The following is a 144,179-nucleotide window of genomic DNA, read 5'->3' on the forward strand; positions in this document are numbered from 1 at the left end:
AGTAAATGTTCTATAGAATTTCTGCATTCCCAAGGATTTATTCTGAGTAACTCTGGGGAACAGTATAGGAAGTACAGGGAGTGCTAATTTGGATCATTAAAAGTGATAAATGTCCACCATTACTTGCTGTCATGGGTTGATGCAATCTGAGAAAGTGTCCCAAAATAATAAATGCTGTTATTTAAAAATTAATTAGGTAATACATAACATTTTTACTTTTATATGTCTTAAGATCCAGAAATTGGTGATGCCCAGTTTAATGTCAACAGGGCAGAGTTAGCTGTAGGCAAATTTATGAACAAGAAAAGTTTTCTTTGGCCCCCTCCAAACATCACTTACTCTCTACTCTGTCACTTTGTGCAAAACCCTCAGCACTTAAATTTTTCTTAATGCCTCCTGGTGGGACAGATATTCCCATGTAGTGTCCTTCTCTGACTGGCCCAACCTAAGTAGGGCCTCATTACTTAGGTCTTTACCTCACAGTAACTTCTAGTCAAAACTTAACTTGTCATATATTCTACTCTTATTAGATTCTTTTTTTTTTAAGCTTAAAAAATTATTACTAGGAAGTTAAAGTCTGTTAAGCATTATTACTCATTGATTATAGCTGTATTATTAAACACTAATATATTAAAAAGAAATTCATAAAGTCCACAGTATTTTTCCACAAGCCCTTTGCCAGAGTTAGTGACGAAGCATTCATCTGCAGCACTCCCACTTCAAATGCCGCAAGCAAAGTTTCTGTCATGTTATCAAGACACAACGCCATGTTAGGGGTACACAGTAAAGCCACTATGAAATGATGCCTTAAACTCACTCTTTTCTTCAGTATAAACAGATGGAACATTTTATGGATGGAAATAAAGGATGACAGAAATATGGCATTACATCCTCCATTTTTTCTTCTCTTTGGCAAACGCTTAGGGATCCAGCCTTTTATCTGGGGACATCTTTGATGATAGTTAGCTAAAGGAACAAGAGTACTACTCCCTGAAGAAAGAAAGGACTTCATCAGGATGTCCAGACATAGGTCTTATGGTAATTTCAAGGGATAATCATAAAAGAGGTAACTATGCCTCACTCATATGGAAAGCTAAGTGGAAAAAAAATTCAGGATAGAAGGCCCATTTAAAAACAGAGTGTCTTTGACCAGGGGTGTTTTCATTACCATACATCTTGAGAAATAAGTTCAGCAATCGCGGCTCGAAGGTAAGTGGGTTTAATGGAAGCAAATAGTTTCTCAGTAAGTTACTCAGTTTCCCCCACTAACAATAAATTACATTATTCTGTAATTATTTCTTATTCCTTTCTTGTTTTGTTGCCTCTACACATAATATCTAAGGAAGAAATCAGACTCTCTTTTTACCCCCAGTTAATAAAATGAATTTCTCCTTGTTTTTAACATTTGGTAAGCTAAAAACAATCTTTCTCTTTAGAATGAATTTAGCCCCCATCCTCCCTCAATCACTGGAAATTAGATCATTGGAAATCCAGAGGTCTGGGTCCAAATCCAGAGTAAATAATCTTGACAAAATAAGTTCATATCTGTCAAAACATTCAGACCTTGTCAGTGAAGACTTTTTGCCTTGCACCATTTTCCTCACTGAGCACCAGAGGCATAGTGATCTTGGCCTGTGATAACTGAGTACCTTAAAAAAGTGAGATTATAAAAGTTATTTGCTGAATGCTAGGAAAGGAAAGACAATTCAGCAATAGTTGGAGACTTCAATATTCAAATTATAATAATGGATAGAGCACCTATGCAGATTAACAAGCAAATAAAAGAGTGGAACAACACTATAAATCAAATAAACTTAACAGATACCTATATGATACCTATATGACCTATATGTCATCCAACAATGACAGAATATACATTCTTCTTAAACACATGTGGAAGACAGGCTAGATCATATGCTAGTCCATAAAACAAATCTCAAAAATTTTAAAGGAGAGAAACAATACAGAGTGGGTTTTCCAATCAAAACAGGATGAAAGTAGAACAACAGAAAAAGATTAGGAAAATCTATGGAAATTAAGCAACATCCAAACAATCAATGGCTCAATGAAGAAATCAAATAAGAAAACAAAATATTTTGAGATAAAGGAAAATAAAGACACAGCATACAAAACATGTGGGATTTAGCTAAAGTAATGCTTACTGAAATTTTTATATCTGTAAATGCTTACTGTGTAGAAAGAAAAGGGGTGCCTGGGTGGCTCAGTCATTAAGTATCTTCCTATGGATCAGGTCATGATCCCAGAGTCCTGGGATCCAGCCCTGCATCAGGCTCCCTGCTTGGCGGGAAGCCTGCTTCTCCCTCTAACTCTGCCCCTGCTTGTGCTCCCTCTTTCACTATGTCTCTCTCTGTCAAATAAATAAATAAAATATTTTAAAAAGAAAGATCTCAAATAATACACCTAAACTTCCACCTTAAAACACTAGAAAAAGAGCAAAAAAAATCTAAAGGAAACAAAAAATTAAAGTTATTTTATTAATAAAAATTAGAGCAAGAATTAATGAAATAAGGAATACAAAAACAATATTGAAAAATCAATAAAAACAAAATCTAGTTCTTTATAAAGATTAACAATTTTGACAAATCTATAGATAGATCAACCAAGAAAAAAAATAGAGAAACTCAAAATACTAGAGTCAGAAATAAAATAGAGGCTATTACTACCAAACTTATAGGGAAAAAAGAATATTATAAAGGAATACCCTGGGGCGCCTGGGTGGCTCAGTCCATGAAACATCTGCCTTCAGCTCAGGGTCCTGAGATTGAGCCCTGCATTGGGCTCTTAGCTCAGCTGGGAGCCTGCTTCTCTGTTTGCCTTCCCTGACTCGTTCTCTTTCTCTCTCTCTCTTCTCACTACCAAATAAATCAATAAAATCTTTAAAAATAAATAAATAAAGGAATACCATGAACAACTGTATGCCAATAACTTAGATAATCTAGATGAAATAACAAAGTTCTAGGAACACACAAACTACTGAATTGACTCAAGAAGAAATAGACAATCTCAAAAGATCTTTAAGATAACAAATTATGAACCAAAACCTACCTAAGGAAAGCCAAGCCCAGATGGCTTCACTCGGGAATTATACCAAAGAATTAATATGAATTCTTCACAAATTCTTCCAAAAAATGTAAGAGGAGAGGACACTTCCTAACTCATCACTCTGTGTTACCCTGATGACAAAATCAGACAGACCTCACAAGAAAAAAAAAAAAAACTACAGACCAGTATCTCTTATGAATATGGATAAAAATATCCCCAACAAAATACTAGCAAATTGAATACTTATATACCATGAACAACTGGGATTTACCCCAGGAATGCGAGGTTAGTTTAACATCTGAAAAATCAATTAATGTAATATGTCATTTCAATAAAATGAAAAATAAAAATCACATGATTATCTCAACAGACACAAGAAGAGCATCTGAAAAGTCCAGTAACTTTCATGATAAAGACACAAGTCAAATAAGGAATACAAGGGAACTTCCTCAACTTGATAAAAGTCATCTTTAAAAAACATATAGTTAATACCATAGTTAAGGGTAAAAGACTAGATACCCTAACCCATAGTTAAGGGTGAAGGACATCTAGTCTTTCTTTTTGCTTGATCAGTAACAGGACGAAAATGGCCTTCTTTCAGCACTTTTGTTCAACATTGTACTGGAGGTTCAACCCAGGGCAGTTTAGGCCAAAAAAAGAAACAAAATATATCCAGGTTAGAAAAGAGGAAGTTAAAACTATCTCCAATCACAGACTGCATGATTCTATATACATGAAATCATAAGGAATGCACTAAAAAATGATTAAAACTAAAAGAAATGGAAAACACTATGTAGATTCCTCAAAAAGTTTAAAATAGAGCTATGCTATGACCCAGCAACTGCACTACTGGGTATTTACCCCAAAGATACAATTGTAGTGACCCAAAGGGGGACCTGCACCCCAATATTTATAGCAGCTACATCCACAATAGCCAAACTATGGAAAGAGCCCACATTTTCATTAATAGATGAATGGATAAAGAAGATGTAGTATATAAATATATATACAATGGAATATTATAGAGCTATTAGAAAAATGAAATCTTGCCATTTGCAATTACGGGAATGGAACTAGATGGTATTATGCTAAGTAAAATAAGTCAATCAGAGAAAGACAATTATATGATCTCACCGATATGTGGAATTTAAGAAATAAAACAGAGGATCTATAGGGGAAGGAGGAAAAAATAAAACAAGATGAAACCATAGAGGGAAACAAACATAGAGACTCTTAATAATAAGAAACAAACTGAGGGTTGTTGGAGGAGAGGGGGTGGAGGCATGGGGTAACTGGTTGATGAACAACATTAAGGAGGGCATGTGAAATAATGAGCACTGGGTGCTATATAATGAGCATTGAGGAATCACAGGCCTGTACCTTTGAAACCAATTATACATCACATGTTAATCAATCAAATTTAAATTTAAAAATCTTTAAAAAACTGAGTTCAGCAAGTGTTCAGGATATAAAGACAATATACAAAAATCAATTATAATGGAAAAAAAAATCCATGATCGTGGGTTAGAAGACTTAACATGGCAATATACTGCAAACTGATCTACAAATTCAACACAATGTTTTTGAGAATTTCAGCTAACTTCTTTGTAGAAACTGACAGACTGATTTTAAAATTCACACATAATTATATGGGACCCAGAATAGACAAAACAATTTTGAAAAAGAGGAACAAAGTAGGAAGACTTATACTTCCTGATTTTTTTTTTTAAGATTTTATTTATTTGTCAGAGACAGAGGGAGAGAGAGCGAGCAAGCACAGGCAGACAGAGAGGCAGGCAGAGGCAGAGGGAGAAGCAGCCTCTCTGCCGAGCAAGGAGCCTGATGTGGGACTCGATCCCAGGACCCTGGGATCATGACCTGAGCTGAAAGCAGCTGCTTAACCAACTGAGCCACCCAGGCGTCCCTATACTTCCTGATTTTAAAACTTACTACAAGGCAATGGTACTTGTGTGGTACTTGCAAAAGGATAAACAGATAGATGAATGAAATAGAATTAAGAGTTAAGAAATAAAATCACGTGTCTGTGGCCAACTGATCTTTCACAAGGGCACCAAGACCACTTAATAGCTAGATTTCAACAAATGGAGCTGGAATTACTGGATAGCCACATGCAAAACATAGGACCTTTGCCCTACATATACATAAAAATTAGCTCAAAATGGATAAACAACATAATTACAAAATTATAAAACTTAAAAAGAAAACAAAGGATAAGTCCCCTTGGGTTTGGAGAAGATTCTTGGCTATGACAAGCAACAAGCAACAACAAAAAAAAATAGATACACTAAATTTCTTCAAAATCAGAAATGTCTGTGCTCCCAAGGATACTACCAACAAAGTAAAATGCCAACCCACAAGATGGACAAAAAAATAAATCATATATATGATAAGGGACTTGTATCCAAAGTATACATGGGGCATCTGGGTGGCTCAGTTGGTTAAACATCTGCCTTCAGCTCAGGCCATGATCACAGGGTACTGGGATCAAGTCCCAAACTGGGCTCCCTGCTCAGTAGGAAGCCTGCTTCTCTCTCCCTCTGTCCCCTCACTCATGCTCCCTCTCACTCACTCTCTCAAATAAATAAATAAAATCTTTAAAACAAACAAACAAACAAAAAACAAAGTATACAAAAAAATCATTTAAAACTCAATACTAGAGGGCGCCTGGGTGGCTCAGTGGGTTAAGCCGCTGCCTTCGGCTCAGGTCATGATCTCAGGGTCCTGGGATCGAGTCCCGCATCGGGCTATCTGCTCAGCAGGGAGTCTGCTTCCTCCTCTCTCTCTCTCTGCCTTCCTCTCTGCCTACTTGTGATCTCTGTCTGTCAAATAAATAAATAAAATCTTAAAAAAAAAAAACTCAATACTAGAGATATAAGCCATTAAAAAAAAAGGAGATGAAATGTTTAAATAAACATTTCTCCAAGGAAAATATACAAGCTTATAAAAAGATGCTCAACATCATTAGTTATCAGAGAAATATAAATTGAAACCATGAAATAGTACTTCATACCTACTAGAACATTAAATCAAAAGCCAGACAGTAAGAAGCATTGACAAGGATGTGGAAAAATCAGAACTCTCATACACTGCTGGTAAGAATATAAAATGGTACAGCCACTTTGGAATAGCAGTTCCTCAAACATTTAAATGCAGAGTAACCATATGATGCAGTAATTCCATTTCTTATATATACACAAAAGAATTGGAAGTAATTGTAAACAAATACTTAAGCAATACTGTTCACTATAGGAAGAGGTAGAAATAACCCACAAGTCCAATTTATGAATTGATAAACAAAATGTGGTATATCCATACAATGGAAATATTATTCAACCATATTAAGTAGCAAACTACTGATACATGCTACAATGTGGATAAATCTTGAAAACATTATGCTAAGTAGAAGAATCCAGTTACAAAAGACCGCATATTACTCCATTTACATAAAATATCCAGAACTGACAAATCTATAGAGATCAAAAGATTAGCCGTTGCCTAGGGCTAAAGAGGGAGTGAAGGGAAACAGGTAGGGAGAGTAATACCTAAAGTGGGTGGAGTTTCTTTCTGAGGTGATAAAAATGCTCTAAAATCTACTATTGTGGCTATAGCATTTATCTGTGAGTGGACTAAAATCTACTGAACTGCACAATGTAATGGGTGAATTGTATGTAAATGGTTTTTTTTTTAAGATTTTATTAATTTGGGACGCCTGGGTGGCTCAGTTGGTTGGACGACTGCCTTCGGCTCAGGTCATGATCCTGGAGTCCCAGGATCGAGTCCCACATCGGACTCCCAGCTCCATGGGGAGTCTGCTTCTCTCTCTGACCTTCTCCTCATTCATGCTCTCTCTCACTGTCTCTCTCTCAAGTAAATAAATAAAATCTTTAAAAAAAATAAAAAATAAATTAAAAAAAGATTTTATTAATTTATTTGACAGACAAGAGATCACAAGTAGGCAGACAGGCAGGCAGAGACAGAGAAAGGAGGAAGCAGGCTCTCGGTTGAGTCAGTTGAGCAGAGAGCCGGATGCAGGGCTCGATTCCAGGACCCTGGGATCATGACCTGAGCTGAAGGCAGAGGCTTTAACCCACTGAGCCACCCAGGTGCCCTGTAAATGATATTTCAATAAAGATCCTTTAAAAAAAGCATTGTTCTGGCTTGCAAAACAAAAGTTACTGCCTCCAAACACAAAACAAAACAAAACAAAATCCACAAAATAAACGTCATATTTATTTCATATATTGTTAAATTTAATACTAATAACAATTTAAGGACCCAGAACAATTTGTAGGTTAGATTGTCTCATTTCAAAGTAGTCCTCTAGTAAGTACAATGATTCTTTAGAAATCAGAACTAAACATAATTTCAAAAACAAAACTATAAAAATCATTTACATCCTGTTCACTGCACAGATATTACATTTAATGAGACATGTGGGTACACTTAAGAATGTTTCATACGATCTAGAGAATGATTTCCAAAAGTTACGTGTTGCACACTAACAAACTCTCAAAATATCCCTGCTTTTACCATGTCTTTCACTACATGCACATGCCCAGACACTGTGTTTGTCAGTAAAAAAACCATTACTAATTTCAATGTTATTCCTCTTGACTCAAAACGTTTTGGTAAAGACTCTTAGCTCTAGATTTCTCTTCTGGGTTTTGATTATATTCTTTATTTGTCATCTTTCAGCACAGCAAGGCTTATGCTTTCAGGTAAGAAATAAGGAAAATGTGAACAGATAAACCACTATAATGTGGATTGAACAGATGAAACACTACAATCTGGATTGGCTCATTTTCAAGCAAATGTCTTTATGAAGATAAAATGGCTTTATGTCAAGAAAGAAGGGTTAAAAGTGCCATTTATGCATTCCTGAAGTGAGATTGGTATCATACATAAAATTATTCCTCTTGAGATAAAATTGTAGCTAGTAAGTATTTTAAATTTGGCCAATCATCAACATAGAAAGCTTAGGGACACTTTGGAGACAGATTATCCAAGGTTTGGATCCCTGGTCTTTCATTTATTGGCTGGATGATCTTGAGGCAGTTGCCCAAATTCAATTCTCTTATTCACATAAAAGAGGATAATAAATTATGCATACATCATAGCATTATAGGGGAAAAAACGACTATGTCTAACAAAAGTAGGCATTCAAAAAACTGTTCTACCTTACTATTCTGGAATCTCATTTAAAATAGCAGTATCCATAATGGCACCATTGGCCATTCAAGAAATATTACTAATAATCCCTAATAACTAAAAAGATTTATTCTCTGTTCTAAATACCAGAGATAGGTCAGACACTACTGGAAGACTACAAAATACCCTCTCCCTACTGCCTCATACTCTCTAGTCTTCATAATATCTAATGAAATAGTTCCAATATTGCTTAGTATGAAAACTGAGAAGTACAGACTCCAGAAGAAACCATGAAGAAACCTCCAGAAGAGGGCAATCAAAAATAAATAGGCAATAGGCCCTCACGTTCACTAACAGTAGAATAACTCTGGTCATTTCTTCCTCTCTGGTATGGCATTGCATCTCAGATTGCCTTATATCACAGGGATGTTGTAAAGACTCTAAAGACCTAAAAAAAACTTATAATATGATTATAGGCACCAAATGCCAAATGAACGAAAGAATGAAGCATAAAAGAACTAAAGGAATGGAAGGAACAAACTAAAGATGAAGTTATCTTCAGCTGTAGAATAAAAGAAAAAAAACTTCGGTAAGGTCAAGAAAACATGTTAAGTAGAATAGTTAAGAGACGCCTTCTAAATGTCTCTAAGTATCAGATGTGATTTTATTTCTTTCAATTTGCATTTCTTTATTATTCCTCACTTTCCTTCACAAATCAACACTTGTCAAATTATACTGTACCTATAACGGAAGGGCACAGACATAGTGATAGAAATTTTCTAATGGGGTAAGGTGCAGAAGATAGACTCTGTCCTTTTCCAGATCCTTTCAAAGTTAACTTTAAAAGAACTGGTATCAGGAAGAGCTGGGGATTCATTTAGTTAAGTCAATTTCTAAAGCAATTTGGAAATGAACCACATGGAGGAGAAAGGAATTTGCTTGTTTGTGTTTATATTTTCCTTCCTTCAGAATAAGAGTATATACCTCCTACTACTGGAGGAAGGAAACAGATAATTTTGAAGGCATCTTTATATATTTATGAAATGAACTATGGTATATCCTTAATCAATACATCAGAATCTACACAGAGTTCAAAAACCACATCATATTTTCAGTTTTTAAAACTGTGATTAAAAAAGTACCTAACATAAAATTTACCATCTTGGAGAATATGGCCAGGTGGCTCAGACTGAGCATGGTTTTCCTTAACACTGGCTTCTGTAGAACCCACTGCCAGTCTCTTGTCTGCTATTCACAGTGGCTGCTTCTGATACCCCAGGGAAAAAACTGGAGAAACATGACTCAGGCCAAGCTTTTGGGTTGATTCTCAGCCCTCAACCAAAAGAACTCATCCCAGAATTCCCCCTTTCCCCTCCAAAGAAGAAGGATCTTTCTCTAGAGGAAATTTGGAAGAAATCAAAAGCTGCAGAAGAAAAAAACAAGTCCCATAAAGCGGAGGTCTTGAAGCAGCTTGCTGAGAAATGACAGCATGAGAAAGAAGTGCTTCAAAAAGCAACAGAAGAAAAGAACAACTTCAGTAGAATGGCAGAAGAAAAACTGACTCACAAAATGAAGGCCAACAAAGAGAATCAGGAGGCATAAATGGCTGCCAAACTGGAGCGCTTCTGAGAGAAGGACAAGTACATGGAAGAAGTGTGGGCAAACAAAGAATCCAAAGATCCTATTGATAAAATGACACTAATTTGTTCTGAGAACCGACTTTCTCCACTTCCTTTCCCCAAATATCCAAAGACTATACTGGTCAGCGTCATTTTACATTTGCCCTCCTGACAAATATTCTATAAGCTGATGTAGGACTGTATGGGTAGATCTAGACAGTATGATGTTGTTTTATGGGCTAAAGGGGAAAAACTGAATGTTGCATTTTTTCTAAATGTAGTTACTTTAGAAACTAACTACTTTCTTGTTTCTAAAGTAACTACTTTTCTTGTTGCATCTCTTTTCTACTTTAGTACACTTGGAATCCTGGGTTAGCGGCTAATACCATACTAGCTCTGTGAAAACATGTTTGATGTTTGTGAAAAGAGTGTATAGTGGCTTCTTTTAAACTGTTAGATGCTGAATATCTGCTCATTTTAAACCCCAATCTATCCAGATCTTACCAGATGCTACTGTACTTGAATAATTAATAAAACTGCATGGTACTATTAAAAAAAATAATTCATCATCTTAACCATTTTTAAATATATAGTTCAGTAGTTTTAAGTATATGCATATTGTTGTAAAACAGGTATCTAGAACTTTTTCATCTTGCAAAACTGAAACTCTATAGCCATTAAATAACTCCTATTTCCTCCACCCTAGCCCCCTGATGACCCCCACTCTACTTTCTGTTTCTATGAATTCTATTATTTTAGATACCTCATATAGAAGGAACTGATTTTATGTGTCTTTTTGTGACTGGCTTATCCCACTTAACATAATGTCCTTAAGGTCCATCATATTGTAGCATGTGAAAAAAATGTAAAAAGGATCCCCTTGCTCTTTAAGGCTGAGTAATGTTCCATTGTATGTATATACCACATTTTGTTTATCCATTCTTCTGTTGATAAACATTGGGTTGCTTCTACTCTTAGGTACTGTGAATAGTTCTGCTGTGAACATGGAAATGTAAATACCTCTTGAATAGCTGCTTTGAATTCTTTTGGATATACAGCCAAAAGTAGGATTATTGGCTCATATGGCAGTTCTGTTTTTAACTTTTGAGTAACTGCCATACTGTTTTCCACAGCAGTTGCATCGTTTTACAATCCCATAGTGTACAAGGGTTCCAATTTCTCCACATATTCAACCAACATTAATTACTCCCTGTGTTATTTTAATAGTAGGCACGTTAATGAGTACAAGGTAATAAGTCATTATGGTTTTGATTTGCATTTTTCAGATAATTACTAATGTTGACCATCTTTTCAAATGGTTGTTGGTCATTTGTATTTCTTCTTTAGAAAATGTCTATTCAAGGCCTTTGCTTATTTTTAATCAGGTCATTTTTTGTTTTTGTTGAGTTGTAGCAATTCTTCACTTATTCTGGATATATTAATGACTTATCACATACGTAATTTGCAAATATTTTCTCTCATTCTGCAAATATTTTCTCTCATTTTCGTTTGCCATTTCATTCTGTTGATTGAGCCCCTGATACCCAAAAGTATTTTGGCTTAATGTAGTCATATTTTTTTTTCCATTTTGCTTGTGTTTTCTGTGTTTTTGATGTCATATTCCAAGAAAACACTATCAAACTCTACATGATGAATTTTTCCCTCTTTGTTTTCTTGTAGGAGTTTTATAGTCTTAGATCTTTAAGATGTCGTTAATCTAGTTTAATTTTTGTATATGGTAAAAGATAAGGGGCCCACTTAACTCTTGCGTACATATACCCAGTTTTACCAAAAATATTTGTGGAGGAGTTTCCTCCCCACACACACTGGGTAGTCTTGGCATGCTTTGCAAAGAACATTTGACTATATAGGTAAGAATTTACTTCTGGGCTCTCTATTCCATTGATGTAGTTGACTGTCTTTATAAAAATGCCACACTGATTTGATTACTGTGGCTTTGTGATATGTTTTAAGGAAAGGTGAATTGGGGGAATCGAAGGGGAGATGAACCATGGGAGACTGAGGACAGAAACAAGCTGAGGGTTTTAGAGGGGAGGGAGGTAGAGAGATGGATGAGCCTGGTAGTGCGTATTAAGGAGGGCATGTATTGCATGGAGCACTGGTTGGGGTACATAAACAATGAACCTTGGAACACTGAAAAAATAAAATAAAGTTTTTAAAAAATAAACAAAAAAATAAAATAAAATCAAGACCTATGAGTCCTCCAACCTTTTTTTTTTTAAATCTCAAAGTTGTTTTGGCTATTCAAAGTCCATTGAGAATCCATTAAAATCTTAGGATAAATTTTTGTATTTCTTCAAAAAATTCTGTTGGAATTTTGATAGAGATTGCATTGAACAAGTAGATCAGTTTTAGTACGGACATGTAGTATGGACATGTTAACAATATTAAATCTTCCAATCCATGAGGATGAGATGTCTTTCCATTTATTTGTGTTCTTTTAAATTTCTTTTAGCAGTGTTTTGTGGTTTTCACTGTACAAGTCTTTCACCTCCTTGGTTAGATTTATTCCTAAGTATTTTATTCTTTTTGATGCTATTGTAAATATAATTGTTTTCTTATTTTCCTTTTTTTTTGAACTCTTCATTTTTAAATCTGATAGATTTTTAAATAATTTGCCATTAACTGTCTTCCTTCTTTGCCATGATTCTTTTTTATAGTAATTCCACTTATTCATGAGGCAGAACAGGATGCTAGGGTATGTGTTCCTCTGATGTGTACCCATTTCACTGTCAGTATTCTCCATGTTTCCAACTACAGTAACTTCAGTACTTCAGGAGAACAGAATCAAAACACAGAGTCAATCAACATAGTAACATAGGAGGCTCCTAAGATTTGTTCCTCCCATAGATATACCAAATATACAGTTACACATGGAGGAATTCCTCGTGAAAAAGATCCAGAAACCAGCTGAGTTACTTCAGAGAAAATACACTGAAATGGGCAGGAAAGGCTGAGACACTCTTTTGTCATAAAACCCATGCCATATGATCAGAATGCAACTCCCAACTGCCAAATTCTTCTTGAGGAGGAAAGGGAGTTGGGACCCATATCTAACACTCCAGTCTTTCAAGACTCCCACATTTAAGACAGGTTCCCAAACACCTAGTTCTGAAAGTCAGTGAGGTTTTCATCCATAAGACTCACAAGAATTATATCAAACAGAAAACCAGTTCTTAACTGGCTATCTCGGTGAAGGTACAACATAGAGGAAACAGGCAAAAAATATCCATCTCCCATTTTTTTTTTCCCTGAAAGGACTTTATCTGTACATGTCAAAAGCTGCTGCCTGAATGTCAGCAGGCACCAACGGGCTCTGATCCTCCTCACAGACTAGGAAAGTTGGCACACATTTCCCCCATCTTCTTCCTCAGGCCTACTCCAAGTCAACAGTGATTCCCTGAAAGAAGCTTGTATATACATCTGTACCTCATTTTTTGCTGCTGATGATGAAGGAATGGGTCTCTGGACTGCCTGGCTCTGACAGCCAATGGAGTTTCCATTCATGAGTTCCACAGGGATACAGCAAATAAAGAGGCAAATGTTAACTAGCTATCATCCCAGAGCTCAACATAAAAAAAGCAGGCAAAAATGCCCACGTTCCAGTCTTTCTCTGAAAGGGATTTACTTGCATATTTTGAGATCTGCTGCTTGAGGGCCAGGTTTCTAATTTAGCATGTCTCTTGTGGCTGGCAGCCATCATCTCCAGATACTGGGAAAACCAACAGATACCTCCCGTCTTCTCTCTCCAGCCTGCTCCAAGTAACTCACCAGTGTATCTCCCTGGATGAAGCTTGTATACATGTCTGCACTCCAACTTTCACAGCTGTCTCCAGGGATAGATTCACAATAACCTCGCTCTCATAGCCAGTGGGGCTACCTTTCGCCAAGTCCCACAGAAGTATAGGAAATAAAAAAGAGGTTTTAACTGACTATCCCTCCAGGGCTCAACACAGAAGAAGCAGGCAAAAATGCTGCTCTCCAAGTTTTCCTTGAAAGGGATATAGCTGCAAACCTTAAAAGCTCATGACTCAGGCTTCTAATTTTAATACATATCTAGGTCCTGACTGTGAAAAAAATACATACTTTCTCAGTTTCGGCCTGAGATTCCAGCTTCTAATCAATCTACATCTAGGTCCCAACTGTAATCCTTCCTTTTGGAACACTGATGGCCTTTCCCACCGGGAGCCGCTAAAACAAAGAAAGTATATTGGTGAATCACAAATGTTTGAGAGAAAACCAAGAGCTTGGCTGGGCTGATTTAACAAGGTTGATATCCTACATGAGATATTATGTCAAGAGTGCAAGAGATGTTGCCAAAAATAGTCTCTATTTTCCTATAGCCCAATGTGAAGGTATCTGAGGTCATAACATAATGAGCCCCTTCATGTCATCTCACCAACCTCAATCATTTTTTTTTTCAGCTGGTATTTACTTAATGCTTTATATTTGTCAGTTATATGATCAACCAGGAAACATGAATAAATTGACCATCAAATTTTTAAGTAATCTAAAATAAAAAATTGTATGCCTAGCTCTGTTAGATATTCTAAGTGGGAGATACAAAGGCCATGTAAGATTTGGCCCTGAAATATCTTTGAACATACAGATATATATATGTAGGTCTGTATAAGGTTAGTAGAATCTTGTAGAATACAATCTAAGGCAATATATAATCTAAGGCAATATATAATTCAGAAAATGCATACCATGAGAAATAAGAGTTATGATTTTTGAACACCTTCACAGATTGTGATTGTGTGAGGACTAAAAGTTCTACTTTGGTGACTACCAAAATTCTACTTTAACCAGTGAAGAAATTTGACTTTTTTGAGTGAAATAAGTCAAGCAGAGAGAGTCAATTATCATATGATTTCACTAACTTGTGGAGCATAAGTAATAACACAGAAGATATTGGAAGATGGAGAGGAGAAGTGAGTTGAGAAATCAGAGGGAGAGACTGTGGACTTTAAGAAATAAACTGCGGTTTTTGTGGGGATGGAGGTGGGAGATTGGGTGAGCCTGGTGGTGGGTATTATGGAGGGCATGTATTACATGGAGCACTGGGTGTGGTGCATAAACAACAAACTTTGGAACACTGAAATAAAATAAAATATTTTTTTAAAAATAGTGCAACAGGTGGCTCTTTTATGTAATATACAGAAACCAACAGAGTCTAAGGAAATGAAGAACAGAAAAAAAACGTACCAAACAATAGTACAAGATAAAACTCCAGAAACAGACTTTAATGATATGAATATAAGTGATTAACCAGATAAGGAGTTCAAAATACTGGTCATAAAGCTGCTCACTTCATTCAGAAGAACAATTCAGTGAAAATTTTGACAAATAGAAAATATAACAGTGTCAATCAAAAATCACAGAGCTGAAGAACATGATAACTGACCTGAAAATTTCAACAGAGGGACCCAAAAGCAGAGTAGATGAAGCATAAAATAGATTAACAGGGGCACCTGGGTGGCTCAGTGGGTTACACATCTGCCTTGGGCTCAGGTCATGATTTCAAGGTCCTAGGATCAAGCCCCAGCATTGGGCGCTCTGCTCAGCAGGGAGCCTGCTTCCTCCTCTCTCTCTCTGCCTACCTCTCTGCCTACTTGCGATCTCTCCTTCTCTCTCTGTCAAATAAATAAAATCTTAAAAAAAAAAAAATGAGGGAGGAGTCAAGATAGCGGAGAAGTAGCAGGCTGAGACTACATCAGGTAGCAGGAGATCAGCTAGATAGCTTATCTAAACATTGCAAACACCTACAAATCCAATGAGAGACTGAAGAGAAGAAGAACAGCAATTCTAGAAACAGAAAATCAACCACTTTCTGAAAGGTAGGACTGGCGGAGAAGTGAATCCAAAGCGACGGGAAAATAGACCAGCCTCTCCCGGCCAGCAGCGGAGCAATGGAGCACAAAATCAGGACTTTTAAAAGTCTGTTCCGCTGAGGGACATCGCTCCAGAGGCTAAGCCGGGGTGAAGCCCAAGCGGGGTCAGCATGGCCCCAGGTCCCGCAGGGTCACAGAAGGATCTGGAGTGTCTGAGTGTCACAGACCTTGCAGGTATTAGAACGGGGAAGCCGGCTACACAGACAGAGCCGAGGAGTAAGCTCTCAGCTCAGGGTTACTTTGAACTGGTCGCAGACTGGGTGAGCTCGGAGCGTGGCCGGAGGCCAGGGAGATGGGAGTTATTGGGTGCTATTCTCTGAGGGTGCACTGAGGAGTGGGGTCCTGGGCTCTCGGCTCCTCTGGGCCGGAGACTAGGAGGCCGCCATTTTGATTCCTGTCCTCCAGAATTCTACAGAAAGCGTTCAGGGAACAAAAGCTCCTGAAAGCAAACCCAAGCTGATTACTCAGCCCAGCCCCTGATAAAGGTGGTGCAACTCCACCTGGGACAAAGACACTTGAGAGTCACTACAATAGGCCCCTCCCCCAGATGATAAACAAGAAATCCAGCCAGGACCAAGTTCACCTACCAAGGAATGCAGGTTCAATACCAAGGACAGCAGAAGAATTCCAGAGGAGGAGAAAGCAAAGAACTAAACTCATGGCTTTCTCCCCATGATTCACTAGTCTTGCAGTTAATTTAATTTGGTTTTGTTTTTTCAACTTTTTTTTCTTCTGCTAAATATTTTTAACTTTCACCCTTTTCTTTTTTAATGTTTTTTAACTAGTTTATCTAATATACATATTTTATCATTTTTGTATTTTTTCTTTATTTGTTTTCTTTTTTTAATTGTTTCTTTTTTTTTTTCTGAACCTCTTTTCATCCCCTTTCTCCCCCCCAAGATTTGGAGTGTCTTCTGATTTGGTTAAAGCATATGTTCCTGGGGTCTTTGCCACCTTTTTAGTATTTTACTTGCTCCATCATATACTCTTATCTGGACAAAATGACAAGGCAGAAAAATTCACCACAAAAAAAAAGAACAAGAGGCAGTACTGAAGGCTAGGGACCTAATCAATACAGACATTGGTAATATGTCAGATCTAGAATTCAGAATGACAATTCTCAAGGTTCTAGCTGGGCTCAAAAAAGGCACAGAAGATATTAGAGAAACCCTCTCGGGAGATATAAAAGCCCTTTCTGGAGAAATAAAAGAACTAAAATCTAACCAAGTTGAAATTTTAAAAAAAAGCTATTAATGAGGTGCAATCAAAAATGGAGGATCTCACTGCTAGGATAAATGAGGCAGAAGAAAGAATTAGCGATACAGAAGACCAAATGACAGAGAATAAAGAAGCTGAGCAAAAGAGGAACAAACAGCTACTGGACCATGAGGGGAGAATTCGAGAGATAAGTGACACCAAAAGACAAAACAACATTAGAATAATTGGTATTCCAGAAGAAGAAGAGAGAGAGAGAGTGGAGCAGAAGGTATATTGGAGAGAATGATTGGAGAGAATTTCCCTAATATGGCAAAGGGAACAAACATCAAAATCTAGGAGGCGCAGAGAACCCCCCTCAAAATCAACAAGAATAGGTAGACACTCTGTCACCTAATACTAAAATTTACAAGTCTTAGTGACAAAGAGAAAATCCTGAAAGCAGCCCAGGAAAAGAAGCCTGTAACATATAATGGTAAAAATATTAGACTGGCAGCAGACTTATCCACAGAGACCTGGCAGGCCAGAAAGAACTGGCATGATATATTCAGAGCACTAAACGAGAAAAACATGCAGCCAAGAATACTATATCCAGCTAGACTATCTTTGAAAATAGAAGGAGAGATAAAAAGCTTCTACAACAAACAAAAACTGAAAGGATTTGCAAACACCAAACTAGCTCTACAGGAAATATTGAAAGGGGTCCTCTAAGCAAAAAGAGAGCCTAAAAGTAGTAGATCAGAAAGGAACAGAGACAATATACAGTAACAGTCACCTTACAGGCAATACAATGGCACTAAACTCATATCTTTCATTAGTTACCCTGAATGTTAGTGGGCTAAATGCCCCAATCAAAAGACACAGGGTATCAGAATGGATAAAAAAACAAAACCCATCTATATGTTGCCTACAAGAAACTCATTTCAGACCCAAAGACACCTCCAGATTTAAAGTGAGGGGGTGGAAAAGAATTTACCATGCTAATAGACATCAGAAAAAAGCAGGAGTGGCAATCCTTATATCAGATCAATTAGATTTTAAGCCAAAGACTATAATAAGAGATGAGGAAGGACACTACATCATACTCAAAGGATCTGTCCAACAAGAAGATCTAACAATTTTAAATATCTATGCCCTTAACATGGGAGCAGCCAACAATATAAACCAATTAATAACAAAATCAAAGAAACACATAAACAATAATACAATAATAGTAGGGGACTTTAACACTCCCCTCACTGAAATGGAGAGATCATGCAAGCAAAAATCAACAAGGAAATAAAGGCCTTAAATGACACACTGGACCAGATGGACATCACAGATATACTCAGAACATTTCATCCCAAAGCAACAGAGTACACTTTCTTCTCTGGTGCACATGGAACATTCTCCAGAATAGATCACATCCTGGGTCATAAATCAGGTCTCAACCAGAATCAAAAGACTGGGATAATTCCCTGCATATTTTCAGACCACAATGCTCTGAAGCTAGAACTCAATCACAAGAGGAAATTTGGAAAGAACTCAAATACATGGAGACTAAACAGCATCCTTCTAAAGAATGAATGGGTCAACCAGGAAATTAAAGAAGAATTGAAAAAATTCATGGAAAATGATAATGAAATGATAATGAAAACACAACGGTTCAAAATCTGTGGGACACAGCAAAGGCAGTCCTGAAAGGAAAATATATAACAGTATAAGCCTTTCTCAAGAAACAAGAAAGGTCTCAAGTACACAATCTAACCCTACACCTAAAGGAGCTAGAGAAAGAGCAACAAAGAAAGCTTAAACCCAGAAGGAGAAGAGAAATCATAAAGATCAGAGCAGAAATCAATGAAATAGAAACAAAAACAATAGTAGAACAAATCAATGAAACTAGGAGCTGGTTCTTTGGAAGAATTAATAAGATTGATAAACCCCTGAACAGACTTATCAAAAAGAAAAGAGAAATAATACCCAAATAAATAAAATCATGAATGAAAGAGGAGAGATCACAACTAACACCAAAAAAATACAAACAATTATAAGAACATACTATGAGCAACTCTACGCAAACAAATTTGACATTCTGGAAGAAATGGATGCATTTCTAGAGACATATAAACTACCACAACTGAACCAGGAAGAAATAGAAAACCTGAACAGACCCATAACCAGGAAGGAGTTTGAAACAGTCATCAAAAATCTCCAAACAAACAAAAGCCCAGTGCCAGAGGGCTTCCCAGGGGAACTCTACCAAATGTTTAAAGAAGAACTAATTACTATTCTCCTAAAACTGTTCCAAAAAATAGAAATGGAACGAAAACTTCCAAACTTATTTTATGAGGCCAGCATTACCTTGATCCCCAAAGCAGAAAAGATCCCCTCAAAGAAGAGAACTACAGACCAATATCCTTGATAAACACAGTTGCAAAAATTCTTACCAAAATTCTAGCCAATAGAATTCAACAGTACATTAAAAGGATTATTTACCACAACGAAGTGGGATTTATTCCAGGGCTTCAAGGTTGGTTCAACATCCGCAAATCAATCAATGTGATACAATACATTAATAAAAGAAAGAACAAGAACCATATGATACTCTCAATAGATGCTGAAAAAACATTTGACAAAGTACAGCATCCATTCCTGATCAAAACTCTTCAAAGTGTAGGGATAGAAGGCACATACATCAATATCATCAAAGTTATCTATGAAAAACCCACCACAAATATCATTCTCAATGGAGAAGAACTGAAAGCTTTTCTGCTAAGGTCAGGAGCACAGGAGGAATGTCCATTATCACCACTGCTATTCAACATAGTACTAGAAGTCTAGCCTCAGCAATCAGACAACAAAAGGAAATTAAAGGCATCCAAATCGGCAAAGAAGAAGTCAAACCATCACTCTTTGCAGATGACATGATACTATATATGGAAAACCTGAAAGATTCCACTCCAAATCTGCTAGAACTTGTACAGGAATTCAATAAAGTGTCAGGATATAAAATCAATGCACATAAATCAGTTGCATTTCTCTACACCAACAACAAGACAGAAGAAAGGGAAATTAAGGAGTCAATCACATTTATAATTGAACCCAAAACCAAAAGATACCTAGGAATAAACCTAACCAAAAAGGCAAAGAATCTATACTCAGAAAACTATAAAGTGCTCATGACAGAAATTGAGGAAGACACAAAGAAATGGAAAAATGTTCCATGCTCATGGATTGGAAGAACAAATATTGTGAAAATGTCTATGCTACCTAAAGCAATCTACACATTCAATGCAATCCCTATCAAAATCCCATCCACTTTTTTCAAAAAAATGGAACAAATAATCCTAAAATTTATATGGAACCAGAAAAGACCTCAAATAGCCAGAGGAATATTGAAAAAGAAAGCCAAAGTTGGTGGCATCACAATTCCGGACTTCAAGCTCTATTACAAAGCTGTCATCATCAAGACACTATGGTACTGACAGAAGAACAGACACATAGATCAATGGAACAGAATAGAGAGCCCAGAAATAGACCCTCAACTCTATGGTCAACCAATCTTCGATAAAGCAGGAAAGAATGTCTAATGGAAAAGACAGTCTCTTCAACAAATGGTGCTGGGAAAATTGGAGGGCCACATGCAGAAAAATGAAATTGGGCCATTTCTTCAAACCACACATAAAAATAAACTCAAAATGGATAAAGGACCTCAATGTGAGAAAAGAACCCATCAAAATCCTTGAGGAAAACACAGGCAGCAACTTCTTTGACCTCAGCCGCAGCAACTTCTTCCTGGAACCATTGCCAAACGCAAGGAAAGCAAGGGCAAAAATGAACTAATGGGACTTCATTAAGATCAAAAGCTTTTGCACAGCAAAGGAAACAGTTAACAAAACCAAAAGACAACTGACAGAATGGGAGAAGATATTTGCAAACGACATACCAGATAAAGGGCTAGTATCCAAAATCTATAAAGAACTTAGCAAACTCAACACCCAAAGAACAAATAATCCAATCAAGAAATGGGAAGAAGACATGAACAGACATTTCTGCAAAGAAGACATCCAGATGGCCAACAGACACATGAAAAAAATGCTCCACATCACTCAGCCTCAGGGAAGTACAAAATCAAAACCACAATGAGATATCACCTCACACCAGTCAGAATGGCTAAAATTGACAAGTCAGGAAACGACAGATACTGGCGAGGATGTGGAGAAAGGGGAGCCCTCCTACTCTGTTGGTGGGAATGCAAGCAACCACTCTGGAAAGCAGCATGGAGGTTCCTCAAAAAGTTGAAAATAGAGCTACCCTATGACCCAGCAATTTTACTACTGTGTATTTACCCTAAAGATACAAACGTAGTGATCCAAAGGGGCATGTGCACCCAAATGTCTATAGCAGTAATGTCTAAAACAGCCAAACTATGGAAAGAACCTAGATGTCCATCAACAGATGAATAGATAAAGAAGGTATGAGATACACACACACACACACACACACACACACACACACACACACAATGGAATACTATGCAGCCATCAAAAGAAACGAAACCTTGCCATTTGTGACGATGTGGATGGAACTAGAGGTTATTATGCTTAGTGAAATAAGTCAATCAGAGAAAGACAACTATCATATGATCTCCCTGATATGAGGAAGTTGAGATGCAACATGGGGGGTTTCAGGCGTAGGAGAAGAATAAATGAAAAAAGATGGGATCAGGAGGGAGACAAACAATAAGAGACTCTTAATCTCACAAAATAAACTGAGGGTTGCTGGGCAGAGCGGGGTAGGGAGAGCGTGGTAGGGTTATGGACATTGGGGAGGGTATGTGCTATGGTGAGTGCTGTGGAGTGCATAAACCTGGCAATTCACAGACCTGTACCCCCTCGGGCTAATAATACATCATATGTTAATTAAAAAAAAATTCAACGTCCTTCCATGATGATAACACTCAATAAACTGAGTACAGAGGAAACATACATAAACATAATAAAGGCCTACATGACAAGCCCGCAACTAACATCATATTCAACAGTGAAATGCTAAAAACTTTTCCTTCCAGATCAGAAATAAGACAAGAATGCCAATTTTATTCAATATAGTACTAGAAATACTAGCCAGAGCAAGTAGGAAAGAAAAAAAAAGATATTCAAATTAGAAAAGGAAAAAGTAAAATCATTTCTATTTGCAGATAACATAATATCATATATATAAAAAAAAAAACTTGAAGAATCTACCAAGAGCCTGTTAGAATAAACAAATTAAGTAAAGTTGTAGGTTACAAAATCAATACACAAAAATAAGTTTCATTTCTCTAATCAACTATCAAAAATAGAAATTAATCCCATTTATAATAACATCACAAAGAATAAAATACTTAGGAATAAATTTAATGATGGAGGTAAAAGATCTACACACTGAAAACCAGAAGACACTGATGAAAGAAACTGAAGTCATAAATAAATTGAAAGATATCCTACATTCATTGATGGCAAGAATCACTAATATTAAAATGTAACTACTACTCAAAGCAATCTACACTTTCAGTGCAATCCATATCAAAATGCCAATGAAATTTTCTACAGAAATAGAAAAAATAATATTAAAATTTATATGAAACTGCAAAAGACCCTGGATAGCCAATGTACCTCGAGGAAGAAGAACAAAGTGTACTGCTGGAGGCATCACATTTTTTTTTATTTCAAACTAGATTACAAAGCCATAGTACTGAACACAGAACAGTACCGGCATAAAACCAGACACATAGATCAGTGAAACAGAATAGAGCATCCAGAAATAAACAATTACATAGATGGTCAATTAATTTCTGATAAAGGAGTCAAGAATATACAATAGTCTTTTCATTAAAAAGATGTTGGGAAAACTGGATAGCCACATATAAATGAAAAAAACTCTATCTCTTATACTGTACACAAAAATCAGCTGAAATGGATTAAAGACTTGAACATAGACTTGAAATCCTAAAACTCCTAGAAAACAATATAGGTGTGTAAACTCCTTAACTCTGGATGTGGTAACAGTTTTTTGGATTTCACACCAAAAGCAAAGGAAAAAAAAAGCAAAAATAAGAAAGTAGGACTATATCACACTAAAGTGTCTGCATAGCAGAAGAAACCATCAGTAAAAACAAAAAGTTAGGGGTGCCTAGGTGGCTCAGTCAGTTGTGTCTAACTCTTCATCTCACCTTAGGTCTTGATCTCAGGGTCCTAAGTTCAATCTCCACATTGGACTCCATGATTACTATGGAGCCTAAATAAATAAATAAATGTAAGCTACAGAATAGGGTGGAAGAAAATATTTGCAAATCATATAGCCAATAAGCAGTTAATATCGGAGATATCCAAGAAACTCACACAACTCAATAGCAAAGGAAGGAAGGAGGAAATGGGTAAAAGACCGAATAGATATTTTTCCCAAAGAAGACATATGAATGGACTGTAGGTCCATTTCATGTAGGTACATGAAAAGGTGCTGAATACCATTAAACATCAGGGAAATGCAAACCAAACCATAATGAGCTAATAACCTCATACCTGCTAGGGTAGCGATTATCAAAAAGATAAGAATACTGACTCCAGGAGAATGCAATGCTTCATTGACCTTGCTCACATGCTCCTCTGGTTGGGTAAATAGATAGAGTTTCCTCAGGTAGAGAAGCAACCCCAAAGAGAAAATTAAAGTCTTCTATGAAAAGGACAAGTTGAGAAATTGACACTGGAAATATAATCAATAAATGAACACTCTAAAAATGCCACTCAAAATCAGTGCCCGAGTTGTTTGTTACCAATTAAGGACGACATAACAAAAGTTGTACTATAATAGAAATCACTATGATACTAGATTAAACATAGTTTAGCTTATATTTATTTTATAATAAGACTCAGTGAAACTGACATCATGTGCCTCCTAACACAATGCACTGGGCAGGGGAGCACATCCTTACTTCTGGGGATTTCCTACAAAAATGCACACATTACCTAAATCTCATCATGAGAAAACATCAGACAAATCCAAATCAAAGGGCATTCTAGAAAATAACTGGCCCATACTCTTCAAAATATTGACAAAATGTCAATGTTATAAAAGGCAAAACAAAACAAAACAAAACAAAACATCTGAGTAACTATTCTAGACCTAAAAAGACAAAAGAGACAAAGCAACATGTGCTCCAGGACATCATTTTGCCATCAAGGATTGGTAAATTTGCAAAAGTTGCCTAAGATCTATAGATTAGACAGTAGTATTCTGAGAATGTTAATTTCCTGATTCTAATTATGTTATGGATACATAAGAGAATATCTTTGTCTTTAGAAAATAAAAGCCAATCATTAAAGGTAAATACACAATTTTTATAGCTTCTTCTCAAATTATTCACACACATACATACACACACACACACGCACGTACACAAGAGGGAGGTGGTGAAGACAGAGAAATATTTGTGCATATGCTTGTGTAGTGGAGAGAAAGGATGATAAAGCATATGTGGAAAAGTGTTAAATGTGAGAAATCTTGTTTAAACACATACACAAATTTGTTGCACTATTCTTATAAATTCCCTGTAAGACTGAAAGTATGTTTACTTAAAATTAAAGGAAAATAAAATTTTAGAATTCATAAATAGCAGCAACAATACAGATGCTTCTATTTAAATATTCACTCAACTTGCTTAAAATGCACATGTAATTTTTTAGCTACTGCCTCAATGTCTTATATTTCTGGAGTATATAATTCAATATACATGTGAGCATATGTAAGAATATGAACTATTTGAAATAAAAATGTTTTTTTAAATAGGAAGCCAGAAAAACAGATATATAGGGACAGTCTTAGAGTGTGAAAAGTGAAATTTTAATACTGATTTCATGAAATTGGGGATTTTTAAAAAATTGTTTAATTTTTCAAAATTTTAAAAAAAAAATGAAATCCTGCCTATACCTCCAGAAAACCTCCTGAAAGCTTTTTAAAGATAATGTTGAAAATTTTAAATATCAAATCCAGAAGAAAAAAAAAATGAGTGCAGATTTACTTGGGCCCAGGGCCCTGCAGATGTCCAAAAGTCTCACCCAGAGCAATCTCCAGAAAGGCCCCATCTAATCTTCGGTCCATCACTGTAGAGATGCCCACAGGTACTTGACTTCTGTGCCAGACTTAAAGGCAATGAAATACTGGCAAACCTAGGGTCCTGCCACTTTAGCTGTCCCAGCAATCATTTTTTGCAATCCTGCCATCTTACTTTTTCTCCCAAAACAAGGCACCACCATTGGATGGGGCCTAATTTCCTCATGCTTACAGATATTCACCTCCAGCTTTCTCCCTATCTTACTATGTGAGCCTCTCTTCCCCCTCCACTACCCATTCTCCCCTCCGGGTATAACTGCCTGCAGAAAACAAAAGCCAGCAAAAATCTTAGGCCAAGGGGTTTCTATTTCCAGACCTATCACTAACTTTCCCTGAGGAAGGTGGTCTCTATCTACCTGCAGGCTTGAAATGGGGGAAGTAGAGAGTACAAGGAGAACAAATTCAGTACATTTTCATTTCATATTCATGAGCCTAGCAAGACCCATTTTTGTTGCAGAGAAGAATGAACATTTGTTCAGTAATCTTCCTGATATGCAGTTTAGCCATTTTTAACTCGCCCTGGAATAGAACAGTGCCAGTTACTGTTTCAAATGGTTAGAGCAAATACTGTTGACACTGTGACCATGTACCTGGGCCTCTGCAGAGTCTACCTTTATGAACTGTTCCCCTAAAGGATTTTTAGCACAAGCACTGGCATCTTTCTGCCTGAGTCCCTTCTCTGGCTACAGAAGCATGCTTAGCTGGAATGCAAGCCAGCGTGCCAGAAGAAATTAACTCCCTCAGGAGCAACTCTTAGTCAATAAAGGATCACACTGTCCCATTAGGGGCAATTACGAAGTATGTTCTCTATGCTGTCCAATACAGTAGCTGCCAACAAATGTGTTTATTGAGCCCTCAAAGTGTAGCTGGTCAAACAGATAGCCACTTTAAATGTAAAATATACACTGGACTTCTAAGACATAGCATGTAAAAAGATAAACTATATCATTAATATTTTTATTGATTAAATGCTGAAATTACAATATTTTGAACATATTTTTTGAAATAAAATATAACATCAAAATTAATTTTACCTTTTTTCTCACTTTACTTCTTACTAGAAAATTTAAAATAACGTATGTGGCTTATACTACATTTCTGTTGGACAGTGCTATATATAGTTTATTAAAGTTCTTTTGCAGAGATGAGCTGTAAATGCCCACACTAACAGCCCAACCATTTTGATTTGATATCTCCCCCACTTTTGTCTGCACTGAAAACATTAATTTAGAAACTGTCACATACTATAAAACGGTGGGGGGTTTTTGGATGGAGTCTTGCATAGATGAAATCAGATTTAAATCTATGCCCGTTGTAGGCATGGCAGAAAATTTGTATTTGGGGAAAGACAGCTCCATGGTAAAATAATATATTTTTATACCCCTTTAGGTTTAGCAAAGCAAAGGAGAAAATGATAATGGAATCCACGAGACAATGAGAAAGGAATCTGCTCTATTTTCCTTGCGGCTATGTGTTATCCCTGAAGAGATTATGATGATGTTGGCTGGTTTTTTGTCTTCCTTGAGAAAGCTTGAGACAGAGCAAGTGGGGGACCTTCACTCCTGAGAGGGGAAAGCAGGAGTGAAGGCACATCCATCCGGGGAAAATGAGTCAAGCCCAGAGCCACAGAGACAAAGCAGGGGAAAGGAAGGAGAACTAAGAGAGGTTCTTTGGAAGGCAACTCTACGAGAAATAGCACCCAGTGTTTCAACTTAGGTTTCTTTTCCTGAATTGCATTATCATCTCTTGAATGCTTTAGTAAAGTTTTATAAAATGCCAAAGCTGTGTGCTTTGGGCAATTAAGGGTTTAGGAGCCATGTCTGTCTTTGGGGCAATAACTAGTCTTGTAAGAAAACTAGACGGAGTATGCATATGATGGTGATAAGCAGAAAAGCCTGAAGCAGTGATTTTGTGGGGAAAAGTGAGCAACACTTTTCCAGCTAATAATAATAATAGATTCATGTTTTTTAAGCCAGACACCTTTGAACTACTAGGTTCCAAGTATTTTCATAGATCATCTCATTCCATTCTCGCAATAACTATGTACACAATATTATTATTTTTCCTGTTTTATAGATAGGAAAACTGAGGTACAGAGATACTAAGTAACTTGATTGGGATCAAACAGCTAGCAAGTCAGGTACAAAGACAGAGTCAAGGTACAAATTCTGGCAGTAATGTTGTCTTAGGGCCTTAACCACTGTGATATTCTATCTCTTGGGACAGGTTTGTGAAATAAAGACCTACTCCCTGTGGATTTTCAGAAATCAGGAGGGAAATCTTCTAAGAGAACTGTATGGCAAATCAGGCCCTTCACAGATGCTCTCAAGTAGATGGGAAAAAAATCAATTTTCACAAAAATCCTCAAAGAGAAAATTTGAAAGGAGAACACCAAGTTCCTAAACTTCACATACATAGTAATTCCTAGTTAGTGATCAAACACACAAATGTGGAGATGTCCTTTATTTCCTTCTATACCTAAACGTCCCAATATATTGAACATTGACTTTTAAGCTGCCCATCCAGTTAGAATTTTTTCCTAGTACAGCTTTGAGTGTATGACACAGTATCTGTAGTATTCAAATACAGTGTTCACTAATTTGCTAACTATAGATATATGACTTTAAAAATACTACCACGTGATATTAAATTTTAACTCAATATAAGCCTCAACTTCAGGCAGTGAAATCCCCATTATTGCTTTTCCAGGGTACTTTCATTCTACTTAATGCAAGGATTATCAAGCACATGCTGCAGGACTGAATGAGACTGTAGAGACTCTCCCTCTTCATTATTATAGTCTGGCCATTTTCCTTCACTGAATTGCTTATTCAGATGTCCACAATTTTTTTTACCAAATTCCTTATTCAAAAGACTTAGAAAAAAAAGACCTTTTCAATATGCTATATACAATTTAAGCAGGAGAAAGCGCAGCCATACCACCCTTCCGTCCTTGGATCTGCTCTTTCCCTAAGATTTTTCCCATGTATCTGTTCTCCATCCCAAACTTTCTGCTTCTGTAAGGATCTAGGCTTTTGGAAATCAGACCAGGAAGACCAGCAGGCCTGTAGCGTCCCATTTTGTCATATTTTACTGCTCAGGAATGAGCCAAGAAAACCAACTGCTTCCATGGTAGAAAGGAAAGGGAAATCCCTAGGAGCAAGAAACTGTCAATATTTCAAAATCATTATTCTGCATAAGGTACCACTTCACCTTTTTACATACATTATCATAGTTCATCCTTAACCCTAATGTTGTTTATCGTGTTGTTTAATGTTACTATTATTATTTATGCTATTATTGGCATTATTTATCTATCCTCATTATTGCTATTATTTATCCTCATTTTAGAGTGAAGGAAACTGAGACGTGGTAGTTTGGGCTACCTAGCTGCGGTGTAAGGCAGCCTCTGAGATGACCTCTGGACTTCACACCCTTAGGTCATCCCCTCCCACTGAGTTTCAGATGATCCTAGTGACTTGATTCTAACCAAAGGAAGATGGTCAAAATAATGAGATGTCAATTTTGAGATAAGTTGTGCCTTCTCACATCCTTTCTCATTTGTTTGCTTTGATGGAAGTCAGCCACCATATTGTGAGCTGTCCTAGGGAGAGATCCACAAAAATGTCAGGGAGCTGATGCCACCAGTCAACAGCCAGTGGGAAGCTGAGGTCTGCCAACCACCACACGAGTGAGCCTGGAAGGGATCCTCTCCCACACTGGGCCTTGAGTTGACTGAAGCTCTGGCTAACACCTTGACCACAGTCTTGTGAGAGACCAAGCCAGAGGACGCAATTAAACTGCACCCAACCCCTATCTTGCAGAAAATGTGAGATAATAAATGTTGTTTTATGCATTAAGGCATAAGGCATAGTGCACTAAGGCACTAAGGCTTACTTTTAAGCCTTAAAGTAATATATTATATGACAATAAATAACTAGGATAGCTGGTAAATTTAAACTCCAGTGATCTGGCTCTGGACATCATGCTTTAGCCAGCATGCTCTTCTGCTCCCTAGGAACTGTGATTGGTTCTCTCAGCTTCTGTCACGGAGGCCTCCATGTGCAGCCAGTCCCAGTATGTTCCCTCCTGTCTCCCAAAGGCCCGAGCAGTGCCAAGGTGCCAGCACAGAGCACACACCACCGTCAACTCCTTCTCTTGTACTAAAGAAAGATTCCTCTCCTTTTGCTTGAACTAAAAAGTCACTGGTGGGGCGCCTGGGTGGCTCAGTGGGTTAAAGCCTCTGCCTTTGGCTCAGGTCATGATCTCAGGGTCCTGGGATCGAGCCCCGAATCGGCCTCTCTGCACAGCGGGGAGCCTGCTTCCCCCGCTCCCCACCTCTCTGCCTACTGTGATCTCTGTCAAATAAATAAATAAAAATCTTTATTAAAAAATTACTTAAAAAAAAAAGTCATTGGTAATGCCGGTTGGATTCTTGTATCCATTCTCATCACATTTCAGTTATTTCCCTCCTATTCCCTACTTTCTTTTTTTCACTGTTTTTCTGCTCCCTTTTTTGTTCTTCTTCAGTCTTAGACCTTATTTTCCTCTTTATTTCTACATTCTCCTGTAAACTCTCTTCTCCTGCTTCTATTTTCACTTACAGAAAAAGGCACTATTTGCCACCTGGAAACTTTACTACTTGTTTGAAAAGAACAGCTTTCTGGAAACATCAACAGAAAGAAAAACACAGGTGGAGGGTGGGCTTGGGAGGATGGTGCAAGAGAACCCTCTTTAGTGGGTTTTTTTGTTTTTGTTGCCACCCGTCTCTTTTATCAAAACATCCCTTAGGGCAGTTAAAAGCTGCTGGCCAGCCCAATTAAAGTGTTTTCAAAGAAACTTTCAGAAATAGTTCCAAGAGCACTTTTAACTTATTACATGTGGGTTACATAAGCACTGGAAGCTTGTTAAAACATTCAAAATATGATATGAATTGAGTCATACAACAGCGGGGTCAAAGCTTTAGCTTTTCAGTGTGACTAACATGATCGTCTGGGACTCAGGCACCCTGGACAAAAACAGATATTAAAGAAAATCAATTAAAGGATATCTTTTGCTCCTTCCAAGAACCTACATTGCTAACTTTAAAAATATGCCTGTAATTCCTTTGTATTTGGGTTAACTATGCTTTTAAGCATAGCTGTAACAGGACTGCTCATATTACAAATCAGATAGGGGAAACAAAGGTAAATCTTTGATTTAAACGAATTTTACCTTCCTCAAGAGGTAGATTGTGTGGAAAGAAAAAACAAACAAAACAAAATAAAAACAAGCTGTAAGCTGCTCCTCTGAATCCAAATGAAGAGTGAGATTTAAACAGCCCCTTTCCTATTTCTCATGATAACTCAAGGGTCATTCTGGGTAGGACAGTTCTGCTTAGAGCTTGGCAGGCACTTACCACCCCCTCTCCCTCTCATCACCTCCTTCTACATAATGCCAGTAGCAGCCCTTCTTGGCATGCTGACAATCTTAACCATCCTTACACACTTCCAAACCACCACCATCTGGGTCAGTAAAGGGAGGGTCTGCCCTCCCTTTAAAAAATAACAAATCTATATGAGGAAGTGGAGATGCAACATGGGGAGTTAAGGGGGAAGGAGAAGAATAAATGAAACAAGATGGGATTGGGAGGGAGACAAACCATAAGTGACTCTTAATCTCACAAAACAAACTGAGAGTTGCTGGGGGGAGGGGGGTTAGGAGAAGGGGGGTGGGTTATGGACATTGGGGAGGGTATGTGCTATGGTGAGTGCTGTGAAGTGTGTAAACCTGGCAATTCACAGACCTGTACCCCTGGGGATAAAAATATATGTTCATAAAAAAAAAAAATCTAAGTAGCGCTCAGAATTGGGTACATTACTTAGTGTACGAGACCCTTAACTTTCCCACCTCCTCCCCAAGATAGCATCTGGGCTTTACACAAAAAGGAACTAGCCAGGACCTTTAAATCAGTGTAGTGTTCCCAGGTCCTCATGTCTCCAAGACAACGGTCATTACTCAGCTGGCTGGCCTCCATAGTTAAAGTCAACAGCTAGTGTCATTCCTGAGCTGGTCTCCATATATAGTCAACCCTTGTTGATACATGATTAAAGGAGAATTATTCTCAAATGTAACACTTCAAGTATGACCCTGTTGCACAATTGATTTGTCCAATCATACCATGGTACAAGGAAGGAAATATTCTTTTTGATCCTATGTAAAAAATCACATTTTTGTGAAAGTAAAGAGACTCAGTAAAAATATTTGTTTCTCAATTCTTAGAAGTCAGTGAGCATCAGATCCCAAAGGCAGAGTCTATTGAAGATTTGAAATAGCTTAAAAAAAAGGAAAGGACTCTCTTATGTGTATGAGAAATACATTAATACCAATAATATTCTGAATAAAATAATATTCTGAATAAATTATCACATTAAAATTTTCCTCATTAATTGATTAAGTCCACTGTAATTAATATTTATTTTAGGGGTAGCTGGGTGGCTCAGTAGGTTAAGTGTCTGCCTTTGGCTCAGGTCACAATATTGGGGCCCTGAGATGGAGGCCTGTTGGACTCCCTTGCTCAGCACGGAGTCTGCTTCTCCCTCTTCCTCTGCCCTTCTTCCTGCCTATGTGCACTCTCTCTCTCTCAAATTAATAAAATCTTTCTAAAAAAATATTTTACTCTGTTTTGGATCAAGCAATTAGCTTTGATAAATTGCATCATCAGCTTTTGGACAGAAAAGAGTATTGCAAATTCTGACTTGGTCTACGGGTACAGACTGAAAGTTTCCTAAGCAATGTTACCTTGGAAGATTGTACCCAAGTCTCTATTCTTTGAACTGGCCATAGTTCAGAGTACTGACTCCAGTCTCTTTCCATGGAGCCCTGAGACTGTCTCTTCTTAAAAACATAATCACTAGCTTGTTACCTAAACTGAAATCTCAGGCAAGCTCCAAAGGGAAGCAGACACCTGTTTAACGATGAGGCTGAATTGCTATAGACAACTGATTAGAGTACCAGCAAAATCAGAATGAAGCACAGTAAAATTCTGTATTGCCTATTTTGTAAGGGTTTAATCAATGTTTCCCATGAACTAAGAACCTCTTGTGGACAATACAGACAGTGAGAAATTTCCAAAGCCTTCCTTTAAAATCTGCCACCTGTGAGATTTTTACATAAACTTATTCTAGGGAAGGCTGAGATCTCTTCTGCTCTGACAATTCTTCCCATGCAATTATTACAATAGTAATACAGAACATACCAAACAAACCTAATGACATCTAGCATCTTTCCAGTGGTACCAGTTGTGTAAGATATAGAAATGCAGCATTCAGACATTCACATCCCTCTTCAAGAAAAGACTTGTGGCCTCCAACTATTAACTCCTTTGGTTGTCTTCTGCTTTTGAGCTCAGGTCACAGTCCCTAGCTAATGGCCAATAAAGATGTGTCACAAGGTTCTAGAGTTTCACCCAATGCAAGATTCTTTTTCCTTTTTTTTTTTCTTTTTAAGATTTTATTTATTTATTTGTCAGAGAGGGAGAGAGAGTTCAAAAGCAGGGGGAGCAGCAGGCAGAGGGAGGAGCAGGCTCCCCACTGAGCAAGGACCCCAATGTGGGACTCAATCCCAGTACCCTGGAATCATGACCTGAGCTGAAGGCAGATGCTTAACCGATTGAGCCACCCAGGCATCCCTGGCAAGTCTATTCTATTAAGCAATCTTTACTCTAGACCTCTCTGTTGAGGTTTCAGACCCCTTGTCAGATCTGCATCATAGTACAGTTGACTCTTCCCACTCAGTCCTATTTCCTGTCTTCTTCCTTTCTCAGGTGTTACTATTGCATAAACCATTTATATGCCTGTCTTCATCTCAGTGTCAACTTCTCAGAAGATCTGACACCTGACACAGTGGTACCAAGAATGACACCCCCCCCAAAAAAAGCAAGTGGTAAGTTGGAATTTTGAGACTGTATCCCTAACTGCTTAACTGGCAAAGAGGAGCCCATCCCAGATGGTATGTGCAGCACAATTAGTCTTTGGCACAGTACCTTAGCACAACTGTTAAGCATAACACTAGATAAAAAGAGTTTATTGATTTGGGGGTACTTTCTTGGAATACAGAATTGAAAACTCTGGAAAGGATCCAAGGGTACAGAGCAAATTCACTGGTAGGGTGACTCCCAGACACCTGGAGAAACCAATGACTTGTCTTGAGTAAAAAATGAAATACCTAAATTGTCACAGCTGACCCCAGAGAAAGGAAATAAAAAGCCCAGTCAAGTGGGTATGGGAGAGTGAACATAGGAGGCCAGAAAACCTACCAGAAAAGTATTTTCCACAGGAGGGAAGAGAGAACATATCATTCCACAAGGCGAACAGGAATGTGCTAGCTACAGGGATATTAGTGTCATGAGGATGTCCACTGCTGGCTCCTCTTTACAGGTAAGAGCTGACAATAGAAAAGGCTGTCTCGCCATGTATGAAAGAAACCAAAGATAGCATCATCCTCAATAGTGAAATACTAAGAGCTTTTTCCCTAACATCAGAAACAATACAAGGATATCCACTCTCAAAACCATTATGCACCATAGTACTAAAGTCCTAGCCATAGGAATCAGACAACAAAAAGAAATAAAAGGCATCCAAATTGGTAAGGAAGAAGTAAAACTTTCAATATTTGCAAATGACATGATACTATACATGGAAACCCCTAAAATCTCCACCAAAAGTCTACTAAAACTGGTAATAAGTTCAATAAGGTTGCAGGATACAAAATCAATGCAAAGAAATCCATCGCATTTCTCTACACTAATAATGAAACAGCAAAGCAGAAATTAAGAGAACGATCTCATTTACAATTACACCAAAAATAATAAAATACCTAGGAATAAACTGAACCAATGAGGTGAAATGTCTATATTCTGAAAACTACAGATATTGAAGAAGACACAAAAAGATGGAAGACCATTCCATGTTCTTGAATCAGAAGAATAAACATTGTTAAAATGTCTATACTGCCTAGAGCAATCTATACTTTTAATGCCATTCCGATCAAAATTCCACCAGTATTTTTCAAAGAGCTGGAGCAAATAATCCAAAAGTTTGTATGGAATCAGAAGAGATCCCGAACTGCTAAGGAAATGTTGAAAAAGAAAAAGAAAACTGGCGGCATCACGTTACCTGATTTCAAGCTTTACTACAAAGCTGTGATCACCAAGACAGCATGGTATTGGCATAAAAACAGACACACAGACCAGTGGAACAGAGTAGAGAGCCCAGATATGGACCCTCAACTCTATGGTCAAATAATCTTCAATAAAGCAGGAAAAAATATACAGTGGAAAAAAAGACAGGCTCTTCAATAAATGGCGCTGGGAAAATTGGATAGCTATATGTAGAAGAATGAAACTCAACCATTCTCTTACACTGTACACAAAGATAAACTCAAAATGGATAAAAGACCTCAACGTGAGACAGGAATACATCAGAATCCTAGAGGAAAATATAGGCAGTAACCTCTTTGATATCAGCCACAGTACTTCTTTCAAGATATGTCTCCAAAGGCAAAGGAAACAAAAGCAAAGATGAACATTTGGGACTTCATCAAGATCAAAAGCTTCTGCACAGCAAAGGAAACACTCAACAAAACAAAGAGGCAACCCATGGAATGGGAGAAGATATTTGCAAATGACAGTACAGACAAAAGGTTGATATCCAGGACTTATAAAGAACTTCTCAAACTCAACACACACAAAACAGATAATCATATCAAAAAATGGGCAAAGGATATGAACAGACACTTCTCCAATGAAAACATACAAATGGCTATCAGACACATAAAAAAATGTTGATCATCATTAGCCATCAGGGAGATTCAAATCAAAACCACATTGAGATACCCCCTTACACCAGTTAGAAAGGCCAAAATTAGCAAGACAGGAAACAACGTGTGTTGGAGAGGATGTGGAGAAAGGGGAACCTTCTTACACTGTTGGTGGGAATGCAAGCCACTTTGGAGAACAGTGTGGAGATTCCTTAAGAAATTAAAAATAGAGCTTCCCTATGACCCTGCAATTGCACTACTGGGTATTTACCCCAAAGATACAGATGTAGTGAAAAGAAGGGCCATCTGTACCCCAATGTTTATAACAGCAATGGCCACAGTCGCCAGACTGTGGGAAGAACCAAGTTGCCCTTCAACGGATGAATGGAAAAGGAAGATGTGGTCCATATACACTATGGAGTATTATGCCTCCATCAAAAGGATGAATACCCAACTTTTGTAGCAACATGGACGGGACTGGAAGAGATTAGGCTGAGTGAAATAAGTCAAGCAGAGAGAGTCAATTATCATATGGTTTCACTTATTTGTGGAGCATAACAAATAACATGCAGGACATAAGGAGATATAGAGGAGAAGGGAGTTGGGGGAAATTGGAAGGGAAGGTGAACCATGAGAGGCTATGGACTCTGAAAAACAATCTGAGGGGTTTGATGTGGTGGGGGGGGTGGGAGGTTGGGGAAGCCAGTTGGTGGGTATTAAGGAGGGCACGTATTGCATGGAGCACTGGGTGTGGTGCAAAAACAATGAATTCTGTTACACTGAAAAGAAATTTAAAAAGAAAAGACATTGATGAAAGAAATGTAAAACAACACAAATGGAAAGGCATTCCATGTTCATAGACTAGTAGTACAAATATTGTTAAAATATCCATACTACCCAACAATGTAATCCTTATCATAATACCAACAACATTTTCATAGAACCAGAATAAATAACCCTAAAATTTGTATGGAACCACAGAAGACCCCAAATAGCCAAAGCAATCTTAAAAAAGAAGAAAAAAATCAAAGGTATTACAATTCTAAATTTCAAGGTGTACTACAAAGTTGTAGTAATCAAAACAGTATGGTACTGTCACAAAAACACACAAAGAGCAATTGAACAGAATAGAGGTCCCAAAATAAACTCACTAATTGTATGGTCAATTAATCTTTGACAAAGAAGGCAAGAATATTCAATGGGAAAAAAGACAGTCTCTTCAACAAATGCTATAGGGAATACTGGACAGCTACACACAAGAGAATGAAACTGGACCACTTTATTACACCTTACACAAAAAAAAACTCAAAATGGGTTAAGGATCTAAATGTGAGACCCGAAACCATAAAATCCTACAAGACAGCACAGGCAGTAATATGTCTGACATCGTCCATAGCAAGATTTTTCTAGATATGTCTCCTTAGGCAATGGAAACAAAAGCAAAAATAAACTATTGGGATTACAACAAAATAAAAATCTTCTGTACAGCAAAAGAAACAACCAACAAATTTAAAAAACAACCTACTAATTGGAAGAATATATTTGCAAATGACATATCCAATAAAGGGTTAATATCCAAATATATAAAGAATTTATATAATTCAACACCATAAAGACAAATAATCTCATCAAAAATGGGTAGACGACAGAAACTTCTCCAAAGAAGACACAGAAATGGTCAAAAGACAAATGAAAAGATAACCAACATCACTCATCATCAGGGAAATGCAAATTAAAACCATATGAGATATCATTTTGCACCTGATAGAATGGCTAAAATCAAAAACACAAGAAACCACAAGTTCTGGTGAGGCTGTGAAGGAAAAAGGAAGCCTCTTGAACTGTTGGTGGGAATGTAAATTGGTGAAGCCACCATAGTAAACAGGATGGAGGTTCCTGAAAAAATTAAAAAATAAAATTACCACATGACTAGTAATTCTACTCCTGGGAATTTACCAAACAATATAAAAACACTAGTTTTAAAAAATGTATGTACCCCTACCTACATTTACTGTAGCATTACTTAAAATAGCCAAATTATCTACCATCAGAATGGAATCATATGCAGGCCAAGTAACAAATGGAGTTATGGCCAAAATGTGGCTCACACCGTGTCGACTGGGTTCACAGATCAACTCAGTGGTCATTTACCCAACCCCATGTGTATAATTAGAATATATATACCTCACATTTGGAGTCATTTCCATTTATTGTCCTTGGCCTATGGAGTAAGAGCTGTCACAGTGGGAAAGACCAAGCAGACATCTTTGAAACTGTCTCTCCTGGCTAAGAGAGTGTATCTAAAATAATATCACAATGCCAGAAGATGGTGGAAATTAACAACACCCTTAAAGATATAAAGGATGCAGGAACAGTAGTTCCCATCACACCTTCATTTAATTTGATACTCTGGCCTGTAGAAACCAGGTAAATTAGTAGAATGACTGTTGACTACTGGAAGCTAAACAAAGTAGCAATCCCAACTGCAGCTGCCATGCTGAGCTATCATTTTTAAAGCAGGATAATATGGCCTGAGGTACACAACCACCAATTTTGATAGTGGATTCTTTTATATGGCCATCAATAAATACAATCAGAAATATTAATATACAAATGCAATAAACAGGCAACAATATGCATTGACAGTTTAGCCCTGGGGCTATTTTAACTCTTCTTTCTCTCTCATAATATAGTCCAAAGAGATGTGGATCACCTGAAAATCCTGTGGGGTATCATAATGATCCATTACATCAATGACATCATGCTGATTAAACAGGCTAAGCAAGAAGTGGCTAGCATGCTGGAGGTTCGTGCTCCAAAAAGTAGGAAATTAAACTTATGAAGAATCAGGGATCTGTCCCTTCATCAAAGGGTTTAAATGTCCAGGGTTCTGAGGAGTGCTAGAACATCTCCTTCTAAGTAAAACACAAATTGCTGCCTCTTGTATTCCCTACAAGAAAGAAAAAAGCATAGTGCCTAAGAGGGTGCTTGGAGTTCTGTAAGCAACATACTCCACATCTAGGAATATTTTTTGGGCCTTCATGCCAAGTGACATAAAAACCTGCCAGCTTTACAACCTGGCAAAAGAGCTCTACAGCAGGTCTGAAGTGGTGGCACAAGCGGCCTTGACACTTGTGGTGTAGGATCTGGCACACTCTAGGGTGTTAAGAGTTGCCACTTTTAGAAAAAGACCCATTGTGGAGTTTATAGAAATCATAGTAGGAGAATCACAGTTCAGGAGCCCAGAATTCCTAAAAAAAAAAAAAAAAATTAGATCTCAGCATGCTACTGGGAAAAGAAAAGGGAATATTTGACCATGGGACACTAAATGATACAAAATGAAATTTGTGTTGTTGAACCCATCATGTCATAAATTCTGCAAGGTCCCGCCATAATTCTTCATAAGATGAAAGTATTCTATTTGGGATAGAGTGCAAAGAAGATGAGAAGGCACAAACAATTCACATCAACAGACAGTCCAGACCTTGATGTCACCCTTCAGTTGCATCAACACCCCTCTCTCAGCTTGCAATGATGGCTGTATGGGGTAGGGATGGTGTCTTGAACAATAAGCTGAAGAAAGAAAATGTCTGAGCTTAGCTTACAGCTGAATCAGTTGAGTCTGTGGATGAAACCTGAAACTGGACAGCAGCTATAACATAGCCTCACTCTCAAATTGCCTCGAAGACAGCAGTGGGACAAGCTTCCTAATGGGTAGAGCCTCAGGGGGTGCAACTGGTAATCCACTTTGTATGAGAAGGAAAAATGGCTTGATGTCAGAGTATAAATAGATTAACAGGAAATGGCAAAAAGTTTGGCTGGCTGGTCAGAGGTCTGAAAAGAAAGAGATTTAAAAAATTGCAGACAAAGCGATCTTAAAGGGCTACATGTATGTGGATATGAGTATTGTTGTGGGTCAAAAGTGTGAAGATATTTTGAACACACATCAATATCCACAAGAAAGCATACATTATGGAATAAGCATTAAACAACCAAATAAACCAAATTACTCATCTAGTTGATGTTAGCCTGTCTTTGTTTGTGGCCACTCCAGTGATGACACAATAAACAATTGAGTGAAATGGTCATGGTGACAAAAATGGAGTGTATGTATGGAACCCATGAGCATGAAGCCCATTTACTATAGGTGACCTACCTACTGCCTCATTTGCACATTCTGGCAGCAAAAGAATGCAATGTTGAGCTTCTAATACGTCTTCACTCCTTTAGGAGATGAACTAGCCGTTCCACGGCAAGTTGACCACGTTGAAAACTTTCATCCTGGAAGCGGCAGGAGTTCCAACCCATGGGAATAGATTAGCTATATTGGGTATGAGTTTACACTTCATACCCACCAGTCTATCCAGCACCACTATTTGGGAACTTATACAATGCTGGATTCACAGACGTGGAATACAATACAATATAGCATCCAACCAGGTAATCACTTCACAGTAAAGGTAGCGTAGGAGGGTGCCTGTGACCATGGGTTCCACTAGTTATATCACATGCTGCATTTTCCAGAAGTTGGAGGCCTAAGAACACTGCTGAGGGTAAAATTCAAGCACCTAACAGGAGACAATACAAGGAAGAGGTGCTGTTCCCCAGGATGCAGGAGACTCTGATATGGGCTAAAGTCCCCAGTAGGAACAATACATGGGTCAACATGACAAGGGATTAAAACGGGATTAGCCCCATTTACGATCAATCCCACTAACCCATTCCTGCAATTTTGCACTTTGTGGAATTAGAGGTCCTAGTCCCCAAAGATGTTATATTCTTGTTATATGAAAGGACACAGCAAGATGAAATAAGCTTCATCATCTGCTGCATAGGCACTCTGAACTTCCAGAGTTCAGAGACAAATAGGCAAAAAGAGGACTCAACACCCTGGTAGGAGAGGTTAACACTGATCAGGAGGAGAATGTAGGCTTGATGTTACATAACAGGAACAGGTAAGAAGATGTTTGTGGCACACAGGTGATCCACTTGGGCATCTCTTAGTGCTACCTTGCCCAATAGCAACTATAAATAGGCAAGTACAGCAACACCTGCATGAGAAGACAGTTATTAATAGGGGCTCAAATTTCTCAGGAACTAGGGTTTTCACACCACCAGTTTAACTACTGAGACCAGCAGAACTGGTAGCTGAGGGAGGAATTTAGAATGAATAGTGGAGGAGAAAGGTTCAGCGACGGCTCAAGGCCACCTGCAAAGATGGGGACTGTAGTTTGTTCTACTAACTTTTCTAAGTTTCTCTTCAGGAAGAGAGGACACTGGAATTCTGGAGGAATTACTCTCTAAGTGTATATACAGAGTGGATCTGAATGATGCAAGCAGTGGACTGTGACAGTTGAAAAGAGATACTCGGCTCAGATACCTTTTCAAGAAAAAACTCTGCTAGGAGTGTGGTTAGGTGACCCATTTCAACTGCTAACACTTCCAAGCACATCTCAGGTTTTGAATTGAGGCCACATTTTTCTTAAGGGGGCTCCAGCCAATGACTGAACAAAGAATGTGTTACGAGAGCTGAGCCATTTTATCACAGTGTAGGACTCTTCATCTTTGCTCTGGAGTTACCCGTGTCCAATTCCATTTCCTCCCTTTTCCTTTTACCATCTGACATTCTGAAACCTGTATCACAGTTTGCTTCCTGAAGCACATTCTGAAAGGACAAACTTGTCTTGTCCAGCTCCATCTAACTCCCCTAGTTTCAACTCTAACTTTCTTATATCTATTGATAATTGTAAGGGTGGTATTGTGCTTTTTATTGAGATACAGATACAAATGTTTATCAGATTCAGCTCCTGTGTCCTGTGTTGGTACAACTGAAATCTATTCACTTAAATATTTAAAGACACAAAAATGTGCTTTAACTATGGTCAAATATGTTAAATATGAAAAAGAATAGATAATACTGTTATGTAGTAGGAATTAAGTCACATACAACAAGCGTATCAACTAATTCAATTCTTGAAAGTATTCTATGGGGTAGGTACTAATTTTTTTCCCTACCTAACAGAAAATTGGGCACACAGTGTTGCCCAAGAAAAAATTATCCAGGAGTACCTAAGTAGAAAGAGTTAAACATAAGTAGGCCCACTCCAGTGTCTTTATCCGTAATTGCTATACTCTTCCCACTCAAAGAAAGGGTCAGTAACCTAAGTTCTCTAAGATTCTAATAGAGAAATATTCGGAGAAACCAGGCCTGATGTATACAGTTGCTATAGCAAAAGATAATTTTTAAAACAGTAAGAAATAGTTGAGCTTTGATTTTGTTACTACTGTAAAGACTAAGAAAACTATTTCACTGATTACCTCTGATCTCTGCACCGTCTGCTATTTCCAAGTTGGCAGGCCAGTCTCCTTACCCTTGGGATGTCTTGCCACCTGGTACCTTAAACTCAAACAGAGGCATCATCCTCTCTACAAAATTAGCTTCTCCTCATTACTTCACTTTGTTTGTGGTCCAATATTCTTCCATTCCCGTAGGCTTGAAATCTTGGAACATTAAAGATACTTAACGCTTCTGACATTTTCTCTTATATAGATTCTTCATATAACTATTGAAGAGTCTGAAAAAGGTGCCTGTTACTTAATATTTTCACATAAAAGTGACTAGAAAGGTCTATTTTTTGCCAACTGTAGAGAACTAGCTTTAGAGTAAATTTTGCCAGAACCTCATCATTACCAGTTTTCAAAGGAGCCGCCAGGATGTCCCCGGCTCCTATCAAGAACTACAATTCCCGCCGTACATTGCGATCTTCACAGCCAGGGGAGGGGGGGGAAGATTACAATTGTGACGTCATTTCCGCCCTCCCAGGCGGTGAATGCCGGACTTTGTAGTTTGAGTTAACTTCTCTTTTGTCGCAATCTTGGAAAGAGAAAATTAAGGCCAGACCAGCTGCTCTAAATTTGGTATCACGAAAGTACATTTAAAGTAAGTTAATAGGATAACGTTTTGAAGTGAATTTAGCGTCAGGTTTTTAATGTATTTCACGTACCGCCTTCCTCGTACGCCGGACCGGGAAGGGGAAGTGACGTGAATCTGGTGTAATGGCGGCGCGGTGTAGCTCCAGGTAATTACCGAACTCTAGACTCGCCTCAGGCAGCCAACCGAAGTGGGGTTGACGGGTTGCCGGTACGGGTGGGAATTTAAAGGGGACCAGGAGTGGATGCCGCCTGGCTGGGACCGCCGTCAGCAGCGCCAGGATTTGCGTGGCTTTCCTCTAGGCGCCTGGGGGCCCGCGAGGCCGAGGTGTGAGAGCCGGTCGGGCGGAGGAGTCTGAGCGGGTGGGAAATGCGAGCGTGAACTGCGGCCCTGACTGCGCGGACGAACCTAGCTCCCTGGTGAGGCTCCTGGAGGTGTCTCTCCGCGGTGTCTTTGTTGCGGAAGTCTAGCGCTTAGCTGGGCCTCTTGTCCTGTCGGCGCGGATTACTTAGAGCTTCTCCAGTCGTTTGGCCTTCCCAAGGCCCTTCTTTAGTGTCCGGTCTCCAGGCGGTGGGAGTGGGAGTAATGAACTGTAGTTAATTAGAAAATAGCGGAAGTTCCGCTCTTATGCCCCTTTCCAGCGTAATATACCGGTACAGCTTCTTTGGAATTTCATTAGTCGTTTCTTTTCCATTCATTTGCCCCATGAAGATGCTTTCTAGTATTTAGTCCTGGGGCTTTTCGTTCCTTTTTAAATGTGCTCTCTGCCCTCTTTTATCCTTCCATAAATTGATCTATTTCCAGTAAGGTGATACTCCCCAAGTTGGGTCTCCAATGTGTCCAGCCATCGAGCTTCGGATCCTACTATACACTTGTACATGTCGGTAATAGTTCATTTCGCTGAGTCTAACTCTAGTAACCACTTGACTTATTTTGACTTAATCCTCACAACGACTTTTTGAGATTGAGAAGGAAAAACCTTGAGAAAGAATATTCCAGATGCAAGACATAAGTGGTGATTGAAAGCATAGTAAGAGTTCCTTTTACATTTTTAGGTGTCCCACAGACTGGCAATAGCAGATAGAAAAACGAGCAGATTTGGCCTTCAGAAAACTAGTTAACCTACCTCCTTCTCCTATTTAAGTTTGTTTTAGGATTGTCTGTGAACTTGGGAGTTAACGTCAATTATGGTCCTACTGAGAAAAGCGGGTTTTTTTAGAATTGGCATTGAAAATGTGACTTCGTTCGCAGAAGCGTTGTGACAGGCATCATCTGTAGGAGAAGGAGACCTACTTGTGTTGATGCTGGATGATGGACTAGGAAGCCAAGACACCAGTCTTGATTCAGCCCTTACTAGGTCTGTCACTTGGGGCACCTTACCTAACATCTCTAGTCTCAGCTTCTTCATCTGAAAAATGTGAATGATAATATCTAACTTAGTGAGTTGTTTTGAGGATAAAGGAAAATGATGTGTATAAGGCACTGTGCACAGTGCCTGACATAGTGTAGTTATTATTGTTACTACTGTGATATAGTTGATGAGTTCTCTTGCCTCAGTTCTTGTCCTTTGGTTTTGAATGTTGCCCTTCCACTTTTAAGTGCTCATGCTGCTTTCATGGAGCATTTCCCACCTCATTTGGCTGGGGTCTAGTTAACTGTTCTCCCTGATGATTGTACGTTGCCAGGTGGTATACATTAACTTTTTGTACCTGAGACCATCTCAGAGCGCACACATTTATAATGTTTGTGCCCTAACTTAAATATTATCTTCTGTTTGTTACCCACTTGTATCTAGAGACTGAATTTTGTACTACCTGATATGTCCCTAACTTGGTATAAGTTATGGCTGGCCTAGAGCTAGTTTAAGAAAGAGTTGGTTATTTGCAATATGCTGATCCTACTGATGACTCTGTGGGCTTCCTTGTGGCATTTCTCTACCATCTAAACTTTGAAAATTTTAGCATGGGAAGGTGATAAAACAAAAAGGCCTCTGGCATGTTAGTTTCAGCAAATTTCTGGACTTACTAAATGTGTAGCCTAAATATTTTATCCGTGTATACATTTCCCAAGTGGACAGTGGAAGAGATAATTCATTGCCTACAAGAAAGTGCAAATTTTCAAAGCATTTTCTTCAAAAATAATACATCAGGAGAGGAAGTGGTGGATTAAAGCAAGCCTTTGCTATTTGTAGCCAAGTTAGTAAGTCTTTTCCCAGAGAACAAATACCAAAAAGATAGCATAAGCTGCCTCGGTCTGGAGACATTAGGGCTCTTTGATTATAGAAGCTAATGGGAGCAAAATTATAAAAGAGCCCAAATGTCCACTGAGTGATGAATGGATAAAGAGGATGTATTATATATATTATATTGTGGTATATATATTACTTAGCCATCAAAAGGAATGAAACTTGGCATTTGCCATGACATGGGTGGAGCTAGAGTGCAATATACTAAGCAGAATAAGTCAGAGAGGGACACCTGGGTGGCTCAGTCGGTTAAGCCTGTGCCTTCAGCTTAGGTCATGATCCCAGGGTCCTGGGATCAAGTCCCACCTTGGGTTCCTTGCTCAGCAGGGAGCCTGCTTCTCCTTCTGCCTGTCACCACTGCTCCTGCTCTCTCCCTCTCTCTCTCTCTCTCTCTTACAAATAAATAAATAAAATCTTTTTTTTTTAAATATTTTATTTATTTATTCCTCAGAGAGAGAGAGAGTGCGCGAGCACATGCAGTCAGAATGGCAGGAAGAGACAGAGAGAGAAGCAGGCTCCCTGCTGAGGAAGGAGCCCGATGTGGGACTCCATCCCAGGAGGCTGGGATCATGACCTGAGCTGAAAGCAGCCGCTTAACCAACTGAGCCACCCAGGCGTCCCATAAATAAAATCTTTAAAAAAAAAAAAAAAAAGGGGGGGGGCGCCTGGGTGGCTCAGTGGGTTAAGCCTCTGCCTTCAGCTCAGGTCATGATCTCAGGGTCCTGGGATCGAGCCCCGCATCAGGCTCTCTGCTTGGCGGGGAGCCTGCTTCTCTCTCTCTGCCTGCCTCTCTGCCTACTTGTGATCTCTCTCTCTCTGTGTCAAATAAATAAAATCTTTAAAAAAAAAAAAAAAAGACAAATACCATATGATTTCACTCATATGTAGTATTTAAGAACCAAAACAGGAACATAGGGGAAGGAAGGTAAAATTTTATAAGACAAAAAGAGAGAGGGAGACATAGTTAAGAGATGCTTAACTATGGAAAAAAGCTGAGGCTTGGTAGAGGGGAGGTGGGCAGGATAATGGGCCAAATAGGTGATGGGCATTAAGGAGGACACTTGTAATGAGCACTGGGTGTTATATGTAAGTGATAAATCACTGAATTCTACTTTTGAAACAAATACTACACTGTGTGTTAACTAACTTGAATTTAAATAAAAACTTGGAATAAAATAAAATAAAACTCATCTTGAGGGAGAAATGAGGGAGGAAGAAACTCAGTGAAGATTCATATTTTTCTTAACTTTGGGCCTAATTCAAAGGAATCAGGATAGACAGAGTGTAGCTCTTCCAGGTGAAAAGTCACCCTGTGACTCCTTCACTCAATTATTTTATCAAGACAGTTTTATTCTAGATTTGGTGACAGTTGCCTCAGTGATGGAATATAGTGCTTTGTATCTGGGGGCTTTGTATCAGTGGAGGCCACCACTTCCAGGCTTTCTTTAAAAACTTAGATTGTGGTTGACTAAATGGCCCTTTAATTAATAATCAGGCCACTTTCAAAGCTCTGCTATGAGTGTTGGCAGAATATCAGCCTATATACTTACTTAGGCAAGCAGAGGAACACATTTTTGGGGACAAGGAATAAAGTGGTATGAATGTTTGAAGGCGTGAAGTATACTCTATTTAGACATGGTTTCGTAAGTTGAAGTAACTATATATTCAGGGCCAGATTTCCTCTTGCGGTGCCTTAAAAGGAACTGGTTTGGTTTTTGGTTTTTTTTTTGTTTTTTGTTTTTTTGTTTTTTTGTTTTTTTGTTTTCATCTCAATAGGGAAGTTTATTCAGGGAGCTCTCCAGGTTAACATGGAGTAAAGACAAGGGATGATGCTTGATAATAGTGCTGTCTTGATGCAGTTGATGGCAAACATTTTGGGGGTTCCTCGAAATCAGGGTTGATAGGTGAGACAATTCTGTTGTATTCTTTGGTAAAGCATCTGTCAAAATACCATTATAGGAGTTCTGTGTAGGAAACAATAGGGATAATCATTAGAAGTCGACACGCTCTCCCCCCATATTTAATTTTAGAATTGGAACCTATTAAGTGGCAAGCACAGTCTTAGGTTCTCGATACACAGTAGTGACCAAGAACCTCAGAATCCAGGGATCTCATGCAAGGTCTTTCCATGCTTTAGCTTTTTGAATCTCATGTTCCATCTCATTTCTGCTCAATCTTCTGTGTATACTCTGTACTCTGCTCAAACAGCTGAGAATCCCCTAAACTCTTTTATGTCTGGAGTCTTTACACATGCGGACTTTTCCCCTTTCCATATGGGAAGTGACCTTTCTTCTCCCCCACCCATGCTCCTACTTGTTCTTCAGGTTTCATCTTCTAGAACCACTTCTTTCTGTATGCCCTAGATCCACTTGGTTGCACTTCCTCTTTTCCAGAAGTACTATGTCTCTAACATTGCTACAGCACTTGGACTTTTCTTCTCTGCCTGAGGATAGGAACTTTCATCTCTTAGACATCAGTACCTTGTGTGCAGCATAATGTACGTATCTCCTCACTATTCACAGACACTGCCTTTAATCTCTATTCTTTTTTTTTTTTTAAGATTTTATTTATTTATTTGACAGAGAGAGATCACAGTAGACAGAGAGGCAGGCAAAGAGAGAGAGAGGGAAGCAGGCTCCCTGCTAGGCAGGGAGCCTGATGAGGGACTCAATCCCAGGACCCTGATGACCTGGGCCGAAGGCAGTGGCTTAACCCACTGAGCCACCCAGGTGCCCAATCTCTATTCTTGATTCCAAAGAATAGGGGATAAAGTAAAAAACTAGAAAGAAAAAGACCATGACCATACTGCTCTTTCTCTTAACCTTATATGTTCTTATTTTTTTCTGTAAGTACTTTACTGTACAACTTCTCAAGGTGTCAGTTTTCACTCCATCCTTATCGTTTTTGTAGTCCTGTTTACCTGTTTGTGTTGTACAAAGTTTCTCAATTTTTATGACCTCACAGAAGAGTCTCTTCTGAACAAACTCGAACTTTAACACAAAATGAACAAGGAAGGATTCAGTGGCTAAAAAGAAACACTAGAGCTATTTCTTGACTAAAGTCTGTTCCTTTACTATTAAGTGGTGAGGGTTACAGTATAGATTTGAAATTTAAGGTTTTGTCTCTTTTTTGTATTGCTGAAAATTGATATAAACTTAGTTTGGTCACTAGACCAAGAAAACCCAGAATGATAATATTTGTTCAGTGAATGAAGATGCTGGAGTTAGTGAGGAAAGTTAAATCCTGTTGCCATGCAGTTGAATTGTGAACCAAGGGGTATATGGGCAAGATGAGGTGGGCTTTGGAGAATATAAGTACAAGTGATTAAGGGTACTGTAGGTGCAGAGAACTCCCTTAGGATTTGTTTTTATTCAATAATTAGAGGAGTGCTACTGAACAATAATTATATGTAGAAATAGATTGTTGGTAATTGGTCCATTGAGACAGAATTTCCATTTAAAAGCTTAAAAGGTAACTTGAAAAGCATGAAATAATATTGAATATATTGTGGTGGAATGTGCTTTTACTTTAAGGACAAGGTTTCCCTGTGGGCAGCTTTGCAGATATTTAAAGGAAACTTTTGTCCTGAATGGGTGAAATACAATGGAAATGGACAAGTTTGATGGATACATAAATAATTAATATTTTAGAAGCAAGTTGGAAAAGTTCTTACAACCTAGACATAAAGAAGACCTTGTGAGAAATGTTACTAGAAAGGTCAAAAAAAATTTGCCTTCCTCTGAAATGAGATTAAGGTTGTCTAATTATGGAAGCGTTTGAAACCGAGCCTTCCCCATATCTTCTTCTGTATACAGTAGCAGAGAAAATGAGGAGGGGGAGTAGATTTGATTCTATGTCCTATTTATAAACTTGAAGGTAGAAATATTAAGATTTGGTACTAATTGGGAGGAAGGAAAAGGAAATTGTCACTTAGCTGGCTTTGTAGGTAGTATCTTAGAGGAAGAGAGGTGGTTTGAGAAGAAGAGGAAATGATAATTACCAAAACTTCCCTAGTTCTGAGGGCCTTTGAGGCGTCCACATGGATTGATTTTTTTTTTTTTTTTTCCTTATAGACATTTGGACGTAAAGGTTTGGAGCTCTGTAGAGAAGATGAGGCGAAAGTAAAAGTCATTCTTGTAAATGTTAGTTGAAAGTGTGAGGACGGAGATAGTCTTCCAGATACAATATAGAGAAAGAAAATATAAAGACTATTCATTTGTTCATTTAACAAATATAGATTGAGGGCTTTCTGTATTAGGAAAATGGAAATGAGCAAAACAGTCAAAATGCATAAACAAAAAAGGATTAAACTCTACAGGATAGTAAATGTTAGAGGAGTAGACAGGAGAAGAAAGACAAGGAAAACCAGATAAATGTGGTCTTCTCAAGAAGAGAGATTTAGCAGTACCAGTTGCTAGACCAGTGTCAGGTAAAAGAAGGAAGTGGCCCCTGGATTTAGCAAAAGGAAAGTCATTGTGTAACTTTAATAAGTACTATGGAGTAGTGGGAGTGGAAAAGCAAACTGTGGAGTATAAGAGGGGTTAATGGAAGATTAAGAATTATAAGCATCAAGTGTAGACTCATCTGTCAAATATTAATAAAAATTTGACTCTGTAGGAAAAGAGAAAGAATGGAATTTGAGAGGGAGCAGGATAAAGAAAATTTGCCCCATAGATGTCATAATTTAGATTTAAATGAATCGGTAAAGAAGTTCAGTATGTAGAATTTTTCTTCAAAACCACTAAATTGGAAAATAAAGAAAAAGCCTATGGAAATTTTGAAACAAAAAAAATTGACAAATTCCTGTTCTTAAAGAACCTACATTCTGGTAAAAAGGAGCACATTAGAGAATCTTCCATGTACCAACAAAAGAATTTTTTTTTTAATTAAGTAGCATGCTGAAATGGTCATCTCACTTTTCGATTTATTTGGTTAAGTACAGACCATTTTGTGCCAGCTTCATGATACTGGGAAATGAATGAAGGATAATAACTCCTCATTTTATAATGAATAATTTTAGTATGGCTGTTGATATTACTGAGTTCATTAAAATGTTAAGAAATTCTATATTTCTCTACACAGAGTCAGAAACTAATCAAAGTCTTTTATATTTTGTCCATTCCTATATAAAGAAAAACAGTAATGCGGGTGCTGTCTCCACAACTTTCATCCCTGTACTTGAACATGGGAATCTTCAGTCATTCAAATGGTTCTAAGTCAAAAAGCACACCTGATTTATTCATTGGCTAGGAAGCAAACAACAGAGAGTACAGGTCTCCAAATTCTTTATTTATAATTCTTGGAGCCCGAACTATTTTGACATTCAGAGTTTTTCAGATTTTAAAGAAATATAATGCACATGTGTTTATGAAGTAATCACTCTTTTGAGATCCAGGGTAACATCTTCTAATCAAACACATTAGTATTTCTGGGAAGAGTCACCTTAAGTCTCAGGTTGGTACCAGATGAGTTTCCCTTGAGCTTAAGAAAAATCTTTGGAAGTTGTGCTGACCACAGCATAATGTATAGAGTTGTTAAGTCTATATGTTATACACCTGAAACTAATATAACATTGTGTGTCAACTATACTTCTATTTTAAAAAGGATAAAGAAAAACCTTTATGTTCTCAGAGCTTTTCAGATTTTGTAATTGCAGGTAAGGGATTGTTACTTGTACCTGGTGACTTTTTCTCAAAATGATAATAGTGTTTGGGGGCTTTTATTTTCTTGAAATTGTAGAACTATGCTGAATCAAATCACAAAATCATTTTTCCTTATGTGACTTATTATGGGGCATATTTCTCACTAATATGTGCACATTTTTTAAAATAGCAAGAAAAAACAGTAGGAAAGCTGTTTTCTTACAAGATTTTTTTGTTCAATAAAGATATGTAAAGGCCAGAGCAATCTTGTCATAGTTATAACATATATAAGTTAAGAAATGTGGCCAACCTGTTTTTCATATCTGTTGCCTGGGAAGGAAAATCACCATGTGGAAGGGCCAGGGGCTTGGGTCCTATTTGGGGATTTTCTTGAGGATCCCATTGCCACCTCCCACCCCCATTCAGTTTTGCATTTAGAACATATTCAAACTAGTTTTTCTTTTGAATACTGTTTAATATTATCATTTTCCCAGTTGAACAACTAAGTTGAGTTTGTTTGTTTGTTTGTTTTTTAACTCTTTTACAATGGTTGAAGTTTGCCAAGTGTGCTGCTATGTAGAATGCAGGAGAGCAAACTAAAGGGAATCTACTTTGTTGGCTCCCTTTTAATTTTTGATAGTAAGTTACAGCAAGTTCCTTTAACATTGATTGAGGACACCTAAGGGCCAATGGTAAGAGTATTCAACCAAAGTCTTTGAGAAACCAGTGCATTTCAACTATCAGTTGAGTATGAATTTTTGAGATAATTGCAGAATTTACAATTTCATAGTTTCCAGTTAACAGCCTAAATTGCATCCTACAGTTGTTATGAAATATTTTGCATTCTGATGCTTGCTGAACTGATAGGAAAATTATTTCTAAACTTCATCTCCTTATTATAAAATACCCTTGTTCAGGGGAGCAGGTGTGGTTTTGCTGAGTTGCTTACTTGTGACAGGAGAGAGAAATTTAATAATTCATCATAAAATCCACACAATGATACTAGGAAGAGCAGTGAGAGCTATAAACTCTAGATAAATTGCTCTCATTGCTGGAATTTCCAATTAGTCTAAGTATCAAGCATGCACATGTTGAACTCTCAGAATTTCCCTATGGGCATATTCTGTATAAATCTGGACGATGATAGGACTTTATGCATTTTGTGTTAGAACTGTAGTAGCAGTCTACTTTATAATATTGTCAATTTCACAGTTACATTTTGGGACATGGAAATCTAACAGATTGTGTTTGATTACCAGAAAATTACTTGCTGATGATGGGTGAAGGATAGAAAGGGAGAGACGATACACACTGATCAGAAAGAAAACTCACCAAGTTTAGATAAGTAAGGTAATTTGAAATAAAATACACAGAAGATTGCTGTGTGTATATATGTTTAGGTAAGTTGAGAAGAGAAGCCAGGTTTCAGAACCAAGGAAAATTAAATTTTACACAATAGAGTTAAACTTATTTGCTTAAAGAGTAAATTCTAGCTATGTTGATTAAATAAAGGGAATTTTTAAAATATTATTTCGCATGTTTAAAAAGAAGTAGGTAGGGCCTTATATTAATATCAATACCTTTGCTCTCTAGAACTTTGGACAAATGGATCAGTTTAGGATAGGAAAATTTTCTGTATCTGTTTACATTGTGTAGTTTACCAATTTGGTGTTAGTATATTAATGTTACCATTTTCTTTTTTTTTTTTTTCTTTAAGATTTTTATTTATTTATTTGACAGAGAGAAAGAGATTTCAAATAGGCAGAGCAGCAGGCAGAGAGGGGGAAGCAGGCTCCCTGCTGAGCAGAGAGCCCGATGCTGGGTTTGATCCCAGGACCTCAGGATCAGGACCTGAGCCACCCAGGTGCCCCATTGTTACCATTTTCATTGGGTTGCAATATCAGATGGTTTGGGCATCAGAAAAACCTTTTGGATTTTAGCTCTGCCATTTACTAGCTATAATTGACTTGGACACGTTGTTTTAAATCTTCCAACCTCAGTTCTCCCATTGAAAAATGAGGTTAAGGGGCACCTGGGTGGCTCAGTGGGTTAAAGCCTCTGCCTTCAGCTTAGGTCATGATCTCGGGGGTCCTGGGATCGAGCCCCACATGGGGCTCAGCAGGGAGCCTGCTTCCCCTCTCTCTCTCTGCCTATCTCTCTGCCTATCTCTCTGCCTACTTGTGATCTCTGTCAATAAATAAAATCTTTAAAAAAATAGAAAAATGAGGTTTAAAGATAAACAAAGCAAGATAATTATGAAGATTGAGTAAGAAGATACAAATGAAATGCTTAGTGTTATATCTTTGTTGCTGCAGTAATTTATCATTCTTTATTGTTGCTGTTATTATCTTAATATAAATTATACATTTCAGAATTCTAAAATGGGAAGTATATGTACTTAATTGGTTAATCTCTAGATATCTCAGGAATCTTACTGTAATATGCTTTATAGTGTCAATGGTAACTTAGTTTGTTGAAGAGCTACTGTATACATTACAGCTCTCCTATTGTCTGGTTTTGAGCAGTAATGGTTAGCCTACATTCACCAGTGCACATCAGCTTTGGGACACCAACCATTTTATTATTTTTAATTGACTTTTGTATCAATGGAACACGTTTATATAGTTGAGGAAAATACTTAAAAAATTTTTTTTAAATTTATTCATATTAGAGAGCCCCCATGCGTGAGAGTGGGGCAGGGGCAGAGAGAGAGAATCAGCCAGACACCCCCTGAGCATGGAGCCTGATGTGGGGCTTCATCTTACAACCCATGAGATCACAACCTGAGCCAAAACCAAGAGCCAGATGTTTAACTGACTGAGCTATCCAGGCGCTCCAGAAAATACTTTTTAAAAGTTTGCATATTATTGGCATTAGAGCTGAAAGTATCTCCATTATCAACTTGGGCACAGTACTTAGGTAGCAGGTGATTTTAAAATGAGTCTTATTTCACGTACATACTAAGATAAGTCCTCACAAATAGAAAATATGTAATAAGGATTTAAATAATGCCAAGAGTCCATATCCAACCCTATCTTTTCTTCCCCAAAAAACCATGATGCGAATATGCTAATAATTTCAGCAAGTTCACAATCAAGTTGGATTAGAAAATGTTCATTCTTTATGCAGAAATAAGAACTTCAGCTAATCCCCCATTTTAAAAGGAAAGTTGGGTAGAGTTTATTAGTCCTTTGAGTTAGTACTGAATTCAAGTTAGTAACTTGGGTTCTACATATAAGTACATCCCATTTTAGAGAAGGGAAATTGTTCAACTCGGGATCTAAACAAAGGCCGCACATTACATTAACTGTTAAGTCTCTTTTGTTCTGTAATAACTATCCTGCTTTTTTTCCTTCTTTTTCTTCTTTTGTCCCCCTAGCATTGAATTGTTTGAGAAACTGGGTCATTTGTAATATATGTTAAAGCTCATCAGTGAGTAATCACCAGTAACATACCTAATTAGTAATCAAAGTCAAATTTATTAATTTGATGCAGCAAGGGAGACAACAAACATACTCTTAGGGACCATGGGGTACCTCAAAAAGGGGGTTTAAGAAGGGAACTACACTTTGGAGAGTAGAGGTAGTTATCAGAAACTCCCGTGGACAGTGAGTTACTGATTAATTTATGTGATAATATTAGAATATTAGAGAGTAGAATCCTCCATGGAAGTATAATATAGTATCAGTTTTATAAGGACTTAGTAATTGATTATCCTGGACATAAGAACAAATTAAGGACACTGACAATTCTCCAGGCTTTTAATTTGTCCATAAAGTATTAGGAAGAAATTGTAAACTAATGAGTTGCTAGAACAGTAGATGGTCATATCTTTAGAACATGCAGGTTCTTGCAGACATTTCACAATCTTACTTTGGAACAGATGGATCTAAAGTAACTAGAATTAAGAACTTGACCATAGATAATCCATGATAAGTATATAATGACTTAAACTGGCATATTTCTGATTTGCAGATTAGTGGAATCCATTTTACAAGTAGTGATTTACATTTCTTTTGTTAGTTCTCTCTTCATAGCTGTCATCAGGGTTATTTTAAAATTTTATTAGTACCCCTGTTTACTCAGCCTAAGCTGCAGAGTAGACCATTATCTTCTGGAGATGCAATCAGGCCATATCTACACTGCTTTTCAGTAGGTCATGATCATGTATCATGTTTGTGATTGTCATAATATCTCTAGTGGCAGATTTTCTTGGTGTTTATGTTAAATGATCATTTGACATTATGGTGACTGCACTGCATTTAAGACTCTGGAGATCCCATATTGGTGATTGCAACATATACCAACTGTACCGGGATTATTATATTGTCTCTTATTTTCCAAAATCTGAACCTTTTAGAAAATAACCAAGTGACTTTTCCTGTAAATTGGGTATGAGTTATTTTGCTTTGTCAGTATCTGAAGAATTAACACCAAATCTGGAGATTGTCAAGGACAAGGATCTTGAAGTACCATGAGGAAAAGGCCTAAATGTCTAGTAATCATTTAGAAATATGTTGTCCAGTATATAAAACTCTTACAAAAATGATTTTCTCAAATCCATTGGACACATTTGGAGTGCTCAATAGCCACATGTGGCTAGTAGCTGTTGTGTTAATGAAGTGGTGACTGACGGTGTAGAATATGAATTTTCCATCAATGCAGAAAGTTCTGTTGTACAGATTTAGAAGCATCAACCAGCAGAAAGGGAAAAAATAAATAAACAAGAGGACGAAAACCAAAAATATGCAAAGAAATAGAATTGCTAGTGTCAGGGGAGGGAGAGCCTTATTCTGATAGTGTTAGGCAGTAGTAGTTTTCAGTGTTTTCTGCTTCAGGACCCAAAAAGTCCTGGAAATCAGTCATGGGTGATGTGTGGTGGTGGTCACAGCAGCAGTGTCCATCAGGTTATTTCCTGTAAATAGTGAACAGTACTGAGTAGAGTCTTTCACACAAATCTGTATATACGCTGTATATATATATACGTATATATCTGTATATACGCTTTGATGTTCCTTCTGCATAATTCAATTCTTAATGTTAGTTTATAGAAGAAGTATTTAGGTGGATGTAGGGAAGCAGAAACTCCTGTGGACAATAAGTAACTAATTTGTCTGATAATATTAGGATATAAGAGAGTGGAATCCTCCATGGACGTAAAATATAGTATCAATCTTATAAGGACTTAGCACTGATTATCCTGGACATAAGAAAAAATTAAGGACACTAACAATTCTGTAGGCTTTTAATTTGTCTATAAAGTATATTCCAGATCTCACTAATTAATAAGTATATTTAAACCTATAGGCAAAAAAAAATTTTACAGGAATTTTTTCAGTCCTTATATATGAATATATGTGAAATTTGTATCAAGTTTACCTAGGAAGGTAGTTAATATAGGTTTTTTTCTCTTGTCTCAATTTTTCATGTCTTACATTCATTTTAAGAATAATAAAAGCACTTTATAAACATATTTTGTCATCTAAATTACTCCATTTCAGTGCTTAAATTTGTGCTCTTGCCCATGTTGCAGTAGATAATGTTACTTAATTATTATGGCGTATATCTTAAACTCCCAAAGAACCTGTGCTGTGGTTGTCATTGCATAACCAGTGAGAATTTTCCCCCTATGAGTTGTTGCCAGAATGTCTCAGATTTAAAAATCACTGATACTGATACTCTTCTGCATCCATATATACGCTTCTTACCAGTGAGTTAGTATGGATTTATACATTTGGAATGTATGTGTCCCTTTCCAAATGATTGTTGACTTTGTATTTCACTGTTAGGTAGGCTATGAAGTCTCTGTATTTTATCTAACTAGTTCATTGTTTACAACAAATTGAGAACCAAGATTTCTCATCCAAAATTGGAAAGCTGAGGAAACCTGGGGAAGAGATGGATACTGGAAATACCTTGGCGATGCTTTCATAGAATCAGCATGCCTAGGCATGCCCTCTGCCCACGCATATGTATATGCATACACACCTGATGTAGTAAGTCAGTTGAGCCCCCATATAGGTACTAGTACTTATATCAAACAAATGTTCATGATGTGATATAATGACTTAGGGAACCAGCTTTACATTAAGTAATGATTTGAAACTTGCATGTGCACCAAAAAAAACAAAACAAAACAAAAACAAACAAACAAAAAAACCCACAAGCCACTGTGCTTGAGCAGGCTTAATTAAGCTTTACTTATCAATATAGATTTACTTTTTATAACTAGAATATAAGCTCCATGTAGGGTAGGGATTTTGTTATGATTGCTCACCACTGTCTACCCCGTATCTAGGAGATGCCTGGCAAAATAATAGAAGTGTAGTAAATATTACTTGTTGAATGAGTGTATATAGAAATAATATTGGTTGATAAACATGATAAGGATTTGTTAGACATGATATGGTGATTGTGGTGGTAGGGGTAAAAAAAATAACCATTACCTTTAGGCAAGAGTTAATTGAGTAAAATTTTGAATTTTATGGCTCTGTACATTCATAGCCATAAAAATAGGACCTTTGAAGAAAGTCATGTAAAAAATGAAGAGTCCTGTGATTTGTATAATTTGGCACAAAGTCATCTTGTTGTGGCACATGGGATCTAAAACCCATCCCAGACAAGGTCTGTGCCTTTGGGGTTGCCTCCACCTGAGAGGAGGGAGAACTAGCTTCTGTTTGTTAGACATGTTTGTTTATTAATATTTCATATAATTAGCAGCTAGATTTAGGTCTGCCATCCTTTTTTTTATTTGTCCCTTCTGTTTTTTTGTTCCTTCTATCCTGTCCTTTGAAAATATTTAAATATATTTTTTTTAATTCCGTTTTAATTTATCTACAGAATTTTTGACATTACTTTTTTAATCATTGCTTTAGGAAACACAATATGTATCCTTAACTTCCCACAAGTGTCTTAGAGTTGATATCATCACTTCACAAAAAATTTAGAAACTTTAGATCATGTAGGCCTATTTTACCTTGTCTTCCTATATGCTACATATCATGTATACTCCCGTGTACATACACTGTACCCCTCAAGATACTAATTTTTGCTTTAAAGAGACCACCATATTTTTTTTAACTTTATTTTTTTATTTGACGAGAGAGATCACAAGTAGGCAGAGAGACAGGCAGAGAGAAGAGTGGGGGGGAAGCAGGCTCCAGCTGAGCAGAGAGCCCGATGCAGGGCTCGATCCCAGGATCCTGGGATCATAACCTGAGCTGAAGGCAGAGGCTTAACCTACTGAGCCACCCAGGCGCCCCAAGACCACCATATTTTAAGTGAAGGAAAAAGTTAGCCTTTTATGCTTCCTGAGAAAGTTACTGTTTCTTCGTTCCTTTTTCAAGTCTCCAACTGGTTCTTTTACCTACAGCTTGAGAACTCTTGCATTTCTTGTAGTACAGTTCTGCTAGTGATACATTCTCTTATTACTTTTTCTTAGTTTTCTTTTGTTTCTTTTAATTAGTAAATGTCTATTTTCATTCTTAAAATTTATTTTTGCTGGAATTGTAGGGTAACGAGTTTTTTATCTTCAGCACTTTTAAGATTGTTTGTCTTCTGGTCTCCCTAGTTTCTGATGAGAAGTCAGCAGTAATTTGAATAGTTATTTCCTTGTATGTAATGCATTTTTGCCCCTCTTGCTGCTCTCAGGATTTTCTGTTTATCTTTGATTTTCAGCAGTTTGACTATTGACCATTATCTACGACCATGTCCGTAGGTGTGGTTTTCTCTGTATTTTTTCTACCTAGGATTCTCTGAGCTTCATGAGTCTGTAAATTTAGGTACTTTGCCAAATATGGGAGAAATTCCCTATTTTTTGAAATTTTTTTTAATTCCATTTTTCCTCTCTTTCCTTCTTGGACTTCAGTTACACAGGTATTATGTCCTTTGATATTGTCCCACATGTCCCTGATATTGTTCATTAAATTTTTTTGTCTCTCTGTTTTTAGATTGGTTAATTTCTTTTGATTTTACTTCACATTCATTGACTTTTTTTTTATCTCCATTTTGCTTTAAGTTTTTAACCAGAGAATTTTTCACTTCATGTATTTTTCAGTTTTAGAAATTCATTTTGGTTGTATTTTCTTTTTCTTTTTGTTTTCTTTTGCTTTGTTTTTGCTAAACTTTCTTATTTTTATTCCTTGCAAGCATGTTTTCCTTTGCACTTTTGAATAAACTGTAAAAACCTTGTGTGCCAATTCCAACATCTGGGTCATGTCAGTGTTGGTCTTTGTCTTTTTTTCTTAAGTTTAGACCACAGTTTTCTGATAAGTTATTTTTAATTGTATCCTGGGCATTGTTACTATTACGTTAAGTCTGTAGATTCTGTTATATTCCTCTGAGGAGTGGTGACTTTTTAGGTAATTAACTTGGTTAGTCTTAAATTGTAAGTTCTCTTAGGTGGGTGTTCATATCACAGTTCACTTCTTTGATCCTTAGTAATACTCTTGCACATGTGTTGGTTTAGAGGTGGTCAGAGATTTGGGCACCTTGGGTTCCTCTCCTCTGGCTATTTCCCTGATGGGCATGCCCTATGGGCATGTTAGTCTGACTGTAGCTACAAATACAGAAGTGGTAATGTGCTTTAGATTGCAACTATCTTTTATAGATTATTTGTAAATAATCTCATATATATTGTTTGTAAGAACTTTGATGCCTTGCCAACTGCTGTAATAGAAATTTTTCTTAATCTAATGATTTGTGTACTTCCCTATCTGCATTAAATGGTAGTTGCTCTATGTCACTTCATAGTATCAAGATTATTTGTGTATGTGATCTAGTGGGAAAAAAATTTGAGTATCTTTAGGCTAAGTTTCTAATTATAGGTTCACCACTAACTGGTAGTATAGCTTAGGACAGTGAAAGGGCTTACCCAACCTTCAGTATTTTTGTCTTTAAAAAGGAATTGCCACTTTGGAGAACAGTGTGGAGATTCCTCAAGAAATTAAAAATAGAACTTCCCTATGACCCTGCAATTGCACTACTGGGTATTTACCCCAAAGATACAGATGTAGTGAAAAGAAGGGCCATCTGTACCCCAGTGTTTATAGCAGCAATGGCCACGGTCACCAAACTGTGGAAAGAACCAAGATGCCCTTCAACGGACGAATGGATAAGGAAGATGTGGTCCATATACACTATGGAGTATTATTGCCTCCATCAGAAAGGATGAATACCCAACTTTTGTAGCAACATGGACGGGACTGGAAGAGATTATGCTGAGTGAAATAAGTCAAGCAGAGAGAGTCAATTATCATATGGTTTCACTTATTTGTGGAGCATAACAGATAGCATGGAGGACAAGGGGTGTTAGAGAGGAGAAGGGAGTTGAGGGAAATTGGAAGGGGAGGTGAACCATGAGAGACTATGGACTCTGAAAAACAATCTGAGGGTTTTGAAGGGGCGGGGGGGTGGGAAGTTGGGGGAACCAGGTGGTGGGTATTAGGGCACGGATTGCATGAAGCACTGGGTGTGGTGCAAAAACAAGGAATACTGTTATGCTGAAAATAAAAAATTAAATTAAATTAAAAATTAAAAAAAAAAAGAATTGAACTGGATCTATAATCCTTATCCTATAGATAAAGGATCTATAATCCTTTCTGGCATTCAAATACAAACATTTTCCTAGTTGTATTCAGTTATTTTGGTACTAGGGACAGTTCTTTCTGTATATTCTCTACCTCTTTTACTTCTCTTATTTTCTTCTATCTCATTTGATTTTTGTGATTTCATTATGGTACACCAAACCATAAACCACTTAGATATGCAATTACAATTAAGTACTCAAATGGTAGTTCTCTGTTAACATAAGTAGCTATTCAGCATTTTTCAAAAATTCCTAAAATATTAACAGATGGATACTGAAAAAATTTTTGTTTTAGCATTTAATGTTGATGACTAGGTTTATTCTGAGCCAAATAACTTAGTTCTCACACCTGCATCACTAAAGTCATGTGCCTTTGATAGATTATGTTAAAATTTAATTATTTTAATTTAATACCTTATATTTTTACTCAGCATATTTATTTTTGAGTGATCGTTATAAGAACATGGGATAATTCATTCTTAGTTTATATAGAAGCATGGGGTATTTTATACTCAGTTTATATAGATTTTATCTTATGTAATTATTCTGTTCACTTATTTTTTTTATAATATCACAGTACTCTTTTATAATGTGGGTTTAGGTGTCCCTCACTGAAAGCAATTTGAATAAAGTTATCTGACTTCAGTTACTAAATTAATTTTGTTCCTCTCAGTCATTAGACTAAAATACCTTATGGTGCTTAATAAGCCCTTATTTGCTCTCTTATGCAGAGTCTTTTCTGTGATTGTGTTCTTTATACACTGGTATGTGAAACTGTTTAAGGAATTTTTGAATTTTTATTTAATTATTGATTATATATCTGTGCCTACTAATTAAGAAAAATGGTCAAATGTTCATTGTGTGTAAATAATAAGCTGTTATGTCACATACGTTTTATCACTGTTAACAAAGCTTTCTTTGGTATACCTTTCAGGTGACATTTGCAGACAAAAAAAGTTAAACTGTCAAGGAATTCATACCATTTTGTACCTGTTACTTGGAACAACTTAAGGAGTCTTTGATTTATCAGATCAGTTGGCAACAGAAAATGAAAAGTAGCGTGGCACAGATAAAAGTAAGTGTTTGAAATTTATAATGAAGAACATAAACTTGTACCTGTCCTTTAATCAAAAAATGCATTTCATAGAATTAGGACATTAGAACCAGGCAGTAGAAAGGCATCATACACATATCTAACTTACACAATTCCAGGTGTAGCCACATGGTCACATAGAAGCAGTAGTGTGCAAGAGGGCAGGTGAGAGAACATGGAAGATGTATGATGTGTGTGTATCCATGTACATGTATGCATGTATGTGTATCATTGCCTCCACAAATCAAGAAAGTGCATGTGAGTGAGCACCTGCAAAAGAATAATTAACAGGGCAGGGAATTCCGCCATTCTTCTTAAAGATTATACTTCCCTGAATGAGCATGAAATGGAAGACCGGCATCTCCTTCCTTAGTTAATCATAGTTCCTGCATGTCTATCTACAGGGGAGACTCTTATTGCATTTCTAGTGCATAAACAAGCTCTTTATTCTGTGCTCTCCGTTAGACATTATACACTCATTTATTCAACAAATATTCACTGAATTCTTATGTCCTAGTGACTATTCTAAGCACTTTACATAAAATGGTGGACAAAACAAATCCAGTGGTCTCATGGAGTTCGTGTTTTAGTGTGGGAAGACAGAAAATAAATTATAAACTTAATCCATAAGTAAATGGTGTAGGATAGTGGTATTAAGAGCTAGACTTATGCTCCAGACAAAAGATATGGGGTAATGTTGATCATTAGCATTGGGGGTTGCAATTTTGGATAGGGAGGGCCCACTGAATAGGTAGTCATTTGAGCAGACTCTTGAAGGATATGAGGAAGTTAGCCATGTAAATAACTGGGAAAAGAGTATGCCAAGCAGGTGGAACAGCAAGTATAAAGACAAAGAGTCTAGTGTGGCTGAGGCAGGTTATAAGAAAGGGAGAATAGTAGATGCAGTCAGAGCAGTAACAGGAACCAATAACTCCATCTACTCAGAACTGTTCCTCTGCCTGTCAGTGGACTTAGCAGGAGAGCAAACCATTCCACTTCTATTCAACTGCACAGATCTATAAACAGACACATCACGCGTTGGATCTTGAAATCAGTAAAGGGGAAGGTATATTTTTATTTAATTACAGATCTAGGCCCTGCTCCCTTCCTCTCTCCTCCACCAGTTCTGCACCCCTAAACCTCCTTCTTTAAAGAGAAACAGTAAACTGAGCTTAGCAGGGGACACTAGGAACTAGCCCTGGTGCCTGGTAAGTGTTTAATAAACAGAATTGATGGACTTACAGACTGGGGCAGGCTCTGCCACCATCTTTGCTAAATTCTGTAGGGTATAAGGCTTGGTAGACACCCAGCCCATGCTTGCATATCTCTTTTGGTGGGAGTTCACTATCTCAAGCTAGACCCATCTGTCAGTAGATACTTTAATATATTCTGAAATCTGCCTCTTTGGGGCTTGTACTCATTGGTCCAATGGCACTTAAGCAGTTAATTAATTGTGGACCTAGTAGCTGGTAGACTGTGCTGAAAGTTGGCGACATAAAGAAAGCAGAGAACTGGTGTGGAACTGGCTCTTGATTGAACCATGTTAGACGAGAGCACTCAGATTTAGCCGGATACCGTCCACAGAGGGAGATGTGTCTAGTCTTTTCAGACTCCTCTTCCTGCTCCTCTTACACTGTGCTTTCTCCACCTTTACCTCCTGTGGTGGGTCTTCGATGGCACCGTCCCATCCTAGGAGTGGGTATCTTCTTCAGTCAGCATGCCCTCCAAGCTTAGTGGCTCAGCTCTGTCTACCAGTTTGTAGCACAGTCTGCCTCCTTTTCTCTATCCTGTTAGCCACAGGCAAGTCTGCTAGCTGGGTGGGGCCCATTTTTACCTCAGGTAAAGCTCACATCTTCCCTTCAATGTTCTCAGGAGTCATTTGCTAGGTTCAGGAGGATTCAGCTGAGGATCTTTGTTTTTCCACTGATCCTTAGCTATCAAGAACCAAGTTTCCTACTTGTTTCAGCCCTTCCTTTCCTTGCTCTTAAAGACTGGTTCCTGAGCCTAGTGGTTGCTCAGAGGTCTGGACTCAGGCTCCCTGCTCCACTCACCTTTTCATACTGCTGTCTTTATATTGTTATATAGGAAACCACATGGTATAAACATTTGTTTTGCTTAATGAACAATTTGGAGAATTTTTTTTTTTTTTTTTTAATTTATTTGACAGAGGTCACAAGTAGGCAGAGAGGCAGGCAGAGAGAGAGAGGAGGAAGCAGGCTCCCTGCAGAGCAGAGAGCCCGATGCGGGGCTCGATCCCACAACCCTGGGATCACGACCTGAGCCGAAGGCAGAGGCTTTAACCCACTGAGCCACCCAGGCACCCCCAATTTGGAGAATTTTTAAAGTAATTTTGACAATATATTATTTTCAGTGCCTACTCTGATTTATAACCTGGACACTATGATTAAGAAAAGAGGAAAATTCAAGTTATTATTTGAATCTCATCTCAAAATGATATTTTACATAGTGAAATCCTGTTCATCTACCAAAACCTAGTTCAAATCCCCCTCTACCCACTGTCATTCCTCAATATTCAGTTATTGTTCCCTACTCAGGATGTCCTGTTAGCACGTCTAACAGGACACGTTAACGTGCCAGTCACGTTAACTTAATCATATTTACAAAATCCTGATTCACGACTTCAATATTTTTGGTTTCCCCCCTTGCTTACAACAGATGTTGCGGAGATGTGTTAAAAATCATTAGCACAGAACTGAGGCCTTCTCCCTAATGTAATCAAAATAATTGCTGTGCCTTGTAAAAGAAAAAGTAGACTGCAGTTTTGTTCTGTCTCTCCCCTTCCCCCTCTCCTTCCCCTCTTCCTTCTCTTCCTCCTCCTCTTCTTTTCTCTCTTGCTCTCTCAGGAACACATAATCTGATACGTTTAATTGTGGAAATCTTTATAGCCATCTTTCCACTGTAAGATCATAAATTCCTTGAGGGTTTTTCCTAACTTGTATCCTCCAGATTGTCTACGCAAGACAGGCTGTGTCTTACAATAAATGATCAGTAAATACTCTGTTTGGTGTTGCTATGGATCGGATGAGTCTTGTATTCCATATTTGTTTTGGAATCTTGAAGTCAAGTTTTATAGAAAACTAGGTGATACATTTTGAACAATTTTACCTCATTTGGTTGCTAAGTGAAGTAATTTTTAAAACTTTGTTATATACATGAGAAACAGGATTTTAAGGTGGTTGCATTCAGTATAAAATAGCATCCAAACTTTGGCTACCGTAAATTACAAATTTTGACCACATGCTTATTACTCATCTAAATAGATTAGTCTAGTTTGTATATACTATTAGAAAAATTCAATAGTTGATGAGGCTGTTTGGCAGTTTACTTGTGATAAAGTTAGACTCAAACTGCTGTTAATTAGTCATAAAATAAGAGAAAGTTGGAGCTTGTTTATATTTCTGTGCAGTATAATTTTCTATCCTTAAACGTTTCTTTTTCCCATTAAGGAGGCAAGTATCTAAATGTGCAGAACAAGTTGTTCATTATTTTATTTCCTTCTTCTTAGCTTTTAAAGTAAAGCTACTTTTAAAAAACATACTGTTTTTCCTTTCTTATAGTTCAGGTTAGTTAAAATGGTTTTACTCGTTTAAAAAAAAACTGGACAATATGAATATTCAACAGTGATGTAAAAATGTTACCTATTTACAGAGATAAATATTTCGCTTTTTAACTGTATTTGGATTTTTAAATTAGGATTTGTTCTCCAACTGGATAGTTCATATCTCTGTCTATGTGACATTTCTCTTCAGTTTCATGTTATAGTGAGTTACTTATTTGTATGTCTTGCTATTTTTCAAAGGACTTGGCATAGGATCTCTCTCTCACAAATCATGTTTTTCAAATCTGTAGAATCTAACATCGTGCCATATAGGTCAGACATTTGAACAGTGTTTCCTGAAAGTAAAAATGAATTTTCATAAATATATTAGAGTCGGTTTCTAGAACTAAAGTTTTTTTTTATTGTTTTTTTATAAAAATATAATGTATTATTAGCCCCAGGGGTAAAGGTCTGTGAATCACCTGGTTTACATACTTCACAGCTTTCACCATAGCACATACTCTCCCCAATGTCCATAACCCCAACACCCTCTCTCTACCCCCCACCGGCCCCCTCAGTTTGTTTTGTGAGATTAAGAATCTCTTATGGTTTATCTCCCTCCCAATTCCCTCTTGTTCTAAAGTAGTTTTTATAAACCAAAGTGGATTCAGGGAGATAAGTGCAATATTATAAGACTTTGATATAACCACAAGAGTGAACTCTTCCTGCTAGAAGACCTCTGGCCCTTAGTCATGTTTTTCACCAAGAAAAAACTTTGGTCTTGCTTTTCATCAAAAGGTGTTTATAAAAGTGATGTTCATAAAGACAATATAAAGGAATAAAATATCAACTAAGTGGCATTGAAAATTTGAGAATTATTTTCTTCTACTTTGAATTTTTTTTATTAAAAAAAGTTTGTGGTCCATAGTGAAAACATTATCTGCCACAGATACTCACCTTGGAGGGCCTAAAAATATTGTTTTGTCTTACCTTCTGTTTAGATAACAATCATTCTTATAATAAAAAAAGTTTTGAAAAAATTTGTAAAGCACTACCAATTTTCTGAGATGCATATTTCATTTTCTGTGTGTTTTTAACATAATTTTTTAAAATAACCCCTGCCCCTCATTCTTTTCGTTTGAAAGCATTCTTCTGGTCATGACAGAAGGGAAAATTATAATTCCTATCAGAGAACCTCTTCTCCAGAAGACAGGTAAATAATTTTATGTGCTCCTGCAATTTAAATTTTTTATAATAAGTTTTAAAAAATTATTTAGCTCTTAGGTTCTTCATTTTAGGGTGAACAATTTCTTTTAGATGGTTTTGCAGTATTACTTGAATAAGCTTGAGGACAAATCATTTTTGAATGGCTGTTCTAGGAGTTTCTAGTAGATAATTCTAGATTTTATCTAATTTTGGAGGTGAGAGAGAATAATTTCAGCATGCCCAGTACTCCATAAGTTTTATAAAATGAAATGAATCCTGAATGAAACAATGAATGGAAGTTTGTAAAATGGAAAACTGAGTTGAAATCACCTTACTTTGAAGTGCTGCTTTTATTGTTACTACTATCCGTTACATAGCTCTTTATAGATTTTAGAGTACTTTTACGTATATATCATATCTTATAATTGTGTTAAGATAAAAGATCTAGAAACATTACTATTAATGTTCATCAGGCATTCATAGTAGTACTTCAGTTATTTCACTTAGTGAGCTATGATCATTAAATAATTTTAAATTTTAATAAATGATCATTAAATTTAATTTTTTAAATTCAAATTTTAAATTTTAATAAATCATTAAAATAATTTATGAAGGTAAAAGCATCCTGTAAACTTCCTTCCAATGGTTTTCATTTCTTCCTTACCCCATGTGTACTTCTTATTTCACTCTGTTGTCTCTAAAAACTTTTGTTTCATAGACATTGAGTTAATTGTCATGGTTGCAAGTACTTAGTACCTTTCATCAATCACCTACTTCCTGTCTTTAAAAGAAACAAAAAAACCTCTATAAATGCACAGAAAAACATGTATATCTATATGTTATATAAATTACTTACAGATGTATACAGCTGACCTTGAACAGCCTGGGGGTTAGGGGCACTAATGCCCCCCCGCCCAGTTGAAAATCTGACTCTGTAACTTTTAACTCCCTAAAAAGCATAGCTTCTAATATCCTGCTGTTGGTAACATAAACAGTCAACTAATATTTTGTATATGTTACATATATTATATACTCTATTCTTACAGTGAAGTAAGCTAGAGAAAAGAAAATGTCATTAATAAAATCATATGGAAGAGAAAAATACATTTGTAATACTGTGCTGTATTAAGAAAAATTCGGTAAACCCACACAATTCAAACCCGCAACTGTTCAAAAGGTTAGCTGTATATAAAATATGAGTTAGTATATTTATTACTATGTATATTTATTACATGCATATGTATTTAACTTCTCTTAAGGTTCTCTGACTTTATTGATATTTAAGTTCAAATGGCAGATCTTATACTGTCATCCTTGTTTGCTAATCATTTCAATCCTTTCTCACTGCTATTCAGTAAAAGAGGTTCAAGAATAATAGCCAGTGTTTTTTGGATATCTCTTGGAATGAGTTAAACGGGTCTTTTTAAAGGCCAGCCAATGACATTGATCTCATTTGTTCATTGCTTTGATAAAGCATTTGCAGGGTGGGCTTTTTTCATGCCAACTGTATATGATATCCAGATATAGATCTTTTACTTTAGACGGTGTGAATCAGGATGACAGGTTTGGTTATGTGAACTCCAGTAGTTCTTTTGTACACAAGCTGAAAGCTTTTATAATCAAGACTAAATGAATGAGGTCAACAAAATAAGCTGTTGATAAGTTCGGTAAGACATTGTTCAGTCATAGAGTTGCTTCAGCATTATCAATATATGATTTTCATAGGTATCTATAATATAGCTTTCATCTTATAACTTTGGTTTTCTTATTTTATGTGTTAGATATGCAGAACAAGAAAGATCCCCTCGGGATAGAGATCACTTTGATTACAACAGGTCAGACTATGAGCATTCAAGAAGAGGGCGTTCTTATGATAGTAGCATGGAGTCACGGTTAGTATTGGAAATTTTAACTACAGAAAAATCATATTTGTTTAAATTTTCTTTATGCTTCTTAAAAAACCGTAAAAGTAGCAGCTAGCATTAAATGGATGTTCTTAAGGACCACACTTTCTAATAAGGATTTCATGCAAATTAACTCCTTATTGAAGTATATGAAGTAGTTATTATTGTGTGTTTTATAGATGAAGAAACTGAGGCAGAGAGAATTTAAGTCATTTGTTTTTGTTTTAGAAGCATGTCAGTGGAAAGTCCTGGTCTATCTGACATTGAGCCTAAGCTCTTATTCATTATATGGGACTATATTGCATGAGGAGTTGGCAGTGTGAGTTTTTTAGATTCCTCACTGAATGAAAGTCATTTACATCATATGACATAGAGTGGTCAAAATATACTTTCCTACATGATGGCACTGGGACAGTGAGAATGACGTTACCAGTCTAGTTTTTATCTAAATAGAACTTATTCTTTCTTGAGCCTTGGAGAATTTGGCTACCCACCCTGTCAGTCATCCAGTTTCAGAAACTTGTCTACCAAATGTTATTGTTGACGAAGATCTGTATCCTTTTGATGTCTCCCTCATACTACCCATTCCATGACTATCAAGGCTATACTCCCCACTAAAATTTTGATGAAACTCCTCTGCAGTTTGGAGCTAATCACATTATTTGATATCTGCAACCTAAATTTCCTTCTCACTACTCTAATATATACCTAAAAGTAAAATGTCAGATTAAATTAGCCTCCAAAAGCCAGGCTCATCTGCTGTCACCTTAATGACCCCTTGGGAGAACCAGCTACCGTAATTGGTGAACTAAGCATCTTGCATTCTTTCTCAAATACTTTTAAGACTCTTACAGACTAGATACTATTTTTCACAATTTCGCAGAGAAAAAAAAAAGTGAAGTGGGTTTGAAGTGATTATGTAACTTACCTGAGTTTGCAGTTGCCTACCTGGTAGACAATGAAAGTGAGATTTGAACTCAATTTTGACTCCCAAAACCCATTTTTTCTTCCATAATCTCTGATTGTATTACTTCATTGTAACTGTGTTTGGTCCAGTGTATGTACATAAGTCTCATTTGATCCATACACTCACACTGTGAATCAAGCAGACTGTGTATTATGTAGAAAATAAAAGCTAATAGTATGAAAGCATTGGAAGAGAAATTTGGACTTGACAAAGACTCTGTTATCTCTGCATTTGACAGGAACAAACAGTGAAATTATAAAGATGCAATTTTATCAGCCAGTTATGTCTTACCTAATGTTTCTTAGAAGAATTGTAACCAATGCCAGTAAATCCCTGCTGTAGTTACTCTCTTGAAGCATTCTGCACTCACAATAAGAAGCAACTCAGTTACAAATCAGTGCCTAGATTGCAGTGCACCTGCCTTTGTAACTAACTGGTTTGTCTATTTGGAACTACTTTTTTCCCCCTTCTGTCTGTCTTCCCGTATACAGTAGTATACTTCAGTTTCAAAACAGCTCCTTTGAATCTACCTGGCTAAGTTACTCCTTCTCTCTTTCTTTGTAAGTTGTATTACTATATATTAAGACAGACTTTCTCAAATACAGACTCCCCAAATCTAGCTAAAATCTATCGAGCGGTTTCCTGGTAATAATGATAAATGACACTTGTTTTTATTTACTGTATTCATTTATCTAATGGTTGCACAAAGCATGAGTAGAATGATCTAAGTTTCCAACGCAGTATAGGTTTAAAAAAAAAAAACCAGCTAAGTGGACAAACTCTTCTCTCAGAAATGATAGCAAAAGAGCAAGAATTTACACTTCCTGTTAGTTCTTGATAGTTTTAGAGAATAGTAACCTTGATTTTTTTAAAAAATGTTACCTTAAGAAAGGATACTCACCTACAAGAAAGAGGATTCTCACGTACAAGTAAGAGTTACAGCAGGAAAACAGTTATTTTTTTCCCATCTCAAATAACCAGATATTTCTGATATTCTGAGGTTTTAAATGCCAGTTCTATCAAAAAGTAATTTCAAATGTTAACAGTTTTTTAGGACATTTTTTATTCCTGAATTGCCATTATTAGAAATACACTCTGGTTTCTTCCTTATACAGTTTATCATGTACATCATGGTCTAAACAGTCTTCTTTAAACATTGTTTCCATGTCACTCTCATACTCAGAAACTATTAATGAGTCTCCATTGACTATTATAAAAAGCTTAAAGTCTGTTATGTCTTAAAATTTCATACCTTAACTCAAGCTCATTTTGCCAACTACCATTATACATGATACTTTATTGTTTCCTGACAGTACTGCTTAATAACTTGAACATCCTACTCCCTTTTCCAGTAGTTACTCTGTTCTCCACTAGTTGCAGAATGCCCTCCTTCATCCTCCACCTTCCCACCCTTGCCCCAGTATAAATTCTGTCAAGCCTTGAAGCCCTCGTTTAAGTTATATTTTTTCTATGAAGCACTTCCTTACCATTTCACACCACTTGCCCTTGTCTGAATTTGTGGCCTGCAAATGGTCTTGCTCATTTGGTATGCAGCTCATTTAAGTATGTAATTTATAGGGCACCTTGGTGGCTTAGTGGGTTAAGCCTCTGCCTTCAGCTCAGGTCATGATCCCAGGGTCCTGGGATCAAGCCCCTCATCAGGCTCCCTGCTCAGCAGAGAGCCTGCTTCTCCCTCTCCCTCTGCCTGCTGCTCTGCCTACTTATGCCCTCTATCAAATAAATAAAAATCTTTGAAAAAATGTAATGTATGTAATTTATATTATCTTTTCTCCATTAAAAAATTTTTAATATTACAGAAGTAGGGACCGAGAAAAACGCAGAGAAAGAGAAAGAGATATGGATCGTAAAAGGTCTCGGAAATCCCCAACTCCTGGGAGAAGAAGCCCAGAACCATCAGTAACCCAGAGTTCCTCTGCTCAGGATGAACCTACTGCAAAGAAGAAGAAAGATGAGCTGGATCCTCTTCTTACTCGCACGGGTGGAGCCTATATTCCTCCTGCAAAGCTCAGGATGATGCAAGAGCAAATTACAGATAAAAACAGGCATGTCAATATCACTGAGTTTATAAAGTAATGATACCCTCACTGAAAAAAGTCAACCATGGTCTAATTAACATGGGCTATTGAGAGTTTACATTATTAGTCCACAGTGGTAGAGACCTCAAATTAGGTTTTTCTTCTTTACTCCATAAGCTCCCTTGGAGCTCTACTTACTGTTTGCCCTGACATTAGCTCAACTTCTTTAAATGAGTGTGGCTCTGTTTGCTATGAAGTTTTCTTTACACAAATGGGCTGTAGGCTGCATTTGAGTCATGGATGTAGTTTTCCAACCCCTATACTAATCTATGAAATGAAGCTGAATCTTCACTACTCCATAGTTTTCTTAGACCATACCATCTCAGACTGTAATTTTTTGCTAAGGCAAACAATCAAAATTCATTTATGAACATTCACCCTCAAAACACCTTCACTTCCTTTTCAAAATGATTGAGATGAGAGGAGCTATACATGAAAATATAGCTAAGTTTTCAGGACCTCTTTCTTTAGCGGTATGAGAAGGTAATTACGGAAAGTGTGGTCCAGGATTGAAATGGTCACTCAGTTGCCAGTTAGGTAACAAAAGATTGGGACTTTGAGAAAAATAGATTTCAAAGTGAGCCAAGAAAGAGTATTCCCACATCTTTCATAGGTATTTTAATGGCAACTTGAAAGTACTTGAGACCCTTATATAAATGAAATCTAAATTTACTTCATGAATTAGTTTGAAGTAGAAATGTCATGTATATAAAGTATAAATTTTTAAAATTTATGAGCTAGAAAAGGACATTAGATGACATTAAATTTAAAACTAATTAGTAAGTTTCTCTATATGTGTCATATTCCATTACATGGTAATAATGCCTGCAGTGTTATGTTTAGAAGGAGTTTGGAGATGGCTTCTGTGGTTAGCAATAGTTCGTGAGCATATAGACCTTCTGCTATCTGCTCTTAGGAGGAAGCAGTGGTGGCAGCGTTAGTGAGAGAGTCACAATCTCCAATCCAGCCCAAACCAATCCTAATTATAAAAGACCACAGAAACATTGTTATTAAGCCATGTCTTTCTTACTTCCTTATAAATAAAGTGGGTGGAGAAGAGTCCCCAGTACACGTAATTTTACACTGATTCCTGGAAGATAATTTCATACAGTTTAAATCTGCTCATAGTCTTTAAAGGGGACAAGGTGAAGTAGAAGTCTCTTAAGAGAAGTCTATAGACTTTTAGTAGATACTAAGTCAGGAGAATTGTAGGCTTCTTAATTAAGGAAGTGCAGTTGTACTTGATTATAGTTTTTGTTTGTTTGACCAAAGTTTAATAGGAGAGATTGTGATTATATATCAGCAGTCTTACTCATTAGGCTAGTTTTTAAGCCATTGATCTTGCTAGTAGCATACCAAGGGGTTGGGGTTGGGGGCCCCTGGAAGTGTTGCACCCACCTCAAACGCAGGCATTTAGCAAGTACATGATCTATAAGGAATTTAAAAACAATATAATTAACTGCAGATCCCTCTGCATTTTGTCTTCACTGTCTGCTGAGGACAATGTCAGTGATAAAATACCCTTCCCACCAGTGTAGACTGCTCTCCCTTCCTCCTCCCTTAGTATACCACTCCAGAACAGGGATCTTTAATGTACATACCTTCAAGAGGCGCATAGGTAGAATTTGGCAACACATGAAAGTAAATGGAAAGAAAAAATTGCGTCTTTATTTTTACTTTCCTCTAACTAAAGTTTAGCATTTCTTTCTTTCTATGAGGAATGTAGGCAGCAGACTGTAGCATTAACAAGAGTATTTGCTGCAAACATATGAAAATATTGCTTATATCCATGCTACTTGGAAATTAAAGAAGTTATTAGTTCTACCACTACTTCTTGTTATTTAATGTGTTAAGAACCACATAGAATTCTGTATCAAACTTTTTTTCTTTGCATGCTTTGAAACCTTTTTAAATATGATTGATATCCTTTGTAATTCTATATATTTATATATATTACTCCAAAAAGTCCTTCAGCTTCACGAGACTACCAGAGAAGTATAAGGAAGATGAGAAAGATAAGATGCTCTACAGCTGAAATCATATTCCACGGAGAAATAAATATAAAAACCATAGAATTACAGAGCTTTAGAAGACCTTAGGTGTTACCAGGTTAAACCTAAACAAATCTAGTTAGGCTAAATTATTTGCCTAAGGTCGGAGTTAAAAAACAAGCAATACAGATGTGGGACTACTTGCCTAAATGTGGACATGTTCTTTAAAATACAACAGTCCTTCAGCCCCATGATTTCATGTGACTCCCTTTTCCTGTATTTATTGCCATTTCTTTACAGTTTAAAATATTTAATCTTGTTTTCCTTATCATGCTTTTATAAAAAAGTATATAATAAAAATCTCCTTTTAAGGCTTATACTTGGATACTTCATATTATAATTTAAAATTTTTTAAAGTTGTCATTTTAAAATATTTAAAGACAATTTTAACTGAAGTATTATAATGTAAAATAAGTATGTATTGAATCTTATAATTTCCAATATAATGTTATAATTTCCAATATATGTGGATGTAAAAACAAAACATTATACTTATATATCCTTATATAATTTTATTATGTTATTGAAGAGAAGTGATCTGTAGTTGAGCATTTATCCAGAACATCAAATGTAGGTTTAAGTATTCATATAGTCATTTATTTTATTGCACTTTGAGGTCATTTTGTGAAAATAATGTTAAAAACAAAGGGAGCCTAAGTATTTTTTATGTTCTTATTATAATCTCTGGTTACTGTAATTGTTGACTAAGTTTTCATGTTTATTAAAATCAATTCTTTTTAGCTTAGCATACCAGAGGATGAGCTGGGAGGCCCTAAAGAAGTCAATCAATGGTCTTATCAACAAAGTCAACATCTCTAATATAGGTATTATTATTCAAGAACTTCTTCAAGAAAACATAGTTAGAGGAAGGTAAGCATCAGCTATTTTATTTATAGTATTTCATAGCAGTTTTTCAAAGGAACATAATACCTACATGGACAATAATTGTTGATTTATGGTGCTACTTCAATAGTAGTCGAGAGTAATTATATAAAATGCAGTTCTTTTAAAAATGTATGGCCACTAACATAAAACTTGTACTTCACCATTAGAAATTGTGCAGTTTTTGCTTTTGAAAAGGTCTGATGTCACAGACATTGATTTTTGTGTAGACATTTGTTTACTGAATACTTCCAATAATTTAAACTCATAAGGAATAATGAACATTTTATTTATATATGTATATATAATTTAAATTTCTAATGAAAAGTGGGAAGGTGTAAGAAAAATGAAAGATCAGTGATCAATGTTAGAAAAGCCAAAGGGAATGACAGTCATTTTTTGTGTAGTTTTAATTGGTTGTGATTTTAAAAGGATCAGGAAATAAAAATATGTCATATTTTTTTTTATTTTGAAATCTGAAGGGTATTTTCCTGTGTCATTTCACATGACTCTGATTTATCATTTCCAAAACATTGGTTAGGGAGCAAGTAAAGTAAGATGTAACATGTTGTGGGGATATAGAAAGTTGAGCAAGAGGCAGCTTGTCCTCAAAGGTAGGTAGGTAGAGTGCCCCGTTTTAGTCAGAAAACAGCAGAGGCTATATGGGTTGCTTAAGATCTCACAGTTTATATAAGTTGGGTTTTCTTTTTTCATTTTCTACTCTGTTGATTCCGTTGTCAAAGTTAAACCTGGTAACTATTAAGATAAACTGTTTTCCTGCCTTATTTGTCATTACATTGCTAGAAATAACTTTGCATCTTTCCCTTTATCAAATGCATGTAGAACCATGGTCATTTCAAAATGAATTAGAAGTGGAACCTTGTTGACTTTTTTTTCTTTTATAAACAGAGGCCTGCTGTCCAGATCTGTTTTGCAAGCGCAGAGTGCTTCTCCAATCTTCACCCATGTTTATGCAGCGTTAGTGGCAATTATCAACTCAAAATTTCCACAGATTGGGGAATTAATCCTTAAAAGGTTAATTCTTAATTTCCGAAAAGGCTATCGAAGAAATGATAAGGTATATATGATGGGCGTGTTAAGTCGACAGCTACATAGAAACAGACTAATAATCTAGTATCTACAGTGATAAGCAATGTTGATTACTACTTAGGAATTCTTTTTAAAAACTGCATTTCATGAGAACATTTTTTTTGTTCCATTAAATATCTCTGGCCACTAACAGTGAGCCACAGAAATGATAGCTATAACTGTAAGATTATACTTATTTAGCCAGATATGACACTATTTCACATTTAATAGTTTTCGTCTTGTAACTTTCTTACATCATAAAAATTATCCTTGTGTGCTATATATTTTAAATAAAGTATGTAATAAATAAGTTATAGATTTAGTAGTTAAATGAAAATTGATTTTAGTTTATAGTTTAAATTGTCTTTACCTTCACTTTTCAGCAACTATGTCTTACTGCTTCAAAATTTGTGGCACATCTTATTAACCAAAATGTGGTAAGTAATTCTCAAAATTTGGTACCATGCAGTGGCATTAGACATCACATGTTAGATGCCACTTCATTGACACATCTCTATCTTTATTTTGCCTTGTGGTCTTTCAGAAAAGAATCTTAGATGATATTTTAGTTTTAAAACTGTAATAAATGTGTTTAATATTCTTAAATTTAAAAAGGAACTCAGAACAAATATTTTATCAAATTGATCTGACTCTTAATGTTGTACATGGTTATTCAGCTAAAAATTATTCCTTCAAAGAATGTAATTTAATCATATTTATAAGACAATAAAGTTAATATTTCCTCTACTCTTTTCTCCCGTACCTATTGTTGAGAATGTACGATCTGATATTCTATAAAAAAATCTTTTCTCTGCAATAAGTAGTAATTAGTCATATATTCTTAGAATCAGTTTATAGAGGCACCTGGGTGACTCAGTTAAACGTCTGCATTCGGCTCAGGTCATGATTTCAGGGTCCTGGAATCAAGTCTCACATCAGGCTCCCTGTCTGGCAGGGAGCCTGCTTCTCCCTCTCTGTCTCTCACTGCTTTCTCTCACTCTCACTCTCTGTCTCAAATAAGTAAATAAAATCAAAAAAAGAAAAAAAAAGAATCAATTTATAAAATGTAAATGAAATAATTTTAATCTGTTTTAATTGCAAGTAATTTTCTATGTTCAGGTTTTATGTTTATTTTGTATTCATTCATTCACCTATTTGATGGTTTTTTTTTTAATTTGAGAGTTTTGAATTAGCTTCTATTTAAACTAAAGAAAAATAGGATTTCTCTTATTCACACTCAAAGCTTTCCTTCAGATATATATTATGTTTAATTACATATAAGAGGAAGAATTTTGAAGTCACATTCAATCTTTATTTACCATTATTTTCATTCTTTCCAAATGAAATTCCCATGTTCATTCTTAAAAACCCATTAGATTTTAACGTAATGAGTTAAATTATTATTACAATGATAACTTATTTCTTAAGACCATGGGGACTTAATTTCACATATCTACGTGAAAGCACAGAAAGTAAGTTTTGGTTTTTGAATGTGTATTCATTTATGTTGAAAATATTTTTGGCATTGCCACAAAACTGTTAAAATGTTAATTATGTTAGGTCTTCCAGCTGTGGTACAGGGCAATATTTTCTTATCACTCTGATACAAGACTAAAACTATTAGACCTCCCCACCATACCACAAAATAAAAGCAATATGTATTTTAGATATTGTGCTCAATTGAAAGAGGGTCTTCCTAAGTTAAGACTTAGACTATGTACTTCCCCATCTCAAAAAAGTATCTGACCTGGGGCGCCTGGGTGGCTCAGTGGGTTGGGCCGCTGCCTTTGGCTCAGGTCATGATCTCAGGGTCCTGGGATCGAGTCCCACGTTGGGCTCTCTGCTCAGCGGGGACCCTGCTTCCCTCTCTCTCTCTGCCTGCCTCTCTGTCTACTTGTGATCTCTCTCTGTCAAATAAATAAATAAAATCTTTAAAAAAAAAAAAAAAAAAAAAGTATCTGACCTTAGGAAGACGTAGGTACTGTTGGCTTGAAAATGCTTCCTAGTACATTTCCTTTTCACAGCAAAGCTGCTCAATAGAATTTTATTCCCATCCTACCTGGCATTGTTTTTAAGTATTACATTTTTAACTTGCCCAGTGTCAATTACTTGATTTAGTTTAAAAAAAAAAAAGAGAGAGAGAAGTATTTTAAAACCTTCCTTGAGTCCCAGATATTTTCTTTAAGAACTATTTTCTGTGTAACAGAATTGCTGATAGAATGAACTAGGAAATGGATATAGAGTTGTGGTTGTGAAGAATGGCATTAGAAAAAGTATAGCGTAATTTTTAACTTCTATTTTGAAATTAATTATGGCATTTCCTGTAGATATTTTATTGTTTCCTATATATAATATATAAGAATTATTTCTTCTGGAGATAAATCAAGTAGTTGTATTTAATGTAATCAATTTAGATTTTTGGAACGGTCATCTGGAAATTTTTAACAGACATAATAAGAGTGAAAGAAAAATTGTATCCCATATTTGGAGTATTTCTGTATGCATTCTAAAACTTTGCTCATCATATGTATAATATTATTGCTGCAAAAACCAGATTTGCCAATTTTTTAAATTACTATCAATAGTAGGTTAATATATGTTAAAGCATTTTCTCAATTCCATATGTCTTCATTCTATTTAAGGCACATGAAGTTTTATGCCTAGAGATGCTCACTTTGCTCCTAGAAAGACCAACAGATGATAGTGTTGAAGTAGCTATTGGTTTTCTCAAGGAATGTGGCCTCAAATTAACACAAGTGTCACCAAGAGGAATCAATGGTAAGTATATTACCTTGGTTTGATATTGAGCTTTTGTTTGAGTATTATAATATCTTTTGCTTATTTTATTGCTTTTTTCTTTCATTTTAACTTTAGCTATATTTGAGCGCCTCCGAAACATTCTCCATGAGTCTGAAATTGACAAAAGAGTTCAGTATATGATTGAAGTGATGTTTGCTGTACGGAAGGATGGATTCAAGGACCACCCGGTTATCCTAGAAGGCCTTGACTTAGTGGAAGAAGATGATCAGTTTACCCATATGCTCCCTTTGGAGGATGACTATAATCCAGAAGATGTTCTTAGTGAGTTAGAGTTGGGGAGGGGCAGGCTACAGGGTGAGTTGGGAAGTAGGGTACCAACAAATGTAAATAGAGAAAAATAATTTTTAATTTTTTTTAAGATGTTTTCAAGATGGATCCTAATTTTATGGAGAATGAAGAGAAGTACAAAGCTATTAAGAAAGGTATGTGGAATTTTATAATCTATTTTGGATCAGTAGAAGCAATTCTTATAGATATGTAATACTGGTAGGAAAGCTTAAATCACTGACCTAATGAAATCTCTGCTATTATGATGCCATTCTCTTCACTGTTTTCCCATACATTATTTTTCTTTTCATTATTGTTTCTTGTTTGTGGTATTACCTCATTGTCCCCTTCCTCTTTTCCTCTATTTAAATTGTACAGCGCTTAAGTCTCATTCCTCTTAAGAAATGTCCATATTGGGGTGCCTGCGTGGCTCACTCGGTTGAGGGTCTGACTCAGTTTTGGCTCAGGTCATGATCTCAGGGTCCTGAGATTGAGCCCTGTGGCAGACTCCTGTGTTCAGCGGCGAGTTTGGTTGAGATTTTCTCACTCTACTTCTGCCCCTCTATCTGTGCATGCTCTCGCGCTAAGATAGATAAATAGAATAAATGAATGAATAAATCTAAAATATGTAAATAGATCTTTAACAAAAAAAGAAATCTTCATATATTACTAGTAGCCCTTATTTTAACTTCACTACCACTTAAGAATTGGTGCTTAAATTGATGTCTGATTTAAGATTCAACTAGATGCTATACTTTTATTATAAAGTGCTATACTTCATTATTTTTTGAGAGCAGATTGATAATCCTGATAAAATTACTCATAATTCCAGATAGGCTATCAGTGCTCAATAAATTAGTGAATTGATTATTATTATCATATGTACATCATCAGTATATTACAAGCACTAACTTTGGACAGATTTTGATTTGTATTTTGTCTGTGCCATTACTAGAGAAGTGACCTGGTACACATTACTTGTTTGATATAGTTACTTGCTTGTTTAAGGATAAATAAAATATAGTGCTTTGTATTATCATAGAGCAAGGATTTAGGCAATGCTTTTTTTTATTTTTGGACATTTGTATGGTTTTTCTTCTAAAGCTAATTTTCAGGGCTACCTATATAATTATAATTATGATTTTATGAGTGCTTTTCCCTTGAGTTGTGATTTTTTTTTTTTTTATGTGAGAAGTACTTACTGTTCTGAAAGCTCAGGAAGACAGTAGGAGGCCTAGAGCTCTGTCATTTCCTGCATTCTGGCTTTAGTCAGACTTGGAAGTAGAATGAAGTAGAAGTAAGGTATAAGCAGCTTTCCATTTCTATACATTATTCTAAAAATCTGGTATAATAAGTAGATTGCTCTCGTTAGGTGCCAATTTCCTAGGGGCATTTCACTGCGTTAGCCAGATTCCTTTTGCTATTACAATTTAGTTTCCAAACATGGAGAATTCCCTAGACCCATTTTGCCTTCTTATGAACTTCTTTTTCTACAGTATCACTCAAAGATTCTAAATGGTTTTATGGAATTTTTATCATACCTAGTAGGATTATTTTTTAACTTGGAAACTCCACATCCATTTGTTTAGGATATCTGTGGTTGAGCAATGCCAGGAAAGTAGTACTCTTCTTTATTGTAGCACTTAAACTCTTTGAACTTAAGTTCCCTTTATACTTTTGAAAATTATTTAGGACCCCAAAGAGCCTTTGTTTGTGTGAGTTACATCTGTCGACATTTACTTTATTAGAAATTAAAACTGAGAATATCAAAATCATTTCAAAGAGTAATAAACAGTGTTATACATTACATACTTTTATGAAAATAACTACTCGATGAAACAAATTTAAGAAAAATGCCATGTTTTGTATATTTTATACAGTTTAATAGACTTAATAGAAATGGATTTTCATATTGTTGGTGATTTCAATCTTTTGCAATAGGTTGTTTTCATTGAAGTATATGAAGAAAATTGAGCTTCATAGATAATATATATTTGGAAAAGAGAGAAGCATTTTAATAACCTTTTCAGATAGTATGTATATTCTTCCTTAATACTGTGCCAGTATTTAAAAGCTAATTGTTTCTTCAAGATTAATTGCAGTGTGAAACCTGAAACAATATTCATGAATTTTCATACTCTGTTACCTTAAAATCCATTGGCCTGTCACTTTGAGTGCATCTTTTACCCATGTATGATTTTGCAGCATGTTCCATTGATCATTTAGAAAATACCCATTCATCAGTTATGCATATCTTCTAAGTGTTAACGTTTTAACATTATCAAAATTAAATTAACACATTAACACAGTATCAAGAAATCACATTTATTAGTATTCCCACCTACCTCATCAGAGAAGTCTAAGTATTGGGAAACTATTAAGCTCACAGGAATGGATCCAAGTTCTCCAAAATTCTAATTTTCTCTTGAGAACTCGTATTTTATAATGGTAGTAAGTACTGTTAATTATTTTCTTTGAAGTGACAATCTCACTTTGTTTATTTTTGAGAAAATGTCTGCCAAATGCCTAACAATTCTAGTTTGCCAGCCATTCTTTCACTAATTGACCTTACAAGTCAAAGAGTCACACAAGTACTTTTCTTTGAGGAAAACATTACCATTGTGCATCTGTCTTTAACAGAAAGGCTGTGTATGAATTCATGTTTTGCTACTCAGATTATTTGTGCTTACCCTTCAGAACTGAGATTCAGTGAAATTAGTGGTTTTCTATTTCCTCCTCGAGGGCATCCTCAGGTCAAACTGGCTCTTTTCCCGCCTCCAACAGCATGGCAGTAAAGAGCACAGTGACGGCTGGTGCAGTCTGGTGCCTTGATTTGTGCTCAGGTTGCAGTGGTTTCAACTCCCATTGCTTTCAGACCCTTGTAGATGGCAACACAGAGAAAAGGCAGATAATGTCCGGGTGTTGTTAGGAAAATAATTGTGACCTCACAGACCACCTGACAGGCCTAACCAATCCCCCAGGGACTCACAGACCACAGCTTGAAAGTGCTGCTTCATTCAGTTAGTGAAATACAGTTGTCATTGCCTAAGTGATTTCAGTAAGTAGATTCTTAAGTGGAGAGATGAGGAGAGGATGATGTAAATGACTAGACAATTCATTTGACCTTCATTCTTTCATAAAATGTTCTTCTAGAACTGGCATTAAAAAAATGGCCACAGCAGGAAGCGGGCACAGCTTTAGTAATTAGCACCTTAGCGTGACCCAGGTGCATTTGTGTTTTAGGTTTTACAGCATTTGGGAAGACAGCAGGAGTGCCTGTCTTCCTACTATTGAATACTAAATAGTTTCCTCTCTTGTCTGAGCCACATTATGTAATAGGAAACTAGACACTTCAGATTATTTCTTGAGGTCTCATTTGTTAGAGATATTCCTGGGATTTTTGTGTCAGCTAAGGGCTGAATGACAGCTCTTTGTTTGAATAAAATGTTTTTTTTTTCATGGTATGATGTTTTCTGATAGCATTAAATATTATATGTGTCTCCTGATTTATAATGCTTAGTTAAATATAAGAAATTAGAATTTCTCTAAAAGTAAGTTCACCCTAAAACTTTATTTTAGAAACTCCGATTTTAAAAGAAATGCAGAAGTGAAGTGTTAGACGGGTTTGTAAAATCTTTTATCAGATCAACAGAGTACACACCATTGGGCAAAATATAACTAGTTTTTTTCATTTGTTTATTATTAATGTGATGACTAGCCTTAGGTAGTCTCTTATTTACATCACTGTTTTCACCCAGTTCTATTGTAAGCTGTATTTTAAGAAGTGATTTTCCAGTGAAGTGCTCATCTTACCAATTTTTTTTAAAGTTTTTAGACTTCTGTTTCTGATATGGAAAGTTGTAAGATTAATTATAATATTCTATTTAATAGGTACACATTAGAATAAAAATCTCATTACTGTTTAAAGTAAACACTAAATTATGCAATTATTTTTTCTCCCTTTGTCTTTCATAGCCTAAATTCTTGTTTTCTATATCTACCTTAGTTTTGTATAACAGACTGTCTTCTTTCTGATGCTGAACTAATAATATTTTGACTCCAGTGTACTAGTTTCCAATCTTAACTTGTTTTTCTGGTGCTCTTGCTCTTTTGGAAAACTTCATCTACTTGTTTTTGTTCTTGTTTTCCTGCCCTTATTTTATGACCATTTTCTGCTTGGCAGAAGAATGATACAGATGGCTCTCTGACCGCCTAAACAATACCACAGGCCCGTGTGCTCACTTTGTTGGGTGATAAACTATAGCCACTGTGGATTTTGGTGAACTGAGAATTATCTTCTCAGAATGAGATTCACGTGTATCACTTGCTCATTAATATTTTCCCATACTTTGTTCTGATAGAAATTCTTGATGAGGGAGATAGTGACTCAAACACAGACCAAGATGCTGGAAGTAGTGAAGAGGAAGAGGAAGAAGAAGATGAAGAGGGAGAAGAAGATGAAGAAGGTAAAAGTATAGCTCATTCAAGTAATATTGTGAAATACTCTGAAATTAAATTAATTCTAAAGTAGTCCTCTAAAATAGTGGTTCCCAATCTGTGGAGGGCTGTGGGCTGCTCCTGGCCTCTAGTGGGTGAAAGCTAGGGATGCTGTTCAACATCCTACAAATCACAAGACTGCCCTCACCACAACAGAGTGTTCTGTAGCCCAGAATGTCAGTATTGCTCAGGTTGAAAAACTCTGTTCTAAAAGTATTAAACAAGGAAATCATTTTGTAATATCAGCATAATTTTAATTTCACATTTTATGCCTTTGAGTATAAATGCCTGTGAAAAAGATGCATTCGTGTTGAGTGCATGTGATTCTGTAACCCAGACATGAATGTGACCAATGAAAATGGCCAAGTATTTATTTGCTGTTCATTTTGGCAAAATAGAGTGGGGAGGCTAAAAGCTGTGTCTGCACAAAGCAGGCATGATGTTCTTCTTCAGCTTCGATTGCTTTAGTTCACAGAAAAATAAGCTCAGAACTTTATTTTAGTTAAATCTTAGTTAAAACATCAGAACATACATAAGACTGGCCATTATTTACTTAAATTACATATTTGAAAATATTAAAAGTATGTCTCTCCCTTTTAGGGCAAAACACATTTTAGTTCTGTCCTAAGATGTAATTATTCTTCTACAACATATTTTATAAAAATAAGTTCAATTTTTTTCTGGTGTCTTTCTTACTTAAAACATTTCCTGTGTACTATATTTAGTTTTAGAATTTCTTTACGTGAAAATACTGTTCAAATAAGAAATACTAAATATAGGAGAAGTTGTCATGCATTAGATAAGAGAAAATTTTGACAAATACGCATATTTATACTGGACCCATCTAGTCTGTCATGATGATCCAGTGTTTTCTGAGACTAAATTTCTAACCATAATTTACAGTTCTTCCAAATTATCAGGCTACTGTTTATAATTCTGGAAATAATATTTTGCCAAACAACAGGATGAGTGCTGCCTTTTATGTCTACATGAGCAAATGACACAGAAACAAAAATAATATTTCTGGCTTGATTTTGGACTTCTTTGAACTGACAAAAGTTGTTAAAATACTTTAAGATATAGCAGAAGACTAGAAATGTCTACTTTGAGCACGCAAATACTATTTCACACTGTAGAAAATAGCATTACTGTTAAACTCATAGATTCTAAATACTTATGAAAAATTAGGGGCGCCTCGGTGGCTCAGTGGGTTAAGCCTCTGCCTTCAGCTCAGGCCATGATCCCAAGATCCTGGGATCAAGCCCCGCATCGGGCTCTCTGCTCAGCAGGTAGCCTGCTTTCCCCTCTCTCTCTGCCTGCCTCTCTGCCTACTTGTGATCTCTCTCTCTGTGTCAAATAAATAAATAAAATCTTTATTTAAAAAAAAGGAAAGAAAGATTATTATCTGGAGATACATTTTTAGTCCTTCACATTTATTTTTGTAGTTTCATAATTTTGTTATGTTTAATTTCTTTCAGGACAGAAAGTAACCATTCATGACAAAACAGAAATTAATCTAGTCTCATTTCGTCGTACAATTTATCTTGCTATTCAGTCAAGGTAAGATGCTATAGCTCAGTTCATTTTTATTTTTGAAAGAGGATGGACAAGAAGATGGGATTTTTTACAATCTGATGACAGAAAACTAGATGGCACTTTAGGGATTCTCAGACTACCTGCCCAACTTCATAGATCCCATAGATCCCTGCTGTTGATTCTTTGTTTCAAGAGAAAATTATCTTTATTTGTTTGGAAAGTCTAATTGTATCACAGAATTTAACGTTTTTTTCTTTTTTTTTTTTTAACTTTGTCATTCCTTAGAGTTAAATATCACTAATAAAAACCTGAAGACAGCTTAGTGTTATAGAGCTGGCACAGTATTAATTGTAGTGGAAATTTAATATTTTTAAATTTGGTTTCTAATTCTGATTCTAAGCAGAGAAGCACTGTTATGATAACTTTTGGACACTGATTTTTTTGTGTGTGCAGATGGAAATGAATATATATGGAAATAGGAATTAGGAAGGTTTTGAGGACCCTTTGAAGTAATGTTAAGTAAGAACTACTGCGATGTCTTATGAATATCTTATTCCCTTTGAAGGCTATGAGTTTGATTTGGAAGAGAAATAAATGAAATATTAAATGCTTAGTACATCTGTTGTTTTTTATGCAAATGAGCCTATTGATTTAATGGCACAGTGTTTACATTTTGCACCGGAGGAGGAATGTTTTCTCAGTTTTGTTTTCTTATTAGGTTTTGTATATTTCCATTTAGTATGATGTAATAGCAAAAATGATTCATACGTAGGAGTCATCCTGTTTTTATTCTGTCTGAAAACTTTTTGGCTTAGATTCATCTTCAGAAAGAGAAATGTTACAAAGCAAAACATTGGCTAGAAATATTTTTGGTTTATCCTTACCTATTTCTTTGCCTTTTGCGTGGAAGAAAAATCTATTAACTATGTTTTCATACAAACTTAAAGTGGAAAATGAAAATTTTTTGTTATAGGTAAAAATTCTTACAGTTTGACCTTTCATTTATCCTTTTTTAGAAATTCAACAGTAATCTATTGTAAATAGCAGATACATGTTTTAATATTGGTGTTAAGATTAACTTTGAAGAGTTACAGTGGAGCTGTTTGGATAATTACTTAAAGGAAACTGTTTTTTTTTTTTTTTTTTTTTTAATTAACCAAACCTTAATAGTCCTTGAACCACAGAAAATATTTAAAAAATGAAAGCAATAGACAGGTGACAGTCAGAATTACAGAGTGATACCAACTCTAGTAACGGCAATACCATTTCATGTGTTGGTATTTGTTAAGCGTTTTGAACCCCTAAATGTCTGGTAAGAATGACTTATATGTGACAAAGTTTACTATACTTAAAATCTCATACATATTTTAGAAAGAACCACAAAGACTTTGGTAGACCAGATGTTTAAAGGACATGGTTGAGGGATTCGTGTAATGGGATCCTGAATCATAAAGTTACTAAACAAATATCACTCTAGACTAAGAAGTGCTATTATTGGTCATTAAAACAGCTGAAGTGATTTACTGTGTGTTGTTTTTTTTTTCTTCAAAGCAACAGCACTCAATATTAATGACTTTAGGGAGATACAGGTAGACATTGGTGGGAATTTAAATTGATATGCTCTTTATGGAAAGCCTTTTAGTAACATGAATTAAGGGCTTAATGTTGATGCCATTTGACCATTTTTCAAAATTGACAGAATTATATAGAGTTGTTCAGTACAAAAAAGAAAAAGACTATCTTGTCCAATAGAAATAATCAAATGTCTAGTTTATGCCACTAGTGAAAGTTAGGCTAATGGGGAATTATTATTGGTATGGTCGAGTGGTCTGATTTAATGTGAAATTGGGGCAAAAACGGTATAGACTATATAGTACTGTACCAGTAGTATTTTTTTATTAATTTTTTAAAATTTTTTTATAAACATATAATCCAGTAGTATTATCTTAAGTGTTTAGATAGGTAGACAGATTCTAGAAGTGACACATTAACATACCAACCATGGTTGCCTGGAGAAGAGATTGGGTTTTTTGTGTCTGTGTTTTCCAGTTTTTTTGTATTTTTCAAAAGTCTTATGTTTACAATACACCAGTCTGTACCAAATATAATATAAATCAAGAATGGAATATAATCATCTAGTCAGATGGCAGTGAGGGCCTTTTATACAGTTTGCTTTTGGAAATCTTGCAGACAGAACTAAGGTTTGACAACTGAACTGTGTGGTGATTTTATTTTTTTACTTTCTTTTCTTTTATATTTGTTGACTGATCTCATCTGTACTCTTCTTACTATTCTGGCTCTTTAATGACCCTCATTTACATAAAACATAAAATTATGTTGGTTTTGTTATTGAAACAGATTTGTTATTGAAAAGTAAACATTCCTGTTTATTCTTGCTTTCAAATGATGCTCCACTCTGATTTTTCATTATTGAAGCTCTAGCATCAGAGGGTGGTGGGTCTATCATTTTCCCACCAAACCTTCTTAGATTGGAAACATCAATAAAACCATTTGTAAACACAGCTGGAAAACTAACATCACGTAAAATCATTTTTCTTTACTCTTCCCCTCAGTCACTCTTTATTTGTATTAAACCTGAAATTTATTTGACTTAGCAACCTAAGATAACTGAAATATCAATATTAATTCATTTAATATTTACAGTTAGTGCAACTTCAAAACAGTCTTGTGTAAGGTGTTACCAGATACTTCTCAAATAAAACAAGAACAAGGAGAAGAGACTGCCATACAGCTAACTTTCTCACTGGTACTTATTAGATAAACAGAAAGTTGTAAAGTATTTTTCTTAATTAATTGACTCATTTTTCAGATTTTGCAGGGTTTTTTCCTGCATACTAATTCTGTTTTTAAATCAAAACTGGGAAAGAAAGTGTCACATCTTTCAAAATACTTTTTGGTAATATTGCTGTATTGTTGAAGTTTATCAACTACAGTTTAATATTTTAATCTTAGTGTCAGATATTGTTTAATATTACCTGTTGCAGAAGTGCTTTCTGATATATTTCTTTCTTCGTTTTAGGTTTTTTTTTTTTTTTTAAATTCCTATACATTGTACCATCTTGGGTTATTACTCTGTTATGCTTACAGAAACTCAGTATCAGAAGCTGAGGAATTAGATGAACTATAAAACTAAATTCATAGTCATTCTATTTCAGTGACTATTTATTTTATACTGCTGATATCAAAAGAATGAAGATTTGAACATTCTACGCAAAGTACAAATACATTAGCATTATTCATGTATTGAGCTCACATTAAATTTGGTAATCCTCTTAAGTATATTGGAAATATTTTTAATGAAACTTAATGAATGTTATATAAAAGCAAATTTTTTTTCCTTGTAAGTGATTTTGATTATTTACTATTTTTATACTTAGTTTTTGAAAATGTAGAAGCACTGTGGTTGGGTATGAATCAAGATAACTTGTAAATGTGGTGATTAAGTACTAGATGTCAGGCTGGGCTCTGGAACATTTCCCTCTTCCTGTCTTGGGTCAGAGATAAGTGGAAATATTTAGCAACATCATAAAAATTTGTCTACTTTCTATGTATTTGCCCATTCTGGACATCTTAAATAAATGGAACCATACTTTATGTGGCCTTTTATTTCTGACTTTTTCACTTCACGTAAATCAGAGTTCATCCATGTTGTAGTACGTCTCAGTACTTCATTCTTTGTAGAATTAAGAGCTATGTCTTTTCTACACACACGATGCAGTACTGTAAAGTTATAGTTAAAAAGTTATTTTAAACAATTGTTAAAGTAAGATCCTTATTTATGAAAGAGCAAGTTTTTAACCTAACTGTTGTGACCACTTTGTCTCTACAGTTTAGATTTTGAAGAATGTGCACACAAATTGCTGAAAATGGAGTTCCCTGAAAGCCAAACAGTAAGTCACAATAATATTGTTTATAAAAATGTTTAAGACAGTTAATATAGGTTTTATGAATTGAAATAATAACTCAGTATTGAATATTCATTTTTAATGTAGATATTCTAAAATTTTAAAATAACTTAAAAATTAGTTCTGGAGTGCTTCATAAATGCTCCTCATTGCAGTGAATTAAATGGGCTGCTTAAACGGGATGTAGGAAAAGGAGGAAGTCTCTTTGATCCATTGCACTTTACAGAAAATTTTGAGTGGTTGCCTGTAAATCAACTGGTAGCTTAAAATACAATAGGAAATTTGTTCCTTAATGAATTGCATACTCTATCTACTTACTGTACTCTATCTCTATCTACTCTATCTACTTACTGTACTAAAGCATCTTTTGTGGTAGAAATTATACTGATCACCATACATGTTTTATATCACTTAAATTGGATATAGAAGACTCTGTCATTTTTTTCATTCATTAATGCAACAAAATATATTCAGCGTATACTACATGTCAGACTCTACAGGATACCAGGGATTCAATGATCCAGTACATGTTAGCCCCCCCGCCCCTTAGTCCATGGACTCATAATCTTACAACTTAGAATATACTTCACTGTTCAAAGTATCATAGAACCCTAATGCCAAAAATCATAAAGACTGGATTGAGTAGATTATCTTCGATGTTTTTTCTAATTGCATTTTTATTTAGATTGTTCCCTGCCCATCTCCATTGAGCCAAGGCTTTGGGGGTTTTGTTTTTCACACCCTGGTTTACACATGGTAGACCCAGCAGAGATGCTAGAGTGAATATATCAACTCTAGGCTGTTTTTATTTCTAAAAGATTTTGACTATCTGAGCTGTTACCGTTAGGTGTAAGTGCTTTGTCTTAAGGCTCTTAATATGATCTGTTATGGGGATTGGCAGACTATCATTTTTGTAAACAAAATTTTATTGGAATACAGCCATGCCCATTGATTGGTATATTGTGTATAGTTGTTTTCACCTTATGACAACAGAATTGACTGGTTGCAACAGGCACTTTATGGCCTCTAAATCCTGAAGTATTTACTATCTGGCCTTTGAAAAAGTTTACCAATCTTTTTCTAGATTATAAATTTCTTCTTGAAATGCCATGGTATGTAATTTTGAGAAGAAATTATTCTTTTCAAATTTAAAAAGTTCTTTTTCCCCCTCTTAAAGTTTGTTTATTAGTATATTAGTAACAGTGTACCTATTTGTATCCTGGGTGCACTTGATTTGTTCACTTTTGAAAGGAAATAAATTAGTGAATTGACCTTTAAAATACTAATTGAGGGCGCCTGGGTGGCTCAGTGGGTTAAGCCGCTGCCTTCGGCTCAGGTCATGATCTCAGGGTCCTGGGATCGAGGCCCGCGTCGGGCTCTCTGCTCAGCGGGGAGCCTGCTTCCTCCTCTCTCTCTCTCTGCCTGTGTCTCTGCCTACTTGTGATCTCTCTCTGTCAAATAAATAAATAAAATCTTTTAAAAAAAAAATAAAATAAAATAAAATAAAATACTAATTGAAACTGAAATTACTATATGATCTTGTCACATTATTAGAGAAGTATAATTAAGTCATTTTAAGTTTTATTAATATTAATTCAGAGGGTAGTTGTTCTAGAATTAACCTCAACATATTTTGATAGCATTTGGAAGAATGTCTTAGTGCATCTATTTTCATTCACTCAAAAGACTCCTAAAATTGCTGTAATATTTAATTAAAATGTTAAAATATTTAATTATTATAAGCCACAGGGAATAACTCTTATAATTGCATTTAGTCTAGGGAAGAAAGTAATTTGTTTTGCAAGTAGCATTGGCTTATTTACCAATGCTCTCAGCATATTACCATGTTATATTGTTTAAAACCTGATTAACTGTTATGTTATTGTAAAATACAATGTTAGTAGAAAGAGTTGAAAATGCATTTTAATACATCAAATTAACATAATGTGGCAGAACTCAGAAAACCTCATTTTAACTTTTTAGTACTATATTAAATTTTGACATAGTACATCTTTTCAGAATTTATGCATTAATAAGCATTTTCTTTAATTGAGGTGACTTGTGATTAATCATAAAAAAATAATAATTTAGTAATGTAATGATATCTGAAAACAACTTCAAATTGTGAATTAAGGCCTTTTAAGTAGATTGTTTTATAAGAAGATTATCAACTTCCAGAACAGCGCTATCGAATAGAACTTTTGCAATGATGAAAATGTTTGTGTTCTACACTGTCTAGTATGGTAGCCACTGGTCACATGTGGTTTTTGAGTACTGAAAATGTGGCTAGGATGACAAAAGAATGAAAATTTTAATTTTATATAATGGTATTTAATTAATTAGCTAGGGGCTAGCATGCTAGACAGCACAGTTCTAGAGTATCTGTTCTGTGCTTCTTTAGGACCCTTTTCAGCCTCTTGCACATGGATATATGCAGTAAATATAGATAGACCTAAGTTTTAAAAATAGTTACAGTAGGGTGCCTGGGTAGCTTAGATGGTCAAGTGTCTGCCCTCCGCTCAGGTCATGATCCCAGCGGCGTGGGATTGAACCCAACATTGAGCTTTTGGCTCAGCAGGGAATCTGCTCCTCCCTCTCCCACTGTCTCTCCCCCTGCTCATGCTATCTCTCCCTATATCTCTGTCTCAAATAAATAAAAGAAAATATATTTACATATTTACTTAGGTTGCATCTCACATTGTTAAATATGACAAAATGTCAAAATTGCTAATTGAAAATACTAAGGTGAAATTAAATAGAAGTAAAAATGAACTGAAAGGGTATATATTGTATTTTATATAATATATTATTATATTTATATTTTCCATTTATAGAACACAAATCCATTGCAGTTACTATATTTGGAAAAAGAATAATTTTTAACTTTTTGGTAAATGTTTTGTAGAAAAATATATACTTAGTCAATTCTACAGCAGTGGTCAAAGAATGAATTTAGGCCTTTTTAAATTTTGTCTCCATTGAGCTATCCATGTTGTCTGAGTTTCTTTGTCTATGAAATTGATATAATCAACACATACTTCATTATAGTATTTTAAAATTATAAATCATTTGTGATGATGGTATTTCTGGTCCTGGATTAACTCTTGCATTTATTAGCTCAACAGAATTTTTGCACAGGAGTTGTGAAGGCCCAAAAATAGCTGATTAGACAGTATATTACTCCAGTAGTTATGGAATGATTTGATCTATTTGTATAGATTTATCAGTAGATCTATATGTGTAACATTTATTTTGAGGCTAGAAAATCCAGCCACAGAGGTGTTTATTTCCTTTGTTCTTTTAAAAAGACCTTACAACATTTAAGTTAATGTTGTAACTATGCTTATTTATGCTTCTATGAAGACTCATGTTCTACCTTTTCCATACTAATTAAATATATTCCTTAATAATTGAGTTTAAAGGTATATAACTGAATTATTAGGTGGCATATGGATGAGCTGTATTTTTAAAAATTTTGTGTAGACTCTTTTTAGAATATAGTCTATTCAGTAGTCTCTTCATGGTATATCTGTTTCATATAGTAGATATCTTGAGGTGGTTCATACGTAATATAAATTTATAATTTTCTAATCAATCTAATTAGCATGGATGACTATGGAAACTATCAGCCAGGCTGAAGGCTTTGAAAAACTAAACAGGTTGACATAGATTGAATTTCTTAATTTTGTCCTGATAACTTAAGCTCACAAAGCTTTGGAAGTTTTGTGTATTTAAACCCTTATTTAAAAATTCAAACTGTCTCTATCATATTGATAAATTATCATACAGCATGGATTCATTGTTTTATGAATCACTAATGCAATTTTTTTTCCAAATAGAAAGAACTCTGCAACATGATACTTGACTGTTGTGCCCAACAAAGGACATATGAGAAATTTTTTGGCTTATTAGCTGGGGTAAGTTACAGCCTCATTTTTCTTGTTGGAATTTAGTAGAATCACTAGGGTAATCCATAATATGAATATTGTGAATTAACGTGTCTGCTTTTTGGTCTTGTCTAATATAAGAGCAAGTCTTCCCTAAGAGCTTGTTGCTCTTCCCTCCCTCGGGTTTCCCATCCTCTGTAGTTTCCTCCTTTCCTACTTCATTTTGCAGTGCCTTATTAACATTACTTATAACTCTTCCAGAACTTTTTGAAATTCTTTATGCTTTGTAACAGTTTCCCAAAGAGGACAATTAAATGTTGCCTTTTCAAAATGTCAAAGCATTTTCTGAAGTCAAGTACATGTTCAGGCAACACAAATAGAGCATGAGCTAAAATAAGTTTTTAAATCTAAACTCTACCCACAGAGAAATATATTTGCATGGTATATAAATGTATGTGTCTATGATAAGCTACTTGTATAATTTTGTTTTAGTGTATAAATCCCAGGTAAATAGGGATGATATACATTACCTTCTTTTTTAAGCATTCCATCATATAGCACAAAAAGATTGAATGATATGATATGCAAAATATTTACTAATTTTTGATTCAGTAAATTTAGAAGGATCTAATATGCTGGTAATGGTATTGAGAGTCAGTTTTTAGTGCTACTGACCTTCAGTTTTTTTATTCATTAGCGATTTTGCATGCTAAAAAAAGAATACATGGAATCCTTTGAAAGTATATTCAAAGAACAATATGATACCATCCATCGCTTGGAAACAAACAAATTGAGAAATGTTGCCAAGATGTTTGCTCACCTTTTATACACTGATTCACTTCCATGGAGTGTAAGTAGATGAACCGATATTTATTCTTCCTTCCTCATCCCATTATTCTCGAATAGGTATTAAGTATAATATAACCATAGTTTTCCTATGTAGGAAATGTACTTTAAAATGAAATGTATAGCAAACTTTTATCGTAATGGCTATCTTTGAGGTTATATTCATACAGCGTGGGATTGAGAAGTTAGGTAAATAACGTGAGTGTAAGAAATACCACCTGTGATGATTTTAACAGCCCTTTTTAATAGTGATTTTTACTAGTGATGGCTAATGGTCTTTTCAGGGGAAAATAGAGATTTTCCTCTTCTCTGTGTGTGCACACGTGCATATATACTCATACCCATGTACACGAATAGCTTTATGGTCCATGCATCATGTAGTCAGTTCTTTAGAACAAGATAAGATATCCTTGATACACAAATGAATACTGGATTGGAATTTAAAATACATTCGTGACACTGGAATTTATTGTACAACTGCTGTTCATCCAACAGCCATTCATTAAATTACCAGCTCTGTGTCCAGTCACTTGAGAGAGATACTGGGCATCCAAAGTGAACTATATATGATCTCTGCTTTAAAGGAACATACCATATAAGAAATACATAAGGTAAGATAGGCCCATAGCGCCAGTACAAAATAACAAGTGATAGGTTATAAGAAAAGTGAAGTTGAAAGAAAGAAATTACATCCAAGAGGAAAGAAAGAAAGAAGAGGATCACATTGTACTATACCACAACCTGATAGTAGAATGAGGCAGCAAAGTGACCTTATAAATGTTAAATAGATTCTTGTAATATTGTAAGTACTAAGTATGTCTAGCTGCATTAATAGGTACTTTTTAAGCTGGCCTAGGAGCCTGATTATAATAATATTTTTACTACTTTTTTCCCTCTGGGAATGAAAATGAAATCAAGGTTTTAAACAATCGAAGCAAATGGGTTCCTGGAACATAGAAACTGGAGGTTACTTTTAGTTTTATTTGTCCTAAAACATCTCTATGGCTTCAGTTTTTAAGGCTTAATCTTGGTATTCAGAACAAACCATCACTCTTCCTGTCTTTACCCTTACTGTATATGTACTATACAAAACTGTAGCCTAATGCATTAAGTGGCATTTTGCCCCAAACCCCTATATATATCCACATTTTGATGAGTGAGTTTTAGGAGCTAGTAATCTTTGCTTCAGCATTATATACTTACAGCAGAATATAAAAGCACATTACTCAAGAAAGAATGAACTCTATTTCTGTAGTGTCTTAGCATTATGAAAATTAGCATAGAGATACAGTCTTAAACTTTGCCAAGAAATAATACTTACTAGGACAAAGAAAGATACAGATAATTCTTTAGAGATGCTTAAAGTTATAAGTGTTGGTCATTTTGTCTTATCTTTAGAACAAAATAAAATTGTCTTTTAATTTTCAGGTTCTTGAATGTATAAAGCTAAGTGAAGAAACCACTACATCATCCAGTAGAATTTTTGTTAAAATATTTTTCCAAGAACTGTGTGAATATATGGGTCTTCCTAAGCTTAATGCAAGATTAAAGGATGAGTAAGTTTATCATTATGCACGTTTTATTCTTACTGTCCTCAGGAATCTTCCAACCTAAATCCACACTTGGTTGTAAAAACAAGAGTTAAGTCCCTAGGTCTTTCTTTCTTTCTTTTTTTTTTTTTTTTTTTTTTAAGATTTTATTTATTTACTTGAGAGAGAGACAGTGAGAGAGAGCATTAATGAGGAGAAGGTCAGAGAGAGAAGCAGACTCCCCATGGAGCTGGGAGCCTGATGCGGGACTCGATCCCGGGACTCCAGGATCATGACCTGAGCCGAAGGCAGTCGTCCAACCAACTGAGCCACCCAGGCGTCCCTAGGTCTTTCTTCTCCCATTAATTACTACTCTGAATCTCATGTTCTGTGGCACAGGACAACATGCAGGGTTTTTTTTTTGTTTTGTTTTGTTTTGTTTTTTAAAGATTTTTATTTATTTATTTGACAGAGAGAGATCACAAGCAGGCAGAGAGAGAGGAGGAAGCAGGCTCCCTGCTGAGCAGAGAGCCTGATGCGGGACTCGATCCCAGGACCCTGAGATCACAACCTGAGCCGAAGGCAGTGGCTCAACCCACTGAGCCACCCAGGTGCCCCCAACATGCAGTTTTTTAATGTTGGATTTTAGTTGCAGGAGAGTAAACACAGAATCAGTGCCTCTTTTAATTTAGTTAGAACACACAATTATTTTGCATGTTCATTGGAGTTTTCTAATGAGTACTACTTAGTCTTATTTTCTTTTTTTTCTTATGATTTTATTTATTTATTTGACAGACGGAGATCACAAGTAGGCAGAGAGGCAGGCAGAGAGAGAGGAGGAAGAAGGCTCCCTGCTGAGCAGAGTACCCGATGCGGGGCTCGATCCCAGGACTCTGGGATCATGACCTGAGCTGAAGGCAGAGGCTTTAACCCACTGAGCCACCCAGCCACCCCTTTATTTTCATTTTTAACCCAAATTTTGAACCTTAGAAAATTAATTAATTTTTGTTATCAATGGTAATTATAAAAGTATTTAGATGACTCGGTCATGTAGTTGTTCAAATTATTACACTAAATGAGAATCGTGTTCCAGGACTATCATGTAATCCCTACACCAGCTTTCTTATTTCCAATTTATTCAGATTACTGTTGACTTCTACTTCATTCACACTGCTGAATCATCCTTTCAGATTTCTTAGTGACTGCCTGCCAAGTCAAGTACTTTTTCTCAATCCTCCTGCCCCCGGATTTTCCGGCCTTACTAATGCAGTTGGCCACTTGCTCACTGTGGCTCCTCACTTTCTTTTCATTCTGCCTCACTCTTCATGGTCTCTACTCTTCAGCCTACCTCTCCTCTTTGCCACAGTTTCCATTCTGGCTTCAACATGCCCTCTCTGGGCTAGTCCCTCTCTCCTCTTGGTTTCATAGACTAACCTTACCGGTCCCTGTCTACTTCACCTCTCCTTAGACTTCACCAACATTGCTCAGCTTGTTCGTGCTTCCTTACCTCCATTTCCAGAGCTAGAAATCCCCTCTTTTGGTCTATCCAGCAAAACTCTTAATTATTTTTCCTGTATGTCACTTTTTTCTGTGTAACAGTTTGTCTTGACCCTGCTGGTTAGTCATTCAGTGTGGCACTCAGAACAACATGTCCAGACCACCTTGTATTGTTCCCATCCCTGGAAATAATGATTGTATGCAGTCTTCATCCATGATTTCGCCCTTTTGTTGACTGTTTTTTCCCATCCCCCAGTGCTGTGCACAGTGCTGTGTGTGCATGTGTGTGTATATATATATAAAACAGAGATTTGTTTTTACTTTATTGTATACATTCACAGATGTGTGTGTATGTGTGTGTGTGATTGTGTATGTTATAAAATATGTATGTATGTGTGATGTATAAAAAAGTTTTTAAAAACTTCTGTGGGGCGCCTGGGTGGCTCAGTCAGTTAAGCATCCAACTCTTGGTTTCCACTCGGGTCATGATCTCAGGGTTGTGAGATCAAGCCCGGTGTTGAGCTCCGCACTCCTTGAGGAGTGTGCTTGAGATTCTTTTCCCCCTCTCTCCCTTAGGCCCCACACCCTGCACGCCCGTGTGCCTAGGCTCTCTCTCAAATAAATAAATCTTTTTTTAAAAAAACCTCCTCTGTTGTAAGTTTAGTAAATTATGACTTGACCCTACTTATTTCATTTAAATAGCATGTAGCCCAATCTAATAAATTATATAAATCTCTTACTTAATTGTTTTTCATTTACCAATTTAAAAATACATAGAAAATCTGAAAAGTGATTATATAAGAAATTTGCCTTTTTATCTTTAAGCAATGTGTTCTCTTTTGTTCATTTTCTTTTCTTGTTTTAGAACCCTACAGCCATTTTTTGAAGGGTTATTACCCCGAGATAATCCAAGAAACACTCGGTTTGCCATCAACTTCTTTACTTCGATAGGTCTTGGAGGTTTAACGTAAGGATAGTTTTCAAAATTTTATTTTCATCTTATAAAATTATGTCATAGGTGCCTTTAAAGCAGAAACTAACAGAGATTATATCTTTAATTAGGGATGAATTGCGTGAGCATCTCAAAAACACACCGAAGGTCATTGTGGCACAGAAACCAGATGTTGAGGCAAATAAATCCCCTTCCTCTTCCTCTTCCGCGTCCTCCTCTTCAGAGTCGGCCTCCTCTGCCTCTGACTCGGACAGCAGTGACAGTAGTTCAGAGTCTTCCAGCGAAGACAGTGGGTCTTCATCCAGCAGTAGTCAGAGCTCTGCCTCAGGTATGGAAACTCACTTCTAATGGATTGGGCTCTCTTTTCTAACAAGTATATTGCTGGTGATGTTTACAGCAAGGGAAGAAAATAATTTGATTGCTTGATTATTTTAGAGTTCAGTTGTTTAAAAGCCACAATTAATAATATAAATGATCATCTATCCCTGCTGGAGCCTGTAGTGAATTGCATCATTTATAATGCTAAGATTACCTATTGGAATCCTCTTCATAGAAATGAAGATATTTCATTGCAAATACTTATTTGAGTGACGACTGAAATGCCATTCATTCATAGTGCCTATAGTCCAGTTTATAGCTTTTCTAGTAGTTCTATTTTTTAAAAAAATTTTTAAAGAGTTTTTTACTGTAGTGAGGTCATGTTAGCTACTGATAAATGCCATGCGTTCATTGCACACATTGTAAGTGTAAATGTTCATGAAGAGAACACATCCACATGCTAGCTACCCATTACCAGAGTTACTAGCTACTGCTGCTCCTCCCATCCACTGCCTCAGGGCAGCTACTACTCTCATTTGTAATTCCGTAATTCATTGTGCCTGTTTTTAACTTTATAACTGTGTTTTGTGAACTCCTTTGTGTCTGGCTTGTCTTTCACAATTACTTTTGTGAGCTTCATCTGTAATACTGCATTTAGTTATAGTTCCTTCAGTCTTATTGCTGTATAGTTTTCCACTGTATGAATATGCTACAGTCTATTTAACATCCCTTTTACTCAGAAGCAATTGAGATATATAAATAGTATTCCTATGAATATCCTTATTCATACTCGGTAGGTATGTACATATATGTAAATGCACATATATGTACCTATCTGCATTTCCGTTAGGTTTGTCCTGGGAATCTCTGGGTTGTAGGTTGTGTGTATATTTAGCTCTAGTAGTTACTGCCAGCTTGACAAGTCAGTATTTCAGTTTAGACCCCTATCCGTCATGTTTGAGAGTTCCAGTAGCTCCCATCCTCTCAGCGCTTTGGTTGGATATCTTCTTCATTTTAACTGTTCTGGTAGATATGTAATGGTATTGCATTGTGGTTTTAATTTGCATTTTCTTGATCATTAATGAAGTTGAACACTATTTTATAATGTTATTGGTCATTTGGGTATTTTCCTTTTTGTGAATGTCTTTTCAAATCTTTTGCTACCTTTCCCCCCTTTTTGTTGTTTTATGAAGTTGTCTCTTCTATAAATTTGTTGTTCTTTAGGTTTTGTGGATATGTATCTTTTGTCACATGTATGTATTGCAGATAGCTAGTTCCATTCCATTCTTGTCTCTCCCAGCCTGTGCAGCTGCCAGAGCTCTGTTGGTCTCTCTGTCCCTCAGCAGTAACCCTGGATCAGCAGATGCTCATAGGGAAAAAGTGGCTGTAGAATGTCAGCTTACTTCTCCATGGTTCCACCCTCTCTAGAATGCTGGCCCTTTTTTTTTTTTTTTAAAGATTTTATTTATTTATTTGACAGAGAGAGATCACAAGCAGGCAGAGAGGCAGGCAGAGAGAGATGAAGGGAAGCAGGCCCCCTGCTGAGCAGAGAGCCCCATGCGGGACTTGATCCCAGGACCCCAGGATCATGACCTGAGCCGAAGGCAGTGGCTTAACCCACTGAGCCACCCAGGCGCCCCTAGAATGCTGGCCCTTAATCAACTTAAAAGAAAGTTGCAAATAGTACAGAAAATTCCCATATAGCCTTCACTCAACTTTTCCTAGTGTTAGTATTGTATGTAACCAGAGTTCCATTACCGAAGCCAGGAAATTAACATTGTAACAATACATTAAACATATTATTACTTGAATTTCACCAGTTTTTCCATTAATGTCCTTTTTCTTATTCCGGGTTCCTACTTGGATTGAACTGAGTTTCTTCTTAGTCCTCTATAACCTATTCCTCTCAGGTTTTCTTGGCTTTAATGGCTCTGAGACTTTTGAAGTCCTCTGGTCACTTAGATTTTAGAATTGGTCCCTCAACTTGGATATCTGTCTGATATTTTTACATGATTAGAATGAGGTTATGCATTTTTGGACAGAATACCATAGAAATAATGTATTCTTAATGCATCTTATCTTGGAGTTCATAATATTGATATGTCTTATTGGTGACATTAACTTTGATCACTTGGTTAAAGAGATATCTGCTCAATTTCTTTTGAGCAGGAAAAGACAGAAACTCCTTTTCTCTATAAATTAATGTCTTGTAGGGAGATAATTTGATACTATGCAAATCTTCTCTTTCTCCTCTACCTTTTGCTCTTTAATTTTAGCATCCATCTTTGGGTCTTGTCTGCAATACTTAACTACTGTGGTGTTTGCCGAATGTGATTTTTCCATTTGTCTTTTTCTTCTGCATTTAGTGATTGAATTTCTTCTGCAAGAAAGAATTATCCCTCTCCCCCACCCCCACTTACTTGTTAACTTTACATTTTATCAGTGTGGACTCTTGGGTATTTATCTGAATTAGTTAAAATCCATTACTATAATTTATTTTGTTGTTCAGGTCATTTCAGCTTTGGCAGTTAGGACTCCTTGAAGTTGACCCTCTGTTCTTTCAACATACACTATCCTGTCCCTTTTTTTTTTTTTTTTTTTTTTTTTTTTTTAAGCACTGCCTTTCTTTATAATATCTCAAGCTGTTCAAGATCTTTAGTGCCTTTAAGCAGAAGATTTTAAATTTGCATCTGGCGTTTCTAGTTGTTTTCAGCAGGGGCACTGGTCTTCCACAGCTTTTTCCATCCTTCCTAGAAGTAGAAATAGAGTAGTAAAGGATTTTTTTAAATGTGCCATTTTCTGAGAAGGTCTGTTTTGTTTTCCCCAGGATCAACTCTGTTTTCTTCCATCACAGTGTCTTAGTCTGAATGAGAGATAGTCTTATTGGCCAAAATGCATATCATTTCTTACTTTTTAATGCATATTTAGTGGCAGGATAAAGTAGTTGGAACTTTACACTCTTGTTCTCTGGCTTATTGCACTTAAAAGAGTGTGTGTGGCAGCCAGAATTGTGGGACTCTCAGTATTTTATATTATTAGAGCAAGATTGCATTTGCCCACAGGAAGTCTTATTCTTGAATTAAAATACGTTAACATTGTTCATTTAATATTCACCTCTTAATTCTAAAGAATTTATTATTTCATGATATCTGTTTTGAGAACAGATGATAACACAGCTTAAATTGCTGCAGTAAGGAATCTTGCTGATTCAAAATAAATTTGCCTCATCATACAATTTCAGTAGAGAGCTTTCTGTTTTATTAGTAAAATATTAAGTAGCATAAAAGCAATATGAACTGTCCCAAAATTAGAAAATTATAAAGCAAACACCCAACAGTGGGTTGGTTGCCTATTATGGTAGGGCTCAGGGTTTTTTGTCAGCACTGCCCTGAGAGTGGTGAATAGTAGGGACAGAGAGACGTTGATTTAGCACGCAGCCAGATGGTTTCTGCTTGAGTAGCTGCAGCTCAGTTGAGCTGCTTGGTAGGAACCAGAGAAATAAATCCTTAGTGGCAAACCAATGGACTATGCCAAGGGTAGGCATTTGGCAGAAGAAATACAGGTTGGTACAGTGAAATTTAGGTGGAGACAGGACGAAAGTAGGCAGTTTTCTACCATATGTTCTTTCTGTATATGTATGAATTTGACAGAACTTTTGTTCTTCTCAGCACCTTTGATTTATGTACGCAAAGGAAATAACAGATAAACTGATTAAATTTGTTTTATAGCTTAAAATTTCACTGTGATTATTTAATATTTGTGATTGTATCAGTAAGATTGAATTGTTCTCCGCCATTTCAAAAGACTTTTCTCAGAAATCAAGATAAGGCCTATGATTATATGTCTTTTTTTTTTTTTTAAAGATTTTATTTATTTATTTGACAAAGAGAGAGATCACAAGTAGGCAGAGAGGCAGGCAGGGCGGGTGGTGGGGAAGCAGGCTCCCCACTGAGCAGAGAGCCCGATGCGGGGCTTGATCCCAGGAACCTGAGATCATGACCTGAGCCAAAGGCAGCGGCTTAATCCACTGAGCCACCCAGGCGCCCCTGTAATTATATGTCTTAACAAGCTTCTCTTCCCGGTGTAGATACTGCTTCTCTGATAGCACTGGAGAGCAGAACTATTGTTTTTGTAGGAAGAGGTTTTTATTTGAAAAATACATATTCATGCTGTTAAACACAGTAACCCCACTTCCCCAGCTTTAGAAGTGATGTCGCTCACATGTGTGCTCACTGTGTTTTTATTAACATGTCAGATCTGATTACTATTCCATATGACATAATGCACAGGGCTGGAATTTCTGTTTTTGAATAAAATTTGTAAGTGGAAATGTACCTGTTAGTCACTTTATAAAAAATTTTACATTTGCTATAGTTTATTTAAAGTTTCTGTTTATAGCTTTGAGTCTAAGGATCAAAACAGTACTTTGGTGATAAAATACATATTCTTAAAAATTACTCATCTTGTAAAATATCCTGTTGTAAGACTTTCCATTCAATTTAGTTTTGCATCCAGTTTGTCTGAATTAATAAACCTACAGTGGATTAATAAATGTAATTGTTAAATTATTAAAGTAAAGATTAAAATAAAAAAAGCTAACGATTTCTTTTACGTATGCAGATAAAGATAGAAGAAAGAAGGGACAAGGAAACACCAGAAGTAAGGAAGTAGATAAATTGATCAGGAAACAACAGAGCCATGATAGGAAACAAGAAGAAAGAAGGCCAGAGCAAAGGCATCGGGAAGCACGGACTGAAAGAGAAAGAAGGTCAGAAAAACATAAAGATAAAAATTCAAGGGATCCAAATTGGAGAGATCCCATAACAAAGTACACTTCAGACAGAGGTGTTCCTTCTGAACGAAATAGTTACAGTAGAATCATGAATGACAGAGACCAAGAAGCACACACAGATTTGGAAAATAAGTATGGTGATCCCAAGAAGAAGAGAGGAGAGAGAAGAAACTCTTTTTCTGAAAATGAGCACAGACACCGAAATAAAGACTGTGAAAATATTATAAGAAAAGATAGATCAAAGTCAAGAGAAAAGAATAGAAAACATTCAGGTTCTAGAAGTGATGAAGATAGGTATCAGAATGGTGCCGAAAGGCGATGGGAAAAATCTAGCAGATACTCTAAACAATCCAGAGAATCAAACAAACATCAGGACTGGCGAAGAGAAAAGTCTCCAACAAAGCAAAAAAAATAGTTCTACAAAATTACAGAAACTGAACATGCCTTATATTCAGTTGAAACAAATTATTTTTTACATTAACGAACTTTATAAGAATTCTTGTATAAAGTACTGGTTTGTATTTGTACATTTAAAAAAATTTTTTCATTTTAACATGTTTTATAATTGATACATCTCAAGGCCCTCCACATAAAATTATTTGAGAAGTTTCACCAGAGAGGGATGTAATTCTTGCTTATATTTTGTTAATAAAATGATGAAATGCTCATTGAATCAGTGATTTTTTTTTCATTGACCAAATTTTTTTTTCCTGATAATGTTTCCAGTTGTTTATAGAATTATTATAATGAATTATCAGTGGCTTTTTTTTTTCTTTTTTAATAACTAGAGACCAAAATAGATGAACCATTTCAATGTAATATTTTTGCTTTGTCAGTGAGATGCTATGAACCTTTTTAGGAGTCACTTTTTTTTAAAATAGGAATTATTTCAAGTTTCATATTACTTCTTGAACAAAGTAGATATGTATAATTTTTTTAACAAGTGTTTTGATGAAGCTAAGGGTGTATTAGTCTCTTAAACAGATGCATAGCTATATTATTTAGGATTAGGACTTCTCTCATCAGTAACATTTCTTCTCTTTGGACTGCTAGATTAATGTTTAATTGAAATTCTTTGTGATTAGTGCTTTTTCTCAGCCTTGAAGTTATATCGTTGGTAAGGTAATGTGTATTTAACTTTTAATTTAGGTTAATAGGTCATTGGAAAACATATAGTCATGAGAAATGTGAACAGCCTAACTGTGAAATAATTCCAATTTTTTAAAGAATTTTGAAGGTTTCCTTCATTGTAACTCTCACCAGTTAACATGTGACCATATTATTTATTACTTTTGAAATAAAATATTGCCTCTGAAATTTTAGATTTGCTGACATTTAACCTACTTACCAAATAAGACTGCTTATGCTTGTTCACTTTTAAAGTACATAAAGTCCATTTTAGCTGATGTCTGGTTTCAAGAATAATGGGACCACCATCTTCAATGTTTGACTTTTAGGCATTCTCTGATTCAAAATGTTTTTTATTTTTGTTAAAAACTTGAGTATAAATAACAATAAAATCCATATAAATAAATAAATATTATCCTCTCCTCCTATCCTCCTACCCCTGCAAGAGGGGAAAGAAAAAAAAAAAGAAGAGCATTAATTGAATATGACAGCCTGAAAAAATTCTTCTTAGTGTTTTCTCCTACTGTGGTGGTTAAAAGATGCTGAGTTGTCATTAGAAGGTACTGTCATGGACGCAGTGCATTTCACAAAACTATGAAGCTCAGCAAATCGGATTTATTTACACGTAGGCTATGAGCCCTAAAGGAAAATAAATGAGAGTTTATTTTTGTAACCGAACACTGGTCTTTGGGGGTGGTAAAAAGGAATAAAAATGGAATAGAAGTTTTAGCTTATTTTCTTCACTTTAAGTTTATAATTTCTAAATGTAGAAATGGGAAATCGTTTGATTTATTAAGTCGTTAAGACCTTAAAGATTTGTTAAAATAAATAATTTTTTAAATGCAACAAATATTGAGCTTCTGTTATGTACACAGACCTATTCTAGGAATATAAATAAACCATGAAGAAAACATGGGGGGTTTGGGGTGGTTGGTAATTTTCCATAGGAAGGTCAGAGATCTCTGATAAGGTGATGTTTGCCCAGATTGTTGGAGGAAGTAAGGCCTTGAACCATGTGGATTACTGTGGGGAGAACCCAGGCAGAAGGAATTCCTGAAGTATAGATGTTTATTTATAACAAATATTTCCTGGGAATTTATGTTAACGTTTCCTATCCAACTAGTTGTTACTTTTAACAAAAGCAGTTAACAACTAACTCCAAGCAGAAAAATATCTGAGTATAACTGAGTCATATCAGGGCACAATCAGTAGAGGCCTGGAGCAGAAATGGACTTTTTTTTTTTTTTGCCTTCAGGGTGCATTTCTAGCACATCAAATGTGATAGGCTCAGATGCCCCGCCCTGCCATTTGGGCAGGTTTTCCCACTTTCATCCTTTTAAAATGCAGACAAGAAACATGTTGACTATGTCTGCTGTTTCTGAATTTTTACTTCTTAGGATTAGCATTTTTTGAGGATCAGCTGAGTCCTGTGTATTTTGCGTGCCATTGCTCACTGTTTTTCAGTTTCTCAACTTCTCGGCATCCAAGGTTTCTCTATCCCTACTGTATCCCCAACCACTTGCACCCATGGTCATTCACCTTATGTTGACTTCAAAATCCACACCATCTCGGAAAGCTCTTCTTCAAGCATCGTACTTTGACCACTGCCCATCCCACTCACTCGCTCTAGTAGTGCTAGTCTAGGAATCCGATCATTTCATCAAAATTTCAGATGTACTGACTTTGTTAAAATTTATCATTGCCCCCCCCCCCCCGATTCTTTCCCTTGCTTTTAGGAAAAGACTCAGGTTCATATTGAGTAATTTATTACCATTTCATTTGAAAACTCTTTGGCTAACTGCACATTTAAGTCTTACTAGGTTTTTATCTGATCTATACCACTTGCTGGCTGTTGCCTTGGGCAAGTCCTTTACCTTTGGTGTCTCCATTTGTGTCCATTTCCTCCTGTAGACAGTGGTAGAATGGTAACTCCCTTAAATAGTGAACAGTCTCTGTGGCATGAACAGGGCCTGGAGTTAAATGCTCAGTGTTACGGTTTTGGGGTTTTTTTTGCTTTGTTTTGTTTTTTGTTGTACCAGTAGACCAGGAATTGCAAACTTGAATACAAGGGATAACACAAATAAGATAAATCAGCTTGGGGAATGAACTGGAGTGACTGAAAGGCAGCAGTAGTTACTCAGCTCCATCCAGTTTTGCCTATAAAAAAGACCAAAGATTGACAAAGCTGCCTGATTCTCAAGAGAATTGGAGAAGATTTTTATATGACTCCTGATTTTTAAATGTTGACAGCGATTTTTTTTAAAGATCAAAACGGCCCGAAGTTGTTAAAAGTCCAAACAAAATGATCCCTTCAGGTGAATTGTCTTTTGAATAGATAGTTTGTGATTCCACTGTAGTTCCTCAAAAGCTATTTATTATTTAATCTTGAAATGACAGTGTTCGTTATACAAACCTCATCACAGTTTCATTTTCTGCTCTTCATTAGAGTGGGAGGATAAGTCCTATCATCTTTCTTAAGAAAACTCATTTACTTTGCTAACCTCTTGCTCTAAAACTTTTGCCAAGTTTTAGTTCTGTATTTCATTGGCCTACTCCTTAAAATTTCGTATATCCAAAATATAATTCATTTTTCCTCAGATCCTCAGCCTTTCTAACTGCAGCTGATTCCACTAATCTCCCATCACTTTTGAGTTCTCCTTTCCCCAAACCACCAAACTGCAACAGTATCTTTTTAAAAGATCTGTTATTTATGTTAGAGAGGGAGAAAGGGAGGAAAGAGCAGAGGCAGAGGGAGAGAATCTTTAAGCAGACTCCCTGCTGAATGTGGAGCCCTCTGTGGGCTGGCTCTCCTCTCAGGATCCATGAGATCACGACCTGAGCCAAAACCAAGAGTCTGATGCTTAATCAACTGAGCCAACCAGACACCCCTGGATTTGGACAGTAGTTTATGCATCATCCTCCTGTGTACCAAGTACAGAGCAAAAAGCAAACAGGCCCTGTCTTTTTTTTTTTTTTTTTAAGATTTTATTTATTTATTTGACAGAGAGAGAGATCAGAAGTAGGCAGAGAAGCAGGCAGAGAAAGAGGAAGGGAAGCAGGCTCCCCGCTGAGCAGAGAGTCCGAAGTGGGGCTCGATCCCAGAACTCTGGGATCATGACCTGAGCTGAAGGCAGAGGCTTTAACCCACTGAGCCACCTAGGTGCCCCCAGGCCCTGTCTTCAATTGACCCTAAATCTTCACAAGGGAAAACAAAGCTTAAAAAATAAAAACTTGGGGCATCTGGGTGGCTCAGTGGGTTTAAGCCTATGCCTTCGGCTCCAGTCATGATTCTAGAGTCCTGGGATCCAGCCTCAAATAGGGCTTCTGCTCAGCAGGGAGCCTACTTCCCTTCTTCTCTCTCTGCCTGCCTCTGCTTACTTGTGATCTCTGTCAAATAAATAAATTCTTAAATAAATAAATAAAAACTTAACACTTTGAAAAATGTTAGCTATTTAGAAAAACCAAAACAGTAGTGCAGTGACCACCTATAAACTACCTCGATTCTGATTTCAATAATCTAAAGCCTTTATTTCCATCCTGTTACTGTCTTCTACACGGAAGTTCAATGACTCCTCCAGCTTAAGGATAAATGTAAACTCCCAGCCTGTTATTCTAGTTTCTTTTAAGTTCAAGTGTTGTAGATAAACAATGAATCTTGGAACATGGCATCAAAAACTAATGATTTATTTTATGGTGACTAACGTAACAATAAAAAAAAATTTTTTAAAGTTCAAGTTCACCCTGTCTTAATGATTGTTCTAGGAGCTGCCATCCTTTGATCACTACTACATTGTAGAATGTTTAGCGGCATCCCTGACCTTAGCTGGTAGATACTAGTAGCACCAGTTTCCCAGTCCTGACAAGGTCAATCCATTGTCTCCTGACATTGCCAACTATGCCCTCCAAGGCAAAGTATCCCTAGTTGACCACTGTAACTATAGACCTAGCACTTAGGAAATACTCTTCAGTGGATCACAATGTTAGTGTTTGTTCTGGATGAACCATTGTGCCTATTCATTTAAAGCTATGTCTATTACACTGCCCTCTTCTTTTTGCAAGGGCAAGATTTGTTTTAAGAGACTATTTAATACTCATTTAATTGAGTGGACAGTAATATTCCAATTGTTTTTCTTTAGCAAAATTTTCTGATATTCTAGGGAAGACATTCTAGTTGACATTTTAAAAGGTTTTCTGCAAACAGTAGCATGATTATTAGCCTGTTAATATGATTGAGTCCTATAGGTTCTGGTTTCTCACTGTAACTACTTATAACCAACACATTTCAGAAATGGAAAACAATGAGCTGTGACTATTTTATTATTTTTAATCCTACAATAGAGAATTAGATTATCCAGTATCCAAACACCTTAATTTTTGATCAAACACTTCAGTGACCATCAAATGGTTGCTGAAGTGAATTAACTGGACATTTAATCAGTAATTTCATGCCTTATAAGGCCTAAAAGATTAGCCGAATGAGATTTTATCTCCGCCAAGTAAGACTATTTCCTGGAAAAAGTATCTGGTATGAATTAAAAGTCCTTATGAGTCCCATACTCTATATAGCACTGTAACCAGAGATCTTTCCCCACTATTTCTGTGACCAATACATGAGAAGTCCCTGTGCAGGCTGTACTGAATATTTGCTGTTTCTGTCAGAGGATGATTTCTTCTCTCTGATCCAATAATTTTGGGAACTTGCCAACAAAATCCCTCCCTGGCTGGGCCATACAGAATATCCAACTCCCTGAACAATGGAATTGGTTCAGGAATGAGCATCTGACCCAAGCTGGTCCACTCAGAATCCTTGCCCAATTATTCTTTACTTCGGAGCATGAAACACAGGACCATGTCTAAGGTTACACAGAGCAAGAAGGGTGGTTATTAAAGCTGGAGCAACCATAGTCCTGTGGAAAAGGCCAGTCCACAGACCAGTGCACTTAAGAGCAAGCAACCCCCCACTGGATGAGGAAACCATTCTGTTTGAGTCCACAGATAAACTGAACTGTGGCAGAAGCTACACTTCCCAGGTATGAGTTAATGAAGCCTTTTTCTATTTAAACTACTTTGATTCCGATTTATACCACTTGTGATAAAAACATCTGTATTAATTCATTGTGATTCCTCTTGATGGACAAGATGGAATCATTTGGGCAGCTATTCTCACCTCACCATATTTTTGCTTGCATACTTTTACTTACAGAAGGCTAGAAGGAAATAAATGTATACCCACTAAAGATGACCTTGGGAAAAAATACAACAAAGTACCTGTGGGTGGCTCTTAATACTTCACAGAAACATCTAAATGAGTGATTTAAATGAGGTTAATTTTATTACCAGTGATTTTAAATGAGGTTAATTTTATTACTAGTGACCTATTTTTATAAATAACAGAACCTCACTTTTCCTACAGGACTCTCCTCGGGCTTTAAAATGTATTGCACAGATGCAACAGGTCAATTCACAAACAAAAATTGGTTTCAGATTACCAATGAAAAGGACTAACTGCAGCTATTTTGAGGGCTACATTACCTCCCTTAAGCCGCAAAAATACTTTACCTTAACAACTAATGTATCCTCCTGATCTTTTTACAATATGAAATACTGAACAGTAAGAACACTGCAAACATTTGCAATCTTACACATAAGCAGCCTGAAAATCCCATTATATACAAATACCTGCAGACTCTTCCTTGAAATACAGGAAAAAATGTAAAAAGTCAATATTGCCACCATTCCTCAAGTTTGGGGGACAATTTTGCTTGTGTCCTTATATTAATTTTTATCTAAAAATGGAGAAGATGAAACTCCTAGGGGTATTTAGCCCTAAGAGGGAAAAGAGAGGAGGAAAAATTGTGTTTGCGCTTAATGAAAAATCCTGAATTGCTCATCTAGGCTAGAGGTAAGTATTGGAGAAGTGATAGGAGAGGTGGGAAGCACTGGGAAGGAGCTGGTAGCTGCTGATAAAAAAGAGTCATCTTTTACTGTACATATTTCTCAGAGGTCAGAAGTTCAATCTTACATTCCTTTGTATCTCCAGATTCAAATCTAAAAATCTCCTGTAGATGCTCAATGAGCATTTGAAGAAGGAATGAGGAAGCAGAATATTTTGGTTTATTGCTAAGCAGAATAATCTTATGCACTTGGGGGTTCTTGGGGTTTTGTGAAATTTTAAATGCAGATCAACTACTGTTAACTCAATTGGATGAGCAATTCAGGGTTTTTCATTAAGCGCAAACACAATGTAACTATTTTGTCATAGAGCATGAGAAACTAAAACTCAAGAACATATTAGCTTAAAACCTGGGACACCAAAATGAAGGTAAAATTTATGCATGAGAGTGTATTAGAGGTAAAATATATAAAATGCAGAGGGAGTATAAATGAGTAGAATCACTTTAGAAAATTGTTTGACAGTATCAGCTAATTTTGAATGTACATGTTCCCTATTTACCAGCAATTGTGGAATTGGAACACCTATGTGTTCAACAATATAGTAGAACACACATGGCAAGTGGAGAGAGGTTGGTGAAAGGGTACACACTTTCAGTTATAAGATGAATGAGGTCTGAAGGTCTAATGTAGAACATGGTGACAATAGGTGAAGTTTGCTAAAAAGGTAGAACTTAAATATTCTCCCACAAAAAAGTGAGAAGCAGGATGATAGATAGGTTAATGATCTGTGAGGAGGTACTCACAATGTAGACATACATCAAATCATCATTTTGTATACTTTAAATACCTCATGATTTTATTTGTCAATTGTCAATTATACCTCCATAAAATTAAAAAAAAAAAAAAACAAGAAAAAAACACTGCATCTTGGGTACCTAGATACACAAACAGTAAAGAACACTGTGAACATTTTCAATCTTTTTCTTCCTAACAGAAATGTGTACACATGTTCACCAAAAGATGTTTACAAGAATGTTCATAATAACATTATTCTTAATAGAAAAAAATTGGAAACAGCTCAAATGTACAACTACAGTATACTGGATAAATAAATTAGTAGCTAATTCATGCAGTGGAATACTGTACAGAAATAAAAATGAGACCATAGCTACGTCCAACAACACAGATAAATCAAAAGAGCATACATGGTGAACCAAAGAAGTCAAACACAAAGGAGCACACACTATATGTTCTCAACTATATGAAGTAAGAAAACAGGAAATTGAATCTAGTCAGAATAGTGGTTACTTTTGGGGAGAAGGTAGGACATGTTGAAAGAAAGAATAAATGGGACTACGGAGATGCTGGCATTGCTCTAATTCCAGACATAGGTGTGAGTGTCACATTGTCTTTATTTTGTGCAGTGCATTGACTTGTAAATGCTTAAGATTTGTGCACTTTTTTCACAGTAGCAAAAGCAAGCTAAAAGAAAAAAGATATAGATGTATAAAAACTCCTGTAGTAAGCTGTGCTTTTGACCTTCTTCCCAACTCAAATACAATAGCAATTATTGCCTGATATTTACTATAAACAAAGGTGTGTGATGTGGGAGATTGCATCATAGCCATTTCTCTAACCCCTTTCTTCATGTCCCTTACCATCAAGAGGTATGTTCTATTACTGCTCTGTTGAGACTAAATGAGATGCCCAACACTGAAGCTGAGTTTTGAGTTTTTAATCAGATCCTAGTTACAGTTTTAGCCTTTTTACACTAAGAATCTAATTTACACTAAGAATCTACACCTCTGCAAGAGGTTTGAATGTAGGTATATGACTTGCTCTGGCCGGTGGATTATTACCAAACATGGTGCACAGGGAAACGTGAATAGTCTTAGGCACTGGGGCTGGTCCTCTCCTGATGCTAGAAATCGTTCCTCTATCAAGTGCATGAGCCCAGGCTAAGCTTGCTGGATGATGAGCAGCTATGGCCATCCTGTTAGCTGACACTGAGCCAACTGTCACACATAAAAGTGAGCTCTGCCCCGCCACCAGCCCCTGTGCAGATCAACCAACCTGCCAAGCACCAAACATGAGTGGGCCCTGACCTGGCTGGCACAAAACAGAAAGTGACACTCAGAGCTTTAAGAATTAATCAGTGTTTCCTCTTTTAAATCATCGGTTTTAGAGTAGTTGGCTATAAAACAAAAGATAACTGATGTATGCAATAATGATCCCTGAACTTTTTTAAAAAAAGATTTTATATATTTATTTGAGTTAGAGAGTGTGAGGGGGAGAAGATCAGAGGGAGAAGCAGACTCCCTGCTGAGCAGGGCGCTCAATGCTGGACTTGATCCTGGAACTCCAGGATCATGACCTGAGCCAAAGGAGCTGTTTAACCAACTGAGCCACCCAGGCACCCCGATCCCTGAACTTTTTGCACAGAAATTAATATAATACCTACCACACCACTATTACACATTTAACAAAGGTTCTTTTTTTGCAAATTTTTAAAATTTTATTAATTATTTTTATTAACATATAATGTATTATTTGCCCAAGGGATACAGGTCTGTGAATCGCCAAGTTTATACACTTCACAGCACATACCATTTCACATACCCTCCCCAATGTCTATAACCCAACCACCCTCTCCATCCCTCCCTCCCCCCCAGCAATCCTCAGTTTTGTTTTGTTTTTTTCTAAAGATTTTATTTATTTATTTGACAGACAGATACCACAAGTAGACAGAGAGGCAGGCAGAGAGAAAAGGGAAGCAAGCTCCCTGCTGAGCACAGAGCCAATGCAGGGCTTGATCCCGGGATCCTGAGATCATAACCTGAGACAAAGACAGAGGCTTAACCCACTAAGCCACCCAGGTGCCCCAACCCTCAGTTTGTTCTGTGATATTAAGAGTCTCTTATGGTTTCTCTCCCTCCTGAACGCATCTTGTTTGATTTTTTTCCTTCCTTACCCCTCAACCCCCCACTCTTGTCTCTCAAATTCCTCATATCAGGGAGATCATGTGATAATTATCTTTCTCTGATTGACTTATTTTGCTCAGCATAATACCCTCTAGTTCCATCCACATCGTTGCAAATGGCAAGATATCATTTCTTTTGATGGCTGCATTATATATATATATACATATATATATATATATACGTGTATATATATACATCATCTTTTTTATCCATTCATCTGTTGATGGACATCTAGGTTCTTTCCATAGTTTGGCTATTGTGGACATTGCTGCTATAAATATTTGGGTGCACATGCCCCTTCGGACATTTGTATCTTTAGGGTAAATATCCTGTATTGCTGGGTCATAGGGTAGCTCTATTTTCAACTTTTTGAGGAAACTCCTTGCTGTTTTCGAGAGTGGCTGCACCAGCTTGCATTCCCACCAACAGTGTAGGAGGGTTCCCCTTTCTCCGCATCCTCGCCAGCATCTGTCATTTCCTGACTTGTTAATTTTAGCCATTCTAACTGGTGTGAGGTGGTCTCTCTCACTGTGGTTTTGGTTTGTATTTCCCTGATACCGAGTGATGTTGAGCACTTTTTCATGTTTCTGTTGGCCACCTGGATGTCTTCTTTCCAGAAATGTCTGTTCATATCCTCTGCCCATTTCTTGATTGGATTATTTGTTCTTTAGGTGTTGAGTTTGATAAGTTCTTTATAGATTTTGGATATTAGCCCTTTATCTGATATGTCACTGGCGAATATGTTCTCCCATTCTGTCAGCTGTCTTCTGGTTTTGTTGACTGTTTCCTTTGCTGTGCAAAAGCTTTTGATCTTGACAAAGTCCCATTAGTTCATTTTTGCCCTTACTTCCCTTGCCCTTGGTGATGTTTCTAGGAAGAATTTGCTGTGGCTAAGGTCAAAGAGCTTGCTACCTGTGTTCTCCTCAAGGATTTTGACAGATTCCTGTCTCACATTGAGGTCTTTCATCCATTTTGAATCTATTCTTGTGTGTGGTATAAGGAAATGGTCCAGTTTCATTCTTCTGCATGTGGCTGTCCAATTTTCCCAATACCATTTGTTGAAGAGACTGTCTTTTTTCCATTGGATATTCTTTCCTGCTTTGTTGAAGATTACTTGACCATAGAGTTAAGGATCTATTTCTGGGCTCTCTATTCTGTTCCATTGATCTATGTGTCTGTTCTTCTGCCAGTACCATACTGTATTGATGATGACAGCTTTGTAATACAGCTAGAAGTCTGGAATTGTGATGCCACCAACTTTGGCTTTCTTTTTCAACATTCCCCTGGCTATTCTGGGTCTTTTCTGGTTCCATATAAATTTTAAGATTATTTGTTCCATTTCTTTGAAAAAAATTGAAGGTATTTTGATAGGGATTGCATTAAATGTATAGATTACTTTAGGTAGCACAGACATTTTCACAATATTTGTTCTTTCAGTCCATGAGCATGGAACATTTTCCCATTTCTTTGTGTCTTCCTTCATTTCTTTTATGAGTACTTTATAGTTTTCTAAGTACAGATTCTTTTCCTCTTTGGTAAGGTTTATTCCAAGGTATCTTATGGTTTTGGGTGCAATTGTAAATGGGATTGACTCCTTAATTTCTCTTTCTTCTGTCTTATTATTGGTGAATAGAAATGCAACTGATTTCTGTGCATTGATTTTATATCCTGACACTTTACTGAATTCCTGTGCAAGTTCTAGCAGATTTGGAGTGGAGTCTTTTGGGTTTTCCACATAAAGTATCATATCATCTGCAAAGAGTGATAGTTTGACTTCTTCTTTACTGATTAGGATGCCTTTAATTTATTTTTGTTGTTTGTCTGCTGAGGCTAGGACTTCTAGTAGTATGTTGAATAGCAGTGATAACAGTGGTGATAGAGGACATCCCTGCTGTTTTCCTGATCTTAGCAGAAAAGCTCGCGGTTTTTTCCCCATTGAGAATGATATTTGCGGTGGGTTTTTCGTAGATGGCTTTGATGATATTGAGGATTGTACCCGCTATCCTTACACTTTGAAGAGTTTTGATCAAGAAAGTATGCTGTACATTGTCAAATTTTTTTTAAAACATCTATTGAGAGTATCATATGGTTCTTGTTCTTTCTTTTATTAATGTATTATATCACATTGATTGATTTGTGGATGTTGAACCAACCTTGCAGCCCCAGGAATAAATCCCACTTGGTGTGGTAAATAATCCCTTTAATGTACTGTTGGATCCTATTGGCTAGTATTTTGGTGAGAATTTTTGCATCCATGTTCATCAAAGATATTGGTCTGTAATTCTCCTTTTTGTTGGGGTCTTTGTCTGGTTTTGGGATCAAGGTAATGTTGGCCTCATAAAATGAGTTTTGAAGTTTTCCTTCCCTTTCTAATTTTTGGAACAGTTTCAGGAGAACAGGTATTAATTCCTCTTTAAATGTTTGGTAGAAGTTCCCTGGGCTCTTTTTTTTTTTTTTTTAAGATTTTATTTATTTATTTGACAGACAGAGATCACAAGTAGGCAGAAAGACAGGCAGAGAGAGAGGAGGAAGCAGGGCAGAGCTGGGCTCTTTTTTGTTGGGAGACTTTTGATGACTGCTTCAATCTCCTTCCTGGTTATGGGCCTGTTCAGGTTTTCTATTTCTTCCTGTTTCAGTTGTGGTATTTTATATGTCTCTAGGAATGCATCCATTTTGTCCAGATTGTCAAATTTGCTGGCGTATAGTTGCTCATAATATGTTCTTATAATTGTTTGTATTTCTTTGGTGTTGGTTGTGATCTTTCCTCTGTCATTCATGATTTTATTTATTTGGGTCATTTCTCTTCTCTTTTTGGTAAGTCTGGCCAGGGGTTTATCAATATTATTAATTCTTCCAAAGAACCAGCTCCTAGTTTCATTGATTTGTTCTATTGTTTTTTTGGTGTCTATTTCATTGATTTCTGTTCTGATCTTTATTATTTCTCATCTCCTTCTGGGTTTAGGCTTTCTTTGCTGTTCTTTCTCCAGCTCCTTTAGGTATAGGGTTAGGCTGTGTACTTGAGACCTCTCTTGTTTCTTGAGAAAGGCTTGTATGGGTATATACATTCCTCTCAGGACCACCTTTGCTGTGTCCCACAGATTTTGAGCAGTTGTGTCTTCATTATCATTTGTTTCCATGAATTTTTTCAATTCCTATTTAATTTCCTGGTTGACCCATTCATTCTTTAGAAGGATACTGTTTAGTCTCCATGTATTTGAGTTCTTTCCAACTTTCCTCTTGTGATTGACTTCTAGCTTCAAAGCATTGTGGTCTGAAAACATAGAGGGAATGATGTTGGGATTGGAATCCCAATCTTTTGGTACTGGTTGAGACCTGATTTGTGACCCAGGATGTGATCTATTCTGGAGAATGTTCCATGTGCAGTAGAGAAGAATGTGTACTCTGTTGCTTTAAGATGGAATGTTCTGAATATATCTGTGATGTCCACCTGGTCCAGTGTGTCATTTAAGGCCTTTATTTCCTCATTGATCTTTTTCTTAGATGATCAGTCCATTTAGTGAGGGGGATATTAAAGTCCCCTACTACTATTGTATTATTGTTGATGTGTTTCCTTGATTTTGTTATTAATTGGTTTATATAGTGGGCTGCTCCCATGTTAGGGACATATATATTTAAAATTGTTAGATCTTCTTGTTGGACAGACCCTTTAAGTATGATATAGTGTCCTTCCTCATCTCTTATTATAGCCTTTGGCTTAAAATCTAATTTATTTGATATAAGGTTGCTACCCTAGCTTTCTTTTGATGGCCATTATCATGGTAAATTCTTTTCCACCCCCTCACTTCATTCTTTTCCACCCCCCCTCACTTTAAATCTGGAGGTGTCTTTGGGTCTAAAATGAGTTTCTTGCAGACAGTATATTGATGGGTTTTGTTTTTTTATCCATTCTGATACCCTGTGTCTTTTGATTGGGGCATTTAGCCCATTTATCTTCAGGGTAACTATTGAAAGGTATGAATTTAGTGCCATTGTATTGCCTGTAAGGTGACTGTTCCTGTATATTGTCTCTATTCCTTTCTGGTCTACTACTTTTAGGCTCTCTCTTTGCTTAGAGGACCCCTTTCAATATTTCCTGTAGGGCTAGTTTGGTGTTTGCAAATTCTTTTAATTTAATTAGCCCTGGAAGCTTTTTTTTTCTCTCCTTCTATTTTCAATGATAGCCTAGCTAGGTATAGTATTCTTGGCTGCATATTTTTCTCACTTAGTGCTCTGAATACATCATGCCAAGTCTGGCCTGCCAAGTCTCTGTGGGAAAGTCTGCTGCCAATCTAATATTTCTACCATTGTATGTTACAGACTTTTTGTCCTGAGCTGTTTTCAGGATTTTCTCTTTGTCACTTAGACTACTGAGTTTTACTATTAGATGACAGGGTGTGGACACATTTTTATTGATTTTGGGGGGGGGGTTCTCTGTGCCTGCTGGATTTTGATGCTTGTTCCCTTTGCCATATTAGGGAAATTCTCTATTATAATTTGCTCCAATATACCTTCTACCCCTCTCTCTCTTTCCTCTTCTTCTGGAATCCCAATTATTCTAATATTGTTTCATCTTATGGTACCATTTATCTCTCAAATTCTCCCCTCATGGTCCAGAACTTGTTTGTCTCTCTTTTAATCAGCTTCTTTATTCCCCATCATTTGGTCTTCTATATCACTAATTCTCTCTTCTGCCTCATTTATCCTATGAATAAGAGTCTCCATTCTTGATTGCACCTCATTGGTTCCTTTTTTTATTTCAACTTCATTAGATTTTAGTTCTTTTATTTCTCCAGAAAGGGGTTTTATTTCTCCAGGCAGCGTTTCTCTAATATCCTCCATGCCTTTTTTGATCCCAGCTAGCACCTTGAGAACCATTATTCTGAACCCTAGATCTGACATATTACCCATGTCTGAGTAATATGTAGCTGTTGGTACTGACTCTTGCTCTCTCTCTCTCTCTTTTTTTTTTTTTTTTTTGTGGTGAGTTTTTCCACCTTGTCATTTTATCCAAATAATAATACATGAATGAGAGAATAAAATACTACAAGGGTAGCAAAGACCCCAGAAAAATGTAAACAAATCAGAGGAGATCCCAAACTAGGGGAGAAAAAAAGGGGTAAAAAAAAAAAAAAAAAAAATATATATATATATATATATATATATATATACATATTTGACTGGTGAATAGAACAGAGCCACCCACCTGATTTTGGGTGTGCTTTGGTCTCAGAAAAAACTACCTCCCTTCTTTTAAAGAAAGAAAAACTTTCTTTCTTTACACAAAAATAAGGGTAAACCAGTGAAGGGATGGACTGTAACTGTAAAAATTAAAATGTTTTTAAAAATTCTAAAAAAGGAATTGATAAGGGTGCCTAGGTACCTCAGTGGGTTAAAGCCTCTGCCTTCAGCTCGGGTCTTGATCCTGTGGTCCTGAGATCTAGCCCCATGTCGGGCTCTCTGCTCATTGGGGAGCCTACTTCCTACTCTCTCACTGCCTGCCTCTCTGCCTACTTGTGATCTCTGTCTATCAAATAAATAAATAAAATCTTATAAAAAAAGAATTGATAAGATAAGTTGGTTGGAAAAAGAAAGAAGAGAAAGTGTGGGGGATGGAATGTGCTCAGACTGGAGACTAGAACAAAGCCCTATGCTAGATTTAGAGTCTATTTTGATCTACTAGAAGAAATTGTATCCCAAAATTTTTAGGAATAAAAACCCTGTATGTATACAAAAAATAAGTTTAAATACAATGAAGGATAAAATATGACTATGATAATGAGTGTTTAAAAAGTGTTTGTTTTTGGGCACCTGGGTGGCTCAGTTGGTTAAGCGACCACCTTTGGCTCGGGTCATGGTCCCGGAGTCCTGGGATCGAGTCCCGCATCGGGCTCCCAGCTCCATGGGGAGTCTGCTTCTCTCTCTGACCTTCTCACCTCTCATGCTCTCTCTCACTGTCTCTCAAATAAATAAATAAAAATATTTTAAAAAGTGTTTGGTTTTTTTTTTTTTTTAGAAAGGTATTGTTAAGATAAACTAGTTAAAGACTGTTAAAAGAGGAAAGAGTAAAAGTTTAAAAAATTAGAAGAAAAAATTTTTTAAATTTAATTTAATTTTTCAAGACTAAAGGATCATTGGGAGAAAGCCATGAATTCCATTCTTTGCTTTCCCCTCCTCTGGAATTCCACTGTTCTCCTTGATCAGTGAGCTTGGTCTTGTCTGGATGTTCTTGCTGATCTTCTGGGGGAGAGGCCTGTTGCTGTGATTCTCAAATGTCTTTGCCCAAGGCAGAATCACACTGCCCTTGCCAGGGGCCAGGCTAAATAATCTGCTTGGTTTTGCTCTTGGGAGCTTTTGTTCCCTGATCACTTTCCGTAGAGCTCTGGAGGATGGGAATGAATGGCAGCCTCCCAATCTCCAGACCATAGGGGCCGAGAGCTCAGGGCCCCACTCCTCAGTGCCAAACCCAGCAGATTCCTGCCTTCAGAGGAGGAAGGTGAGTCTCCCTGGATCTGCCACTTGTGGGGTCCCTGCTCAAAGAGCAGTGGTCTGACTATGCTGTGGATCACAGTTTAAGGTAACCCCAAGCCTCTTTGAAATCTTCAGGAATGATCTTCAGATATGTCATTATTTTGCCCCACAAAACCATGCTAATTACTATTAACAATCTCTTTAGAAAATAATACAAAACTATTCTTCAGCACTGCACATTTTTTTTTAAAGATATCTATTCCTGGGGCACCTGGTTGGTTCAGTGGGTTAAAGCCTCTGCCTTCAGCTCAGGTCATGATCCCAGAGTCCTGGGATTGAGCCCCTCATTGGTTTCTCTGCTCAGCAGGGAGGCTGCTTCCCTTCCTCTCTCTCTATCTCTCTCTGCCTGCCTATCTGCCTACTTGTGATCTCTGTCTGATAAAAAAAAAATAAGAAGAAGAAGAAGAAAGAAAAAAAAAAAGAAATATATTCCTTTCAGAGAAATGCCAAACAAATTTATTGTAGAGGGTTGAGGAATCTACTTTCCTTTAAGCCTTTGGAAGAAAGACTTATCTCCTTCTCAAACATATAAAAAGGTAATATTTTGATCTCTACTAATCCAGTGATTTCAGTTTATGCCCCAAATGCAACATAAAGATGAAAGCTGAGGAAAAATTGGCATGCATTTTTGCCGTGTAGTGAGATGGCCAGTAGTTTTTGCAATGTTCTTAATCCTAAGAGACTTGTGGTTTATAATTTGAGTTTTAGGAGAATGCTATGTTATCAGTTAGTTCTGTTGGCTGTACCATTGTGGGCCAAACACCTATCTCTTGACTATTGCCATTCTGGTATGTATTGCCAATCAAAGACACAGAAGAGAGAAACTCTGGTGAATGATTAACACAACTACGTGGCCATAATAGGAAGTGTTAGAAAAACTCATGAAAACAATGAACAATATATGTGAAAAGATGGGGAATTTCAGAAAATATATGCAAACTATAACAAAAAACCAAATGAAAAGTCCTAGAAATGGAATTACGATGACCAAGATGAAAGATTCATCAATAGGGTTATAAGCCCAGAGGATGTACCATACATAAGAATGAACTAAAGAACTTAAGGCTAAGTCAGTAGAAATTAAAGTGAAACACAAAAAGAAAGAAAGAAAAGGGGGAACACATATCTGAGATAAGTCAATAATACATGTAATTGGAGTTGTAGAAAAAGGACAGAGAGAAAATGGAACAAAAAAAAAAAATCCTAAATTGATGAAAGTCATTAATCTACATATCTGAGAAATTCAGCAAACCCTAAGCAGGATAAATATAAAGTGAACTAAAGGAAGGCACATCATAATCAAACTGCTGAAAGACTCAAAGGTAAAGTATTGAAAGAATCTGGAGAATAAAATACATGGCATACAGGTGAGCAGCAATAAGAATGTTGACTAATTCCTCATTAGAAAAAAATGGAGGCTAGAAGAGTATAGAGCAATTTCAGGTGCTGAAAGAAAAAAAAATGTCATCTAATATTCTATATCTAGCAAAAACTATCTTCAAAAATGAAGGTTAACATATCTGTCCCTGAAGAAAAACTGGGAAAATACTCACCCTCATCAGATCTGCAATAAAAGACATGCTAAGAAGGGTGCCTGGGTGGCTCATTCAGTTAAGTGTCTACCTTTGGCTCAGATCATGATCGCAGAGTTTTGGGATCAGGTCCCATGCTTGGCTCCCTGCTCAGCAGCAAGCCTGCTTCTTGCTCTCTATCACAATCTCTATCCCTATTTCTGTGACTGTTTCTCAAGTAAATAAATAAACTCTTAAAAAAAAAAAGACATGTTAAGAGAATCTCTTGAGACTTCAGAGAAAATATGCCAGGTAGAAATGTTACCAGATAAGGAAAAAAAAAATACACACACACACACACACACACACATTCAAATGTTATTTTGGAAATTACTGATTCCTTAAATTAAAAAAGTATATTGTGTGGTTTATATAATACATAAAAATAGACATAAAAGGAGAGTAGCATAAAGAGAGGGAAGGGAGGCAACTCCACTGCTATAAGTTGCTTACACTATTGATGAAATAATAGACATTTTGAGGAGCTACTCTGTGGAATTTAAAGGTGTGTATTGTAATCCCCAGAGCAACCACTAAGAAAACCACAAAGACACATACATCAGACTCTTCAAAAACTATTCCTAGATAAAAGACATTTCCTAATAATAAAACAGAAGATAATATGTAAAATGCTTGAATTAATTAGTATGAAATAGACAAATCTAGTGGGAAATTTTAGCATCTCCAGTAAGTGAGAGAGCAAGTAGACAAAAAATTAGTAACGATACAGAAGATTGGAGAAACTCTATCAACTAACTTGATCTAATTGTCATTTATAGAACACTATAGTCCAAAATAAGAGAATATAAACTCTTTCCAATTGCACATAGAAAATTTATCAGGATAAAAATAAAGAAAATTTATCAAGATAGATGATATATTGAACTATAAAACAAGTCTCAATAAATTCCAAAGGTTGAAATCTTTGAAGTATATTTTCTGACCACAAGAGTACTAAAGTAGAATTAATAACATTAAGATGTCATTAATGTTATTAATATTTTAAAAATCTCCAAACATTTTGGAAAATAAACAACACATTTCTAAATAACTCATGGACTGAAGAGGAAATCACAAGAAAAATTAAAAATATTTAAAATGGAATAAGAATTTAAAAACAGCATTTCAAAATTTGTGGCATGCAGTTAAGCTGTGCTTAGAGGTAGATTTATATTTCAAATATAAATGTTTAAATTAGAGTATATATAGTCATAATAGAAGGCTGTATTATGAGCTTATTTTATTTTTTTAATTATTTATATTTTTCTATTTAATTTTATAAGATTCAATATCTTAGGGGTGCCTGGGTGGCTCAGTGGGATAAAGCCTCTGCCTTCAGCTCAGGTCATGATCCCAGAATCCTGGGATCAAGCCCTACATTGGGCTCTCTGCTCAGCGGGGAGCCTACTTCCCCCTCTCTCTCTGCTGTTGCTCTGCCTACTTGTGATTTCTGTCTCTGTCAAATAAATAAATAAATTTTTTTAAAAAGATTCAATATATTAGAAAGAAAGATGAAATAACCTATGTTTCCAACTTAAGACCTTAGCAAAATTAGAGCAAGTTAAAATCAGCATAAGTAAAAGAAATTATCTAGTAAAATAGGAGTTGAAATCAGTGAAATAGAAAATAGACAAAAACTGAAAAATGAACAATGTTAAAAAAAATTGGGTTTTTGTTTCCTTTGCCTTTGGATACATATCTTGAAAGAAGTTGCTGTGGCTGATATCGAAGAGGTTACTGCCTATGTTCTCCTCTAGGATTCTGATGGATTCGTGTCTCATGTTGAGGTCTTTTATTCGTTTTGAGTTTATCTTTGTGTACGGTGTAAGAGAATGGTCGAGCTTCATTCTTCTACATATAGCTGTCCAGTTTTCCTAATACAATTTATTGAAGAGACTATCTTTTTTCCACTGTATATTTTTTCCTGTTTTGTTGAAGATTATTTGACCATAGAGTTGAGGATCCATATCTGGGCTCTCTACTTTGTTCCACTGGTCTATGTATCTGTTTTTATGCCAGTACCATGCTGTCTCAGTGATCACAGCTTTGTAGTAAAGCTTGAAATCAGGTAACGTGATGCCCCCAGTTTTATTTTTGTTTTTCAACATTTCCTTAGCGATTCGGGGTATCTTCTGATTCCATACAAAATTTTGGATTATTTGCTCCAGCTCTTTGAAGAATACCGGTGGAATTTTGATCGGAGTGGCATTAAAAGTACAGATTGCTCTAGGCAGTATAGACATTTTAGCAATGTTTATTCTTCTGATCCAAGAGCATGGAATGGTCTTCCATCTTTTTGTGTCTTCTTCAATTTCTTTCATGAGTGTTCTGTAGTTCCTCGAGTACAGATCCTTTACCTCTTTGGTTAGGTTTATTCCCAGGTATCTTATGGTTCTTGGTGCTATAGTAAATGGAATCGATTCTCTAATTTCTCTTTCTGTATTTTCATTGTTAGTGTATAAGAAAGCCACTGAAAATAAACTTTTGGGACTTCATCAAAATCAAAAGCTTCTGCACAGCAAAGGAAACAATCAAGAAAACAGAGAGGCAACCCACAGAATGGGAGAAGATATTTGCAAATGACAGTACAGACAAAAGGTTGATATAAAAAGTCTGTTCAATAAATGGTGCTGGGAAAACTGGACAGCTATATGACAATACAGACAAAAGGTTGATAAAAACAGTCTGTTCAATAAATGGTGCTGGGAAAACTGGACAGCTATATGTAAAAGAATGAAACTCGACCATTCTCTTACACCGTACACAAAGATAAACTTGAAATGGGTAAAAAAACCTCAACGTGAGACAGGAATCCATCAGAACCCTAGAAGAGAATATAGGCAGTAACCTTTTCGATATCAGCCACAGCAACTTTTTTCAAGATATGTCTCCAAAGGCAAAGGAAACAAAAGCGAAGATGAACATTTGGGACTTCATCAAGATCAAAAGCTTCTGCACAGTAAAGGAAACAGTCAACAAAACAGAGAGGCAACCCACGGAATGGGGGAAGATATTTGCAAATGACAGTAGAGACACAAGGTTGATATCCAGGATCTATAAAGAACTCCTCAATCTCAACACACACAAAACAGACAATAATATCAAAAAATGGGCAGAAGACATGAACAGACACTTCTCCAATGAAGACATACAAATGGCTATCAGACACATGAAAAAATGTTCATCATCACTAGCCATCAGGGAGATTCAAATTAAAACCACATTGAAATACCACCTTACACCAGTTAGAATGGCCAAAATTAACAAGACAGGAAACAACATGTGTTGGAGGGGATGTGGAGAAAGAGGAACCCTCTTACACTGTTGGTGGGAATGCAAGTTGGTGCAGCCACTTTGGAAAACAGTGTGGAGATTCCTCAAGAAATTAAAAATAGAGCTTCCCTATGACTCTGCAATTGCACTACTGGGTATTTACCCCAAAGATACAGATACAGTAGTGAAAGATACAGTAGTGAAAAGAAGGGCCATCTGTACCCCAATGTTTATAGCAGCAATGGCCACGGTCACCAAACTGTGGAAAGAACCAAGATGCCCTTCAATGGACGAATGGATAAGGAAGATGTGGTCCATATACACTATGGAGTATTATGCCTCCATCAGAAAGGATGAATACCCAACTTTTGTAGCAACATGGATGGGACTGGAAGAGATTATGCTGAGTGAAATAAGTCAAGCAGAGAGAGTCAATTATCATATGGTTTCACTTATTTGTGGAGCATAACAAATAGCATGAAGGACATGGGGAGTTAGAGAGGAGAAGGGAGTTGGGGGAAATTGGAAGGGGAGGTGAACCATGAGAGACTATGGACTCTGAAAAACAATCTGAGGGGTTTGAAGTGGTGGGGGGGTGGTAGGTTGGGGGAACCCAGTGGTGGGTATTAGAGAGGGCACAGATTGCATGGAGCATTGGGTGTAGTGCAAAAATAATGAATACTGTTATGCTGAAAATAAATAAAAAATAAACTAAAAAAAATTGGGTTTTAAAAGAGTAATAAAATTGATAATTATCAAATAGGACTGATTAATAGCTACTAACACAAATAGCTACTAACAGGAATGACAAAGGGGACATCATTATATACTCTATAGCAATTAATGGGAAGAAAGGGATATTATAAATAATTTTATACCAGTGGGGCCCCTGGGTGGCTCAGTGGGTTAAACCTCTGCCTCCGGCTCAGGTCATGATCTCAGGGTCCTGGGATCGAGTTCTGCATCAGGCTCCCTGCTGAGCAGGGAACTGCTTCTCCCCTCTCCCTCTGCTGCTTCCCCTGCTTTTACCTCTCTCCTTATCTTTCTCTCACTCTCTGTCAAATGAATAAATTCTTTAAAATAATAATAATAATAATTTGATACCAGTAAGTCTAACAACTTAGATGAAATAGGCAAATCCAAGGTAGATAGAAATTATAAATTACAAAAACTAAGAAGAGAATACATAGAAATCTTTTATAGATCTGTATCTATTAAAGAACTAAAAATCTTCATATAAAACCAAATATAAAACTTCCCACAGTTTCAGAAAATACAGGAAGAGGAAATACTTCCCAGCTTGTGTTATGAGGCCAGATTTCCCTGATATTAAGATCAGACAAGAATATTCAAGGAGAGATAATGACAGCCCATCACACACCCACTAAAATGTCTAAAATGAAAGTGAGTGACAATACCAGTGTAGGCAAAGAGAGAATCAACCTCTCTTCTCTCATACAATTCTCTCAATGTATGAGAGAATCAACCAAATCTCTCATACATTCATGGTGGGAAAGTAAAATGGTACAACCATTCTGAAGAACACTTTGGCAGTTTCCTTTAAAAAACATATTTGTTTATAATTCAGAAATTCCACACCTGAGTATCTAAAACAAATTAAAATATAGTATTCACTAATGCCTTGTACAGAAACATTCATAGCAGTTTTATTTTAGTTGCTAAAAACTGGAATCAGCCCAGGCAGCCATCAAAAGGAAAATGAATAAACAAATCATGGCATACAATAGAATAAAAAGCACAAGGCAATTTATAAAATATGCCACATGAAAGAAGCCAGACACAAAAGAATGAATATCACATGATTCTTGAAAGATCAAATTCATTCACTGATATTAAAAATCAGGACAGTGGTTGCGTGGAGTTATGGATTGACAGCATAGAGGTACAAGGGAAAGTTTGGGGGGATGGCAGTGGTGGATATCTTTGTAAGTGATGGGGTTACACAGTTATGTGCATTTGTTAAATTGGGTTGAACTCTAGGTATATGTACATTTCACTATATATGATTATACCTCAGTAAATATGGCTGGAAACCAAAAGAATATTTAAGACGACTTAATTTAGGTCACTTAAAATAAAAATTGTAAGCTAAGCTATACTTTTCAAATAGGAAACAGTGTTCACCCTTAGGCATATTATAAGATAGCTTACTTTTTTATGTTAGAAAGACTGAAGCAATTCCCAATGACTTTATTTTTTTAATTTTTATCTCATTTTTTCCCTTACATGATTTTGTAGACTGTAATTTTATAGTAAGTTGAATTCAGCACTTCAAAAGGTCTTTCCTCTTTTCTCTTAGGATTTGATTTTTCAACTAGTTATCCAAAATTCTTTGAAGCCTAAGCAAATTCTTTGTCTTAAAACCTACCAGTGTTAGTGCTTCTCTTACCAATGGGCCTTTTTCTAACCCTTTCTTTCTATAAACATATTATGTCCCAAATTAAATCACTGTTATCTTTGCCACTGACTCTGTTTGGAACGAGTGTAAATCTCAGTAGTCTTATTATAATTTCACCAGTCCCAGATCTCTAATTAATTTGTCACTAAATATAATTAAGAAACTGAAGTAATTCAGTTTAAGAATCTGCATAAGTAGGGCGCCTGGGTGGCTCAGTGGGTTAAGCCACTGCCTTCGGCTCAGGTCATGATCTCAGGGTCCTGGGATCGAGTCCCGCATCGGGCTCTCTGCTCGGCAGGGAGCCTGCTTCCTTCTCTCTCTCTCTCTGCCTGCCTCTCAGTGTACTTGTAATTTCTCTCTGTCAAATAAATAAATAAAATCTTAAAAAAAAAAAAAAAAAAAAGAATCTGCATAAGTGCCAAAGAGTAATTTAAAAGCTTCCTTGATTCACTGGAAACTTGATGCTATGTTTTTACTCACCAGAGAGAAAAATAACCCAAAGAAGCCTTCCCAACTTCTGTAGGCAGCTTTTTAAAAATTATATTTATCTGTAAATAAAAGACAAGGTCCCAGAAAATTGGATCACCTGAGTTTGCTATTTTATGCAAAGACATTTATCATGTTAGGAAACCATATGCTTCTTTCTTTTAAAGTGTGTTTATCCTTATATTTTTATTGTAAATTTAATAGTTTCATGAAAGAAAATTTTTAAGTATCAGAAAAGATGGGAAAATAAAAATACCCATAGTTTGAACTCAAATGTAACTACAATGAACTCTATGGAGTATTCCCTTTCAGGCTACTTTATAAATAATAATTAAATATTGACAATGTAAAAAAGAGTATTTATTATATACTTTCAGAAAAAAATTAGAAGGAACACTTGTGTACCCACTGCCCATTTTTTGTTGTTGTTCTGTTTTGTTTGTTTGTTTGTTTGCGTCTGTGGCGGCTTCCCATACCCTGCGAGGCCAGGCCACTGCTCCCTCAGTTTGCCACTGCTGGCTGCAGCCACCCCAGCACCTACAACACTGTCCCCATTGCCAATCGTAGAACAGAGAATATATGGTAATATATTATTTTATGTATATATAAATAATATATATTTTAAAGTGCTATATGCACATGACCCAATGCTTCACTGCATCCCACACGTAGCTATTGTCCTAAATTTAATACTTATCACCCCCATGCTTCTGTTTATAGATTTACTCCACAGGTATCCCCCTAATCATTCTGTCACATCTCTTAACCTCTCCTACACATTTGCCACTTTTGTGACATGTTTTGCTACATTTTGGATACTTTCTTCAGATCTGCCTTCTGATTTTCCAAATGAGCCCTGTCTTCAGCTGTGTCTAATACTCTGCTTGAATTCTCCACAGAGTTTTTAATTTCTATGATTGATTTTTTTAATTTCTAGAAATGTTGTTTCCTTCAAGTTGATCTTTTCTTCTGTTTTAATAACTCTCTGTTCTCCTATTTACAATTCTTTTATTTCTTTATTTATATTAAACTCGTTTCTAATTTGTGCCCAGCTTAAGTATTTAAAACTTCTGGAGATCTGATTTTACTGTCTTGTTTCCTACTGTCTTATTTTCTTGTGTGCTATTTTCATTCTTTAATATGACCTAATATTTTCCCTTTGGGATAATTTTTGAGGCTGAGTTATAAGTGTGTTGCCTGAGATAGGATTTGCATTGGTATCAGCCAGAAGCCTGGGGATTCTATCAACTGGGACCACACTTTTGAATTTTGGCTTAAAGTTTTGTGAGCCACATAAGCAGTATGTGTTTCAGGTCCTAAATCCTTGGTGACATTGAAATTTTCAGGGAAGATATCTTGCCCTCCCACCTAGCATCCAGTTTGTTTCCTTGTTGATTCCTCCTGTGGAATAAACTTATTTCTATTTCTTTCTCCTACTAACTGTGGAGCTCTTTGGGGCCTCAAAGCTATGCAGTCCACAATAAGACTCTCAATCATTTATAGACACTTGGATTTGTTTCCTAAATTTGGTAAATGCATAAGGACTGGGTCTCTGGGTGGGGCAGGGGTGGGGCGGAATTCCTGATCTGTATCACTTGTCAGTTTTTATGTTATAAACACTCTGAAGGCTGATTTCTAACAACCAGTGTGAAATATTGAACATGAAGTTGGGAAGAGATATGTATAGTCAGCACTCACAGCTGGTGGTAGGAGCTTCACACTCCACTGGTCACATTATACATGGCTCAGAAAATGGAAGCTTAATTGACTAGTTTGGCATATCCTTCAGAGTAGAAAGACCGGTGAATAATTGCTTACCATCGTGGATTTCCTCTTTGGTCTTGTTTTAGGCTATTTCTACCATCTTGGCAGTATGTTTTAAAAGGAGGAGTTTAATATACTTGTTTCATTTATTTTTTAGCCCAGAAATTTCTCTTTACCCAAGGGACTATTGAGGGTATCTACTCAGCCTTATTGTCAAAAATAGAAGTTCTGTTTGTTTTCTTCCTCTCCTTTGAAAATGCAGAGTATTGGGTCACCTGGGTGGCTCAGTTGGTTAAGCATCTGACTCTTGGTTTCAGCTCAGTTCATGATCTCATGGGGGTGGTGGGATCAAGCCCTGCATGGGGCTCCTTGCTCAGTGGGGAGTCTGCTTGAAAGATTCTCTCCCTCTGCCCACCCCCTCAAATAAATAAGTAAATCTTAATAAATAAATAAATACATAAAAATGCAAAGTATTGTTTTTATTTTGTAATTATAAAGATATTACATGTTAATTATAGGAAATTTGAGAAATATACAGAAGTACAGAGAAGAATATTAACTCTCATCCATAAGCTCATTACCCAGAGCTAAGTACCAATAAGATTTTGGTATTTATTTTTTCCCATCTTTATATTATGTATATGCATGTGCATATCTCTGTGTTTTATCTAATTTTTGCCCTATTGCATCTACCACTTTGTAATCTGTTTTTTGTTTCTTCATAATATTGAAAGAATTTTTCTCATGTCATTAAATATTCCAATATTCCTCCACAACCTATTTTTATGGCTACATAATATTCTCTCATATGAGTGAACCATAATGACTGATCATTTATATTGTTTCTAAGTCTTTGCCATTACAAATAATGCTGAAATGAACATAAAAAGTGTGTTTCTGCTCATTTTCCTGGAGCAATGAATTTTTTCCTTGAACTTGGCATTGAAACAATCTTCCTCCATGGTGTTAGACCATTTTTCTCTTATTTCTGCCTTGCTCAGCTGTACCTCATTCTGCAGCAACTCACTTTTTCCTATTGTATCTTCAATTCTTCATCATTAATAATCCTTTGTAGATCTATATTTTTACTTTGTCAGCCAAACATATTAACCATTTTAAAAAATGGTACCATGACGAGATATATAGTTAAATGCAGTTTTTTAAAAGGCCAAAGGAAAAATCTGCTAAGTACTTTTTCCAGTTATATATTCACTAAAATCAATTTTGCTTCTGGGTATTGATGACTCTACTAACTATTGATATGGCCACCTTGTAAACTATCAAAAGTATTGCTTCCCAGCAAATAAAGATATTTTCAGTCCATTGTGGCCATCTTTGGCAAAGCTGTAGAGATACAGAGCAGAAGCACTCAGTAAAGCCGGTATTTGCAACAGAAGTGAGTCATTGGCTTATGAGATATTACAATGGAGGTCAGTCCTTGCTCACTGAACACTCTACATCTTTCCTTTTGCCCTATGACTTGTTTTTTTTTTTTTTTTAAGATTTTATTTATTTTATTTGACAGATAGAGATCACAAGTAGGCAGAGAGGCAGGCAGAGAGAGATGGAGGAAGCAGGCCCCTGCCAAGCAGAGAGCCCAATTTGGGGCTCGATTCCAGGACCTTGGGATCATGACCTGAGCCGAAGGCAGAGGCTTTAACCCACTGAGCAGCCCAGGCGCCCCCCTATGACTTGTTTTGATTGAATCTCTCTTGGTGTGAATCATCCATCAGGAAAGGACAAACCAAGAGAAGGTGAAGAAATGATTCCAGGTTGACTCCTGTGAAAGAATATAATATTTAATATGATACAAGCTTGAGATAGGAAGAGTAGGTGATATTGCCCTAAAGATTTGTGATCAAAATGAGAACATTTGAGATTGTTAATAGAATATCTCTTATGTTAAAACTAACTCATCTCAAAAATTCAAGTTGTAGAAGTAAATAAAAGTAACTTCTCCAATAGAAATAGTTGGCAAGGGGTGTCTAGGTGTTTCAGTCAGTTAGGCATCTGCTTTCAGCTTGGGTCATGATCCCGGGGTCCTGCGATCAAGTTCCACATCAGCCTCCTTGCTCAGTGGGGCCTGCTCCTCCCTCTCCCTCTACTTGCCACTCTGCCTAGTTGTTATGTCTCTCTCTCTCTCTGTCAAGGAAAGAAAGAGAGAGAGAAAGAAAGAAAAGAAAGAAAGAAAAAAAGAAAGAAAGAAAGAAAGAAAGAAAGAAAGAAAGAAAGAAAGAAAAGAGGAAGGAAGGAAGGAAGGAAGGAAGAAAGAAAGAAAGAAAGAAAGAAAAGGAAAGGAAAGGAAAGAAAAGAAAAAAGAAAACAAATAGTTGGCAGTCTCAGGGCACCTGGGTAACTCAGCCCGTTAAATGCCTGACTCTTGGTTTCAGCTCAGGTCATGATCTCAGGGTCATGAAATTAAACTCCTCCTCAGGCTCCAGTCTCAGCAGGGAATCCAATTGGGATTCTCTCTCTCATTCTACCACTCCTCCCATGTGCTCGCTCTCTTTCTCTCATTCTCTAAAATAAATAAATCTTAGAGAGAAAAAAAAAAAAAAAAGGTTGGCAATCTCATATGAAATCAGAAGCTGTTTAAATATCAGGCTTTAGGGGGGCACCTGGTGGCTCAATTGGTTAAGCATCTGCCTTTGGCTCAGGTCATGATCTCAGGGATCAAGCCCTGCATCAGGCTCCCTGCTCAGCATGGAGTCTGCTTCTCCCTCTCTCTCTGCCACCCCACCCCTGCTTCTGCTCTCTCTCTCTCAATACAATCTTAAAAAAAAAAAAAAAAAGTTACACTTTAGTTTTAGAAGGATTACAGAAAATATTTTTGACTAAATTCTATTTACTCTACCCCAGGTGAGTGATGTATTTATGAAGACTCTCTTCTACTCACCTCCTTCTCCCCTATCCATGGTAAATGTTAAATTGCTAGTCAGTCTTATCCCTGATATTCAGTTCCATGTACTCAGATATATAGTATGTAACAATGATACACATTTCCTATTTGATCAGTTCTTATTCACCCTTCCTCCAGAAGCAAAAACAACTTTGTTAGTATCACTTGCCCTAGCCATGTCCTAATATAATAGTGTACTAGATGATAAGAATATAGATTTTTTTTAGACAATTTGGATCAAATCCCAGACTGCCACTGGTTATCTTTGTGGCCTTGGTCGAATTATTTGATATTTCTTCCCTTTTCTTCATCATAAAATGGTCATCATGAAGCTTATTTCACAGGAAGTAAATGAGGATGAAATGAGGGTAATAGATGTAAATTACTTAGCATAACTGTGCTAAATATCTTATTAACCATCTCAATACCTATTTTATACAGTCACACTTTATTCAAACGGTATTTATTAAGTACTTATATTTGAGGAAGTGGTTAGTAAATTGGGAGAGTATATGGCACTCTTTTTGTATGTATGTATTTTTAATGAAAGTATGTATTTAAGGTATACAACATGATTTAATATACCAGTGAAATGATTACCACAGTTAATCTAATTAACATACCATCTAACCTAGTTATCTTTTGTGTATTGTCATGAAAGCACTTGAAATCTACTCTCTAAGCAAATTTCTATTGTTTAATATAGCATTATTAATTATAGTCATCACGCTGTACATTAGATCTCTAGATATATTCATCCAATATAACTGCAACTTTGTATTCTTTGACCAACATTTCCCCATTTCCCCACGTCCCTGTCCCACCTCCCTAACCACTGTTTTGCTCTCTGCTTCTTCTAGGTATTCAGCTTTTTTGGATCGTACATATTAGTGAGTATCCTGCTTATTTCACTTAGTATGATGTCTTCAGGTTCATTGCAAATGGCAGGATCTCTTCCTTTCTTAAGGCTGAATCATATTTCATCATATATATTTGGATATATATACAGATATAACATATATGTCATATCTTTATAGATGATATATATGTATGTGATACATGTTATATATGAATACATGTGTATATGTATATATGACATATGCATATGTATCTATACCATAATTTCTTTATCCATTCATCCATCAACAGACACTGATGTTGTTTCCATCTCTTGACTATGTTGCAATGAACATGGGAGTGCAGGTATAACTTTAAGGTAATTATTTCATTTCCTTTGGGGGAAAGTGGGTTGTTGGATCATATGATAGTTCTATTTTTCATTTTTAAGGAACCATCACACTGCTTTCCTTAATACCTGTATTCATTTACATTCCTTCCAACAGTGTACAAGGACTCTCTGCATCCTCACCAAACTTGCTATCTTTTTTTTTTTTTTTTGATAGTAGCATGGCACATATTAGACATAAGCCAACCTTTATGAAGTTTACAGTCTAGTTGAAGAACAAATTTTATACACTTCACACATGTATGTAACATTATATAGACCAATACATAATAACAATGTGATATACATGGAAAAAGCTTGGGTTTCGGAAGGGGAATGAGATGTGTGTGGGCTGGAGAAGTAAGCAAGTCTTTTGAAGGAGATTTAACAATTAATAGTACAATGAGTAAGAACGCAGGATTTGGATTCAAAGAGATATGATTTAAATTCGCTCGCACCTTTAACTGTGGTCTAGAACAAATTTTTAACTTTCTTATGCCTCAGTTGCCCCATTTGCGGCATGTTGAGTCCTTAGACATAGAGTCATCTCGAATATTAAGGAAGATTATGCATTAGAGTGATTAGTGCTGTTCTTGATTCATGGTGGGTGCTTTACACACGTAGTGGTGGTGTAGAAATTGCTATAAATGAAGACAGGGATGAGATGAACATAGAAGCTACACTCAGATCAATTTTTAATGCACTCCTATTTTGTTATTTATGTACTTGATATGATTTTAGGGGAACTAGACGGGAGCTTAATAAATACCACTTGAAGGGTGTGATGATCATGCTTTATTTGCTATTCCTTATTGAACTTTTTAATAAAATACCAAGGATTTTTCAGGCTAAATTATTAAATTTAAGTAAGTTTCAGAGCCGAAACACAGCTATGAATCATTTTAATTTTTTGTAGGGTATACAAATTTTTTAAAACCTTCTGTACCATAATGTTAATTTTAAAATCAATTTATTTCCTAAAGCGCTGTTTCTATTACTAATGTTTACTTTATCCCATTACTTTTAGATATAGTTTCATTTCATGTAGTTTTGTCTCTTTCTTTCATAAAATTATATTTATTGTTCTCATAATAACAAACATACATTTGAATGCAAAACACAAAAGCCTTCAACAGTGAGGCTATTAGTATACCTACAAGATAAACATGATTGAATTAGAGACATTTCCATCTCTGATGGATAATCCAGAGGCAAATATGTTGAATAATAAAACCTGCTTTGGTGCTATATTAAATTATTGAAAATCTGAATGGTAAATGTTAGTATATTATAAGGCTTGATATTTATTATATTCCTTCCACTTTTATATTTTCTTCTCATTTGGCAAAGTATTATCATCATTTCCATAATGCTGACTATACCAAATATCAGAAAGAAGTATTTTTGAGAGTAATTTCTATCATCAGGACCTGGGCTCTTTTCTTTCAGAAAAATACCAGCTGATTCTCCTTTTAAAAGTTTGGGTAATATCAGCAATTACTTCCCAATTAATAAAGCTCATCCTTAGGAAACTGAGAAGGAATTAATTAATCAGAAGTTCATAAGTGGTACTTCAGTAGATGAAAGGAAATTCTTCCAGGAGACAGAAACCAATGGCTTAAAGTTGTAATACAGCGTGAGTAAAGGAAAATGAAGAGAAGCCAGTCACAGACAGGGTTGGGGCCAAGAGCTTTAGACCCCAAAAGGTAAAGGTGACTCTTCAGGATGGTAGTGTCATAAACAGAATATGTGAGACTTTTTGGTGCTCAGAGTCAGCACTGGCTACTGAGACAACAGTAGTCAGACATCGTAGGTGTTGCTTTGACAAGAATTAGTGGCAGCTTTTGAACTTTCACTGTGACAATTCATTTATTTTTTATGTAGTCTCATCACTAATATTGACTTTTATGCTCTGACTGTTCTCTGAATTAAGATGGGATATTCACTCCTCAAAAAGGGAATCTTTGATTTGGGGGTAGGCATCAGGGTCAGAGGGAGTCCTTTACATTTAAGGGGTCTAGAGTTCTATGGACTGGGTACACATACGTTTCTTCAGCTCATTATTATCCTTTGGGAATTATCTTTTCTCTGAGGCAGTCCCTACACAGCGGTAGCTGTGTCCTTGAGTCTGGCATTGACAATTGTTTCTAAAATCCTGGCTCTAAGACACTCTTTGGTAATCCATTAGACACACAAGGGAAAACATTACTCTTTCAGGTCACTGGGACTACATTTATTGAATTTCTGTTTTAAGAGATTAAATGCTTAGTCAGTCAACCTTTATTGAGCACACATTGAGTATCCAACACTACATTAGATGCTGTAGGAAGGCAGAAAAGATATAATAGATGAGGTTCATTCTAATTTTGACATAGGAAAAATAAAAAGAAAGAAGAGCCTTTGAAATAACATGAAAACATGTAAAAGCATATTTTGTGTATGCATCACAGTCTATCACTGATCACACATATCATTCGTTTAGCAAATAGTTATTGCACACACATGATATGTAAGACTGCTTTCTACTATGGTGTTATGAACTGAACACAGAACAGTCTACCTTTAGACTGTTCCTAACCTGGAAAATAGTTGTGACAAATATACAAGGAATTAGAATATGTGCAATGTATCAAGTAACTGGTATAGATCTGAGATTTTTATAACTAAGGAAAGCATTATTAGAATATGTGATATTTGTGCTGTCTCTTAAGAGATGAGGAAACTGCAATGGAAGGGCATATGCAAAAAGATTCCACATGGAAAAAAAACAAAAAGAAGACAAAGCATAGCCTATGTATTAGTCATCTAATGCAGCATAACAAATTCTTTCCAACCTTACTTCCTTAAAACTATAATAATAATAATTTATTATCTCTCATGGTGTCTGTGGGAGGGGAATTGGGATTGGCTTGGCTGGCTGGTTCTGGCTTGAGATCTGTCGTGAGTAGTCATACCCTGGTCAGGGCTGCACTTATCTATGTGTGACTAGGGCCAGACGATTGGCTTCCAAGGTGGCCATCTTATACAACTAGTAAGCTCTGGTTTGCTCTGGCTAAGGGTCTCAGTTCCTCCTCAGGTAGACTTTTCATGGGCTATGCTAGTGTTCTTATAGTAGGTGGCTGGTTAATGGGAAATCCAAGAGACCAAGGTAGAGACTGTGACACTTTTATGACCTCAGGAGCCATTTCTGTTATATTTTGGTCATGCGGGCTAGCACTGATTTATGTGGGAAGAGGTCTTATAAGAGGATAAAGATCAGGGGGTGAGAACATTGGAGGCCATCTCACAGCTTGGCTATCACTCCATTCAAAGTGAGGGTGACTTAAAAATAATATATGACACAGTCAGTTTTGGAAACATCTGAAGACCTCTATCAGGGGTTTCTTTGTCTACCCTCTCAAACTAGAATGTGAACACCTTGAAGTAAAAATGGTGTCCTTTATTCCGTTTTGTTCTCAGTGCCCAGAACACCCCCTAGTAAATAAAAGACACTTCATGCATGTTTCTTGAAGAAGCAAATTAATAAGCATATGATGAATATGATCCAAGAGATAAAAATATCAGAAGCACAGGGTGAAGTCTTGATTCAGAAGGTGAAAAGCCACGTAAATGAGCCAGGGTTTGCATGGAATCTGGAAAGGCAGGTAAGGTGGCTAGTAAGAATTGTAGATGTTAGCCAGCTTTAGCCAAGTCTTCCTCTGGCAGACATGATTATTTCAGTCACTCAAAAAGTCTATGTTAAGGGATACAGAGGTACCTGCTGGGTAAAATAGTCCTCGTAACAACCAGGGAGTTTGGATTGTCAAGACAGGTCTCTGAATCACAGCTCTGAATTAGCCATCAAATAAGCCTTGCTTAATGTTATCACAGAGGTCACTGCCCTGACGCATTTACTGTACTGTGATAGATTGCTACTCTTCACCTTAAAGTTTCTTTGGTAGAAATGATAAACAATTTGGAGTCCATTACTTGTTTTATTATTTATTCTTCACAACTGTGATAGACCATGGCCAAGCAAGTTGCACTGAAGTCCCAAGTAAACCCTGTGGCTCAAAAAGAAGCAAAGGGGGACACAGACCTTAATATAGTTGCACTGCATCAAGATATCCTAGGAGCGCTTGGGTGGCTCGGGCGGTTGGGTATTCAACTCTTGATTTCAGCTCACGTCATAATCTCAGAGTGGTGGGATCCAATCTCCTTGTTCCTCTCCCATTCCCCACTTGTTTCTCTCTCTCTCTCTCCTCAAATAAAGAAATAAAATCTTTTAAAAAATAAAAGAAATCATAAACCTAGAACCTGGACCTTAGGTCTGAGTGTTGTAGGCTGTTAGGTTCCTGCAGCTCACACCAAGCCCATACCCTTTTAGAAGTATAAATGTTAGGTAGCATATCTTTGATCTTTGACCTGTTGGATTCTTCACTCTGCACAGCTTCCAGAACTCCAAATTTTGGGAATGCATCTGCAGAACAAAGGAGCCCTGGGAGCTAAATCTATTTCCACCATTGTGTGTCCTTCATCTGGTGCAGCCTGGTGGCTGGTTCTGCACTGAAACAAAGAGAACTTAGCCCTGAAAGGGCCCTAGGGGGCCACTTGCCCAGCCTTGGAAAGTGGACCAGACTTGATGTTCTATTCTCACTCTACTCCTGAGCACAGGACTAACTAAATTAGACCCCATCTATGTACAAACAGCTGCAAAGTTACTAGAAACACAGAAGGCTCTGTATCATTCTTTTCTTCCCCCCAACCATCATTTATTTGAAGAAAGTGGCTACAGTTGTTCTTGATAACACCATTAAAATAGGAGAGGTAAAATAGTTTCCTTGTACACATGAGATGCTATTGGGAAGCTGACAGGGATGGCATCTGACAGGTGAAGCCCTGCCTCCCACTCGTGCTTCCCTCATGAGGTGTGCTAAGGAGTTACATCCTCTCCCGGATGCAGCCTAACTGAGCAGAGGCGAAGTCAGAGGACGTAGGAAGGAGGCTGTTCTGCTGGGGGGTGGGGGGAGAGGGGCGGGGATGGGTCCAGGTTAGAGTAAATAAGCACAAGAGCTCAAACTTAAAGCTCTAAATGTTCTTTCATTGCTAACAAAACTGAGGAACTCTTCTCATGTGATAGGGCTGCAATTTGCTTTTGACAGTGGTGTTATCACTTTTTAAAAGAAGGAAGTCCAAAGGCAGTGGCAGGAGTGCACATGTTGCAAGGAGAGAGCATGCCCAAGCCTGGGCACAAGGTCAGAACCAGCTTCCTCTGAAACCCAAGTGAACAGAATCAGCATCTATTCATGTACGCCCTCAGCCGGCACCCACGCACCCTTGCTCAACTCTTCCCTGCAACCCACTCTGCGCTGGAAATAGATCGATAGAGTGTGCTGTCAGACTTATGCAAGGCTTCCAGGCTCTCAGCCCTCTCTCAGCCTGATGTTCACAGTGAGAGTTTCCCCACGAGGTCAAGAGTTGAGGTTTCACAGCGTTTCTTTGTAGAAGAAGAACATCCATGGAGTTGAGATGGTAATAAAACAAAGCATATTGGAGACTGTAACAGTATTTGGGTTCTCCATTTCATAAGTCACCTGTCTGGTGCCCTCCCCTTCTCCCTCTCCCCACAAGTTCAGTTTTGCTCCCTTGTTGGGACCAGTTTTGTCCTCTAAAGAGGGCTAGGAAGGAACTCTGGTTCAGCATCATGTCAGTGATGCTGGTGGTCCTTCTCTAACTTTGGTGACCCAGGCTTACAGTGACTATGCACCTGCCGTGGACCCTGAACATCCCAGCGCCAGGTGTGAGTCCCTGTCCGAGGTCCCCTAGAGCATCCTCCCTAGCCGTGGCCAAGGTGGTCTCTTCCATGATTTGCCTGACCTGCCTTTGCATCTGACCTTGGACCCTGTTTAATCCCTCTTTCTCAATTCCGTCGCATAGCAGCATTGCCCAAAAAGGGCTTGTGTATGCGTATTTGTTTTTTTCCTCAGTTTTTTTTTTTCTTTCTGAGAAATAATTGATATACATCACTGTGGAAGTAGAAGATATACAGCATGATGGTTTGATTTATATATGTCGTGAAGTGATTACCACAGTACGTGTATTAACATCTATTTCTTGTTTTTATTTATGGCAAAATATGCATAACATAAAATTTACAATTTTAACCACTTCCAAGTGTACAGTTCATTAAATACCTTGGTGTATAGCCATCACCACCATGTATCTCTAGAACTTTTTCATGTTCTTAAACTGAAATTCTGTACCCATTAAACACTAACTCTCCTTCCCCTCCCTTCCCCAGACACTTTTTTACTGTCTTCATGGATTTGATCATTGCAGGTACCCTGTGTAAGTGGAGTCACATAATATTTGTACTTTCACACCTGGTATCATTTCCCTTAGTATAACATCTTCAAGGTTCATCCCTGATGTAGCATGGGTTGGAATTTCCTTCCTGTTGAAAGCTGAATAATGTTTTAATCTATGTTTATACCATATTTTGTTTATCCACTCATCCACTGATGGACATTTGGGTTGTTTCCACCTTTTGGCTGTTGTGAATAATGCTTCTATAAACATGGTACAGATATCTCTTTGAGTTCTTGTTTCCAGTTCTTCTGAGTGGATACTTAGAAGTAGCATCGCTGGGTCATGTGGTAATTCCATGTTGTTTCTGTTGTTTTAAGAGGTGACATAGTGGGCGCCTGGGTGGCTCAGTGGGTTAAGCCGCTGCCTTCGGCTCAGGTCATGATCTCAGGGTCCTGGGATCGAGTCCCGCATCGGGCTCTCTGCTCAGCAGGGAGCCTGCTTCCCTCTCTCTCTCTCTGCCTCCCTCTCCATCTACTTGTGATTTCTCTCTGTCAAATAAATAAATAAAATCTTTAAAAAAAAAAAAAGAGGTGACATAGTGTTTTTCACCAGCAATTCACAAGAGTTCCAATTTTTCCACATCCTTGCCAACACTTGCTATTTTCTGTTTTTTGATAATAGCTATGCCAATGGCTATGAAGCGGTGCCCAGGGAGTTTAAAAAATTATCAGTGTCCATGACTTAGTCCCAGAGATGCTGACTTACTTATTTGGGAGTGAGGTCTTGTCAACAATATTTTGAAAACTTCTCAGACGGTGTTAATGTGCAGCAAGTGTTGATAACCTCTAATACATTCTTGGCTTATGCTAGCTGACTCTATCCCATATTCCTAGGCTGCCTTCCTGGTCTCACACAAAGAAACAAAAGCTTAGAAGGACTTGCCAAGTCAGCAGTAATTAACAAGGGCTGTCTGACTCCAACCTGTGCTCTGTCTCCTTTACCCTAGTTGTGCCCTAAAGGGCTATTTTCACAGGGTTCCCAATGTAATCTGCCAGCACAGAGCACACTACACCCTTGGATCTGGAATGTGAGGTGTAGTAGTTCCTAGGGCTGCTAAAATAAATGGCCATAACCTGGATGGCTTCAAACAATGGAAATTTAGTCCTTCACATCTCTAGAGTCCAGATGTCTGAAAGCAAGGCATTTGCAGTGTTCGTTCCTTCGGGAAACTCGGAGAATCCCTTCCTTGCCTCTCTCTGCTTCTGGTGGCAGATGGCAACCCTTGTTGTTCCTTGGCTTATAGATGCACCCCTCCAGTCTCTGCCTCCATCTTCACATGGCCTTTCCTGCTTTGTGGATTCTCTCCTTTGTCTCTTATAAGGACACTGGTCATTCATTCAATGTAGGGCCTACCCTGAATCTAAGATGATGCCCTCTTGAGATCCTTAAATTTATTTTATCTGTAAGGATCATTTTTGTTTTGTTTTGTTTTGTTTTGCAGTTAAGTTCACATTCACAAGTACCTAGGGTTAGACCTCGGCAGATTTGGCGGGGTGACACATACAACCCACTACAAGGAATTTTCTGTTGGTCTTTCAAATTGTAATCAGTTCCATCATGAGTCAAGGGTTCAGCATTTGCCAAGCTCAATTTCTTAGAATCAAGGCTACAGCTAGACTCACACTGGCATCAGATTACCAAACTAGCTGCATAAATCTTTACCTCATGTCAAAGAGGTTGCCTGATTTTTTAGTCCATCTCTAAGGGGCTCTGAGGAAAGGTCTAATCTCTAAAATAGCTTTGAGACTTCCTTGGAGCCAGTGAGGCAGTGCCAAAATCCTAACCCAAACTGCAACAGAAATACCCAGATTAGAGCACACACACTGCTTGTTCTCCCATCTTGAAAGGATCTGCTAGAGTATGGGATGTTGAGGCTGCTCTACCATGGAAGTATCCGGGGCAAAAAGCTCCAGTCATTGGAAGAAACTCCATAGCATTTAATGCCTCCCTGGTTGAGCTCCAAGATGACCATATTTCCATGGTGTCCTCTCTCCCTGTCTCCTTGCTTAAACTTATCCCATGGAAGCTTTGGTATCCACATAGCCTCCTGATGATTTCCAGGCTTCTTGGAAAGGAAACAACAGCAACAAAATAAACCTTTTTCTCATGGAAAAGTCCAGGGCTGCTGGCATGCCCTGTGGTGAGATGGGGGAAGGCTCCTACCAGGCTATCTCCCTCTTCAGCTAATTTTACCATCCTGTCTGGATGAGAAAGGCCCATCCCTAATGGTCAGTCTCTCCAGACCCTGTGTAATCTGCAGGCAGTTTAGGGAAGAGGAAATTGCATTTTGTCTCATAAATAACTCCACTGTGTGCCAGAATCAGGCCAGCCCCACTTTTCCAACTGTGCAGGCATCTGGGATGTTGGGTATAAAATCCTGAACTGAATTATTTTCAGTTTGGAATGTTTGATAAGTTGTCTAAAGTGAGAACATTTTCTTTTTCTCAGCTTTGCACAGAATTGCACACGTGATCCTCATTCTCATTTTCTTTCAACATTTTGAATGATTTTATTACAAACTATGACTCCATTAGGAGTGAATACATCTGAGAACAACAAATGCAGTCTTTCAGTGGACTTAGCCATTTGTAAAAACATCAGAGAATCTATAGGCAAAGGTTTTAAGAAGTGAGAGAGGCAATTCATCAACTCTTCAAACATATTCTCTCATATGCCAAGGAAGTTAAATCTGTTCTCACCTACTGAAAACCACAGCACATTTTTATTAGATAAATATAATGTGTGTTTAATGCTAATATGCAATCAATTTACCCATTACGGTGAAAACCTAGTCATACGTTTCTTTTCTCATGAAAAGTTTTGTCTCAGCATGTCCATTGGTGATCTAATTTGTGGGTCTATATTCTAATGTTTTTGTCAATTTACAACTTTTTATAGGGAACTGCCAAGTTGATGATTTTTATATTTTATTTTCTCCTGTTAATATGCTTAGTTAACTATATGGAAATAGTACAAGTGCATTTGTGCCTTATTTATAACACACAAGCTTAATCTCCCCCAACATTTCATTTTCTCCATTTTATTAAAGATTTTTTTGAAATTTATTTACTTGACAGAGAGACAGAGGACAAGTAGGCAAAGCGGCAGGCAGAGGGTGAGGGAGAAGCAGGCCCTCCACTGAGCAGGTGCCCGATGTGGAGCTTGATCCCGGACCCTCAGATCATGACCTGAGCCGAAGGCAGCCGCTTAACCAACTGAGCCACCCAAGTGCCCCTCATTTACTTCATTTTTAATAGTTCTACATGAGTTCTTTTATAAGTCCTCTCAAATCTTAGTAGGGTATTTTTGTTAGACATATACAAAACAACATAATATATAAAAGTTGTAGTGTGCCAAGTGTTAACTGATATATGTAAAGGTGTTCTGTCGTATTAATAATAACATAAATAAATGCAAATTAAAACTGCAAGGTAACATCTCTCAGTTTGGCACAAGTGTAAAAGTTTGATAACATTTTGATCATTTAGAGCTGATGGAAGCAATTCTATACATTGTTGATGAGAACTGAATCAGTACATAATTTAAGGAATAAAAATGTTCATGTCACTTAAGAAAGCCATCAGCATTAGAAATCAAGCCTGCAAAAATAATTGCACAAGTCTGTAAACACACACATACAAAGAACTTCGCGAAAACAAATGATTTGAAATGAGTTCAGTGCCGTCTCTTGAGGCATAAATAAAGAAATTGTGGTTCATACAATAGAATATAATACAACATTTATACAGAACAAGGTCAATCTATATGGCCCAGAAAGATGACCAAGGTATATTGTTACATGAGTTATGTAATCAACATGTAGAGAAAGAACATTTTTTTTTATTATTTATGCATGTAGGTATGTATGTATGTATTTGAGAGAGAGAGAGAGAGAACGTGCTTGCACAATCATGGAGGTGGGGGCAAGAGACAATCTTAATCATACTCCCTGCTGAGCACAAAGCCCAATGTAGGGCTCAGTCCAAGGACACTGAGATCATGGCCTGAGCCAAAAATCAAGAGTCGAATGCTTAACCAACTGAGTCACCCAAGCACCCCAGTTCTGCTTTTTATTAGAAAAGCGTGTTTTTATATGCATAAGTGTGAGTGCATATAGGTATAAATCAGAAAAGTAGTAGAAGATAGGCTATGTATAACTCTTTCCAATTTTGTCTTATTAGAGTACTATATTTCCCACCTTTCGATATCAGTGTTAGAAGAATAGAAATAACTCAGAGCAAATAGCTAATTTGATACAGTGATTATTAGAAAAATCATATATTTTCTTATACTTTTGATAGTTTTCTTTTTATGGTAAAAAGGCACATTTTTTTTCAGTGTTCCAAGATTCATTGTTTATGCACCACACCCAGTGCTCCATGCAATACGTGCCCTCCTTAATGCCCACCACCAGGCTCGCCCAACCCCCCACCTCTCCCCTCCAAAACCCTCAGTTGATAGGTTTTTAGTCACTTATTCTTTAAATCATCTTTAGAATCACTGAGAAGATTTGGGAATCTGGAAGTTATACAGTCATTAAGAAAGGGAAGAAAAGTGAATGTTTTGCAGGGAATTGTAGAGATTACAAAGAATGTTGGAGAAAATTAGGGCTGAGATAGAGGGGCTAATAAATTACAACTCAAAGATGTTTTAAATTCGGTATCTAGTGTTAGAACTGTTCTGCTAGGGCTCAGTGATGACCGAAACCAGCACAGTCTGGCTGCTAAGTGCTGTGGAAGAGATAGGCTCCTCTTCTCTACCACTTCCTTCTGAGCACCTCCTACTCTTGATCTTGTGTGCACTGAGAATAGGTCAGGCAAGGCTGCTGCTCCTATGAAGCTGGTGGGAGTATCTGGTGAGCAAATAAACATGGGGTGTTTCTAGTAGTGACAGGTTAGGAAGAAAACAAAGCAGGGACAGTGAGGGAGTGAGTAGGTTTAGCTGAGTTTATGCTGCTACTTTCGATAGAGTAATCAGAGAAGGACTTTCCAGGAAGGGCATTTGCTCTGACATCTGAACACTGAAAAGGGGTAGCCCTGTGAAGAATGGAGAGAATGATGTTTTGGGCAGAAAGAAAAGTACAAAAAACATACATATATATGTAAAATCCCTAAAGTTGTTGTGGTCAGATGTGGTGGTCACTGTGGTCCTCTAAACAGAGATATTAAACCTCTAACTTTCAACATAGCTATATTTGGAAATAGGGCCTATAAGGAGGAAATTAAGGCCATTGGGATGAGACCCTGATACACTAGGAGTGTGTCCTTATAAATGCTCTCTCATCCAGCTGTGTGAAGACACAGTGGGAGGCTGGTGTCTGTAAGCCAGTAAAAGAGCCCTCACCAGAAACCAACTGGCCGGCAACTTGATCTTGATCTTCCCAACCACCAGAACTTTGAGAAAACAAATTGCTGTCATTTAAGCCACCTAGTTGATGGCATCTTGCTATGGCAGCCCAAGTTGACCAAGACATTAGGTTTAGGGTATATTAAAGTTAGAGCTTATAAAACTTCCTGACAGGTTAAAAGTCCAGAATAGGGGGAAAAAAGATTAAAGGTAACATTGGGGTTTTTTGCTTGAATGACTGCTAAGATGCATTAAATTTGATGGGAAGATGGAGTGGGAGGGGTAGTAAAAGAAGGGGAAGAGGCAAAATCAGGAGCTTATTGTACACTCATTAATTTTAAGATCACCACCTGTTTGACATTATTATGGAGTCAGACATACAAGTTGGTGCCAAGTTGAATGTCATCAGCATTTAGATTGGGTTTAAAGCTGTGGTACTGGAGGGGTCCCTCTTGTCAGGATGTGTCCACAGGGAGCCCCATGGCATTCCAACAGTTTGAATGGCACTGAAGACAGAGAAGCCAGCAAAAGTAGGAGAAATATGTGACACAGGAGAACACCAGAAACCAAGAGTAGGTAAGTATTGCTAAGAGGTTGAGTGAGATGAAGACAGAGATTGCAGCCTGAGTTAGGCAGGCAGAGGTCCTAGGGCCTTTAGATGACAGAAGTTTCAGTGGAGTAGAGTAGAGTAGAAGCCAAAGCCTGATTGAAAAGAGTGAGAATGGAGGTAAAGAAGTAGAGACGAGTCATGTGTGGAATTGTGCTCCAGTGGTAAGCAAAGGAATGAGGCTGTCCGTGAAAAAGTTGAGGATCAAGAGACAATTTTTAAAAATATTTTTGTGATGGAAAATTTTAAATGTATAAAAAAAGTAGATCCAATAGTACTTCACATGTATCAACAGCTTTAAGAATGAACAATCTTGTTAGTCTGTACTGCTATGCACTTACATAGTTCTGTATTATTTTGAAGCAAATCCTATGAATTATTTCATCTGTACTATTTGAGAGTATATCTCTAAGAGACACGGACTCTGGCAAAGAAATATAATCACAATATCCTATGACACCTAAAAAGAACTGATAATAATCTCTTAATACCAAACATCTAAAGTGTTTAAAGTTCTAATTATCTCACAAACATCACAGGCTTGAATAATTTGTTTTAATTAATTCCCAAATAGGATCTACACATTGCAAGTTCTTTTGGTTTAACACTGCTATGTCTTTTGTTGTTGTTGTTGTTGTTGTTTTGTTTGTTTTGCTATGTCTTTAAAATCTTTGAGTCTAAA

The 144,179-nt window shown here is 36.6% G+C and overlaps 1 protein-coding gene and 1 pseudogene across 2 annotated transcripts; both read left to right on the top strand.

Annotated features, from left to right (window-relative positions):
- Window positions 1-10,023, top strand: part of LOC131827924 (stathmin-like) — a 12,042-nt pseudogene extending 2,019 nt beyond the window's left edge.
- A 31,835-nt stretch (window positions 10,024-41,858) lies between these two features.
- Window positions 41,859-101,700, top strand: CWC22 (CWC22 spliceosome associated protein homolog). Of its 2 annotated transcripts, none has more exons than XM_059166872.1 (20): window positions 41,859-41,988; window positions 60,248-60,388; window positions 65,111-65,178; window positions 66,953-67,063; window positions 69,860-70,105; window positions 72,931-73,059; window positions 73,981-74,149; window positions 74,544-74,597; window positions 76,803-76,938; window positions 77,035-77,241; window positions 77,340-77,402; window positions 81,609-81,713; window positions 83,223-83,304; window positions 87,131-87,191; window positions 91,046-91,123; window positions 91,791-91,943; window positions 93,368-93,495; window positions 95,831-95,932; window positions 96,028-96,245; window positions 100,856-101,700. In XM_059166872.1, exons 2-20 carry the CDS (start codon window positions 60,362-60,364, stop codon window positions 101,440-101,442), a joined length of 2,724 nt encoding a protein of 907 aa, XP_059022855.1. In that variant the 5' UTR covers window positions 41,859-41,988; window positions 60,248-60,361; the 3' UTR covers window positions 101,443-101,700. The 2 variants fall into 2 exon arrangements, with proteins under 2 accessions (XP_059022855.1, XP_059022857.1); XM_059166874.1 differs by lacking the exon at window positions 41,859-41,988 and adding an exon at window positions 42,066-42,259.
- The last annotated feature ends 42,479 nt before the right edge of the window (window positions 101,701-144,179 follow it).

Source organism: Mustela lutreola, chromosome 3 (genome assembly GCF_030435805.1).
Source record: "Mustela lutreola isolate mMusLut2 chromosome 3, mMusLut2.pri, whole genome shotgun sequence".
In the NCBI taxonomy this organism is placed as follows: Eukaryota; Metazoa; Chordata; class Mammalia; order Carnivora; family Mustelidae; genus Mustela; species Mustela lutreola.

Excerpts from the sequence above, each read along its gene's own strand:
- CWC22 (XM_059166872.1), top strand. The coding sequence starts at position 60,362 with ATGAAAAGTAGCGTGGCACAGATAAAA. Across the intron at positions 76,939-77,034 it reads GTCACCAAGAGGAATCAATG|CTATATTTGAGCGCCTCCGA; the intron begins GTAAGTATATTA and ends TTTTAACTTTAG. Across the intron at positions 96,246-100,855 it reads TAGTCAGAGCTCTGCCTCAG|ATAAAGATAGAAGAAAGAAG; the intron begins GTATGGAAACTC and ends TTACGTATGCAG.